The 138,097-nt window shown below is 38.6% G+C and overlaps 1 protein-coding gene and 1 non-coding gene across 5 annotated transcripts; both read right to left on the reverse strand.

The window, feature by feature from the left end:
• Window positions 1-44,423: 44,423 nt before the first annotated feature.
• On the reverse strand, window positions 44,424-44,554 carry LOC123820302. The gene has a single exon (XR_006785936.1). It is a non-coding gene; the product is annotated as a small nucleolar RNA SNORA25 (small nucleolar RNA).
• Window positions 44,555-46,151: 1,597 nt separating this feature from the next.
• On the reverse strand, window positions 46,152-97,965 carry IL33 (interleukin 33). Of its 4 annotated transcripts, none has more exons than XM_045840389.1 (9): window positions 97,903-97,965; window positions 71,705-71,770; window positions 59,444-59,557; window positions 53,414-53,539; window positions 52,580-52,690; window positions 51,162-51,269; window positions 50,336-50,386; window positions 49,361-49,458; window positions 46,152-47,971 (listed from the first exon to the last, which is right to left on the reverse strand). In XM_045840389.1, the coding sequence occupies exons 3-9, from the start codon at window positions 59,526-59,528 to the stop codon at window positions 47,768-47,770; spliced, it is 783 nt and encodes a 260-aa protein (XP_045696345.1). In that variant the 5' UTR covers window positions 59,529-59,557; window positions 71,705-71,770; window positions 97,903-97,965; the 3' UTR covers window positions 46,152-47,767. The 4 variants fall into 4 exon arrangements, with proteins under 4 accessions (XP_045696345.1, XP_045696346.1, XP_045696349.1 ...); XM_045840390.1 differs by lacking the exon at window positions 97,903-97,965 and adding an exon at window positions 69,967-70,055 and having other exon boundaries at window positions 71,705-71,743; XM_045840393.1 differs by lacking the exon at window positions 50,336-50,386.
• Window positions 97,966-138,097: the final 40,132 nt, after the last annotated feature.

A 138,097-nucleotide genomic window follows, 5' to 3' on the forward strand; every position in this document is an offset into this window, starting at 1 on the left:
TCAGAGATTTCCAGCCAGCCCGACCAGAGAGCTGGGAAAGGCGCCAACATTCCGTTGGAGAGCCGTTTGGCGGGGAACACGGAGCTGGAAACGGCTGGGCTCCCGCACCTTCATAGGGAAGACACTCTCTTGCACCAGTGTGTCTTGGAGCGCCCCGGGTACCTGACAGACTTGCTGAGTTCTGGTTGTGAGAGAGAGAAGCATTTCAAAGGCCCCTCAGCCAGCTGAAGCTAGCAAGATCAGAAAAACTGGTCTGCCCAGTTAGAAACCAACAAGAGGTTTTTTTGTTTGTTTGTTGTTTGTTTGTTTGTTTGTTTTTTTGGTTTTGTTTGTTTTTTTATTGGTTTCTCTGGCTGTTGTTGGTTGACTGATTTTATCTTGTGTTTTATGTGACTTTTTTTTCAATTCTCATTATTTTTTATATCGCAATCCCTTATGTTTCTCTTCCATTCAACCTAATATTATTCTTTCCACTCCAAATTTAGCTCTCCTGCACCACATCTTCTGCTTTTCTTTCCTTTTGTTTTAATCTTGCAAGTTACTGTAAATTCATATTATCTTTTTCTCACTTTTACGACATTTTTTATTTTAATAATATTTTGGTACTCTTTTTCTTTCTGTGTAATCTTCTTTGCTTGGCTGGTTATACTGTCATTTGATAGGTTCCCCCTGGTATCTCAGGCACAAGAAGTTGATAAGTTACTATCCTTCATCTGCGTTCCATTAATACACTTCTCAAGGTTCTATACTCTTTATTCTTGTTATCTAGACCTCATCGATTCTGCCACAAGACTGTCACTTTACTATTACTGCTAGTAAGACCTAGTCTATACAATTGTAAATGCTTCTCAATACCCCCTACCTGATCTCAGCCCACTTTGCAATTTTCTGAACTATACTATTGTGGGGGGTTGTCTCTATTCTTTGTACTCACTACTCCTATATACTAATCTTTAGTCCAACCCTACCTTAGAAGCTGACCTCCCACAGCCTCACAGCTTTCTAGATCCAACTAACAATCCTCTCGTCCCCAATAAGAGTCTTACCTTCTTTCCATCCTTTCTAAAACGTGGATAGGGGGGTGGAGGATCACGGCTAACACTATAAGGAGCTAAAGGATAACCCATCTCTTCTCTACTGGCTGCTAAAGTAAATATCATAGTATACTATCTTGCTGTTTTAAACCATTTTGCCTTACTCCTCCAACTGATCCCAAAAAAGAGTAGGGGGAAGCTGTGACCACCAGGATACACGAAGGAGATTGCACCACTGAAACACACAAAAAATTCTACCACAGAAGTTCACACCATAAATACAGGGAACCAGAACAGTTCAAATTAACAAACAAGAAGAACAAAGAAGAAACCCACGAACAATGAGAAAACAAAGAAACAACCCACAACTGAAGGGAAACGAGGAAGCCTCAGGAAAAATGCTAAATGAAATAGAGGCAACCCAACTATCAGATGGTGAGTTCAAAACAATGATTACCAGGAAGTTCAATGAACTCACAAATGAGCTATCAGAAACTAGAGGGAAACTACAACAATCTCACTGCAAACTATATAAACATGAAAAAAGGAAATAGAAACTCTCAAAAAAAGGTCAAGAGGAAATGAAGAATACAATTTCTGAACTGAAGAACACAGTAGAAGGAATGAAAAGCAGGATCGATGAAGCAGAAGATCGGATTAGCGAGCTGGAGGACAAAGTAGAAAACAGCATCCAGAAAGAGCAAGAAAAGGAAAAGAGGCTCAGAAAGAATGAGGAGGGATTAAGAGAAATGCAAGACAATATGAAACGTAATAATATCCGTATAATAGGGATACCAGAAGGTGAAGAAGAAGAGCAAGGGATCGAAAACCTAGTTGAACAAGTAATGAAGGAGAACTTTCCCTAATTTGACGAGAGAAAAAGTCACACAAATCCAGGAAACACAGAGAGTCCCAATCAAGAGGAACCCAAAGACACCCACCCCAAGGCACATCATAATTAAAATGACAAAATTTCAAGACAAAGAGAGAATATTAAAGGCAGCAAGGGGCAAGAAGTAAGTAACATACAAAAGAGCCCCGATAAGGTTAGTAGCTGACTTCTCAATGGAAACACTTCAAGCCAGAAGAGAATGGCAAGAAATACTCCAGGTAATGAGAACCAGAGGTCTGCAACCAAGGCTACTATATCCAGCAAGGCTCTCGATCAAGATTGAAGGCCAAATAAGAAGCTTCCCAGACAAAAGAAGTCTAAAAGAATATACCTCGACCAAACCAGCTCTGCAAGAGATTCTAAAAGGACTGCTTTAAGGAGGAGAGAGAGAGAGAGAGAGAGAGAGAGAGAGAGAGAGAGAGAGAGAGGAACACACATACATAAAAGACAATGAATAAGTACCTATCAATAATAACCTTAAATGTAAATGGATTAAATGCTCCAATCAAAAGACATAGAATAGCTGACTGGATAAGAAAAAATGACCCACATATCTGCTGTCTACAAGAGACCCACCTCAGGATAAAAGACCTACACAGGCTGAAAATGAAGGGCTGGAAACAAATCTTCCAAGCAAATGGTCAGGAAAAAAAAAGCCGGGGTAGCAATACTCATATCAGACAAAATAGACTTCCAAAAAAGGTCCATAAAGAGAGACCCAGAAGGTCACTTCATAATACTCAAGGGAAGAATCCATCAAGAAGACATAAATATTGTAAATATATATGCACCCAACATAGGAGCACCCAAATACATAAAGAAAATCTTAGAGGACTTCAAGAAAGATATGGACAGCAACACAATTATAGTGGGAGATTTTAACACCCCACTATCAAAAATGGACAGATCTTCTAAACAAAATATCAACAAAGATATTGTGGCATTGAACAATACCCTTGATGAAATGGATTTTACTGATATATACCGAGCCCTCCATCCAAAAGAAGCTAAATATACATTCTTTTCAAATGTGCATGGAACATTCTCAAAGATAGACCACATGATAGGACACAAAACAAGCCTCAAGAATTTCAAGAAAATTGAAATCATACCAAGCATTTTCTCAGACCACAAGGGACTGAAGCTAGAAACCAACCCTGAAGGGAAAAAAAACCAAAAACACTCAAAATCATGGAGATTAAATAGCATGCTATTAAACAATGAATGGGTCAAGAATGATATTAGGGAAGAAATCAAAAGGTTTCTGGAAACAAATGAAAATGAACTCACTACAACCCAAAACTTATGGGACACAGCCAAGGCAGTCCTGAGAGGGAAGTTCATAGCGATACAGGCCCACCTAAAAAGGTTAGAAACTTTCCAAACAAACAACCTAACCCTACGTCTACAAGAACTCGAGGAACAACAACAAAGACAGCCCAGAGCAAGCAGAAGGAAGGAAATAACCAAGATCAGAGCAGAATTAAATGATATAGAGACTAAAAGCACAATTCTAAGGATCAATGAGTCCAAGAGCTGGTTCTTTGAAAAGATAAACAAAATCGACAAGCCTTTAAGCAGACTCATCAAGAAAAAAAGAGAGAAGACCCAAATAAACACAATCAGAAATGAAAGATGAGAGATTACAACAGATACCACAGAAATACAAAGGATTGTAAGAAATTACTACGAAGAACTGTATGCCAAAAAATTTGAAAACCTAGATGAAATGGACAACTTTCTAGAAAAATATAATCTTCCAAAACTCAATGAAAAAAGAAGCAGAAAGTCTGAACAGACCAATAACAACAAAAGAAATTGAAGCAGTAATCAAAAAAACTCCCAACACACAAAAGCCCGGGACCAGATGGTTTCACAGGAGAATTCTACAAAGCATTTAAGGAAGAGCTAACCCCTATCCTTCACAGACTATTCCAAAAAATCCAAAAAGATGGGAGTCTCCCAAACTCTTTTTATGAGGCCAACATCATCCTAATTCCAAAACCAAATAAAGACACAACAAAGAAAGAAAACTTCAGGCCAATATCACTGATGAACATTGACGCTAAAATCCTCAACAAAATACTGGCAAACCGCATCCAACAATACATTAAAAAGATTATACACCATGACCAAGTGGGATTCATTCCAGGGATGCAAGGATGGTTCAATATCCGCAAGTCAGTAAATGTAATACATCACATAAACAAAAGCAAAGACAAAAACCACATGATCATATCAATTGATGCAGAAAAAGCATTTGATAAGGTACAGCACCCATTCATGATAAAAACACTCGGCAAAGTGGGAATAGAGGGAGCATTCCTCAACATAATAAAGGCCATATATGAGAGATCTTCAGCCAACATCATTCTCAATGGGCAAAAATTAAAACCTTTTCCATTAAGATCAGGAACAAGACAAGGCTGTCCACTTTCACCACTTCTATTCAATATAGTACTGGAAGTTTTAGCCACAGCAATCAGACAAGAAAAAGAAATAAAAGGCATCCAAATTGGAAAGGAGGAAACAAAACTATCACTGTTTGCAGACGACATGATAGTATACATAGAAAATCCTATTGACTCTACCAAAAAACTGCTTGACCTAATAAATGAATTTGGCAAAACAGCGGGATACAATGTCAATATCCAGAAATCAAAGGCATTTCCTTACACCAACAATGAAACAGCAGAAGCAGACATCAGGGAAAAAATCCCATTTGAAATAGCAAAAAGAAAAATAAAATCTGGGAATAAACCTAACCAAAGAGGTAAAAGACCTGTATTCAGAAAACTACACAACACTGAAGAAAGAAATCAAGGAAGACACAAACAAATGGAAACATATACCGTGTTCATGGATTGGAAGAATTAATATCATCAAAATGTCCATACTACCCAAAGCAATTTACACATTCAATGCAATTCCTATTAAAGTACCAATGGCATATTTCACAGACATAGAACAAACACTTCAAAAAATTTATATGGAATTATAAACGACCCCGAATAGCTGCTGCAATTTTGAGAAAGAAGAGTAAAGTAGGAGGGATCACAATACCCGACACTAAACTATATTACAAGGCTACTGTAATCAAAACAGCCTGGTACTGGCATAAAAACAGGCACATAGACCAATGGAACAGAACAGAGAGCCCAGAAATAAGCCCAAGTCTCTATGGTCAATTAATATTTGACAAAAAGGCAGCAACATAAAATGGAATAAAAATAGCCTCTTCAACAAATGGTGTTGGGAGAACTGGACAGCCACGTGCAAAAAAATGAAAGTTGAGCACCAACTTACACCATATACAAAAAATAAATTCAAGGTGGATAAAAGACTTAAATATAAAACATGACACCATTAAAGTCCTAGAGGAGAACGTAGGTAAGAAAATCTCAGATATTTCACAAAGAGACTTTTTAATGACGTGTCCCCTAGAGCAAGGGACATAAAGGAAAGAATAAACAAATGGGACCTCATCAAAATTAAAAGCTTCTGCACAGCTAAAGAAAACAGTATGAAAATTAAAAGAGAACCAACTGTATGGGAAAACATATTTGCCAATGACACCTCAGACAAGGGTCTAATCTCCAAAATATATAGAGAACTTACACGACTGTACTCTAAGAAGACAAGGAATCCAATTAAAAAAGTGGGCAAAGGACTTGAATAGACACTTCTCCAAGGAGGACATACAGAGGATCCAAAGACACATGAAACGATGTTCAATATCGCTAGCTATCAGAGAGATGCAAATTAAAACCACAATGAGATACCACTTCACACCAGACAGAATGGCCATCATAAACAAAGCAACAAACAACAAGTGTTGGAGAGGTTGTGGAGAAAAGGGGACCCTAGTGCACTGTTGGTGGGACTGCAGACTGGTACAACCACTATGGAAAGCAATATGGAACTTCCTCAGAAAACTAAAAATGGATCTGCCTTTTGACCCTGCAATTCCACTACTGGGACTCTATCCTAAGAATACTAAAACACCAATTCAAAAGAACCTATGCATCCCAATGTTCATAGCAGCACAATTTGCAATAGCTAGATGCTGGAAGCAACCAAGATGCCCATCAGTAAATGAATGGATAAAAAAACTATGGTACATTTACATGATGGAATTCTATGCAGCAGAAAGAAAGAAGGAGCTCCTACCCTATGCAACAGTGTGGATGGAGCTGGAAAACATTATGCTAAGCGAAACAAGTCAGGCAGTGAAAGACAAATACCATATGATCTCACCTTTAACAGGAACCTAAATAACAAAACAAAGAAACAAGCAAAATGTAACCAAAGACACTGAAATAGAGGACAGGCTGATGGTGACCGGAGGAGAGAGAAGAGGGAATTTAAGGGGACAGTGGGAAGGGTTCACAGGAACAAACTTAAAGGACACATGGTCATAGACTAAGGGGAGGGTGGCAATGGGAGGGAAGGGGGGCGGGTGGGAGGGGGAACTGGACTGGGAGTAAAAAGGAGAAAACTGTATATGAACAATGATTAATAAAAAAAAAAAAGCCCAGTTTAACCCTTCACTGTCAGTATGACTGTAGGCAAGTTGCTTAACATCTCTTTCAAATTTAATGGTTTAAAATCACAGTAGTCATTTACTTTTCTCAAAATCTGTGGCTTGGATTGTGATTGCTGAGGAATTCTGTGAGTTCCTTTAGGGATGTCTTGAAGGCTAGGGGTGACTTGATGGCTGGGAGCTCACTCACTAACATGTTTGGGAATTGATGCTGGCTGCTGGCTAGGACCTTACTTGTGATTATAGCCTGGGCCATCCACACTTGGTCTTTCATCATGGATGCTTAGTTTCTTCACAGTATTGTAGCTGTGCTCCAAGTGCAAGCATGCCAAGAGAGAAAGACAAACATGTACAATGTTTGAATGATTTAACCTTGGAAGTCATCTAGCATTTCTGCTTTATGCTCTCTTTGCCCAGTCAGTCACAGAGGTCTGCCCATCCTCAAGGAAAAAGGAAAAAGATCCTGCCACTTCATAGGAGAAAATATCAATGGCACATTATGTGAAGAACATGTGGCATGAGAAATATTGAGATGGCCATCTTTAGAAGATGAAACCTACTATTGTCTGCCTTCAAAGGCCTATTGTCTATATCAAAGGGCCTATAAAGCATCACTTAGAGGAAGCTTGGAACATGATTTGATGTTCAGGTTCATATTGAAAGTCAAATATACAATAAAATTTTTTCAAAGTGTTTTTATTTAATATTTCTTAGCTAGTGGCTTAAAGGAACTCATTCATGGATAAAGCAATGCTCCTAAGGATATCAAAACTATGTTCTAAAAGGAATAGTTTTTTGCCTATGTAAATGTTATGAGACATGTGCCCTTTATATGTCTTTTGTGTATGTGTGTGTATAGGGTCAACTACAGCAAAAAAATATGTCCCCTCTGAAAATTTTCCTTGGATGCTGTTTGGGTTAACTATGTTTGAAATCATGTATTAAGATCCTGAAATTCTTTATAAAAATAGCAAGTCTGAACAAAGTGAGTCAACACCAGTTGAAGCTCCTCAATGTGGACAAAGAGATTAATGCTAAATGTGCATGCATTCCAAACTTTATTTATTTTTTAAATTTTGATTATATTTATTGGATGATATTTGTTAATAAAATTACATAGGTTTCAGGTGTACAATTCTATAATACTTCATCTGTATATTGTATTGTCTGTTCACCACCCAAAGTCTCATTCCATCACTATTTATCCCCTCTTTACCCTTTTCAAGCTCCTCCAAACCCCTCTTTTCCCATTTATCATCATACTGTTGTCTATGTCTATGAGACAGGTTTATCAGTTTTACTGAGCTATTCAAAGTACCAGTTTTTAGGTTTTTTAATTTTTTTTTTGTTTTCTGTTTCACTGATTTCTTCCCTTTCTTACATCTTCTTCTGCTTGCTTTGGGTTTAATTTACTCTTGTTTAATTTGTTTCTAAAATTAAGACTTAGAGCATTGATTTGAGAGTTTTTAAAAATAAATATTTAATGTTGTATATTTTTTTCTAACCATTGTTTTGCCATATCTCACTAATTTTGATATATGTTTCTATTTTTATTCAAATAAAATATTTCCTAATTGATTTATTATTTGACTCATAGTTATTTAAAAGTATACAGTTAATTTTCAAATATTTGGGGATTTTTCTGTTACTTCTCTCTTGCTGATTTTAATTCCAATGTGATTAGAGAATATACTTAGCATGATTTCAATTTTTTTGTATTTCCTCATTAATGAATGTTCTATATGCCTTGAAGATAACGCACATTCTGCTATTTGGGGGTGGAGTATTTTGCAAATCATCTACTTGAAATTTCCACCTGTGATTGTAGCCACCCTTCTTTCCTGTGTGCTTCCCCAGCTCAGTAGCACCAAGGCAGGGGCTATAGTAGAGTAGGCCAAGCAATCAAATGTGTCTTCTTCTTTGGCTGGCTTCCAAAATTTCTCCCCTTTGTTATATCTTCTTCTGCTTGGTGATTTTATGGGAAATGTTCACTTTTGGTGTCCAAGAGATAAAAGAAGAAGGTTGTTTCTAGGGGAACCCTAAAATACACACACACTAGAATTATTTTCTGGAGGGCATTCCCTTGTAACACAGGCTTGCTCCACTAGGTAAGTGCTCCAGTAACCCACCTGTATCAGTGTACCAGTTGGTGTTGTTGTAAGAGGCTGAAATCTGCTTTAGTGAATTTTTTTTTAAGACTCTTTCAATGCATGTGTCCATTTCATGGTGGGTGATTTACAAGCACACCTGCCCATACCATGCTGAGTGTTCAGCAGTTTTTTGACTCCAAATGCCATAACCCCCATGTCCCACCCTTCCTATTCACCCAGTCTCATCCCATCCAACTTCTTTTGTTTCCCCAGATGAAAAAAAGACCTAAAAGGAAAACATTTTGCTGATATGGAAGAGGTGAAGCAAAAAAATGGCGGAAGCATGAAAAGGCATCAAAATTGATGAGTTCAAAAACTGTTTTGAGCAGTGGAAAAAACATCTTGATAGGTGTATTTCATCAAATGGAGAGTACTTTGAAGGTGACAGAAGTTTAAACGTGTAAGAATACACAAATTTTTATAAATAAATTCTAGTTTCTTGGGTCCCCTCTTGTAAGTTTAGCATTCCTCAAAAAGATGACTTTCCCATCACCTTCTAGTCCTCTTTTACATTGAAGAGGAGAGGCATGTTGTGAGTAAGATGGCTTGTTCTTATAGCTGTAGTTCAAATTTTGAATAATTACTGTTTTTGTTTCCAGTAATGGGACCTGGCTGACAATTCTGGGGAAAGTAGGAAAAATCCTGTTAAATAAGTTGTACTTGCAAGGAACTAAATTACTAAATCAGTTTATACTGTTCTACTTCAAATTCTTTACTATAATTACATAAGACTTCTCATTGAGAAAACACTTTTTAGGCCAAGAGGTGGTGTATCAGCTGAGACTTGCTCAAAAATCCCTAAGTGTTTACTTAGGAATAAACATTGCAAAGCAATTGCTCTTTAAATAAAAGCAAAAGCTAATGTTGTACAAGGGAAGTATAGCATGTGTTTATCAGCACTAAAATTTGTTTTTTTCTACCTGTGTTTAACTCAGCAAAATGCTTCTGTTTGAAGATTCCATTTTGCTGAAATGTTTTTTTAAAGATTTTATTTATTAATTTTTAGAGAGGGGAGGGAGGAAGAAAAAGAGAGAGAGAGAAACATCAATGTGTGGTTGCTGGGGCTCATGGCCTGCAACCCAGGCATGTACCCTGACTGGGAATCAAACCTGCGACACTTTGGTTCGCAGCCCACACTCAGTCCACTGAGCTATGCCAGCTGGGGCTTCGCTGAAATGTTTTGATCTGAGAGAGCATCTGCCAGTTCTTTTGAATCCAAACAACACTAATTTAGCCATTTTTGTTTATTTTCTTTAAGTGTGGTTCTTTGAGCAGTAGGCCTTCGGTGAGGAAAAAGAAAAAGTCCTATTTGGAATTAAATTACAAATGCATGTGGAGGGAGAGAAATAGAATTAACTTTGGTTGATCCTAATATAAGTCCAGCATTGTGCTAGGTGTCTGCAATCATTTCCTTATTCCACCTTCTCTAGAGCCCAAACTGGGAGATATATTAACCCCATTTTACAGGTAGTGAGACTGAGGTACAGAGCAGTATGAGGTTCTGTACCCAGCATAAATTAATATTAGAACTAGAACTAGAATTTTGAGTACCAAAATTCATTTTCTTTGCTGCCTGTCATGCTTCCATTAATATGGAGGTCTGACACAAAAGTAACATATAGTCTATGGCTATTTTTATTGGTTAGTTCTGTAGTGTCTGTAATGGTTTTGTACAAATACAGAGTGAGGCAAAAGTAGGTTTACAGTTGTGAGTATGTGAATCACAGTTTATTCCTATATTATTATGTATTAATTATTACATTATTTTCCACATGACCAACTATAAACCTACTTTGGCAGCTGAGTCCCTAAAATGTCATCTTTCTATTTAGATTCATTGCCTTAAGAAAGCTTTGATTATATAGTCTACTTTAAGCAGAACCTGGATATTTTGGTCTTTGATACAGGTGGCATTCCACAATACTGACATCTCTTTGGACTTCAGCATTTGAAATTATTAGGCTTGATTCAGGACTGAACAGAGGCAGCATAGGGACTTGAGTGTAAGCAAGGAGAGGGAAGTAGTAAAGCTCAAAAACTGTAGCAAAGTTGATTGGCCAGTAGAAATAAGAAAGCTGGCAGGAGATTCAGAGTTTGGCTTTGTTTAGGAATCTCCAAGCCCAGCACAAGTAGCAGCCATCCCAGAGTGCTCTATAGCTCTCTATAAAAGCAGGGTGGCCTCGGGAAAAACACAGATGGGTGCTATTTTTATCATATTCACAAGGTCATGCAACCATCAACATTATCTAACTCCAGAACATTTTTACCACCCCGGAAAGAAACTTTATACCTGTTAGTAATCATTTTTCATTCTCTTCTCTCCATCACTGGAAACCACTAATACACTTTCTGTCTCTATAGTTTACCTATTCTGGATATTTTATATAAATGAAATCATATAATATGTGGCCCTTTTTAAAGTTTTTAATTTTTTATTGAGTGTATTGTGTGACATTGCTTAATAAAATTATATATGTTTCAAGGGTACAATTCTATAATACCCCATCTGTATACTGTATTGTGTGTTCACCACCCCAAGTAAAGTCTCCTTCCATCACATGTGGTCTTTTGTGTCTAGATTTTTTCACTTAACACAATACTTTCAAGGTTTGCTACATTGTAGCATGTCAGTACTTCATTCTTTTTTAAGGCTTAATAATATTCCATTGTATGGATGTTATCAGTTGAGGGACATTTAGGTTGTTTTATTTTTGGCTATTATAAAGAGTGATGTAATAAATAAGAGTAGAACTTTTGGGTCAAATAATAACCCCATATTTAACTTTTTGAGGAACCAGCAAACTTTTCCACATTGGTTGTACAATTTTACATTCTCATGAGCATTGTATGAAGGTCTTAATTTCTCCACATTTTTGCCAACACCTGTTATTTTTCTTAAAAAAATTATATCCTTTCTAGTAGATGTGAAGTGGTATCTCATTGCACTTTTAAAAATTAATATTATTTTCAAATAATTTCATTTCCAAAATGGAATGACTATTCTCTTTATATCTTTGCTCATTGTAGTGCATTCAGGTAATGCAAACAGATCTTGAAAATTGTCCATAACTTCATCCACTTGGTGATAGTTACTGTTAACTTGTGGCAAATATTTCAGCTAGGCCTTGCAAAAACTCCACTGTTGAATATACAGAGTCCAGCACAAATAACACCCTTTTTCAATTACAAAGTCATAAGCATGTAATTCTGTAACATAACAATATCACACTCAAACATACCATATGACATTTTAGGTGAAATGTTCAAGTTAAAACTATAAATTATTACACTCACATTATTACCCTGCCAACCGCACTCACCCAGGCATTACTTCTGCCAGACCCTGCATATCTCTGTAAGGACTGAAATTCTTGTTTGACAGAGTTCTGGGTAAATACTGCCTAATTCTTGGAAAATGCCCACCCTTCTCATCTCTCATACAATGTTCAGATAATTGCTTACAAACAGTTTTATTTAGTCAAATGCTTCTGCCATCTAGATTATGCCTTAGTAGTCAGGAAAGGAATAACCATAGACTCAGCTTCTAGGAGATGCCAAGAATGGTATTAACACACCTTCATTGTATTACCTTTTTTAATGCAAAGCAGCTCTTTGGGAATGGTCTTATTATCATTGCAATCCACAAACTGAAGTGGAGGATGTTAAAAAGTAACTTACTAATAAATTTAAGGTCATGATTTGCCAACCCAGATCTGGCAATTGAAAAATTATTCAATTTTTGTTAATGTCAACATGCAACATCATTTGCTTAGTTACTCTTTATTCTATTACAGTTTTTTATTAATTCAATTAATCACATACTTTAAGCAATTCATGGTGAATAACTATAAGGACAATACAAGATGAAACTGAATAAGAGAAAACACATTTCAAAAATATGGTTACTAAATATTGATACTATAGACCTATAAATATCTTTAAAATTCTGTTTTGTTGAAGCATAATGGACAGCCAGTAAACTGCACATATTTAAGATGGACCATTTGATAGGTTTTGAAATGTGAATACACCTGCAAAACCATTACAGTAGTCAAGACAATGAACAAGTAGATCATGCCCAGAAGTTTCCTCATGCCATTTTATAATTACGCCCTTTTTCCCCACTCCTATACACCTCGTCCCCAAATGACCACTGGTGTGCCTTTTTTTTTAAAAAAATTATCACCTGTGGATATGTTTCATTGATTTTAGAGAGAGAAAGAAATGTCAGCATGAGAGAGAAAAGTTGATTGGTTGCCTCCCACGTGCTCCCCAACCAGGGATCGAACCCATAACCCAGGTATGTGCCCTGACCGGGAATCAAATGTGCAACCTTTTGGTATATGGGACAATATTCCAACCAATTGAGCCACCTGGCCAGGATCTGGTGTACTTTTTATCACTATAAATTAGTTTGCATGTTCTAAAGTTTTTACAAATAGAATCATTCAGTTTGTACTCTTTTTAAATTGGCTTCTTTCACTTGCTTAATTATTTTGGGAGTCCTCCATGTTGTAGTAGATATTGATAATTTTTTCCTGTCTGTTAGTGAGGAGTAATTCCATTGTATAGATATAATTTACCTATCCATTCACCAGCAGATGAACATTTGGGTTTTTCCAGTTTTTGACTATTACAAACAAAACAGGTACAAACATTAATGTACAAGTCCTTGTATAGAGCTATGCTCATTTCACTTGGGTAAATACCTAAGAGTGGGTTGGCTTATTTTTAAAATCTTTTTTAAAAACAGCTTCATTGAGAAATAGTTTACATACCTTAAAATTCATCTATTGTTAGTGTACAATTCAATGAATTTTAGTTAATTTACAGAATTTTGTAACCGTAATTCAATTTTGGAAAATTTGTCACCTCAAAAAGACCCTTGTCTCTATTTGCAGTCACTCCTTGCTCCTACCCTTAGCTCCAGGCAAACATTAATCTACTTTGTGTTTCTATGGATTTGCTTTTTCTGGATATTTCATGTAAATGGAATCACATAATGTGCAATGTTTTGTATCTGGCTTCTTTCATTTTATATAATGTTTTTGAGATTCATACATGTTCAGGTATATATTAGTCTTTTATTTCTTTTCTTTGCTGAAATTTCATTATATGAATATACCACATTTGGTTTATGCATTCATCAGTTGATGAAAATTTGGATTTCCAGTAGTTGGATATTATGAATAATGCCCCTATAAACACATGTGTACAAGTCTTTATGTGGCTATATATATTTAATTACTCTTGGAAAGATTCTTAGGAATAGAAATGGTGGGTTATAAGGTGAATTTATTTTTAACTTTTTAAGAAACATTAAAAAATTTTATGTATTGATTTGAGAGAGACAGGGGAGAGAGAGAGAGAGAGAGAGAGAGAGGCAGAGACAGAGAGAAACATCAATTTGTTGTTTCACTTATTTATGCATTCATTGGTTGTTTCTTGTATGTGCCCTGACTGAGGATTGAACTTACAAACTTGGCATACCTAGATGATGCTCTCACCAACTGAGCCAGGGTCTTAAGGGAGTTTTTAAAGAGAGTGCCAAACTATTTGCCAAAGTAGTTGTACAAGAGAGACCCAAGATGGCAGAGGAATAAGTAGAAGCTACACTAACCTCTTCCTAGGACCAAGCTGGAATTACAATTGAATTATAGAAAAATCATCCCAAATAACCAACTGAACACTAGCTGGGGAGAAGCCTCATAGCCATGGACAGATGGAAAAAGCCACATCACCACAACATGACTGTATGGAGTATGGAAGAGGTGCAAGGGGGCTGGCTGGGCTCCCATGGGTGGCAGCTGAAGTCTTGGAGGGATATCTCAGTGGCCAGAGGTCCCCCCTGAGAAGTGTGGGGCCTAAACCACAAGCTGAGCTCCCCAGCCAACAGCACCAGAACTGGGAAAGGAATCCAAACAACATAAGGCTGTAAAAAGCAGCAAGGTTGCTGTCTGCCAGGAAAAGACTGCTGAAAACTCAGAAAGCCTCTTAAAGGGCCAACTCACAAACTTCAGTTTGAAGCCACTTACCCTGGGCTCTGGCAGAGGGAGGGCAGAGTGGGCTAGAGATGCTTGAGAAGAGTCTGGGGCTGGTGGATCTGGGGAGAGAGCTGAAGGAACACCTGCCAGGATCCCTGTGCTAAGTCATTCCCTATACTGCAAGAGCCATCTTTCTCAGTCACAGCAATCCCCTCCAAGTGGCAACAGCCTGAGGGGAAGCAATATCCCCATCTGCAGGCATTACTCTGCCCCACCCTGTAGTCCTACTGAGGAGTGAAAGGAAGACTTTCACTCTTTAACACTACAGAAAGCCTGAAGGCAGAGGAAGACCACTGGGAGATCTGAGGCTTCAGCTGACTCTCCCCATGGCCTGGTGCTTGGGAAAAGCCAGCCTTGGTGTGTACCCTGGTTCTTTCTCCATACATCCAGGCCCAGCAGAAGGAGGCACACACTATAGATCATTGACAGCTTCAAGCAGGTTTCTTAGGGTCAGTCACAGACATGGTTTGACTTAGGCATGCACCAGAATCTTGCAGATCTACCTAATACATACAAACAAATACAAAGCAGCAGCCAAAATGGGAAGACAAAGAAATAGACCCCAAATGAAAGAACAAGAGTATTCTCCAGAAGAAGAATTAGATGAAATGGAAGCAAGAAATTCAGCAGATAGAGAATTTAATGATTATTAGGATACTTAACAGCATGAAAAAGACATAGAAATAATAAAAAAGGACCAGTCAGAAATAAACAATACAATATCTGAAATAGATTATACACTAGAAGGAATAAACAGTGGGTTAGATGAAGCAGAGGATCAAATCAGTGATTTGGAAGACAAAGTAGAAAAAAAAAACACCCAGGCAGAGCAGTGAAAAGAAAAAAAAGAATTTTTAAAAATGAGGGGAGCTTAAGAAACATACTGGACAACATGAAGCATTACAACATACAGGTCATGGGAATACCAGAAGGAGAGGAAAGTGAGCAAGGAATTGAGAACTTATTTGAAGAAATAATGACTAAAAACTTTCTTAATCTGTTGAAGGGAAAAGACACACAAGTCCAAGAAGCTCAGAGAGTCCCAAACAAGTTGGATCCAAAGAGGCATACACCCAGACACATCATAATTAAAATGTTAAGGCTTAAGGACAAGGAGAGAATCCTATAAATGGCAAGAGAAAAGCAGGTAGTTAACTATAAGGGAGCACCAATTAGACCATCATCTGATTACTCTTCAGAAACATTTCAGGGCAGAAGGGAGTGGTATGAAATATTCAAGGTGATGAAAAGCAAGGACCTACAAAGCCCCTTGGCTGGATCTACTTTACCCAGCAATGCTATCATTTAAAATTGAAGGAGAAATAAGGATCTTCCCAGATAAGAAAAAGCTCAAGGAGTTTGTTAACACCAAACCAATACTGCAACAAATGTTAAAGGGCTTGCTTTTAGAAAAAGAAAAAGAGAAAGGAAAAAAAAAGACAGAAAATAGTCTAAACATAAAATGGCACTAAATACATATCTATCAATAATCACTGTGGAGATGGCAGCATAGGCAGACATTGCCTCTTCGAACAATGAGATCAAAATTGCAACTAAAATATAGAACAACCATCACTCAGGAGCACCAGAGGTTGAGCTGAATGGAAGTCTGACAACTATAGAATTAAAGAAACCACATCTTGTGGGGGAAAGTGGTGGTGGGAAAATGGAGACAACTGTATTTGAACATTAATTTTTAAAAAATGATAAAAAAGACCCTATATCCTTTCAGGCTGGTAGGAGGGACACTGGAACAGCCTGGTCCCATACCCAAATGGATAAAAATTCAGGAGGGATTTCTCCAGAGCAAGGAATTCCAGACCCATACCAGGCCCCCAACCCAGGATGCCAGTGCCAGGAAGATAAGTCCCCACAACTTCTGTCTGCAAAAACCCACAGAGATTGAATCGGTGGAAGAAACTTCTGGAACCCCAAGCAGCTCCTCTTAAAGAACACAAACAAAGACTCACCTACTCAGACTCACTTCCTCTGAGCTCCAGCACTGGGGTAGCAGCTTGAAAGGTACCAGTGGTATACAGGGAGAAACTGAAGTGTCTGGCATGAAGGTGAGCAGAGGCCATTGCCCCTTTGCTAAACCCTCCCCCCACAGAGCTGGCAGGCTGGTGCCATATCTGAGAGTCCATCAACCTGAATAACACTGTTTGACCTGCCTTAGAGATCACCAGAGGCTCTACCCTACCCAACTTGCTGGCACACTCAAGCTACTTTCCCAAGAAGAATTTGGGTCTTGACTCCTAAATCCTATAAAAAAGCAACAGCTGGCTTCAGTGAGCCCTAGCAGCAGCCAGATTATATTCACAGCTTGACTTCCCTTGGGAATCTACAAGCCCAGCACAAGCAGCAGCCATCTCAGATAGCTTTAAAGCTCAGGCAGGGTGCCCTGGGAAAAACACAGGTGGGGGCTTGCCTTGGCCTGCACAATCCTGGGGAAGCCCCAGGGCCAGCTCACCCAGTGGATGGCTACAGACCACACTGGAGCACCACCACTCTCCCCTGCAAAGCTGATCCTTCACGGATGGTAAAGGATGGTGGTCAGTGGTCACAGCCAGTCCTTGCAGCTGACCTGCCTGGTTAAATCCCTCCCATTGATCAACCAACAGCAACCAAGGCTCAACAATAAGAAGAGGGTGTACTCAGCCCACATGAAGGGTGAGCAGCTCTACCTAATACATAGAGACAAAGACAGGGAGGCTGCCAAAAGGAGGAGACAAAGAAACATGGCCCAAATGAAAGTACAGATCAAAACTCTAGAAAAAGACCTAAGTAATGGAGATAAGCAATCTATTAGATACAGAGTTCAAAACATGGATGTTCAAGGACTTTAGAGAGGACCTCAGCAGCATAAAAAAGGCCCTGTCAGAAACAAAGTATACACTAATTGAAATAGAGAACTATTTACAGGGAAACAGTAGAGTGGAAGGAGCTGAGAATCAAATCAATGATTTGGAACATAAGGAATCAAAAAAACAACCAATCAGAACAACAAGAAGAAGAAAGAATCCAAAGAAAATGAAAATGATACAAACAGCCTCTTGGACAATTTCAAGAAGTCCAACATTCACATTATAGGGGTGTTAGAGGGAGATGAAAAAGAGCAAGAAATTGGAAATCTATTTGACAAAATAGTGAAAGAAAACTCCTCTAATTTGTTGAAGGAAATAGACTTGCAAGTCCAGAAAGCACAGAGAGTCCCAATTATGATGCAAAGAGGTCCATTCCAAGACATATCATAATTAAAAGGCCAAAGGTTAAAGATAAAGAATACTCTTAAAAGCAGCAAGAGAATAAGATTTAGTTACTAGATGGTTGCCAGATGGGAAGGGGGAGGGGGAGAATGGTTGAATAGGTGAGGAGATTAAGAAGTACAAATAAGTAGTTATGGAGCAGCCATGGGGATATAAAGAACAGTATAGGAAATGGAGTAGCCGAAGAACTTACACACATGATCCATAGACATGAACAATGGTGGGGTGATTTCCTGAGGGGGTAGGGAGTGCTGTGTAGGGGGGAAAAGGGGGGAAAATCAGGACAATTGTAATAGCAAAATCAATAAAATATAATTAAATTTTAAAAAACACCTTTAAATGAATGGCTTAAATACTCCAACCAAAAGACAGAGGGTACCTGAATGGATCAGAAAAAAAGACCCATATATATGCTGCCTCCAAGTTACCCATCTCAGATTGAAAGATACACAGAGACTAAAAGTAACAAGTTGGAGAAAGATATTTCATGCAAGTGGAAAAAAAAAAAGCTGAGATAGCAGTACTCATATCCAACAAAATAGTCTTTAAAACAAAGGCTATAGTAAGAGACAAAGAAGGACACTACATAATGATAAAGGGAACACTCCAACAAGAGGATATAATGTTAGTAAACATTCATGAACTCAACATCGGAGCACCTAAATATATAAAGCAAATCTTGATGGACATGAAAGAAGAGATCGACGGAAATACAGTCATAGTTGGGGATTTTAACACGCCATTGACTTCGATGGATAGATATTCCAGGAAGAAAGTCAACAAAAAGGCAGCAGCCTTAAATGACACACTAGATCAAATGAATTTAATTGATATTTTCAGAGCATTTCACCACAAAGCAGCAAAATACATACTTTTCAAGTGCACACGGAATGTTTTTTAGGACAGATCAGATGTTAGGACACAAAATAAGTCTCAAAAAATTTAAGAAGATTGAAATAATATCAAGCATCTTCTCTGACCATGATGTGATGAAACTAGACATCAGTCAGAAGAAAAACACTGAAAAACACACAAATACATGGCAGGTAAATAACATGTTATTAAACAATGAATGGGTCAACAATGAGATCAAGGAAGAAATTGAAAGATACCTTGAACAAAGGAAATTGAGAATACAACAATCCAAAATCTGTGGGACACAGGGAAAGCAATTCTAAGAGGGAAATTCACAGTATTACAGGTCTATGTCAAAAGAAAATGTTGAAATAAACAATCTAACTTTACACTTGAAGGAACTTGAAAAAGAACAACAAACAAAGCCCCAAATGAGTAGAAGGAAGGAAATAATAAAAATCAGAGCAGAAATAAATGAAAAACAGTCTAGAAAACGATACTAAAGATCAGTGAATCCAAGACCTGGTTCTTTGAAAAGATAAACAAGACTGTCAAACATTTAACCAGATTCATCAAGAAAATAAGATAAAGGATCCAAATATATAAATTCAGAACCAAGAGAGGAGAAATAACAACTGACACTGAAGCCATACAAAGGATTCTAAGAAAATATTATGAACAACTATATGCCAACAAATTGGGCAACCTGGACAAAATGGATAAATTTCTGGAAACCTTCAATCTTCCAAAACTAAATCAGAAGAATCAGAGAATCTGAGTAGACAGGTTATACCTAGCGATATTGAAAGAGTAACAAAAAATCTCCCCGCAAACAAGAACCTTAGACCAGAAGGCTCCACAGGTAAATTTTACCAAACATTCCAAGAAGGAATAACACCTCTCTTTTTAAAAAATGTTTTACTGTTGTGCAAGTACAGCTGTCTCAATTTGCTCACCACCACTTTCTCCCACCCCCAAATAAACCAAACCTCTAAAAATAAAATAAAGTAAAATAAAATAAAGGTCCATAAACTTCAAAAAGCACATTTATCATTGTATTACAAATGACTTTATTATTTTGACAACTGTATCTCAATAAAACTGGTATCCTTTTTGAGGAAAAAAGGAACTAACATCCTCCTTCTCAAACTATTTCAAGAAATTCAAGACAATGGAAGGCTCCCAAGCTCATTTTACAAGGCCAGCATTATCCTAATTCCAAAACCAGATAAAAACACTAAAAAGAAAGAAATTATAGGCTGATATTCCCAATGAACATAGTGTTGCATCCAGCAAATTCGAGAACAAATATTGGAGACTTTCAGGGTATCAAAGATGTTGCTTTATTGGCCAAGTTTAACCTGAGCAGGGGCAAACTCTCAAAGTGTCCGGAGACACAGTACCCACAAGGGCTGCAGACAAGAGTCGCGCCGAGCGCTTACAGCTAAGTCCTTATATAGGGGTTTTGGCGTGAGCAAGCAAGCGTTTCACAGAAGCTGATGTGGCAGTTAGCTATTTGCTTACAGAGACCGCGTGTGGGAACAGGGTAAAATTCAAATTTTTTTAAATCTAAACAAAGCATTGCTTATCTAGCATACCCAGGGAAGAACATCTGCATGACACAGGACGTTTGCTCAACTACATCCTGCACTCTGTCTCCCTTGTTAGTTCCTTTTAGCTACAATGCGGTTCCTGTTTACTAAGGTCACATTTAGTTCTTAATTTTCTTGTTCCCAAGATTCCCCCGTTTTCTTTAAAATAAGTCAAACCATTGACTTTTCATCACCTGGGAGGATGGTATAAGGCTGGGAAAGCACCATCAGTTTGACTACTTCTACTCTTTGTTTGATGTAGGCAAGAATTTTATTTAGGATGATAGGCCCTATGGTGATTGCTAGCAGGAGTATATCCCAAGGTCCAGTCCACTTTTCTTCTAATTGATTTTCTGGGGATTTTGTACTCCAAATCTTTATTTGGGGACCCTTTGGCTGCACCCTCCTACAAATCCCTCCTTTTAGATTTTTGGGCCCTTTCTGTCCAAACTATTAGGACAGAAAAGGAAAAATTAGTTCAAGACCACCCAAACCGTTTACCAACCCAACCACTTAGTTTAGCCAAACCGTTGAGTCTCAGGGGGCGATGATGAAGATGGGCTCCTTAAATGAGGTTTATATTGCAAGCAGTTACTCAGGTAATGAGGTTATAGGCATACGCCCTATGAAAACAGAAGAACACACAGGTTAATTTACACAACAATCCCCAAACCAGTCTCTGTGCCTGTGAGACTGTCTTTTGGGAAGACATCCAGTTGCAACGCCTTTGCTACAATGAACATCTAATAGTGGCAATTTGACAGGTCCCTTATGCCTGTAAATTGAACATCTTTGGTGATATTACAAACAGTTTCAGCTTCCAAATGAAAACAAACTTTTGAGCCAGTTAGTCACACCATTCTGATATACAATACTGAGCATTGTGATTTTCCTTGAACCATGATTTTTCTCCCTAAGTTTACCCTCATTGTCATTGAAGGGACTACATTTGAGGGTTTTTTTTTTTATTATTTTGACTGTTTGCATAAACACACCAAGAGCAGCCTGGATTACTTATGATCTTTAAGTCTGCTTTGCTGGAACTTTCACAGGGAACCTTTAGATTAACTTCTCAGTCCACCCCTTGAGGCACAGAAGCAGAGCCACACATCTGCCATCTGACTTTGCCTGTACCAGTTGTTTCACTCAGATCCTTGAGGTTTTCATTGTGCTTACAGGTTCCTTTTTGGCCATCTTTCATGAAAGCAACCTTTGTTCCTTCCCTGGAAAGACTGCCATGAACTGCACAACCAACCAAAGTACCAGTCTTTTCTCGTGGCTTCGAAAGTCAATCCCACTTCCTCAGGGCTTTCTGGTGACGAACAGAACCCATGCATGCCTCCTTCGGGCGTGACATTCCAGTCAAAGTCTTGGTTAACAAAACCACTGTTAACTACTGGTCTTATTGGTCTTATGCAAAGAAACCTTATGTTTTCACTTACTCCTTCAGAATGCCAAATTCTGGAGGGATCAGGTAGGGAGAAAAATACAAAGCCTGAAGGGAAATCTTTTTCCTTCTGATATCCACCAGGCTTCTTAAAACCTTTACTTCCACAGACTTTCTGCAACATTCACAAACCCTTTATTTTATACAGCTTCTGATATCCACCAAGATTGTATTTTTATGCCTTATACCTTCTTTTATTAACTAACACCACATAATTCCTTTCTAAAACTTTCACTTTTTCATTTATCTTTACTAGAGTGTGAAGTTTTAACCTTCCCTGGAATTCTCAATTTCCTTTTTTAGAGCAGATACAGAGCAAAATCCAAAACACAGAGTTTCCAGAACAGTACACAGGTAGGGGCATTCTCTTGCACAGAGACATGCTTCTTCAGGCCTGGTCTTTTGGCAGAGACATGCTGCTTTGCCCATGGCTGAAGCACTTATCAGCCCCAAATGACCCTGCCTGGGTCCTGAATGGCAAGGGCATCCTCCCCAACCGGTTACAGGCAACCTTTCCTAGGTCTTAAAGTACAGAAGGTTTCTGATCAGAAACAACACCAATGTTAGAAATCTTGCTCATTTCCTACAAAACCAGAAAACAATTCAGGTTTCCTTTACTCCAGGTTTAAAACTTTCACATCCTTTACACATAATTTTTACACATCCAGATTTAACCATCAATCTCTTTTAATCCTGGTTCCTTTCCCACACTGGGAAGGACTATACTTAAACTCAGTACTTAGACTCAGATGTGGTACTCACCAATTCCAATTGGTGCCTCCGACAGTTCGTGGTTCCTCTCTCCCACTCTGCCCGGGTCTTAGAGCAATCGGAGATGCAGCACGGGAGTCTCCACTTAATTCCTAGGATTTTACTAACCTTCTGTGTGATTTCTTGAGTTGGTACGCACATTCACTCTCTTTCCATGAGACAATTACAGTACCCTTGTCAATGCAGCCAGTTTAGCCTTCTGGGCAGGGGTTCCTGGTAGCAAGGCCTTGGTCTCCACAATTCCTTGAAGAGTCACAACTGCATATCCAGCTTTTCTGCTTCCTTTGTCCATATAACTGCTTCCATCTGCACAGAGAGTCCAGTCTGCTTTTTTACAGGATGGTTTTGTAAATTAATTCTGCTAGAATACACTTCATCAGTTATTTCAGCATAGTCATGTATTAGTGCAGCCGAGTTAGGGTTTGGGAGAAAAAGACAGGAATTACTTTACTTACAGTTTTGAGGGAGACATTGGGATTGTCAAAAACAAAGGGCTTTGTACCTGCCCATTCTTTCAGCAGTCAGCCACATATTTCCCTTTTGCTCCAGCAGGCTTAACACTTGCTTTGACACATAACTGGCATAGGCTGCCCCAAAGGCAAACTTTTTCAGTTTCCTCCAAGAGCTCGCAGGTGGTTGCCACTCTCAAGCAGGCTGGCCACCCCTGGACAGTGATTTAATATCCTTAACAATTATGCGATGGATTGCAAATGTCACTAAGCATTTGGGTGAGGAATTCTAGGGCAACACCCTGTTTCTTACACACATATCATTGAAAGGGCTCCAGTAGGCTTGAAAGCCTCAAGGCTGGTGATGAAGCCAGGTGCACTTTCAGAGACTCAAAAGCCTGAGTGTGCTCCTTTGTCCACTTTAAAGGGCTATATTCAGGTCCCTTCAGAGCCTCACACAGTGGATTAGCAGTGAGCCCAAAGCTTGGAATTCAAATGCAGCAGTCACTTGCCATCCTCAGGAATCTCCTTAACTGTTTCCTAGTGTTGGGAGGAGTTTTCTGTGGGTTTTTGTTGCACGGCCTGCATTTACTCAGACTTTCTGTTCAGGGATGCTTTTCCCATTTCACTCACAGGAGTGGATCCCCTGGGGCTGCAGGAACTCTGACCAGCCTGCAGCGGTGTTAATACCTAGATCTTCCTGGCCCCTCTCCTCTGACCTTCTATCTTTCATATGTAAATTCCCTTTTCTCTGTGCTATTAACTGACTTTGCTAAAACTGGTAGGCTTCCTTGCTGCTGCCTTTAATCCCCTTAACAGAGCCTGGCGGTACTGGAGGAGCACCTCCATCCCACCCAGTGGTATTAGGGTCCCAAGCCGGGGGCTGGGGTGGGGAACCTTGTACACTGTGGCCCATACTGCAAATAAGATAGGCAGATCAAAAGTACCCTCAGCGGGCCATCCTACATCAAAGGTGGGCCATTCTAATTGGCTTAGCATTCGCAGGAACTCAGAATCCTGTGGTGGTCCGCCATAGCCTTGGGCCTGCCTCTGGAAATCAGAAAAATTCTTTAATAGACAATCAAGTGGGGAACCGGGCACCGATTCTTGCTGCCCCATCCTGGGAGGGCATACGATTGAAAACGACCAACACACCACACAGACAAACAAGGCAAAAAACAAAGCAATTTCACGAAGACACGAACCTTTGGACGTACCTGACATGTAATACAATACACAGACAAACAAGGGTGTTTCATTTTAAAAAGGGAAGGGAACCTAACGTGACCGGTCACTACTTAATTACCAGAACCAGATTCCAGGGGCGGCGTCCTGCCTCTGGAGGTCCCTGGGTAGGCTACCGGCAGTGTCCCGCCTACTACCTCAGGGTTATTTGCTCCGGAGCCCAGAAACCAGAAACCAGAAGAGGACCCTCACTAAATACTTACTCAGCTCGAGCTGCCCGTCCGGTCTCCGAACCGAAACTCCACCGAGGGAGATCTCGCTGGGGCCTCCAAATGTTCCATCCAGCAAACGCGAGAACAAATATTGGAGACTTTCAGGGTATCAAAGATGTTGCTTTATTGGCCAAGTTTAACCTGAGCAGGGGCAAACTCTCAAAGTGTCCGGAGACACAGTACCCACAAGGGCTGCAGACAAGAGTCGCGCCGAGCGCTTACAGCTAAGTCCTTATATAGGGGTTTTGGCGTGAGCAAGCAAGCGTTTCACAGAAGCTGATGTGGCAGTTAGCTATTTGCTTACAGAGACCGCGTGTGGGAACAGGGTAAAATTCAAATTTTTTAAAAACTAAACAAAGCATTGCTTATCTAGCATACCCAGGGAAGAACATCTGCATGACACAGGACGTTTGCTCAACTACATCCTGCACTCTGTCTCCCTTGTTAGTTCCTTTTAGCTACAATGCGGTTCCTGTTTACTAAGGTCACATTTAGTTCTTAATTTTCTCATTCCCAACACATAGATGCTAAAATCCTCAACAAAATATTAGCAAAATGAATACAGTAATGCATCAAAAAGGTCATACACCATGATCAAGTGGGATTTATTCCAGGAATGCAAGGTTGGTACAACATTCACAAATCAAAATGTGATTCACCACAAAAGAAAAATGAATGATAAAAACCACATGATCATATCAATAGCTGCAGAAAAAGCTTTTCATAAAACCCAGCACCCATTTATGATCAAAATGCTCAGCAAAGTGGGAATAGAGGGAACATACCAAAACATAATATAAACCATATATGACAAACCCTCTGCCAGCATCATACTCAATGGACAAAAACTACAAGCATTCCACCTAAGGTCAGAAACAAGACAGGGATATGCCTTTTCATCTCTTTTATTCAACATAGTACTGGCAGTCCTAGCCACAGCAATCAGACAAAAAGAAGTAAAAATCATCTGATTTGGAAAGGAAGGAGTAAAACTGTCATTATGAGCAGATGACATAATACTGTCTATACCTCTATAGAGGACTCTTAAGATTCCACTAAGAAACTACTAGAACTGATAAATTCAGTAAAATAGCAGGATACAAAAGAAATGTCTAGAAATTAGTTGCACTTTTATATGCCAATAATGTACCATCAGAAAGGAAAATTAAGAGAACATTCCCATTAACAATTGCTTCAAAAGAATAAAATACCTAGGAATAAATTTAATCAAGGATGTAAAAATACCTATACTCAGAAAATTATAAGACACTGAAGAAACAAATTGAAGAAGACACAAATAAGTGGAAGCACATACCATGCTCATGGATAGGAGGTATTAACATCATTATAATGTTCCTACTACCCAAAGCAATATATAGATTCAGCACAACTTCTTCAAGATTACAATGATGTATTTCACAGAACTAGAACAAATATTTCAAAAATTTACATGGAGCCATAAAAAACCCTGCATAGCAACAGGGATCCTGAGAAAGAAGAACAAAGTTGGAGGAATCATTCTACCTAATATGACATGATACTATAAAAATGAGTAATCAAAACAGCATGTTCTATTTTAATTAATGACATAAAAACAGACACAGAGCTCAATGGACCAGAATAGAGAGCCCAGAAATAAACTTATACCTTTATAGTTGATTAATAGTTGACAGAAGAAGCAAGCACATACAGTGAGCTAATGATAGTTTATTCTATAAATGATGTTGGGAAAATTGGACAGATACATGCAGAAATATTAAAGCAGATCATATTCTTACACAACAACAAGAATAAAATCAAAGTGGATTAAAGACTTAAATGTTAGATCTGAAATCATAAAAATCATAGAAGAAAACATAAGCAGCAAAATCTCAAACATAGCTTGTAGCAATAATTTATCAGATATATCTCCTCATGGAAAGGAAATAAAAGAAAAAATAAACAAATTGTAGTACATCAAACTAAAATGTTTTTGCACAGTAAAGGAAAGCATCAATAAAATAAGAAAACACACATAATGGGAGAACATACTTGCTGATACACCTGGTAAGGGATTAATATCTAAAATTTATAAAGAACTTACAAAACTCAACACCAAACAAACCCCCCAAAAACCCAACCCAGCTGAAAAATGGGCAAAGGACCTGAATAAACATGTCTCCAAAGAGGACATACAGATGGCCAATAGACATATGAAAAGATGCTTAACCTCACTAATTATCAGAGAAATGCAAATTAAAACCACAATGAGATATCGACTCACACAGGTCAGAATGGCCATCATCAATAAATCAACAAACAACAAGTGCTGGTGAGGATGTGGAGAAAGGGGAACTCTTCTGCACTGTTGGTGGGAATGCAGATTGGTGCAGCACTGTGGAAAGCTGTATGGAGATACCCCAACAAATTAAAAGTGGATCTGCCTCTTGACCCAGCAATCCCACTTCTTGGACTATATCTGAAGGAACCCAAAACACAAATTCAAAAGAACATATGCTCCCCTATGTTCATTGCAGCATTATTTATAATCGCCAAGATATGGAAGCAGCCCAAGTGTCCATCAGTAGATGAGTGGATAAAACATCTATGGGACATTTACACAATGGAATACTACTCAGCTAAAAAAAAAAAAAGAAAGGAGAGAGCTGAACACATTATGTTAAGTGAAATAAACCTATCAGAGAAAGACAAGTGCCATATGATTTCACTTACATATGGAATCTAATGAACAAACTGAACTAACAAGCAAAAATAGAGACAGACTCATAGTGGGATGAAAGCTAATGAGGGGGATGTGAGGGGGCGGAGTGATTAAAAAAAGGACTCATGGCTATGAACAACGTATAGTGATTGTGTGGCAAGGGGGTTATAAGGGCACTAAATGATAATAGAAATACAATACAAAATTATTAAATAAAAAATAAATGTATCAAAGTAGTTGTACAAGTTTACATTCCCACTAGCAATGTATGAGAGATCCAGTTCCTCTGTATCCTTACCAACACTTGTTTGTCTTTTGATTATCGACATTCTAACGGGTGTGAAGTAGGTTCTTATTGTGGTTTTAACTTACATTTCCTTAGACTTAAGATAATGAGCATCTTTTTCATGGATTTATTTGTTATCCACATATCTTCTTTGATGAGGTATCTATTCAAACATTTTGTTCTATTTAAAAAGTCAGGGTTTTTCAAGCAAGCAAAATATAACCAGAGACATTGAAGTTAAGAACTAACTGATAGTAACCAGATTGGAGGTAGGGGGGGATAAAGGGGAGAAAAGGGGAAAGGGTTTTCAGGAACATGCATAAAGGACACATGGACAAAACCAAAGGTGGGTAGGATCAAGGGTGGGAAGTGGGGATGACTGGGGTCGGGGGGGAGTGACGGGGAAAAATTGAGACAACTGTACTTGAACAACAATAAAAAAACAATGTGAAAAAAAGTCAGAGTATTTTTACTAATGAGTTCTGAGAGTTCTTTATGTATTCTAGATACATAAAATCTTCCTGGATACATACCAAGTCTTTCATTAGATATATATTTTGCAAATACAGAGGTTGGAAAAAGTAGATTTACAGTTGTGAGTATGTGAAACTTAGAGTTTATTATTTTATTATTTATTAATTATTATATTATTTTCCATATGAAAAACTATAAATCCATTTTTGCCCATCCCTGTATTTTCTCACTGTCTGTGGATTGTCTTTTTACTTTTAACAGGCCTTTCTAAAAGGAGAAGTTTTAAATTTTGAGGAATTCCTATTTATTGATATTTTTATGGATCATGTTTTCTATGTCATATGTAAACAATCTTTGCCCAACCCAATGTCGCAAAGATTTTCTCCTATGTTTTCACCTAGAATATTTATGGTTTTAGGTTACACTTTTTACATCTGTGATACATCTTGAGTTATTATTTATATAGGAAGCAAGATAAGAATTGAATTTCAGTTTTTTTGTTTGCTTTGAGTTGCTTTTTTCATGCAGATATCTAATTGTTTCATCACCATTTGTTGAAAAGACTATTCTTTTTATTGAATTGCCTTCACAACTTTGTAAGTAATCATTTGTTATATATGATTGAGTCTCTTTCCAAACTCTCTAAGCTGTTCTACTCCTGTATTTGTCTGTCTTCCTGGAAATACCACACTGTCTACATATATGTAGCTTTCTAGTAAATCTTGAAAACAAGTACTAGAGACTGCTAGTGTTGTTCTTTTAAAAAATTGTTTTGGCTATTCTAGGTCCTCTTCATTTTCATATAAATTTTAAAATCAGCTTGGAATTTTAATTGGGATTGCACCAGCCCTATATATCGACTTGGGGGATATGGACATCTTAACCATGTTGGGTTTTCTGACCCATGAACAAGTTATGTCCCTCCATTTTTTTTTGTTCTCCTTTAATTTCTGTAAGTTGTGTTGAGTAGCTTTCAGTGTATAGGTCTTGTATGTTTTTGTCAGATTTATTGCCAAATATTTAAAAAATTTTAGTTGTATTATCAATGGTATTTAAATTTTTTAATTTGCAATTGTCTTTTGTTGTTCTATAGAAATATAATTATTTTTGTGCATTGATCTTGTAGCATCCTGCTTTCTTGCTGAACTCATTTATTAATTATATCCTCTTCTTTGTAGATTCCATTGAATTTTCAACATGATGTTCATGCTATTTTGAAATAAAGGCAATTTTACTTATTTTTAAAAATATATATTTTATTGATTATGCTCTTATAGATGTCCCATTTTCCCCCTTCACTCCCCTCCACCCTGCACCCCTCTGCCACCCATATTCCTCCCCCTTATTTCATGTCCATGGGTCATACATATAAGACCTTTGGCTTCTACATTTCCCATACTATTCTTGCCCTCCCCCTGTCTATTTTCTACCTACCATCTATGCTACTTATTCTCTGTACCTTTTCCCCCTATCTCCTCCTCCCTCTCCCCTGTTGATAACCCTCCATGTGATCTCTATTTCTGTGGTTCTGTTCCTGTTCTATTTGTTTGCTTAGTTTGTTTTTGTTTCTCTTTTACAAGTGGTTGTTAATAACTGTGAGTTTGCTGTCATTTTACTGTTCATATTTTTATCTTCTTTTTCTCAGATAAGTCCCTTTAACATTTCATATAATAAGGGCTTAGTGATGATGAACTCCTTTAATTTGACCTTATCTGGGAAGCACTTGATCTGCCCTTCCATTCTAAATGAAAGCTTTGCTGGATAGAGTACTCTTGGATGTAGGTCCTTGCCTTTCATGATTTGGAATACTTCTTTCCAGCCCCTTCTTGCCTGTAAGGTCTCTTTTGAGAAATCAGCTGACAGTCTGATGGGAACTCTTTTGTAGGTAACTGTCTCCTTATTTCCTGCTGCTTCTAGTGTTCTCTCCTTTATTTTAATCTTGGCTAATTTAATTATGATGTGCCTTGGTGTATTCCTCTTTGGATCCAAGTTCTTTGGGACCTCTGAGCTTCCTGGACTTCCTAGAAGTCTATTTCCTTTGCCAGAATGGGGAAGTTCTCCTTTATTATTTGTTCAGATAACTTTTCCACTTGTTACTCTTCCTCTTCCCTTTCTGGTACCCCTGTAATTCAGATGTTGGGACATTTAAAGATAAGCCTCTCCTCATTTTTTTTTAATTCTTGTTTCTTCATTCTTTTCTGATTAGAAGTTTCTTTCTTCCTTCTGGTCCACACTGTTGATCTGAGCCCTAGTTTCCTTCTTGTCACTGTTGGTTCCCTGTACATTTTCCTTTATTTCACTTAGTGTAGCCTTCATTTTTTCATCTAATTTGCAACCAAATTCAACCAATTCTGTGAGCATCCTGATTACCAGTGTTTGGAACTGTGCACCTGATAGGTTGGCTAGGTCTTCATCACCTAGTTGTATTTTTCTGAAGCTTTGATCTGTTCTTTCATTTGGGCCATTTTGTTTTTTTGTCTTCATGTGCCTGTGATATAACAGGGGCAGAGCCTTAGGTGTTCATCGGGGCAGGGTAACCCACGTTGCTGTGTTGTGATGCTGTAAGTGTGGAGGGGTGCAAGAGGGAACAGTGACATTTGCTCCATTCTCTGCTGGATTTCAGTCACTTCCCCTTCTTTCCACAAGCAAATTGGGCCCTTCTAGCACTGATTCCTGTGTGGATGGGCTTGTGTACATTCTAGGACCCTGTGGGTCTGTCCAGTGAATTCTCCTGTGAGGCTGGGAGTTTCTCCCACTGCCTCAACCCCCAGAGTTGTTTTCAATCAGTGGTTTGAGGCTTTATTTCCCTGCACAGGAGCCCTAGGTTACACAGTCTGTTTTGTTCCCCAGTTGTTTCTCCTGGTTTATCTGCACTCAAATGTGGGACCACCCAGTCCACAATCTGCCAGCTGGTGCCTTGCCGGCCAGCTGCAGCCTTGCATGTCCCGCTCCACAATCCACCACCTCACTATGCCCACTGCCACCTCACCCACCGTGGTCCTCCAACCACCACCTTGCCATGAGTCCTCTCTGCCTGGCCCCTCTCTGACCTTCCTACCAGTCTGGGTGAATGTTTCTACTTTAACTCCTTGGTTGTCAGACTTTCATACAATTCAGTTTTCTATCAGTTCTAGTTGTTTTGTTTTTAAATTGTTGTTGTCCTTTTGGTTGTGTGAGGAGGCACGGTGTGTCTACCTTTGCCTCCATCTTGGCCAGAAGTCTCCACAAAAATTTTACTTCTTATTTTCCAATCTTGATTATTTACTTCTTTGTCTTGCCTTATGGCAATGACTAGACCTTCCAGTAAAATACTAGATAGAAGTGGTGAGAGTAGACATTCTTTATTGTTCTTGATCTATTAAGTCTTTTCCTAGTTAGACTTTTATTATTAATTGTGATGTTAGCTATCAGTTTTCTTTGGTCTATGCCCTTTATCAGGTTGAGAAAGTTCCCTTCTATTCTTAGTTTATTGAGTATTTCTATCAGGAATAGATGTTAGATTTTTGTCAACCACTTTTCTACACCTATTGAGGGAATAATGTTGTTAAAATAGTAAATTACCTTGGTTTATATTTGAATTTTAGATCAACCTTGTATTCTTGGGATAAACCCCACTTGGTCATGATGTATTTTTATATCATTTAAACATACATGTTCTTTATAAATACCATATATCGTTTTTCTATATTGTTGGATTTCATTTGCTAAAATTTTAGAATTCTTGTGTCTATGTTCATGAAAAATATTGGCCTGTAGTTTTCTTGTAATGTCTGGTTTTGATATCAGTGTAATGCTTGCCTCATAGAATGAGTTCAATAGAATTTACTCCTATTCAATGCTTTGATAGAGTTTGTTTAGAATTTATATCATTTTTTCCCTTAAATGTTTAGAAGAATTCACCAATAAAGACTAGAGTTTTTTAAAGATTTTAAACTACAAATTTACATTTTAAAAAATGGAGAGAGGAAGACGGTGTCAAGATAGGAGGGAATGGATTCCACTTTCCCCTACACATGGGAGAAAAACCTAGCCCATCTATGGAGGAACGGAGCAAACAGCCAACAGTACCACAACATATATGAAAATAGGATATCAAAAATTGTAGCAGACATTGAAAAAAACAGAAGATAAAGAGAGTGCTTCAGGACCATAAAGGCCCAGGAATCAGCACGGGGACCAGCAAGGCTCCAGCCCCAGGCCCAGGCACCTGTTGGGTCGGCCACAGGGCTCTTGGGAGAAAGCTGGGTCAACTGCTCCCTTCCCAGCCAAATAAGGTTTGAGTAGCACTGGGAGAGACCTGGTTGCTTGAAGTCGCAGAGAGGGGAGTAAGGACAAAGTGGCAAACACACGGGGACTATGAGCACCCACTCGTTGCCCTAGGAAGGAAGTAAGCCTGAACCCATGTGACTGGAAGCGGCCTGGCTGGGCGTGTGCTCCTGCAACCTGGTGAGAGTGTGCTTCATGGAAGACCCAGAGCCCACACCCATGGACCCAGAGAAAGTGCACTCTCCCCGAAAGGCCAGGAGCCCACACTTGTAAACCCAGAGAGAGCATGCTAGTAGGAAGGCCTGGATTCCACACTCAGGGGCATGCGGAGGGGCGGTGGGATAGCTCTGGGAAGAGTGTCCGACTAACCCTGGCGAGAGTGTGCCTGAGGCTGACTGAGTGCTGAACAGGAAGGGAGAAAATCAATACCAGTTGCCCCTCAGCCCACTATAGCCGGCAAGACCAGAAAAACCAGTATGGCCAGTTGGAAACCAGCAAGAGGTTTTCTGTTTGTTTGTTTGTTTGATTTTTAAAGTAACTTTTTGTTTTTTATTATTTTTTATCTTTCCATTCCTTTTGCTTCTCTTTCCTTCTTTCTTGTTTTATTCATTCTTCCTTTCTTTCCAATTTTATCTCTCCTTCTTTCCTTCTGCTTTTTTCCCCCTTGTTTTTTCTTTTTAAATACCCACATGTGAGACAAAAAAAACCCTGGAACTGTGAAAAGACCAGAGATGGACCTGAAGAAGGGGCATCCCAACAGCTGAGAGAGACAAATTTCACTTTGCTATTACAAAGAACCTGCAAGTTATTGCATATTTGTATTGTTATTTTTCATTGTTCTTCCATCTTTTATTTGAATAGTATTTTTGTATTCCTCTTCTTTCTGTTTAGTCTTCTTGGCTGGTTATATTGTATCATTTGACAGGTTTCCCCTGTTCTCTCATTCATAGTGTATTGCTAATTTACTGTCCTTCACTTCACTTTTGTCCCATTAGCACACTACTCAAGGCCCTGTACCCCCTATTCTTGTTACCTAGATCTCATGGATTCTGTCATATGATTGTTGCTCTAATATTATTGTAAATACTAGCTGTTCCATACAATTGTAAATACTATACAACACTCCTCCCAGATCTTAGCGCACTTTACTGTTTCCTGAACTCTATTACTGTAGTGGTTAACTCTATTATCTCACACACTATACCTATTTACTATCCTTTACTCTCACCTTACCTCAGAATCTGACCTCCCACAAACTCACTGCATTCTAGATCCAACTCACACCCCTTCTCTCCCCAAAAAGAGTCTTATCTTCTTTTCATCCTTTATAAAAAGTGGCTAGTTGGGTGGTTAACTCATGGTTAACACTATACATAGCCAAATGATCTCCTATCTTTTTTCTACCAGCTGCTACTGTAAATATCATAGTATACTCTCTTGTTGTCTTAAACCATTTTGCCTTACCCCTCCAACTGATCACAAAAAAGAGTAGGTGGAAGCTGTGAACACCAGAATACCTGAAGGAGACTGCACCACTGAATATCACAGGTATTCTACCACAGAAGTTTACACCGTAAACCCAAGGAGCCAGAACAGATCAATTTAAGAAGCTGAGTCTATGAAGAAGAGTCTCACAAACAATAGGAAGACAAAGAAACAATCCCCAAATGAAAGGAAAGGAGGAAGCCTCAGAAAGAATACTAAATGAAATAGAGGCAAGTCAACTATCAGGTATTGAGTTCAAAGCAATGGTTATCAGGAAGCTCAATGAGCTCACAATGAGCTACCAGAAACTACAGGGAAACGACAATGAACTCACTGCAAACCATATCAACATGAAAAAGGAAATAGAAGCTATCAACAAGTGCCAAGAGAAAATGAAGAATATAATTTCTGAACTGAAGAACACAATAGAAGGAATCAAAAGTAGGTACAATGAAGCAGATCAGATCAGTGAGTTGGAGGACAAAGTAGAAAAAAAACACCCAGAGAGAACAAGAAAAGGAAAAGAGGCTCAGAAAGAATGAAGAGGGATTAAGAGAAATGCAAGACAATATGAAATATAATAATAGCCATATAATAGGGATGCCAGAAAAAGAAGAAAAAGAGTAAGGGATAGAAAACCTAATTGAAAAAGTAATAATGGAAAACTTCCCTAATTTGATGAGAGAAAAAGTCACACAAATCTAAGAAACACAGAGAGTCCCAATGAAAAGGAACCCAGGGAGGCCCACTTCAAGATACATCATAATTAAAATGGCAAAATTTCAAGACAAAGAGAGAATATTAAAGGCAGCAAGGGGCAAGAAGTAAGTAACATACAAAAGAGCCCCGATAAGGTTAGTAGCTGACTTCTCAATGGAAACACTTCAAGCCAGAAGAGAATGCCAAGAAATATTCTAGGTAATGAGAACCAAAGGACTGAAACCAAGACTACTTTACCCAGCAAGGCTCTCAATCAAGATAGAAGGCCAAATAAGAAGCTTCCCAGACAAAAGAAGTCTAAAAGAATACACCTCCACAAAACCAGCTCTGGAAGACATGCTAAAGGGACTGCTCTAAGGAAAGGAAGGAAAAGAGGGAGAGGGGGAGAGGGAGAGAGACAGAGAGAGAGAGAGAGATACATGGGTACGAAAATGGCAATGAATAAGCACCTATCAATAATAACCTTAAACGTAAATGGATTAAATACTCCAATCAAAAGACATAGAATAACTGAATGGATAAGAAAGCATGACCCACACATATGCTGCTTACAAGAGACCCACCTCAGGACAAAAGACCTACATAGACTGAAAGTGAAGAGCTGGAAACAAATTTTCCAAGCAAACAGACAGGGAAAAAAAGCCAGGGTACCGATACTCATATCAGACAAAATAGACTTCAAAAAAAGGGCCATAAAGAGAGACCCAGAAGGTCACTTCATAATACTCAAGGGAAGAATCCACCAAGAAGACATAAACTTTGTAAATATATATGCACCCAACATATGAGCACCCAAATACATAAAGAAAATCTTAGAGGACTTCAAGAAAGATATTGACATCAACATAATTATAGTAGGGGATTTTAACACCCCACCATCAAAAACGGAAAGATCTTCCAAACAAAATATCAACAAAGATATTGTGGCATTGAACAATGCCCTAGATGAAATGGACTTAACTGAGATATACAGAACCCTTCATCCCAAAGAAGCTAAATACACATTCTTTTCAAATGCACATGGAACATTTTCAAAGATTGACCACATGATAGGACACAAAGCAAGCCTCAACAAATTCAAGAAAATTGAAATTATACCAAGCATTTTCTCAGACCACAAAGGACTGAAACTAGAAACCAACCCCAAGGGAAGAAACCTAAAACACTCAAAATCATGGAGATTGAATAGTATGCTATTAAACAATGAATGGGTCAAGAATGAAATAAAGGAAAAAATCAAAAAGTTTCTGGAAACAAATGAAAATGAACTCACAACAACCCAAAACTTATGGGACACAGCCAAGGCAGTCCTGAGAGGGAAGTTCATAGCAATACAGGCCTACCTAAAAAAGATAGAAACATTTCAAACAAACAATCTGACCCTAAGTCTACAAGAACTTGAGGAACAACAACAAAGACATCCCAGACCAAGCAGAAAGAAGGAAATAATCAAGATCAGAGCACAATTAAATGACATAGAGACTAAAAGCACAATTCTAAGGATCAATGAATCCAGGAGCTGGTTCTTTGAAAAGATAAACAAAATTGACAAGCCGTTAAGCAGGCTCATCAAGAAAAAAAAGAGAAAGGGTCCAAATAAACACAATCAGAAATGAAAGAGGAGAGATTACAACTGACACCACAGAAATAGAAAGGATTGTAAGAAATTACTATGAAGAACTGTATGCCAAGAAATTTGAAAACCTAGGTGGTATGGACAAATTTCTAGAAAAATATAGTCTTCCAGATTAAAAAAGAAGCAGAAAGCCTGACAGACCAATAACAGCAGATGAAATTGAAGCAGTAATCAAAAACTCCCAACACACAAAAGTCTGGGTCTGGATGGTTTCACAGGAGAATTCTACAAAGCATTTAAGGATGAGCTAACCCCTATCCTCCACAGACTATTCCAAAAAATCCAGAATGATGGAAGACTCCCAAATTCTTTTTATGAAGCCAGCATCATCCTAGTCCCAAAACCAGATAAAGACAACAAAGAAAGAAAACTTCAGGCCAACATCACTGATGAACATAGATGCTAAAATCCTCAACAAAATATTGGCAAACCACATCCAACAATACATTAAAAAGATCATACACCATGACCAAGTGGGATTCATTCCAGGGATGCAAGGATGGTTCAATATTCGCAAGTCAGTAACTGTAATACATCACATAAACAAAAGCAAACACAAAAACCACATGATCATATCAATAGATGCAGAAAAAGCATTTGATAAGGTACAGCACCCATTCATGATAAAAACACTCGGCAAAGTGGGAATAGAGGGGGCATTCCTCAACATAATAAAGGCCATATATGAGAGACCTACAGCCAACATCATACTCAGTGGGCAAAAATTAAAATCTTTTCCACTAAGATGAGGAACAAGACAAGGCTGTCCACTTTCACCACTTCTATTGAATATAGTACTGGAAGTTTTAGCCACAGCAATCAGACAAGAAAAAAGAAATAAAAGGCATCCAAATCGGAAAGGAGGTAACAAAACTGTCACTGTTTGCCGATGACATGATAGTGTACATAGAAAATCCTATAGACTCCACCAACAAACTGCTTGACCTAATAAATGAATTTGGCAAAACAGCGGGATACAAAGTCAATATCCAGAAATCAAAGGCATTTCTGTACACCAACAATGAAACGGCAGAAGCAGAAATCAAGAAAAAAAATCCCATTTCATACAGCAACAAGAAAAATACAATACCTAGCAATAAATCTAACAGAGGAAGTAAAAGACCTGTATACAGAAAACTACACAACGCTAAAGAAAGAAATTAAGGAAGACACAAATAAATGGAAACATATACCGTGTTCATGGATTGAAAGAATTAACGTCATCAAAATGTACATACTACCCAAAGCCATTTACAGATTCAATTCAATACCTATTAAAATACCAATGGCATATTTCACAGACATAGAACAAACATTTCAAAAATTTATATGGAACCATAAATGACCCCAAATAGCTGCTGCAATTTTGAGAAAGAAGAACCAAGTAGGAGGGATCACAATACCTGATACCAAACTGTATTACAAGGCCATTGTAATCAAAACAGCCTGGTACCGGCATAAAAACAGGCACATGGACCAGTGGAACAGAACAGAAAGCCCAGAAATAAATGCAAGTCTTTACAGTCAATATTTGACAAAGGGGGCAACAACATAAAATGGAGTAAAAATAGCCCCTTCAACAAATGGTGTTGGGAGAACTGGATAGCTACATGCAAAAAAATGAAACTGAAGCACCGGCTTACACCATACACAAAAATAAATTCAAGATGGATAAAAGACTTAAATATAAGCCGTGACACCATTAAAGTCCTAGAGGAGAACATAGGCAGGAAAATCTCAGATATTTCACACAGCAACATTTTTACTGATATGTCCCCTCGAGCAAGGGACATAAAGGAAAGAATAAACAGATGGGGTCTCATCAAAATAAAAAGCTTCTACACAGCTAAAGAAAATAGTATTAAAATAAAAAGAGAACCAACTGCATGGGAAAACATATTTGCCAATGATACCTCAGACAAGGATTTAATCTCCAAAATATATAAAGAACTCACATGACTCCACTCAAGAAGACAAGGAACCCAATTAAAAATGGGCAAAGGACTTGAACAGACACTTCTCCAAAGACATACAGAGACATATGAAAAGATGCTCAGTATCGTTAGCTATCAGACAGATGCAAATTAGAACCCCAATGAGATACCACTTTACACTGGTCAGAATAGCCATAATAAGCAAAGCAACAAACAAGTGTTGTAGAGGTTGTGGAGAAAAGGGGACCCTAATGCACTGTTGGTGGGATTGTAGACTGGTACAACCACTATGGAAAACAATATGGAATTTTCTAAAAAAAACCTTAAAATTGATCTGCCTTTTGACCTGGCTATTCCACTGCTAGGATTATATCTTAGGAACCCTGAAACACCAATCCAAAAGAACCTATGCACCCCAATGTTCATAGCAGCACAATTTACAATAGCCAAGTGCTGGAAGCAACCTAAGTGCCCATCAGTAAATGAGTAGATCAAAACCTATGGTACATTTACACAATGGAATTCTATGCAGCAGAAAGAAAGGAGCTCCTACCCTTTGTGACAACATGGATGGAACTGGAAAGCATTATGCTATGTGAAATAAACCAGGTGGTGAAAGACAAATACCATATGATCTCACCTTTAACAGGAACCTAAACAACAAAAAAAACAAACACGCAAAATATAACCAAAGACACCAACAAAGAGAATAGACTGACAGTGTTCAAAGGGGAGAGGGGGACGAATTTCAGGGGAATTTCAGGGGAACAGGGGAAGGGTTTACAGGAACAAGTATAAAGGACACATGGACAAAAACTAGGGGGGATGGAAATGGGAGGGAGGTGGGGAGGACTGGGTAGGTGGGCTGGGATGGGAGTAAAAGACAGAAGACTGTACTTAAACAACAATTAAAATAAAATTTAAAAAATAAAAATAAAAAATGGATATAAGTCTATTCATATTGTCTATTCTTTTTTTTTATATTGTCTATTCCTGAATGAGTTCTTGATAGTTTGTGCCTTTCAAAGGATTTCTCTTATTTTTGTTGAAGTTGCTAAAGTTTTGTCCAGAATAGTCTCTTTTTATCCTTTTAATATTTTTAGAATCTACAGTGATCCCCACTCTTTTATTGTTAATATTGATAATTTTTATTATTAATATTGGCACATTCAACAGACTTTTTTCTTGATAAGTCTGGCTGAATGTGTGTCAGTTTTAATGAGCTTTCTCCAACACCCAGCTTTTGGTTTCACTGTTTCTCTATTGTTTTTCTGACCTATTGAATAATAATAAATCATTACATAATTTTTTAGTTATCCCATTTGTATATCTTGGAACAGCTGTACTTTTATCCAATGATTTAAAAAAAATTTTAAATTTGTTTTTCAATTACAGTTGGCATACAATATTACATTAGTTTCAGGTGTACAATATAGTGATTAGACATAGTAATCACCCCAATAAGTCCAGTACCCATCTGACACCATACTAAGTTATTACAATATTATTGACTATATTTCCTATGATGTACTTTACATCCCAGTGACTATTTTCATATGTCCAATTATCTTTTGAAGGAATATAGGTCATGTTTATGTTTTTACTATTAAATCTTTTTATATTTATAATGTAATGTTTGATACATATGAAAGACTATATATAACTTATTTATAGTTTAAAGTATAATCAAATAAACATCTATTAACTTGGTGGGTTACTTCTATACCTATTAGATTTCATCTATTCTGACTTTTCCCTCACTTTATCTCTTAGAAGGTAACTTCTCTTAAAGTCATAGAGGGATTTGCTTGTGTCTTTCTATGTTCTAATTGTACTTAAGAAAAACTTTTCTGATTTAATGTCAATCGTGTTTGCCTGTCCTTCTAAGCTCAGCTTCACTGAGTACTTGCTATGTGCAAGGCAATTCCTATCAGTGTCCTAATAAGCAGGTATTACAATTCTGTCTTCTATGGGTGAAGTTTGCTTTAAGACACATTCAACAGAAAACCTAACACTAACATAAGCACACATGGGCTTATTTTTTCTCTCTCAACAAGAAAGTCTGCAATTAATACTGCAAGGCTAGTATGAAGCAAAACAGTTCCATATGTGATGTGGTGTCTTACATTATATTCCCTAGAAGCAGACCCTGAGTTAGGGATTTATCAGTATATGATTTACTAAGGAAATGTTCCCAAGAAAGGCTGCTAAGGAAGTGGGACAAGGTATGAATGGACAGGACCAAGACAAGAATATGATCTTATGCTGAAGTCTAGCAAAGGGTAGCTTCAGCATGCACCCTGGAGGGGAATTTTTGAGTGAAATTTAGGAGTTTATTCACCTGAAACAAGGGAACTAGGCTTTCAAAAACCTTGTGAGGCTGAGGGAAGAATGCAGGCTCACAGAAACTTTCACTTTTCTATGTAAGAGGGCAAAGCAGCATCAGTATATAAGAGCAATCCTTGTAAGAAGAGCTGCAAGTAATGGATATTGAAAGCGCATAGAAGATGGTGGTGGTGGTGGCAGCAGTGGTGGTGTGGGTGTGGGATAAACACAAAAATATTATCAAAGAATCCACTATGAAAGCATGAAAGGGTATTTGAGCATAATACCAATATTGTTCACTACACCAGAGTTCTTCCATCTTTTCCTTCTGCCATTTTTTAATGTGTAAGCATTTGTCCCCGTGCTTATTGCCTCATGGTCAGAAGAAGTTGACTGTTCTATATTCAACCCCATATCTATGGTCTAGGAAGAAGGAGAGAGAGTGAAAGACTAAAAATAGGCATGTCAGTTGAATATGTCTCATTTTAAAAAGTTTTTCTTAAGCCATTATCTTGCCTACATTTTATTGTCCAGAACAATGTTAAATGGTTACTTCATGAGAGTCTGGAAAGGAGTGTATTTTCAGTTGGGCATATGGCTTCCCAGGACAAAATGAGGATCTGTTGGTAAGGAAGTGGGGTTAGTTGCAATGGATTGATGCGGACACCAGCCTGAAGTGTCCGTGGTGTTATGGATGAGACAAGACAAATTCACACAGACCACCAAAGTCCTTTGGAGGAAAAGGGATGTCATGGCCACTGTCTTAAGAGGAGAGTGCCCCGACCCTTGCCTTGACAAGCTTTTATTGGGTTCAGTTTGCACAGGAATACAGGGTGTATATGTAAAGCTCATCAATCATTGTCAGGCAGAAATGATTAAACAATAGATAACATTCAAAGAACTCTGAGGGATTATTCTGAGTCAGGGTCAGATAGTTAAAGGGCCAGAAAACTTTGGGGAACAAACTCGATTCATGCTTGGACCCTTATCATTTAAATTGAAGGTATTAGCAAAGTAGATTTCATAGGATTTCATGCATCCTTTATTAGTCCTGATTGCCCCAGGGAACCAGCCCTTTCCAGGACAGGGCCACACTCACCTCCAGCATTGTTTCAGGCTTAAGGCATTGTTTTAGGCTTAAATCAGGCAGGGGAAGTAAGGCAGCCAAGAGATTAGGAGATTTCTTGCAGACAGAATGAGGACTCAGTCTATGTCAAAGCAGAGGGACAAGGGTCCATCACCTTCTTTTTGTATAGCCGCCCCCAAATCCTTCCCTGAGGGCTCCTTCATGACTGTGCCTGTCTTAGGTCATCACTCCTTTGAGGAATCTTACCCATCATTGGCTAACCAGTCATCTACCCAGGGCCAAGCAGGGTGAGATAAAAGGGGGCAGAGGCGGTACCTCTATAAGGAAGATAAGCTTTGTCTCCTAAGTGGCTTTTGGTCCCAAGGTCTTTTTACTCAGCCTTAGCCATGGATGATTACAGCTTCTGAAACCAGGCAGGGTGGTTCCCAAAAATGGATACTAGATAAGCTACTACAACATTTGGTACCTCCTCATTTTATAGAGGATAAACAGAGATTGAGAGAGTTTACATAATTTGCTCAAGTTGTGCTGACTGTAAGTTGTAAACCAAGCTTGTGTAATATGGTAGGCAGTGTTTCATGCATTCTCTTTATGGGAGTGTCATCTGAGTTAGGGACTGTAATTGGACTTGGACAAGTGTTTCATCATGTTGGCACCTAAGCAAGAAATAGCTCATTCCTTGTATCTCTACCAAATGGCTTTCATTTCATCTCTTGAATTCATTCCTCAGATTCCTAGGCCCCTTAACCTCAACACTGTCTATGAAGATTCAGAACAACTGAATTTACTCCCTTTTGTCTGATACCTGCAGAAGGAACCTCTTTAATGTGACCTTCAAGTTAATATATGAATAGATCAGGGGTAGGTACTAGGGTTTGGAGATAGAGAATTCAATCTTATTTCTTTCCCTTGTGAGAAACTCATACTGATCTCTCTCATTTTTGTGTAACTGTACTGCAGAGTTAGAGTTTTAATACATATTGTATGTGTTTTAAGTTTCATGTGGACAAAAGGCATAGCTAGGGTTTGTTTTGTGCTTTCACAGGTCCTAGCAGAGTCTAGCAAACATAGCATGTACTTAACTACTAGATGATGAGATTTCTGGACTATATAGGTGATAGTATGAGAAGAGAATGAATTTTGGGAAAAGTCTTTCCCAACTCCCACTGGAGTACTGCAGCTTAAGATTTCTCTATCTACTGTAAAATTTCTCAGCATGAGGTACAAAGATTGAATTGTAATTTTTTTTTACTTGTTTTGTGCTGCAGATGTGGAGGACATGAATCAATCTTTTAAGACTTTAATACAGCTGTTGCATCCTAATTAAATTAGCAATTTTCCTTCTAAATCCCCCAAATATCAACTGTTTTCTTTTCCAATTCCAAGTAACTTTACTGTTCAAATAAAATTTTCTTGACACTATTTCAACATATTCAATAAATACACAAAAATCCAAATAGTAAAAATACAGTGAGGGAAAATAAGCTTGGACATAATTGTTATTTCTGGTAAAATAAAATGGACAGACTCCTTCCAGTAATGTATTATAGACCATCAAAACACATTCAAGTAAGTGACAAAGGCCACCATATATTTGATATTTTAATCAAATAATACTGACTGTATGATGGAAAGTATTTTAAAATGTGAGAGAAAAAGTAAACATTGAAAATAAGGTAGCCAGGTTAAAGGTATCTAAATATGGGGTCAGAAGTCTCAGGTTAAAGTTCAATTGCAGGTACATGTTAGGAATTTAATTTTGGATTAAAGTCACTGAATATCTCCTATGTGTTGGTCACCATGATGGGCACTGGGAGTACAAAGGTGAAAAAGATACAATCCCCACTAGGAAAAATCCTACTTAGTTTTTTTAAACCAAAGTTTTCTTTTTTATTTTTAATTATATTTTATTTATTATACTATTACAGTTGTCCCAATTTTCCCCTCTTGCCCCCCTCCACCCAGCCCCTGCCCACTCCCTCAGGCAATCCCCACACCATTGTCCATTTCCATAGGTCATGCATATGTGTTCTTTGGATACTCTAATTCCTATACTGTACTTTATATCCCCATAACTATTCTGTAACTACCAATTTGCAGTTCTTAATCCCTTCACTTTTTTCATCTATTCCCTTACTTCCTTCCCATCTGACAACCATCAAAATGTTCTCTGTATCTATGATTTTGTTTCTGTTCTGCTTGCTTATTTATTATTCAATTGTTGACAGATATGTATTTGTCACCATTTTATTATTCATATTTTTTTAATCTTTTTCTTCTTCTTCTTATAGAAAACCCTTTAACATTTCATATAATGCTGGTTTGGTGGTGATATTCTCCTTTAGTTTTTTCTTGTCTAGGAAGCTCTTTATCTGTCCTTCAGCTCTAAATGATAGCTTTGCTGGGTAGAGTACAATCTTCATTGTAGGCCCTTGCTTTTCATCACTTTGAATATTTCTTGCCAATCCCTTCTAGCCTGAAAAGTTTCTTTTGAGAAATTACCTGACAGACTCATGGGCGTTCCCTTTTAGGTAACTAACTTCTTTTCCCTTTTTGCTTTTAAGATTCATTGTCTTTAACCTTTGGCATTTTAATTATGATGTGTATTGGGGTGGGCCTCTTGGGGTTCATCTTGTTTGGAACGCTCTGCATTTCATGGACTTGTATGTCTATTTACTTCACCAAGTTAGGGAAGTTTTCTGTCATTATTTTTTCAAATATGTTTCCAATTTCTGATCCTCTCTTTCCTCCGTCTAGCTCCTCCATGATGCAAATGTTGGTATGCCTGAAGTTGTCCCAGAGCCTCCTTATACTGTCCTTGTTACTTTGTATTTTTTTTTCTGTTTTGGTTGGGTGTTTTTTGCTTTCTTATATTCCAAATTGCTAATTTGATTCTCAGCTTCATCCACTATACTGTTGATTCCCTGTAAATTGTTCTTTATTTTAATTAGTGTATCCTTCATTTCTGACTGGTTCTTTTTTATGGTTTCCATGCTCTTTTTAGCTTGATTTTATATCTGCACAAGAAAATATAGTACTATTAAGTGTCTATTACATCTTATGGAGAACTTCAAACTTAGGTCACAGTGTTAAGACCTCCTTCCTGGTTTTGGTCACATAAGCTCTCTTTGAAATGGTCCATTCATGCCCTTTTTTTATGCTATTTAAATTCTCACTAAGTTCACTGAGCATCTTATAACTGGTGTTTGGAACTCTGCATCTAGTGGCTTGCTTGTCTCCATTTTGTTTAGTTCTTTTTCTGGAGTTTTGTTCTGTTCTTTCATTTGGGCCATGTTTCTTTGTCTCCTCATTATGACAGCCTCCCTGTGTTTGTTTCTATGTATTAAGTAGAGCTGCTACATCTCCCAAGCTTGATAGAGTGGCTTAATGTAGTAGGTATCCTACAGGGTCCACTGGCACAGCCTCCCCTATAACCCAAGCTAGATACTTGAGGTGCACCCACTGTGTGGGCTGACACTCCCTCCTATTGTAGTTGAGCCTTGATTGCTATTGACACATCCAAGGTCAGCTACCACCTGTGTTCTCTCCAGGGTCATACAGCATAAGCTACAAAATGATCTGCAGAAGGCTGCTACTTGTGCTGGGTTTGGAGGTACCCAGGCAAGGCCAGTCTGTGAACTAAGGGTGGCTGCTACTAGTGCCAGGCCTGGGGCAACTTAGCAAGAGGTACAGTGCTTGCTGAACCCAGATGCTGCTTATTTGAGATAAGTTAGCAAAATCTGAGGCATGGGACAAGACTAGCCATTTGTGTGGAAAAGCCTCTGTTCTTGGGTGGGCCTGAAAATTGGGTGGGGAAGGACCTCAGGGAACCACCAGAGTAGGCTGACAGTGCGAGGTAGGTTGATGGAGTCTTAGATATGCCACCCGCCTGCTGCTCTGTGGCTCTGTTAGGGGAGGGCTCAGAAATGCAACAGTTGCCTCTGTTAGCACTTCTGTCTGGGAGAAAACTGCCACCCAGCTTTCATCCTGATGATGGACAATTCATCCTCAAATGCCTGTGATGCCTTCCAAGCTGCTGCTCTGGTGCTGGAGCTCAGATGGACTGAGTCTAAGTCCATACATGGGCTTTTTAAGAGGAACTGCCAGGGAATCTAGCAGTTTCTGTCTTCCACCACAGTTTTAATACCCCCTGGTTTTTACAGCCAGAAGTTATGGGGACTTGTCTTCCTGCCACTTAAACCCTGGGCTGAGGGTCCTGGTATGGGGCTGGGACTCTTTGCTCCTTAGATATCCCTCCCTATTTTTATCTACCACACATGGGTGTGGGACCAGCCCAATCTGCCCCTCCTGCCAGTCATGATGTAGTTTCTTTAATTCTGTATTTGTAGGACTTACATTCATCTCCATTTCTGACAGTTCTGAATGATAATTGTTCTATAGTTGTAATTTTGTAGTGGTTGTGTGAGGAGGCAAGTACCATGTTTACCATGCCAGCATCTTGACCAGAAGTCTGGAAAATCTTACTTAGTTTTGAATCACCAAAAGTATCAGACAAATGACCTACTTCAGATACCAATATTGGTGGATTGAGATATGCTTACTTTCACTTAAGAATTTCAGAATATTGAGCCATTTATGATAAAATCATTATGGCCTTATATAGTTTTGAGAAATACAGTTTATTCAAGAATATAAGCAATATAATGTATATATTTGGTTACTTAGCAATAATCATTTTAAGTATTTCATACAGATACACATAATTAACACTTAGTGTTTTTCAGAAGGAATGATATAAATTCTACTTTTATTTGTGTCTTTATAGTAAAATTATTGACAAAGTAATGAAACAAAGATATATTGTTCTACACTTATTTGCCTCTATACAGTAATTCTCAGCTTTGTTTATCTTATGTTCACCAGCAATTATATCCAGTGGAGCTCAACAAATTAGAAGTCAAAAAGCCTATAATTTCAGAAAAAGTCATATTTCATAATTATTGTTGTTATGTTTATCATTTACTGTCAGTGTTAAGCTATGAAAAATTATAGTAGAAATTGCTAAGGACTTAAGATAAGTAAAAACTATTTCATTAGTAGTTGAAAATGTTATCATTATGGTTTAGTGTAAATTATTTTACTACCTTAGTAACAATAAAACACAAAGATATTTAATAAAAAATATTATTATCAATAGATTTATATAAAATTTTATAACACCAGGTAGACAAATCGGAATAAAGGTGTTAGCACTCAAATGTCAGGTGATTTGGGAGTGAAGCTCAGGGATGCCAAAGGTGTATCAAGAACACAGTTGGTCAAAAGAAATGAAGGCAGAACAGAAATCAAATGAATATTTCATAGTGAACAGGATCATTGAGATGCTGGACAACAAAAAGACCTGTGCATATAGGAAGAAAAGATTAGAAAAATTGCGTCCAAAGTGACCAGTATATTCAAAATCACTGATCCCTGGAAGCCCAGGTCAGAAGGACATGGTATGTCACAAACATAAGGGATAGCCAGTTATTGAAATTGTAATATTAATCTTGTATCTCATCTTAGACTTCTGGCCCCACCATGGTACTTGGATGCCCTAACCCATGTTGTGGCTCAATGTTTTTTTCTGAAAAAAATGTTTTAAGTTTGTTAGATATTTCTAATGATTCCAATTCTGTGTCTAAAATTTATTTCACTTCCTAATATAAGAATGCCTTACTTTACTTAACTTGATCTATAAAAATCAGAATTTTAAAAATGAAACAAGTAGAGATGAAATTATTCACTTTACAAATACTGCATTTATTTTTCTTAATTTTTAAATTATCTTTGCCTTTTTACCATATTTATATTATCTGCCTAGCTATGTAGGCATCTGAAGTTTTGGGCATCTACAAGTTTGGTGTTTGTGAAACAGTTAATCTAGGTTTTTACTAGCAACTCTAGTAATTGAGCCCACTGTTTGGGACTAGAGAAAATTTAGTCGGTATATAGCTCTTAAAAATGGATCGCTGTCTAAAATGAAACTTGGACTAAGGCCCTTGTTTCTCCCCAGAGGTCTCAGTTCCACATATGAAGTTCTCCCTGGGCTGAAAGTAGAAAAAAGTGAAGGTCTATATGTCTCCAGAATATTTTCAGGTCTCTTTACCAATACCCTAGCTAATATACCAATACTTGTATTAAATATGCAGTGATACACAGGGGAATAAAAACAGAACTGAGGATTACAAAAAAATGTGTATTTTTAACATAATAAGAAAAACATTCCACAGCATGCTAAGCAGTATTTCCTTTAAATATTATCTCTCTCTCTCCCTGTCTTTGACAATCTCTTCAATGGTAGCTATTTGGGCTACTCAACCCAGATTTCATAGCTTTCCATCACATTAACTTTAAGAGAGCTTAAATTTGATATTCTCTCTTCTTGAATGCTCAGTTTGGTCCTTTAATTGAATTAGAGCGAGATGATTATCCTTTACACCTATAAACACTCCAGGATTGCTCTTACATTCAAATGAAACACATGAAGAGGGCCCGGGCTCCTGATGAAGGAAAAAGAAGGTCTGGTCTGGCAATGGATTTTCACATTTTTGTAGCTGAGGAAACAAAAGAGAGAACATGAATACATGAATAGGAAGTCCAGAGGCAGTTTCACATCCCTCTGTTAGAAACGAAAGGGGAATAATTATTTAACTTGGTATTTTTAGCAAAGAAGCTCACTGAGTAGGGGATGGAAGAGGGTGGAAGGGGAAAGAAGTAGAGGGTCAAAGTGGGAGGATTTGATTTGGTTCACTGATAGTATACTTTGAGAGATACGTGGCTTAGAATGACTGGACCTAGATACGACAGTTCTGGATTTGTATCCCTCTTTTGTCACATATTTTCCCTGAGACCTGAGCACATTGCTTTACTTCTCAAGCCTCAGTTTTTTGTCTAACCAGGCTTCTAGATCAGTCACCCTAACTTACCTACAGATATGTGAGTTATATAAATGATTATTATTTTAAGTCACTAAGTGTTGGGGGGTAGTTTGTTACATAGCGATACCTGACCAATACAATAACTCTATCATAGAGTTACTATGAGAATTAAATGAGATAGTACTTTTAAAATATTTAGTGCTTGGTATTTAATAGAGCTCAGTATGGGTCATCTCTTATTATTGAGTACTTATATATACCAAACACTGTATTGTTAAGAGATGCTGTTTATCATCTAGTGTTTATGTTAATACTGGGCATGGCTGAATGAGTTAGCTTTATAACTTTGTGTATTTATATAATTTATCTTCTATGTTATACTCTCATGTTTTCTTCCTTGTCTCTACCTTTGGTTTCTTTGTTCTTTAAGATGCTTATAATTCTTCATCATGACCAATATAATTCTGAAATTTACTAACTGAAAAAGACTATGCAGCAAATCCTATGATTAGAATGTAGATTGATATGCTACCTCTAACTCTTGGCATATGGAAGTGTTTATGACCTTCTTTTTAAAAGGCTTAGAATATATAGGGGTTTTTTTGGTTTTGTTTTTCTTTTTAGCATGTGCCTAAGAAAACGATATGTTACAAAGAAACCCTTCTTGGAAGAGCATAGTAGTTTCTAAAGCCAAACAAAAAGAACTTGAGATCATCCCATATAGTGGTGTTTCTTCAACTTTCATGTGCATATGAATCTCCTGGAGATTCATTAAAATGCTGATTTTGTTTCAGTTGTGAGGGAGCCTGAAATTCTTTATTTCTATAATAATATGCTCCCAGGTGATGCAGTACTGCTAACAGAGATCAGAATTTTAGTAGCAAGGCTATACATACCATTTCCCTCCCTTTCCTATTCCAGAAGCAAGTTATTGGTAATAACTGATCATGTTTTATGTATAATACAATAGCACAAATGAAAGCCCTTCTTCAAAATACCCCAAATATCCAGATCTGCACAAATGAGTGGTATCAATCAAGACAGTTAAATGCATATTTCTGTTACCTCCACAGAGTGTTCCTGGTTGTTGGCATGCAGCAAGAAGTCTTTGTCTTTTGAAGGACTCAGGCTTACCATTAATCTCTCACCATCAACATCATCACCTTGCAATTAAAAATATATAAATTATAAAGTTAAAATTGTAACTCATTTTAATTTAAATGAATTTAACATCCAGAAAATGAGTCTAAGATGTCATAAAATATCTACTTCATTCAGGAACATGTCTCTTAAAAATATTTGCACCCAAATGAAACTAGTGTCATTGGACAAGTAGGAGATAATCCTAAACCCCTTGAAAAAGAGAGATTAGTTTTCTCACATGCTTTCGAATTATAGAATTGTGACTCTAATGAGTATTTCTCTGGCTGTCAGCTTCCCTGTCTGCATGTAAAGCCACACATAGTTGTCCCCTAACACTCAACTTCTCTTCTTGTATTATAGTAGGATATTTTCCAGCCTGGGTTTTTTGTTGTTGTTGTTTGTTTTTGTAGCTAAGTGTAGAAATGTGACTAAGTTCTGACCAATGTGAGCCAAGTAGAAGTGTCAGGTACAACTTTCAGGTTATGTCCTTAATGGGAAAGAGAATTCAGGTACCCATGTTCCTCTATCCTGCTAATTGGACATTGTCATGCTGGCGAGTAATCTTGAAACATGCAGATGTTGGCAGAGCCACAAAGAGAGAAGGAGCTGGATCCCTGGACAACTTGTTCAACAGAACTGCCATTCCAGCCCTGGCTAAGACAGAAATAGGGTTTACGTAGCTTAAGCCTCTATTATTATGGGTCTCTATTCAATATAGCCAAACATTTATTCTATTAAAATGCAAAATGGTTGGGATGGAGTAAATTCCCTAAGAATCTAAGATTTTACTATGAGCTTGGGCTGGAGAGAACCATTTCTCATATGGAGCATTTTTGGATTTGACTTTACCCAAATTTAAGAATTCAAGCATTGCAGCTACTCAGACCCCCAAATTACCTCTTGGACTTATAGGTGAGTGTGAGTCATAGTAACGGAATAACACCTTGTCTGAAAGAGAATGCATAAAATTCCTTTGGTGATTATCAAAAGGTTTCAGTTCCAACGTATACATAAATCAGAAAATATGCTCCTCTTTTATTGCATATTAACAGAAGCAAAACTTTTGTGGCTTTGAGGAAGGTCTCAAAAATGTATGCTCTGATTAATTCTCCATAAAATATTTAAAACAATTGTTCACAACACTGGTGTACGCTTTTTTTCAATCCTCACCTGAGGACATGCTTACTAATTTTAGAGAGAGTAGAACGAAGGAAGAGAGAGAGGGAGGGCAACATCTAAGTGAGAGAGAAACATCCATCAGTTGCCTCTCATGTGTGCCCCAGCTCAGGACTGAACCCACAACTGAGGCACATGCACTGACCAGGAATCAAACCCATGACCTTTTGGTTCACAGGACAACACTCCAACCAACTGAGCCACACCAGCCAGGACAACTACAGTTTTTACTTTGGTAATATTGATAAGGTTGGAAAGATCTAGTAGATAAGTTAGTGATATCAAATATGTACATATGGTCCTCCTTCCATCTTTCATAACTGATACCACTTCCCAATATCAGTGTTTTTTCCTGATAAACTCTAACTAAGCTTCTGAATCCTCAACGCAGTGATATTCAGGCATCCATTATCGATGTATTGGAGTTAGCACACAACCGAAAATCTATTTGCCCTGTCTGAGTTAATCCATTGTTTACGGTTTGGTAAATTGATTATTTACTTATCAGTCATCATTATACCATTATAGACAAAATGAAATATTCTACCTTTTTCTTGTTTTTTTCCAAGATCTTCAACATAGATCTCATAACTTCCATCCGCAAAAGCAAAAGTAACAAATTGATCATTGTACGTGCTCAGGGAAAAAGAATTCTCTGTAATAAGTAAAAATCTCATCATTAAGTACTCAAAAACTTGTTGTCATAAACAATCTTTTAACAGTTTTTTAAAAAATGCCTCCTCAAAGTTTTTTTTTTTTTTCAATTTGAGCTGTACTTTGTCCATCATTGTTGGACAGATGAAAGCCTTTGGTGCAAGTTAAATTTAGCCCAAAGGCTGAAGTGCATCACTTGAATGGGATTAAAGATGCTAATTTACTGCATGAAGGTCATCGGAGGCCCTACTAGTATGTTTATGGGAAGTTTTGGTGAGAAGAAAGAAGCTGGAAAGTGACAGACAGTGCCTGAGGAAACCTCTGCTTCTTGGCTCCCCATGGACTAGGGGGTTGTGGGCAAGAAGGGACAGTATTTGAATAGACATGGGATAAATAAATACCCATCTGTAAGGTGTAGAGTTACTCCAAGACTTCCAACAGTCCTGGAGAATACAGGTGTGAAATCCATTCTGTCCTCTGGCTAAATAATGGAGACACTTAGAGCAGTACTCCCAACATTTTAAAAATGTTCCAATGCACATAGAAAATGGTAATATTTCAAAATGATCTGCTGGGGTAAACTGAAGCAGATTTAGGAACTACCTATAGGGGTCCTGGAGAAAAAAAATTACTACATTTTCTTTACATTATAGACTTATGCTAAGAAAATATATAAACATTAAGGAGATGTTAAATAATTGAATTTGTATGTGAACTTCTGAGGTAAAATATTTCAGTGTGTTCTTGGGAATTTAAGACATTTATGTCAGAAGTAATGCCTGCAATGTCAACATGCAATTCCTAATTAAGTTTCTTAATGATCTCTTCACTTCTTGATAGTAACCATCAACTTGGACATTATTTGCTCAAGTAGGTGATACAATTTAAAAACATTTTAACAACTATTTAAAATGTCTGAGTTGAAATTATTCTTAAGAAACATAATAGCACCTCCTTTTCTTTTATTGTCAAAATATTGAAATTTGGGAGGATCATGTATTGAGGTTTTTTTCTGCAAAGGATAGTATATTTTTCCTAGGAATAATGTATATGGGATTCCAATCCATAGCAAGTATTTCAAAATAATGATGGAGTGTCAACTATAAAATGTGCATGCATTGTTAGAGCAGCTACCTTGCACTTATTTTAGATACCACAAATGGGCACGTCAATAGAAAATGGACAGAAGTGTCTAATACACACAAAGACATAGACTTGGGGCTGCTTCCTGGAGTAGCAATTGCCAGGGTCCCGCATCTTACCTCCCTCCTCACTCTCACACCTCCCCTATGACCAGTCACACTTGGGTACCTGAAGCACTTCTGTTAGCTGGCTGTACATCAAAGGCAAAGTTCTTTGAAGACCCTTCAAGGGGCTGCTGACAGGGAGTGATTACCAGACGTTGCTTGTTGTACTTTCTAGCTGCAGGACAGGGATGGGGTTAGGAGTGGACTATCAGTCCGCATTCTTCCTAGATCCCCTCCCCACCCCCTAATCCCTGCTTTGGAGTCTCACTCAAAATTGCTTGCTGAAAATGGTGGCTGGCCCCAGGGCTTCAGCTGCTCCATAGTCTGAAGAGATCAATACATCCCAGTACCCTTGCACCCCAGAAGGACATGCCCATTGAATTCTAGGTGGAAGAAAACTAGTCACCCATGTCTCAACATCCAAAAGGCAACCATGATTAACATTTTAGTTTACTTATTTTAAATGAAGAAATCACTTAAAAGATATTATAAATATATAGACATACCTCACCTTATTGCACTTTGCTTTACTGTGTTTTACAGATGTTGCATTTATTGCAAATTGAGGGCAAGACCTTCTACCAGCAAACTATTATGACTCACTTGAGTATAATACTCACTTTATTGTGGTGGTCTGAAACCTAACTCGCTTGTCTCTGTATATATAATTTTATATCCTCTGTTTTTATGTAATGTTATGAAGTAACTGTTTTCCCCATTATATTAAAAACTGGTTATATACCTTTTAAAATGGCTTAAAATAGTTTATCATCTTTACTTTTTTCCAGGAGAAAAATTTGGGTGAGGGGGAAATTATATATCTGGATGTAGCAACTGGAGACAAATAGATGCTCATCACTATATTGGAGAATTACCAGGAAATGCAGTTTCCACTTACGTGTTTTTGGTGGATGCCTTTTGATGGTTTTTTCCCTAAAGTAACAGGCCCTGTTTTCTATGATGTGGCCAGAGCGTAGCTTCATAAAATACATCTGGCAAACTTCTTCGACCTTCTGTTGGGATTCTAAACAAATAAAAAAAATGTGATACTGTTTCATTCCAACCATTTTTATCCTTTTACAAACCCTGAGTGTAGCAGATCAAGAAAGCAACCACAGATCCATAGTATTTTGTCAGAAACTTTGGAGCCAGTTGTGTTTCAAGATTCAGAGTATTTTAGATTTAGATTTTCAGAGTATTGTCATGTAGAAGATATATAGTATATATTTAGCGATCCCAGCAGGAACTAGGGCAGTACCCCAAATTCAAAAATTAATAATGTTATAGTGAAACATGGGAAATTTTGTATGAAGTGGAATAAAGGCTGCATGGTGGTTCAGGTCAGGCTTTAACTGTCAGGTGAGCTCAGGTCATATTTTGCTGCCAAATGACTGTGGATCTATATCTAACATACATCAATCTTCGCCTAACTGAGGGGGAACTCTTATGGTCATATGAAGTCTATAATGTTTTTTGCTTATCTAGAATGTACTTTTAATAATTTTGGAGCATTAGCTGTAGTCTATAAAGGTTATTGATTTTAGAAATAGTTGTCATTTACTAAGTGTCCACAGTGGACCAACCACTGTGCTAATAATTTTACATACTATGTCATTTAATCCTTTGCAATAATATAGCAAGAAAAGTATTATCCTCCTCACTTTACAGATGATGACCTAGCAGTCATGACACTTGCCCAAGGCTGCAGGTCTGGTGAGAAGTAGTGACTCAAGTGTGTCTAATATCAAAGCTACTCTTTCCATCTACCTCCATATGAAAAAATACTACACTGCAATTTTAGGGACTGACAAAATACACACTCATAAATCAGTTGAAGTAAAAAAATTAATTATTCAATAATTCTAATTTCATTAGAATTTAATTTAATTAGCCAAAGAAAAATTAAAGTCTCAAATAAAAAATTAAATTTGCTACTCAGAAATTATAAAAAGACTTTCAGAGTCAAATAGAAAAGAAAGTTGTAACACTTGAGTCATAGGATCTCAACTTTCAACATTATAGTAAATAAACTTTCAAATAATTTTTATAATATAGCCAAATTTCAATTATTCACAGTAATTCAGGAAATAAAAATAATTACTTGTGACTTTTGGATCCATTCCATGATATATTTTTATTTTCTAGAAGATTTGCCTTCCTAGTATGCTTTTCAAAGTTAAGTGGAATAAATATCTATAAGCTACTATTTGAATTATCTGTATCTTGCCTCCAATTTAGATGGGCTTCTACCTTTAGGTATCTTCGACTGTCTGAATGGGGCAAAGCCACTTAATTATACTCACATTCACCCTGGAACTCCTTAACATTGCTTAACAATTCAGAAATGTCAACTATGGTATCTCATGCTTATATAGTGTTTTTAGAGTTAGAAGGATAATTTACAAAGCTGTGCTAGAGCCAGCACTGGACTTTGTGTCCTGACAACTAATTTACTACAATACTTTATTTACTGTATCATATTCTCTCTTCAAAGTTAAAAGCTGTAAGATGATACTGTAAGCATACTCATTCCTTATACACTTATCAGTATCCCACAGGGACATGACATCCCACTGGGACATAACAAGCATGTCTAATGTTAAAAGTGGACTCTGTGGGGAGTGGGCTATGGGTCTTAGGTAGTTAGAAGGGAGGGTCATGATACTGAGGAAGTATTGTGGATGTAAAAGAAGAGATAGGCTAAAGATGTGGATGTGCAGGCTACTATCTAGTGGGACAAATTCACTGGGGTGCCTTCAGTGGAAGGATTAAAGATACTTTACATTGGGAGTATTTGAAAGAAGGTATACTTTCTTTCAAGAAGGTGACTTTCAGGGCAGCTGGAAATGTGGTGTGAGGGTCGTGTTCTCAGAAGAAAAGCACAAATCAGACAGAGTCGTGGAGACTGTTGGAGAGAGTTCTTCACTGGGGTTCAAGGGCGAGGTCAAGCCTACGTAAGGACTGCTGCCACTTCCTAAGTCTCCATCATGTTTGCTGTCTGAGGACAGTGTCTAACTATGGCTTTTAAGTAAATAACTAATTTCATTATAGCAACAGCACAATGAAATTCCCTCAGGCATTTCTGGTGAGTAAATGGGAAGGGGACTAGAAAGCTGCCTGTAGTTTTGCCACTTGGAGAGCCAGCCTGTGGCTGACAGGAACTACAGAATTGAATCACTTCATCTTTTACTTCTTCCCCAAATACTTATTTGACCAAGTGTCTTCTCACGGCTTACTACCTTTTACCTGTCTGTGGCATTTGACTTTGGGGACCACATTCTTCTTTGAACCTTTATTCCCTTACTGTCATGTCACCAGTCTTCTTTTTTCTCTCTGATCAGTTCATCTCTGCCTCACTCTCTGTTAGTCCTTCCTCCTTTACCTGCTCCTAAATTGTTGATGGTCCTCAGGATTTTGCCCTTTGTTTTTTTTTTCTCTCACTCTACCAGGGGTGCCCAAACTTTCGGAGTCTCTGCGCCATACTGGAAGAAGAAGAGTTGTCTTAGGCCACACATTAAATACATTGTGATGTGAAATCACAAAAAAACTCAAAGTTTTAGGTAAATTTATGATTTTGTGTTGGACCACATTTGCAGTCGGACACCCTTGTGTGAGACTTTCTTTCTGAGCAACCTTGCTTACTCCAATGAGTTCAGTCATCTTTCTGTATGCTGGTGACTCCTCAAGCTGAAACTCTTCCTTTAGTCTCTCTCCCAGGTGTGTATCTGTTGCTCCTCTTCCACAGGGCATTTTGACTTCAGCTACATTAAAGCATCTCTATCTCTATCTATGTAGAGACTCCTGAATTCTGGACTCTCTATCTGGATGACCTACACCTCCTTTAAATTCAAACATATTCATTACAAATTTTTTTTTACCTTTTCTTACCCCCAAAATAATCTTCTGGAATTCCCTGTCTTAAAAGACAGTGCCACTATCTACCATTGTCTATCTAATTCTTAAATCAGAAAGTTGAGAGTCATCCATTTTTCCTTCTTCCTCCATCCCTCAATGTATTCAATCTGTCATTAAATCCTTATGATTTCATCTTCTGAATGTATGTGAAATTTAGTGCTTCCTTTCCTTTCTGTTATCTTAGGGCATGCTCTCATTATCAGTCCCCTAGATGAATGTATTTAGTAGATTTCTGACCAGTTTTAGTTTCCACTCTTCCTCCCAGCTCTCTCTTCATACCATCCCCAATGTAACCTCTCTAAAATAAAAATATCTTGTAATTTCTCCAATTATACATTTTCAGTGATTCCCTACTGTCCACAACCTCCTTCACTGTAACAGAAGATTTTCCATGAACAGACCCAAACTAAAGGGTGTGATCTCTACTTAGTTTTATCCTCAATGTGACTTCTCTAAAATAAAAATATCTTATAATTTCCCCAATTATACATTTTCTGTGATTCCCTAATGTCCACAAGCTCCTTCACTGTAACAGAAGATTTTCCATGGACAGACCCAAACTAAAGAGTATGATCTCCTCTCAGTTCTATCCCCAAATGTTGCCATGTAAGTCTATGAGTCTAGTGGTACTAGATCTTCAGATTTTTTTCAAACCACACATTCAGATTTTCATGCAAAATTTCCTATTTTTAATTGTGGCCTCAATTAAAGAATAACATTAATAATAGTGTTCAGGCCAAATAAAATAGTTCTGTTGGGTGGATGTGTCTCAGGGTTCCCATGTTGTGACTTCGTCTACATGCATAAGAAAACTAAATTGTCAGGGAAGGGAAAAAATTGATGGATGTGGGGGGAGAAGAAGTAGCAGAAAAGAATGGACTGACCCTGAGGAGTAGCTTTCTGGAAACTTGGAATGGGATGATTTTCGGGAGGGGCTTTCCTCCTGCTCATGAAGTCCTCCTGTACCCTGGTGGCAGTACAAATGAAATGGCCTGACTGTATGGATACCTGAAGCAGTGGGTAATGAGTTTTGTGGCTTTGTGAGCTGTGGATTGTGTCAGATCCTGCTAGTCCAAGGAAGGAAAAGGAATTGAAATGAGCTTTCTTGCTTTCTTTCTTGGGAGCTCAGAGCATTTTCTTTAGAAAGATAAATGACAGTTCTTGCTCCTTGCACCTTGAGTTTAAATTTTTTAAAAAATTTGTTTATTGATTTTAGAGAGAGGAAGGGAGAGAGATAGACATCAATTTGTTGTTCCATTTATTTATGCATCCATTGGTTGATTCTTGTGTGTGCCCTGACCAGGGATCAAACTGTAATCCTTGGTGTATTGGGATGACATTCTAACCAACTGAGTTACCTGGCCAGAGTGCACCTTGAGTTTTGAGAAGTGGTTCATACCTGTCACACACTTCATATCTATCCATTGAATTTTTGACCAGAAGTGTTTAAATAATGACAATTTTAGTATTAAACTGAGCCAATATTTTTGGAAAGGAAGATCTGTTACAGGACAATAAAAATAATGTGATGCATTTCAAAGTCATGTAAGAGATTTGGGGTTATCTTTATCACTGTTTTTCTAAATGGTGCAAATAAGCCACTGTACCCTTAAAGGAGGAGTTACATTTTAATTTTTGCATCAATGCCGGTAACTGGTGTAAACTCCAGTCTGCTTCCTGATTCCAGTATCTTAAAGAACCCACAACATAACCCTGGCAGGGTGGCTCAGTTGGTTTGGTGTCATTCTGTACAACAAAAAGTTGAGGGTTTGATTCCTTGTCAGAGCACATACCTAGGTTGTATATTTGATCACTGGTCTGGGTGTGTAGGGGAGGCAATAGATCATTGTTCCCCTTTCATATCAATGTCTCTCTCTTAAGATAAGATAAGGTAAGATAAAATAAAGTAGAGCTGTATCTTTGGGTGAGGATAAAAAAAAAAAAACCAGCCCTCATGTCCTGAGGTACAAAGACAATACATTCACTATTAGGAGGGTATTTGGGGATGCGGAGGCACTTCACTGAGTCACTGCTTCTGTACAGGGCATTTTGACTAAGACTCAGATAAGAAGACTAACAACTGTGATTTCCTGGCCATTGAGAAGTCACACTCAAATTAGTGTTTTCCCTGGTGACCAAAGAACACTGTGGGTGGGCTGGAGGCTTAAGGAGGACAGAAATGATACACTTTAACAATGCTTTTTCTTCTAGCCTTAAAGATGTTCAGGAAAATGGAAAGGAACCCAAAGGACAAGGATATGTAGTCTCCATCCTAATTCCTCGTCCTGTTTTTGCTATAGTCCACCAGGGGTCTATTAACTCTTTTATGTAACTGTTCTTGTATGAAAAATCTGAGTATAGATTTGTATAATTATTGTCCAGGATAGATAATGTAAGGATCAGAGAGGTATATTGCCCATTCATCTTGAAGCTACAACTACTACCTGATTCTTTTTACCCTTCAGCTTATTCCAAACCCTTTGAGTTTGTAACTGGATAGACTTGAGCATCATTTGGTGAATTCTGCTTTATTTGGGGCCTGGACTATTTAAACATCTTCACATGCATTCTCTCCTTTACCAGAAATTGCAAGTTAAACCACAAGTTTGATATACCAAAGGTCTTAATAAATGTTTGTTGAATGAAAATGGATCAGTTTATATTTTGTTAATTAATATGGGAAAAAAATTGGGATTTGGTGGCAGGAGGTGTGGGTGGAAAGAAGAAATTGATATAAAGGGCTATAATTATGTTTATTACTATTAGCAGGTTTAAATTAGCTGAGCCATTCCTGTCTTAAGATACATCAAATAAGTAAAAGTTGGTTGTATGTAGTTTGTTTTAAACCAAATACTGCCGAATTGCACACTTAGGAGTCATCCCTTCAATTTCAGCTCTTGTATTTTTAGTAACTTTTGGTAACATAGCACATACAAACATTGGATAATAAAGGTTTAAGAACAGATTTTTTAAAAATACTGTGTAAAACAATCAGAAATGCTTAAGTCCTTACTTCTCAAACTGGGAGATTTTACCAGGGCTTTTCCTGCTACGCTGTTCACCTTTGCTGGGGAAATTCTGGTGGTCGAATGCTTCATTTCAGGCTTTATTTTTCAGGCTTCTGTTTCTGTTGGGTTAAAATATAGTATTAGTTCAATTGTCTCAACTTGAAAATGGACAGAAACAACTGTGGCTAACTCAATATAAAATCGATAACATAACCACCAAGAGAAATAATTATTTCAGTAATATTTGAACATAGTATTCTGAATATATATCTGCTAGAATATAGTCACAGGACAAAAAGAATTGCAAAGAAATCTTAAGCGTTACTTAGTGGTTTTGTTATTAATGGTAATATTGGTATTGGAATTCTGACAGTTTCCTCTACTACAGAATACAGCAAATAAGTAGATGTATTAATATCATAGGATTTTTGCTGTAGGAAAAAGGAGATACAAATATAAAATTTAAAAAGGCCAAGTTCCTGGGATGTTAAATTTGAATCAGTAACATTGACATGCCCATATCTTAGTTTCTAAGTACTTTTTTCACTAAAGGGAACTGGGACTAGATATGGACTAGGAAAATAGAAGTGAACATGGAATATCCTGTAGTGCTGGAAAGGTGAGTTATTTAAAGCTTTTTAAAAAAAATTTCTGCAGAGAAACATTGATCAGTTGCCTCTCACATGCACCCAAACAGGAACCTGGCCTGCAACCCAGGCACATGCTCTGATTGGGAATTGAACTGGCGACTTTGTTATCAGGCCAGCACTCAATCCACTGAACAACACCAGCCAGGGCAGCAGTGAGTCATTTGAAAAGTAGTCATTTAAAAATTAGTGATGTTGTGTCAAAAGGACACATGAAGGGTCTCCTGCTGGGCAAATTTGGCACAATTTGAGAATCAAAAAGAATAATAATGGTAATTGACTATAAAGCATTTGATGAAAAAAGAAGCCCACAAGTCCATAGCATTTCTCAAAGAATGAATGAGGAATTCATTTATTACAGATGGAACGATAAAATTAGAAAAATCACTATCTTACAGTCCTCCATTTAATACTTGATTCAGGCAAGGATCATCAATGGATGTTATACCTTGATGATCAAGCTGGGTTGCAGTAACCTACTGAAAGATTATGGAGTTCTCTGTCATAAATTGCAGAAAACTCCATATTTTTAAATTATTCCTTTAGTCCTCCAACCTGGCTTCATCATCAAGGTAAGGCAGTGATGTGGTGGTTTGTGGGGGAAGGGGGACTTCTTCTCTAGCCTTAAAATCTGCCTGACATTGCTGAATTCTACTAGTAGTTATTGTTTCTTTTCTTGAGTATTATCCTCCTTTTTTAAATTTTATTTTAATCATTGTTCAAATACAGTTTCCTCCCTTTTACTCCCAATCCAGCCCCGCCTCCCAAACCTCCCCACTTCCCTCCCATTACCACTCTCCCCCTAGTTTTTGTCCATGTGTCCTTTAAGTTTGTTCCCGTGAACCCTTCCCAATGTCCCCTAAAATTCCCTCTTCTCTCCCCTGTGGTCACTGTCAGCCTGTCCTCTATTTCAGTGTCTTTGGTTATATTTTGCTTCTTTCTTTGTTTTGTTGTTTAGGTTCCCATTAAAGGTGAGATCATATGGTATTTGTCTTTCACTACCAGGCTTGTTTCGCTTAGCATAATGTTTTCCAGCTCCATCCAAGCTGTTGTGAAGGGTAGGAGCTCCTTCTTTCTTTCTGCTGCATAGAATTCCATTGCGTAAATGTACCATAGTTTTTTGATCCATTCATTTACTGATGGGCCCCTAGGTTGCTTCCAACACTTGGCTATTGTAAATTGTGCTGCTATGAACATTGGGATACATAGGTTCTTTTGGATTGGTGTTTTAGTATTCTTAGGATAGAGTCCCAGCAGTGGAAGGGTCAAAAGGCAGATCCATTTTTAGTTTTCTGAGGAAGTTCCATACTGCTTTCCATAGTGGTTGTACCAGTCTGCAGTCCCACCAGCAGTGCACTAGGGACCCCTTTTCTCCACAACCTCTCCAACACTTGTTGTTTGTTGCTTTGTTTATGATGCCCATTTTGTCTGGTGTGAAGTGGTATCTCATTGTGGTTTTAATTTGCATCTCTCTGATAGCTAGCGATATTGAACATTGTTTCATGTGTCTTTGGATTTTTTTGTATGTCCTCCTTGGAGAAGTGTCTATTCAAGTCCTTTGCCCACTTTTTAATTGGATTCCTTGTCTTCTTAGAGTGCAGTCGTGTAAGTTCTTTATATATTTTATATATATATATATATATAATATATATATATATTCTTTATATATTTATACTTTATAAAATTATAAAGTATATATTTATATACTTTATATATAAGATCTTTTAAATATATTATTTAAATATATTATTATATATTTAATAATATATATTAAATATTATATATTTTGTCTGAGGTATCATTGGCAAATATGTTTTCCCATACAGTTGGTTCTCTTTTAATTTTGATACTGTTTTCTTTAGCTGTGCAGAAGCTTTTAATTTTGATGAGGTCCCATTGTTTATTCTTTCCTTTATGTCCCTTGCTCTAGGGGACACGTCAGTAAAAAAGTCTCTTCGTGAAATATCTGAGATTTTCCTACCTACGTTCTCTTCTAGGACTTTAATGGTGTCACATTTTATATTTAAGTCTTTTATCCACCTTGAATTTATTTTTGTATATGGCGTAAGTTGGTGCTCAAGTTTCATTTTTTTGCACGTGGCTGTCCAGTTCTCCCAACACCATTTGTTGAAGAGGCTATTTTTACTCCATTTTATGTTGCTGCCTCCTTTGTCAAATATTAATTGACCATAGAGACTTGGGTTTATTTCTGGGCTCTCTGTTCTGTTCCATTGCTCTGTGTGCCTGTTTTTATGCCAGAACTAGGCTGTTTTGATTACAGTAGACTTGTAGTATAGTTTAGTGTCAGGTATTGTGATCCCTCCTACTTTACTCTTCTTTCTCAAAATTGCAGCAGCTATTCAGGGTTGTTTATGATTCCATATAAATTTTTGAAGTGTTTGTTCTATGTCTGTGAAATATGCCATTGGTACTTTAATAGGAATTGCATTGAATGTGTAAATTGCTTTGGGTAGTATGGACATTTTGATGATATTAATTCTTTCAATCCATGAACACGGTATATGTTTCCATTTATTTGTGTCTTCCTTGATTTCTTTCCTCAGTGTTATGTAGTTTTCTGAATACAGGTCTTTTACCTCTTTGGTTAGGTTTATTCCCAGATTTTATTTTTCTTTTTGCTATTTCAAATGGGATTTTTTCTTTGATCTCTGCTTCTGCTGTTTCATTGTTGGTGTACAGAAATGTCTTTGATTTCTGGATATTGACTTTATATCCCGCTGTTTTGCCAAATTCATTTATTAGGTCAAGCAGTTTGTTGGTGGAGTCTATAGGATTTTCTATGTACACTATCATGTCATCGGCAAACAGTGACAGTTTTGTTACCTCCTTTCCGATTTGGATGCCTTTTATTTCTTTTTCTTGTCTGATTGCTGTGGCTAAAACTTCCAGTACTATATTCAATAGAAGTGGTGAAAGTGGACAGCCTTGTCTTGTTCCTCATCTTAGTGGAAAAGATTTTAATTTTTGCCCACTGAGTATGATGTTGGCTGTAGGTCTCTCATATATGGCCGTTATTATGTTGAGGAATGCCCCCTCTATTCCCTCTTTGCCAAGTGTTTTTATCATAAATGGGTGCTGTACCTTATCAAATGCTTTTTCTGCATCTATTGATATGATCATGTGGTTTTTGTGTTTGCTTTTGTTTATGTGATGTATTACATTTACTGACTTGTGAATATTGAACCATCCTTGCATCCCTGGAATGAATCCCACTTGGTCATGGTGTATGATCTTTTTAATGTATTGTTGGATGTGGTTTGCCAATATTTTGTTGAAGATTTTAGCGTCAATGTTCATCAGTGATATTAGCCTGAAGTTTTCTTTCTTTGTTGTGTCTTTATCTGGTTTTTGAATTAGGATGATGTTGGCCTCATAAAAAGAGTTTGGGAGTCTTCCATCATTCTGGATTTTTTGGAATAGTCTGTGAAGGATAGGGGTTAGCTCTTCCTTAAATGCTTTGCAGAATTCTCCTGTGAAATCATCTGGCCCAGGGCTTTTGTGTGTTGGGAGTTTTTTGATTACTGCTTCAATTTCTTTTGTTGTTATTGGTCTGTTCAGACTTTCTGCTTTTTTTCATTGAGTTTTGAAAGATTATATTTTTCTAGAAACTTGTCCATTTCACACAGGTTTTCAAATTTCTTGGCATACAGTTCTTCGTAGTAATTTCTTACAATCCTTTGTATTTCTGTGGTATCTGTTGTAATCTCTCCTCTTTCATTTCTGATTGTGTTTATTTGGGTCTTCTCTCCTTTTTTCTTGATGAGTCTGCTTAAAGGCTTGTCGATTTTGTTTATCTTTTCAAAGAACCAGCTCTTGGATTCATTGATCCTTAGAATTGTGCTTTTAGTCTCTATGTCATTTAATTGTGCTCTGATCTTGGTTATTTCCTTCCTTCTGCTTGCTCTAGGCTGTCTTTGTTGTTGTTCCTCGAGTTCTTGTAGACGTAGGGTTGGGTTGTTTGTTTGGAATATTCCTAACTTTTTTAGGTGGGCCTGTATTGCTATGAACTTCCCTCTCAGGACTGCCTTGGCTGTGTCCCATAAGTTTTGGGTGGTTGTGAGTTCGTTTTCATTTGTTTCCAGAAACCTTTTGATTTCTTCCCTAATATCATTCTTGACCCATTCCTTGTTTAATAGCATGCTATTTAATCTCCATGATTTTGAGTGTTTTGGGGTTTTTTCCTTGGGGTTGGTTTCTAGCTTCAGTCCCTTGTGGTCTGAGAAAATGCTTGGTATCATTTCAATTTTCTTGAAATTCTTGAGGCTTGTTTTGTGTCCTATCATGTGGTCAGTCTTTGAAAATGTTCCATGTGTGTTTGAAAAGAATGTATATTTAGCTTCTTTGGGATGGAGCGCCCTGTATATATCAGCAAAGTTCATTTCATCTAGGGTATTGTTCAATGCCACAATATCTTTGTTGATATTTTGTTTGGAAGATCTGTCCATTTTTGATAGTGGGGTGTTAAAATCCCCCACTATAATTGTGTTGCTGTCCATATCTTTCTTGAAATCCTCTAAGATTTTTTTTTTTATGTATTTGGGTGCTGCTATGTTGGGTGCATATATATTTACAATATTTATGTCTTCTTGATGGATTCTTCCCTTGAGTATTATGAAGTGACCTTCTGGGTCTCTCTTTATGGCCCTTTTTTGGAAGTCTATTTTGTCTGATATGAGTATTGCTACCCTGGCTTTTTTTTTCCTGTCCATTTGCTTGGAAAATTTGTTTCCAGCCCTTCACTTTCAGGCTGTGCAGGTCTTTTATTCTGAGGTGGGTCTCTTGCAGGCAGCATATATGTGGGTCATTTTTTCTTATCCATTCAGCTATTCTATGTCTTTTGATTGGAGCATTTAATCCATTTACATTTAAGGTTATTATTGATAGGTACTTATTCATTGTCTTTTATGTATGTGTGTTCCTCTCTCTCTCTCTCTCTTTTCATTCCCTTCCTTAAAACAGTCCCTTTAGAATCTCTTGCAGAGCTGGTTTGGTTGAGGTATATTTTTTTAGACTTCTTTTGTCTGGGAAGCTTCTTATTTGGCCTTCTATCTTGATTGAGAGCCTTGCTGGATAAAGTAGCCCTGGTTGCAGCTCTCTGGTTCTCATTACTTGGAGTATTTCTTGCTATTCTCTTCTGGCTTGAAGTGTTTCCATTGAGAAGTCAGCTACTAACCTTATTGAGGCTCCCTTGTATGTTACTTCCTGTTTCTCCCTTGCTGCCTTTAATATTCTCTCTTTGTCTTGAAATTTTGCCATTTTAATTACGATGTGTCTTCAGGTGGGCCTCTTTGGGTTCCTCTTGATTGGGACACTCTATGTTTCCTGGATTTGTGTGACTTTTTCTCTCATCAAATTAGGGAAGTTTTCCTTCATTACTTTTTCAAATAGGTTTTCTATCCCTTGTTCTTCTTCTTCTCCTTCTGGTATCCCTATTATACGGATATTGTTACATTTCATATTGTCTTGCATTTCTCTTAATCCCTCTTCATTCTTTCTGAGCCTCTTTTCCTTTTCTTGCTCTATCTTGGTGTTCTTTTCTACTTTGTCCTCTAGCTCGCTAATCCAATCTTCTGCTTCATCAATCCTGCTTTTCATTCCTTCTACTGTGTTCTTCAGTTCAGAAATTGTATTCTTTATTTCCTCTTGGCCCTTGTTGAGAGTTTCTATTTTCTTTTTCATGTTTATATAGTTTGCAGTGAGATTGTTGTAGTTTCCCTCTAGTTTCTGATAGCTGATTGTGAGTTCATTGAACTTCCTGGTAATCATTGTTTTGAACTCACTATCTGATGGTTGAGTTGCCTCTATTTCATTTCGCATTTTTCCTGAGGCTTCCTCCTTTCCCTTCAATTGGGGATTGTTTCTTTGTTTTCTCATTGTCCATGGGTTTCTTCTTGTTAGCCTCTGTTTTTTAAATTGATCTGTTCTGGTTCCCTGTAATTATGGTGTGAACTTCTGTGGTAGAATACCTGTGAGATTCAGTGGTGCCATCTCCTTCATGTATCCTGGTGTTCACAGCTTCCCCCTACTCTTTTTTGGGATCAGTTGGAGGAGTAAGGCAAAATTGTTTAAGACAGCAAGACAGTATACTATGATATTTACATTAGCAGCCAGTAGAGAAGAGATGGGTTATCCTTTGGCTCCTTATATTGTTAACCGTGATCCTCCACCCCACTATCCACGTTTTAGAAAGGATGGAAAGAAGGTAAGACTCTTATTGGGGACGAGAAGATTGTTAGTTGGATCTAGAAAGTTGTGAGGCTGTGGGAGGTCAGATTCTAAGGTAGGGTTGAAATAAAGATTAGTAAATAGGAGTAGTGTGTAAAACAATAGAGACAATTCCCACAATAGTATAGTTCAGGAAATTGCAAAGTGGGCTGAGATCAGGTAGGGGTATTGAGTAGTATTTACAATTGTATGAACTAGGTCTTATTAACAGTAATAGTAAAGCAACAGTCTTGTGGCAGAATCAATGAGATCTAGATAACAAGAATAAAGAGTATAGAACCTTGAGAGGTGTATTAATGGAACACAGATGAAGGATAGCAAATTATCAACACACTGTGACTGAGATACCAGGGGGAACCTATCAAATGACAGTATAACCAGCCGAGCAAAGAAGATTATACAGAAAGAAAAATAAAACCAAAATACTATTAAAATAAAAAATGTTGGAAAAGTGAGAAAAAGATAATACGAATTTACAGTAACTTGCAAGATCAAAAAAAAAGGGAAAATAAGCAGAAGATGGAGTGCAGGAGAGATAAATTTGGAGTGGAAAGAATAATACTAGGATGAATGGAAGAGAAACATAAGGGATTGAGAGATATAAAAATAATAAGAATTGAAAAATAAAATGTCACTTAAAACACAAGATAAAATCAATCAACCAACAACAGCCACAAAAACCAAACCAAACCAAACTAAGCAAAAAAAAACCTCTTGTTGGTTTCTAACTGTCCAGACCAGTTTTTCTGATCTTGCTGGCTTCAGCTGGCTGCAGGACCTTTGAAATGCTTATCACTCTTCCCAGCCAAATCTCAGCAAGTCTCTCAGGTACCCTGGGCACTCCTGAGCACACTCGCTCTCTGGAGCTCACTGCTGCATTCTTTCGGACTCTGGGGTCCCTGCAGGGTTCCAGCTCTATGGTCTCAGGAAGCACCCGCGACATTTTGGGATTCACTATGCCCTCTCTGGGAATCGTAAAAGGGCATGCCCATCCACCAAATTTTTGAGTTTTGGGCTTGAGGAATGCCCTAAGCGCCACGTCCCTTCCAGGTTCACCGCACGAGTCAGGATTCCCGTTGGAGCGCGCACTTCCACAGTTCCGCACTGCAGGCTCCAGAAACCTGAGAACACCTGTGCCCTTTCCTGGATCAGGGCTGTGATCTCTAGGTTTTTCACCAATCCACACTCCCATCGGGCTAGGGGTGCGGGCACTCTTCCAGGCCGCCCCTGGTCGTGCCGGCTGGAGGCACTCACTTCTCCCCCGGCTCTGGGTGGGTGTTCACAGACCCTGGGTGATTTTTTCCCCCCAGTCCAACTGGCCTCTCTGTGCCTTCAAGCAACAAGGTCTCCCCTGGTGTTGCTCAACCCCCGTATTTGGGGGAGGGAGCAGCGACTCCCCTCTCCCAGGAGCCCTGAGGCAGACCCGGGAGCACTGGGCCTGGGGACTGCAAACCCCTGGTCCCAGAGCTGATCCCTGGGTCCCTTTTGTCCTGAAGCAGTTTCCTTACCATCTGGTTTTTCAATGATCGCAATAATTTCTGATGTCCTGCTTTCAAAAATGATTCGGTAACCTAGACCACTTGCTCTGTTTCTCCACCAATCCGTGAGTTTCCCTCCTCTTCACTGAAGCCGAGAAACACGCTGCCTAGAGTAGAGCCGACATCCTATCCTCCTTTTTTCTATAAAACAGAATCAAATTATCCCAGGAGTGGTTACTATTTAAATCTCTTATAAAGTTCATATTACTCAGCTCTTCTAGCAGAGTAAAGAAGCAACATTTAGTTCCTGGGTCAAAAGACTCACTGGAAGATAAACTTCATGCATCTTTGTGTTTGTCCCTGGACAACCCCAAGTAGGCTGAAATTTTCTTGTCTAGATGGAACTAGAATCTTCCATACAGCCATCCTATGTATAGCGAGTCTCATGAGCAAAACCCTTCAATAGTAGGGCAGTTGAGGACTCCCTCTTCTGCCCATAGGAGTGAATGTTATCCTCACAAAGCTTGGGGGCTTCACATAAATCCTTATCTTCTTCCTCTGACTCTCTCACCTTTACAGTTGATCAAGAACATTTAGTAGAGAAACTTAGACATCATTTTACTGAACTCCTAACTTTATAGATGAATGGGCTAAGTAAGACTAAAAGCGTAAGTGCCTTGCTCAGTCTTCAAAAGCAGAACTGGAACCAGAATCTAGTCTCCTGAGTTCTATTTGTTTTGCCAGAGCATCCCCACCCTGTCTCCTCTTCTCCCCACCCAAATGTAGGAAGAAAAGTAATCAGAACTAGGAATTTAACTGGAAATGCTTAGCTGGTTGTTCAACTTCTTTGAAATAATAAGTTCCTGAATATGGTAGATACTTTTTAAGCCTAATGTGTAATAGTGCAGGTTGGTAAACTTATTGTAGTTCAATTTTTTTACTAATATTCATTATTTTTATTAAGAGCAATATGATTGAATATGTCTCATGTTTGAAAATCTAGATTTAATTATTTGCGATATGTGAATTAGAAGATCTGGTTCTTTTTTTTTAAGTATACTTTTTTGATTATGCTATTACAGTTTTCCCAATTTTTCCCCCTTTATCCCCCTTCTGCCCTGTACCCCCCAACACTCCAGCATTCTCCCCTCCTTAGTTCTCCTTAGTTCGTGTCCATGGGTTGTACATTATTGTAGTTGAATTTTAAATTGTATAGAAAATAAGTCAAAGAAGGTACCTACTACCCTGCACATAGTAGGTATTTAGGTTACACTTCATAACATGAAAATTGCATTGCTAGATTTTTTGTTTTGTCTTTTATCCAAGGCTCCTTATGCCCTAGAAAAATTTTTTTCCTGGATAGACATTAAAGGAAAAAAAAGCCCTGGCTGGGTGGCTCAGTTGCTTGGTTGGAACATTGTCCCATACACCAAAATGTTGAGAGTTTGGTTCCCTGTCAGGACACATACTAGGTGGTGGGTATTTCTTTCTCTCTCCTTTCTTCTCTCTCTAAAAATAACATGTTCTCAGGTGAGGAGTTAAGGAAAAAAAAGTTGCATTTTCAAATAAATGTGGGAAATGTTCCAATCTATATTCCATCTCTCAGGAAGTCAGTACTTACATTTGCATAGTAAAGATGTTGACAGTCCTTCACTCGAGAGTCATGGGTACCTTTGCTGAATTAATTATTTCCAGTAATTATCTGATCTTGTAAACTCCCCCACCCCTTCTATTAAAACCCTCAAGGACTAGTTTAAGAGAACACACTTGGAGGAATTCTGCTCTCAACCATTAGCTTGCAGAGTTAAACAAGGTAGATAAGAAACCGAAGTACCACATTTACAATAGTCATTGACACAGAGAAAGTTGGCTGTTTTTTAAGAATCACATGATAATTCAAAAGCATAGTCAGGAAATATTTCCAAATCCTATTGTAAAAAACAAAGGATTTTCTGTAAACAATCTACAAATCGTTTACCTTAAAAATATGATCACTCCTTTCAATATTTTTTCAGAATTAAAAGTTTACTCTTTAATCTCCTACTTTAAAATCAAAATATTTCAGACTATATAGCAATATAAACATCATTGTTTCTTTTGCACTGCTTTTCCCATACCATATGGCAAATATTCTTGCACACTGGTTATGGTACTCACCTAAGTTATAAACATCAAGGACTGGTTTCAAGTGATGAGGTTTCCTGCTGTTAACACTTGGTAGTAGTTGATGCAGTTATATTCCAACTCTATTTATACACACACACTTGGATTAAGCAACACTGAATGACAGCATTTGATGAACTGGCCAATTGAGCCAGTTGAGTAGGTTAGAAGAGTGGGAGCATATCTTGTTCCTACAGGCAAATTCTAAACAGAGCTTTTACATTATTTTAGCTGGAGTACTTTCAACGAGTTCTTAGTTAATTATTAATTTTTATTAAACCTCTATGACATGGACTCTAGTTAGTATTTTAGCTTAATATAGAGCATATAAAGGCACAGATTGTTTAATTGCCTTTCTCTTTTCTACAAAGTTGATAACTTTTAAAGTATTTTTTCTATTTGTAAAAATGATGTACATGTACTTATAAAATGTGTAAATGACAGGGAAGCATATATGTTATAGATCCTGACATTTTTTTAGCGTAGAAGTACTATGCATATCGACTTTTTATGAAAAAGTGGAATCACACTGCAATATTTTGTAAGCTGCCTTCTCTAATTTTTTAATTAACATTACATCATAAACACTTAACATGTCAGAAATATTCTTTTATAGGAAGCATTATTCTATTAATAGTATTCAATCATATAAATATACATAACTAATCTTTTATTGATTAACACTTTAGCCATTTCCAGTTTTTCCTTTCTTTTCTTTTTCTAGTATCACCAATGTTGCAACTGACAGCTGTGTGTGTATGCATTGTGATTCTTGGTAAATCTTTAAAATTTGTTGGTAGTATAAATTCCTAGCTGTGGAATCACTGGATCAAACAGTATGTGTGTCTTCTATTTTAATAGATATTACCCAATTGACTTCTGGTAATTTGTATGAATTTATAACTTTTTCAACAATCAAGGTTCATGCCTTTTTCTCTATTGCCTTAGCAGAAATGTCTCATAGCTTCAAATTTTATTCTTCTTATTACTTAGTGAGTTGAGCATCTTTTTTAAACCATGTTTGTTGTCAATTTCCATAAATTATTGATGTATGTGAACTCTTTGTAAATTAAAAAATAAAACCCCAGTTGTGTTGTGTGTTGAAAAATTTTCCCCACTACCTATTATCTTTGGAATCTGTTAATGGCATTTCTTTCTCATACATACATTTTCAAATATTATGTGCTTAAATTTAATCAATATTTTCTTGTAGAACTTCTGGGTTTTGTGTCCTGCTTCAAAAGAACTCCCTTCCTCCAAGATTACAAAAAACTTTATTATGCATTTTCTAAGACTTTTATAGTTATTAATACCTAAATGTTTGATTCACAATTACCTTTAGTATAAAGAATAAGTAAGAGATTTTTTTTCCCCCAAGTGCTATGCCAACCACATATGTAACCAAATTTATATAGGGAACACCACGCAGAGGGTTGTCAGTGCAAAAGTAAGAAGTTTGAATTTTATCCAATAGCTAGCAGGAACCTTTTGAAAGTTTGTAAAGCAAGTGAAATATCATAAAAATGTGTATTGTGAATGTAATTTTATGGCTGTGTGAAGGACCATGTGAAGGAAGAAAAGAAAGGAAAGAGGAAAGAAGGCTAGTTAGGAGGTCAATTAAAATAGCCTGGCCAAAATCAGAGAGGACAGATCTAAAGTAAGTTAGTGAGACTAGTAAGGAGGTATTGAAGGTAATGAGTGCTGCAGGCATTTCATACAGCCCTCGTCTTACCCGAAAAGGATTGGGCCGAAGCAGGTCTGCCTCCGGCCGGCTGGTAGTATGTAGGTTCTTGACTTTCTGCAGAAAAGATTCACAACATGAGTCCAAGTGATTTTGAGAGTGTGTTTCCTAAAGCCAAGGACAGTGAAACAAGAAAGGGCTTAAGACAGAAGAAGAAACAGGAGAGAACCTAGGCAGGGCTATTTTGGTTCACTGAGAAATAAAAGTCACAGTGAAAGAAGTAAGCCAAGGTGGGGCTGCTGTCAGCTCAAAGGAAAGTCAGAGAAAAGGGGCCTTGGAAACAGGTTCAGGAGGTTAGTCCAGGACAAGCTGTCACTGCCCATTGCTCCCCTGGTTTCAAGTCTCATGGGGTCTGTTAGAGTTTAGGAGATACAAGCCTGTGAGGGAAGAAAATGGGAAATGGAAAGGTACAGTTATCCTCCTGAGGGGCACAGTGCCTTTCATCTTGATGGTTTTAAAGCCTGGGAGTTTAGGGGAGACCTTAAGGGAGGCTCTCAATACAACATTCATCAGCTTTATGCTAATAAACTAAAATGAGATTTACTCCCTTAATTTCATCCATCCTTGGGTATAGTTGACACCAATGGCACTAAATGGATTTTTGTTATCTATCTTTCTGAATAAGGTGACTTAAATTATTTATCCTCTGGTTGAGAAGCATAGATCTTTTACTCTGGTGTCCTTGGTAAGAGAAGACAGAATTTTGGGATTTACTAGATGTCTCTAAATGGCTTAGCCATTTAACTATCTGTCTCAGTTTGCCAATTCCACTTGTTTTGGCTTATTAGCCTGCCTCACTAGAAATTAGCATGAGAAAGGGTCCCAAAGATATCTGTTGCAGCTCCACTAAGTTACACAGTTCCTAGTGGCTAGGTAAGATTAGAATCCAACTTTCACTACCAGTTCAGGGTTGTGTCTTCCAGAGAGCCTCCACAGCTCTTTTTGGATATGGGTGAATCAGCTCTGGACTGGGGAAGATGAGAGATGAAGGGAAGTGAAAGTGGTGACAGTGGTTCAGGGTAGGAAACTCCAGTGTGGGGTTCATTGGCAGGGATAGTTAATGAGTGTGATGTGGGGCAGGTGGTGTTTGAAGTTCTTACAGCACAATTATATGGAAATTTCAGCAGAGAGCTGGAACTGAGCTATGGTTGGGGGAGGCCAAAATTAGCCATGAGGATTTGGTCTTCAGTTCTGAAAGCATAGGAGTTGATGTGGGAATAAATAAGATTGTCTCGACTGGAAGTGGGGCAGGAAGAGGAAGTTTTGTCAACATAGAACTATGAGGAATCTTACATTTAAGGAGCAAGAAACGAGTTAGTAAAGAAGACCAGGGAAAAATATCTCATATTATGAAGGCTAAGGGAGATCTCAAAATGGAACATTTGGTGATGAGCATGACAGAGACCCAGCTGGAGACTAGAGACCTTGGAGAGAGCCCTTTAAGCATAGTGGACTCTCCAAGAAGTTGCAGTGGACTGCATAGTATGAAGAAAAAGGAAATAAGACTTTTTAAACAAGCATAATAGTGAAAGGAAAACAAAGACCTTTTCAAGAAGTATAGTAGTGAAGTGGTATCTCAACAGAGTATATGTGGAAGAGAAGATGCTGCTTACTAGCTAGGTGATCTTGTGCAAATTAGTCTCTGAAGCCTCAGTTTCTTCATAATGATGATTTTCCTCAGAGGTTGAACTCATTGGGTTTGTGAGAATTATATGATAAGGTATATTTTAAGCACTTAGCCCAGTAGCTGGCATGGAGTGGGAACTTAATACATGTTTTTATTATTGTTGTTAATATTGAAGGTTTTTTTTTATTGTGATGTGAGACTGTTGTGAATGTTTTAATGCAAAGAGAAAGGAACCAATGAAAAGGAGAAAACTGATATAATGAAGTCGTACAGGAGATAAAGAAAGAGGGGAAATAACTCTAGTGAAAGAGTCAGCTTTGAAAGGGAGGAAGCAACCGTGACCAGCATGGCTCAATTGGTTGGGCTCAATTTTCTGGGACAGTTCCCAGAAAACAAAGGGTCGCTGTTTTGATTTCCAGTCAGGGCACGTGCATGGGTTTTGGATTCAGGATGCACAGGAGAGGCAACTGAATGATGTTTCCCACATTGGATGTTTTTCTCCCTCTTTTCACCTCTCTCTAAAAATAAATGAATAAAATGTTTAAAAAAATTTTAAAAAAGAAAAGTAAGAAGCATACATCTTTTTGTAGGAGAGGAAGAAAAGGGAAAGAATGAGAGAGAGGTGAAATTTCAAGGTCTAGAAAAATGAACTTGAGGGTCTTATAAGATGCCTGAATCTTCTTCATAAAATAGATTGTGAGAAAAGTTTATAGAGATTAAGAGAAATACACATGAGTTTGACTTTTTGAGAATAAGTGGGGAAAGCCTGAAATAGCTTCTTGAAGAATGCATAAAAAATTAACTAAGGGCCCTGGCTAGGTGACTCAGTTGGTTGGAGCATCATCCTGTACACGAAAAGGTTGAAAGTTCGATTCCAGGTCAGGACACATATTTAGGTTGCAGGTTCAATCCTTGATCAGGGAGCATGTGGAAGGCAACCTATTGATGTTTCTCTCTCATGTCAATGTTTTTCTTTCTCTCTCCCCTCCTCCACTTTCCTCTCTCTCTAAAAACCAATTTAAAAATATATCTTTGGGTGAGGATTAAAAAAATTAAGAAATGGAGAGCTACTCCATTGAGTTTCAGTTTAGTTTGATGAAAAAAGTTTTAGAGGTGGTTGGTCAACAATATGAAGTACTTCATGTCACCGCACTGTACACTTAAAAATGGTTAATATGATAAATTTTAATTTTTATTTTACTACAATTTTGACCAACTGGAAAATAATTTATTGAATCACTAACCTTCTCTTATATGTCAGATAATGCTTCTTTTAAAATACTGATACCCATAAGAATGCTAAGTTGGTTGTTGGTCTTTCTTTCTTTACTGTGAATTTTAGTGAATTTTAAAACAAATTCATTTAATTAATCAGACTGGTTTCCTGTGAAGTCTTATTAATACATACTTTCAAAGATATTTTTATTAAAAATACATCTTCTTATGGACAATTTGGATAATATAGAAAATTGGAACCCCTATACGGAGCCCCCGTACAGAGCCCCCGTACAGAGATTTTTACCCGGTGTGCCACAAGGACTTTAAAAACATGCGTTACCTAAATACTGAGTCAGGGGCACTGACCTCTTTTCTCTTAGATTGTGAGGTAAAGAAATGATAACAGCCAACACAGCAATAGCCTTCCAGTGTGAATCAATAAAAATCATACCTGTTTTTTGTCAGCTCAGGAAAAAAAATTTTTTGGTGTGCCGCAGAATTGTAGTAATTATCTTATGCATGTCATGAGGTGAAAAAGGTTGAAAATCGCCACCCTAATAAGTAGTTTAGTGCTTTGAAAAGAAACATGACTCATAACATTGTAAGGAAATCCTAACCTCCCTGAGATCCTACAGTCACAAACGATGCTGGATTTGTTCTTGCTTGTACCCCAGCACAGAGTGCTGTCTTATAATAACCACAATAAGAAACCAACACGTGTCTTATGCTGGGCTAGAGGCTGGAGATACATAGCTAATTGTTTCCTGTCCTCCTAGAGTTTATTCCCTTTGGGGGAGATAGATATAGATATTGAGCAAATAATCATACAGATAAATCATTTATGAACAGTGATAAATAAGAATTAAGCTGGTAAAAAAAGATAAAGTAGAGCAGTACTAAGGTAGCATGGTCATAGAAGGTGGCATTTAAGCTGTATCAAAGGGTGTATAAAGAACATACGGAAGGGAAGGGGCAGAGAGTGACTTCTGGGCAGAGAAAAGCTCGAGGGAAAAGGTCCTGACAGAACTTATAATGTTTAGAAGGGGAACTAAAAGGGTCAGTGTAGCTGGAGCAGAGTGGGCAATGAGGAGAGTATAATGTAATGAAGGTGGAGATGAAGGGGAGGTGGGGGAGGCTGCATCCTGGAGGCTAGGAGAAGAAGCTTGGATTTTAATGAAAGTGCAATGGGAATTCGAAGAAGGGTTTTAAGTAATATGGGAGGTTTTTAAAAGAGTGCTCTGGCTGCCATGTGAGGAATATTTGGAGGGTGGTAAGAGGGAAGAAATAAAACCATCAAGGAGTCTACATTAATTCAAGTTCTAAATAATGGTGTTGTTGGTGATAGCAATGACAGCATTTTGGGCCTCTTCTGCAGGTCATTTGCTTTATATACATTATCTCTAATTGTCACCATGACCTTGGTATTTGAATATGATTGTCTCTATTTTTTAGGTAAAATTAAATGTTTTGCAAAAGGCCACATAGCTAATAAGTAGCAAAGCTACCATCTGAACTCAAGATATCTGGTTTTTTCAATTACTTCATGGGAGCCATTGGAAGAATGAGATGGAATAGAATTCCTTGGCCTTAAATTTCATTCATTGCCTTGTTGAGGTTGTGTATTCTTGCAGGGGAAAAGGATCTATGAGGGTATGGTAGGATCATAAAGAACTGTGTGGGTACTAAAAATTTACTAGAAGAAGGCAGTACCTCCAAACTGGTCCTGGCTGGTAGGAGGGAGAGGAAATGGGGTATGTGACTAAGCTTGGCAATACTATATGACTTCATTCTGGGAGATTTTTCAGGGAACAGAAAGAAGAGGGTGAGAGGGGAGGGTGCTCACACCGATCCTTTGCTTCCTTGGGTATAGTAGTTTCACTTCTTTCTTGGGGGAGATCAGAATAAGTGATATGGATGAAGAGGAGGTTGAAGTTTGGGCAGCAATGAAATGCCACTCTCCTTACCCAAACTGAATCACTTCCTGTGCCCCCACTCTTCAATGCTCTGAAAGTTCCTATGTGTCACTAACCTGGACCCAGGACAGAACATTCTCCTAGGAAGGGGAAACACTGAAAAAACAAATCTGGCAAATCAATCTATGATGCAAGCCCTCCTTGTGAGAGGAGGGTATGAATTTTTAGAGAAAATTCCTTTTACATCTTCAAGGTGAAAAACACTTAGTATTTGTAAAGCACTCCTATGCTTTTCCATTTTCCTGGAAGCAGTCTTACCCAATCATTTTTATACAGTGGTACTACCTGCCCCTTCAACCTCTCTAGCTCCACATACCCACTCCTTCCATACTCTGTACATTTTAGAGCCACTGGACTGCTTACTGTTCCTCACCTCATCACACACTTTCACATCTCCATAACTTTGTTCAGGCTGCTCCCCTTGCTATAGATGCCTCTTGTCCTTCGCTTGAAAAGCTGCAAGTCAACACTTACAGTGGAATTGAAATGCCTTTGTCTCCTCAATGACCAAAATCAAGCAGGATTTATTGCTTCCTGTCATAGTTGCTTATCATATCCAACTCTGCTTGGTTCTCTGTCTCATCTGCTGGACTGCTAGTAACTTGGGACCAAGGGTTGTACCTTCATCATCTTTGTTTCCCAAGCAATTATTCATAGCAGGCACTTGGTAGAAGTTGTGTGATTTAGATCAGTTCTTTCCAAAGCCCTGCAAACCAGGTAAGGCTAGTATCACTGGACAGATGTGGAGATGCTGTCCAAATTGCAAAGATGTACAGAGTGATGGAGCTGGACTGTATAATTGTCATTACTTCATTTTAACCTACAAAAATGGCAATTTTATGTAAATCAGCCTAGTAGAACCCAGGTCTTCTCATTCTTGAGTCAATGCTCTTTTTAAAACATTTAAAGAAGCTGATTTTCTGTTTGGCCTATGGACCTGTAGTTTTAGTGTGACTAAACATTTTGAATTATTCATTTCAATGTGTTGTTTTATTCCCCTCCAGTGCCCCTCCTCATGCCTCACATACTTTGGAGACTCAACTATGTTTTGGGCCAAGTCTTTAGTGATTTCAAAGAAGCAGAGGTACAGTGACCGACCCTCCATTCCTAAGCTTGGACCCAGGATCTCTGCAGGTCTCAGTCTCCTTTTCCCAAAAACGAAGAGGAAGCATGAAAGCCAGAGTCTTCCTATTCCCTTGACTCTCTTCCTTGTGCTTCTGTACGGGCTCCCAGTTAATCCCATCCCTCTCCCTGAGCCCACTTCAATACAAGCAGCTGTACCAGCTGCTTGCCCACCCCAAAGATACCACCCTTAGAGAAATGCACAAGCTTTGCCTCAGTCCTGTGTTCTCCTCCTCTCATTTCACTAATCTTACAGCAGGTGAATAAAAGTGGAATTGAATAACCTGTAGTCATGTTTTAGGAGGGGGATCTGAAATCTAGGTAAACCAAGGACTTAGCTACATTTTGCCTTAAGAAAAACTACGGTGACAAGGAAAGTCTATAGATACGTGTTTGTGTGTGTGTGTGTGCGTGTGTGTGTGTGTTCAGAAAGCTGTAAGTGCTAGATGAAAACATTGTGAGGGAAAGAAACAACATGGAACACATAGGTCTTTGGCTTCAGTTTAACCCTAAAATTTAAAGTTTAGATATATTTTTTAAATATATTTTATTGATTTTGCTATTATAGTTGTCTCATTTTTTTCCCTTTGCCCCCCCTCCACTGGGTTCCCCCATTCCCTCCAGAAATACCTCTCTTAGTTCATGTCCATGGATCATGCATATAAATTCTTTGGCTTCTCCATTTCCTATACTGTTCTTAACTCCCCCCTGTCTATTTCTGTACCTACTAGTTTGTGTTTCTTCATTCCTGCACCTTTTGTCCCATTCTCCTCCTTCCTAGCTGATAACCCTCCAAATGATCTTCATATCTATGGTTCCATTCCTGCTCTGCTTGTTTGCTTAGTTTGTTTTTTTAGATTCGGTTGTTGCTAGTTGTGCTTTTTTTAAAAAAAAAAAAATCCTTACCTGAGGACATACTTATTGATTTTAAAGAGGGGGAAGGGAAGAGAAAGAAAGGGGAGGGAAACATCAATCAGTTGCCTCTGGTATGTGCCCTGACCATGGACTGAACTGGCAACCCAGGCATGTGCCCTAACTGGGAATTGAACCTATGACCTTGCGATTTATGGGATGATGCTCCAACCCAGTGAGCCACACTGGCCAGGATGAATTTTTAAAGTTCTTTTAAATTAAGACTGTACATTATACAAATGATGAATTTTGCAAAAAAAAAATTAGAAGAGTATGAAAAAAATCAATAGGAGTGTGCAGAGTAAAAAGTTCTGTGGCTTTTAAAAATTAACCATTATATAGTATTGACTCTGTGCCAAGTACTGTACTAAGTGCTATATGTATTTAACTTATTCAATTGTCATAGCAACTTTGTAGGGGACACTCTTATGTTCCTTGTTTTACAAATGAGGAAACTGAGGCACAGAGCAATCAAGTAATTTGCCCAAGTTCCCATAGCTAAAATCTCAAGCAAACATTTCTAAAATTCATGAGGTGCTCCTGGAAAGGGGTGAAGGAATCCAAACCTACTGGGCTTCAGGCTTTCCATGCTACACCCACACCCAGAGAAGTAATCCCTTATCCATAGCAGGCTTCTGCTTAAACTTTTAGAGGACAGAAAGATTTTGCTACTAAGAAAACAAAATTAAGTATCTGAAAACATGTCATCAGCCTATGCCTCCCAGATTATACGATGCTGTTAGGGAGAATGAGACAGAGGCCCAGTTCAGATACCATCAGTGGTGGCATCTAGCTACTGAGTAGATTTAGCAGCATTATAAGGAGAAATCATTATACTTTCTTGTTGGTAGAGGAAATTTTTAAAACTTTTAAAGAAGTTGAATCCTTTTCTGAAAAACAAATATTACATAAAACCCCAAGAGATAGAAAAATTATTAATTTATAGTATGGTTTAATATTTACATTTTAAAAATTTATTCATTATAGTTTATTAATCAAAAAATTCTGTTTCAAGCATAATAGTAGGTTAGTTACAATACCAACCCTCCTGAAAAAAATAACTGAAATGCTGAAAAAAATATTTTAAAAACATCTTTCCAAACTTACTGTTGAACTGGCGTGAAAGTAAAGAATGCAGTGTCTAAAACACTGGGAGGCAAGCAGGTTTGACTTTTCCCTAAAGTTGTCTGCTAAGTGCCAGAAACAGGGCAGACAAGCACATGAAGTGCAAGGGCCAGGAGGCAAACCCCAGGAAATGGCTAAAATGGGGATTTTAATAGGAAACTGCTGCATAAACTTGGATGCCCAAAAGGCTAAACTCACAATGTGAGAGTGATTGAGACAAATAAACCCACTTGTACAAGGGGACCGCTAGGAAGCTTGTTTGTCTCAACTGTGGCACTAGGTGGAAAGAAGACTATTCCCCTGTGAATTGATATTCCCTTGAAAAGTCAGCTCCCATGTGGGGCTGCACTCTGAAATCATAATACCTGTGTACTTTCAAAAGCCTGAAATAGAAAATTTAATATAAAGTGATTATAGTTTGGTAGAGTTCCAGGACAAATGGGAAAGACAAACACAAATCTTATCTTGAGGTACAGACCAAGTCACAAAGTATTTACACAATAAAATTTCCAGGCCAAGTGAGTAGTTACTTTTCAATCACAATTTATGAAGCAAACAAGAATACTAAGTACCATGGTGAGAGCCCACAGAAGAAACAGACAGTAAAAGCTAATCTGCAAAGTCTTCATATGTTAGAACAATCAGAAATAACATATAAATTAACTGATTTTAATATATTTGGTTAGAGTTCTAAAAAGATTAAAAATGTGAACAAAGAACAAGTGGATTTAAAAAGATTCAAATAAACTATCCGGAAATGAAAAATATATTATTAAAATTAAAGCTCCATGGATTGACTAAACAGCAGATTGATTACACATAGATGAAGAGTCAGTGAGCTAGAAAATATATCTGAAGGTATTGTTTGGAATACAATCCAGAGACGCATATAGATGGTAAATACATAAAAGAGAATAAGAGATATGGAGAACAGAATAAGACAGCCTAATATGTATCTATTTAGAATTTTAGAAGGACATGATAGAATAAGAAACAATATTTGAAAATATAAAGGCTGAGAACTTTCCCGAATTACTGAAGACCCCAATCCTCAGATCCAAGAAACCCACTAAATTTCAATCAGGTTTAAAAAAAAAGAAAGAAATCCACATCTTGATATATTAAGTATGAAATTGCAGAACGTTTTAAAAAGAGAAGATTGTAACCTCAGTCACCAAGGACAATGGTACTATTTGGATAAGCAAAAAGGAAAGCTTTATTGGGCATATGGATGGATATTTAAGTGTTACATGAACCCCAGAACCTGTGAAATTAACATCAGCTATTTGCAAAATCAGTAAAGCACCTTGGTAGTCCACTGAGTACCATTAAAAACTGTAGAGCGGCTTAAAACTCCTTATTTTACAGACGAGGGAAGTAACACTCAGAGCATATTTTATCAGGCAGTGAGGGGGTACAGGGTGGAGCCAGGACCAAAACCCAGGCCTCCCAAATCCCAGAGTGGTAGCTGCAACTGCTTTTTTACTTACTGCTTTTCTTTACAATATGATACAACAACAGCAAAGAGAAACAAAACATGAAGAAAATACAGGGAACAGTTCCAGTTTATCAGGGAAATTTTTGGTATTGTCCTTATGTCCCATGTATAGAATTTAATAACTTTTTGAATACATTCTTACATAGTGCAATGTCCCATCTCTAGGAATCCATGAAACTGCTCACTTTTTTGGATGGGGTAAGGAGTATAGCCTTGATTTGTTTCCTTCTATCTTGTCAGATAACAGGAAGGTGGAGAAAGGTTTTAGAAGATGGGATTAAAGTTGAGTCACAGCAAACAGTTCTGGCACAGTAGAAGGTGGCAGCAGAACAAAGGGTGGAGAGAAAGTCTCACCCGGGGTAAAAGCTTTGCTGAGAAATAGACCAGGAAAAAGCAGGTGCCAAACCATAGCATGTACATATACATCTGAGTCATAGGTCATAAATCAGCAAAACTGGAGATAAAATCTACAGTTTTAACTTAATTCACTGCTTTAGACATGGATGCTTTGCTTTCTAAAATGTTTATACCTAGATCCACAAAAGAAGACACATGCAAGGGCAGGCAATGCTGATATATCAAAATGTATCATCTCTGTTTATTCATGAAAAGATAGAAATTGTATCTATGTGTGTATATGTATATTTGTAGGTAGGTAGGTATGTGTATGTATGTAAGAATTACTTCTGGATTTTTCCTAATTTTCAGCAAATATAGGCCAACAAGTGAGAGGCCATCTGCTATTGGCAGCAATACAATTCATCAAAACAGATTGCTTAACTGAGGGTCAGAACTTGCCCATTAATGTCAGCTTTGACTCTGGGAACAGTGCCCACATTCCAAAGCCTAAAATGGTTTAATATTGACACAATTCCAAATTCTAACAAATACCTACCCTAAATTCTATCAGGGATTTACTGCTTGTTTTTTTTAAGAGAAATAAGAGATTTTAGGCTGATCCTTAGATTTGGAAGATCATCTTCAAGGTAGAGTGATACCTATAACTTTAAATTAGATCATTTGTAAAGAAGAAGGTTGACTTGGGTATATTTTTCAACCACATGAAACACTGATACAAAGAAATTTATTCCAGATTTCACATATATATATATATATATATATATATATATATGTGTGTGTGTGTGTGTGTGTGTGTGTGTGTGTGTGTGTGTTTAAAGCCAGTGAAAGTATATCAATTTTCATTCCCAGTGCAAGGGATATCACTAGATACTTCTGGAATTCATCCTCGGAGCTATTAGATTTCATTTGAAGGCAGCTTTGGAAAACTAAAAAATAACAAGAGAAATTTCTAAAAGAGTGAGCCAGATGTTTATGGAAATGGGAAAAGATGGACTGTTAGTCTCTAAAATCTAGGACCAAGAAAAGGGAGCCCAAAGTACCAACTTAGGTATAAGATAAATGTACCAGCTTTAAAAATAAAAACATTTAAAAAAAAGTTTTCTCCTTAAGAATGGGAGTCAACTGCTTTGGGTTTGTAAAATGCTTGCTATACTATAAAGACTAAAGATAAGTTTCAAAAATCCACTTTGCTTTGCCTGAACTTTCTATTTAAACAACCATAAGATAGGAATTATCTTTGTGCTTAATATAATAGCCAAGTGCTAGAAACAGCCTAAGTGACCACCAGTAAATGAATGGATCAAACAATGGTGGTACATTTACACAATGGAATACTATATAGCAGAAAGAAAGAACTCCTACTCTTCAGGACAGCATAGATGGAACTGAAGATTATTATGCTAAGTGAAATAAGCCAGGTGGTGACAGACAAATACCATATGATCTCACCTATAAGTGGAACCTAATCAACAAAACAAACAAGTGAGCAAAATAGAACCAGAGACATGGAAATAAAGAACAAATTGACAGTGACGGGGGCGGGGCATAAGCAGGGAAAGAAGAGGTAGGGTCAAGGAACATATGTAAAGGACTCATGCACAAGGACTACGGGATGGGGGCGTATTGAATGTGGGAGGGGGGAATAAGCAGAGCAGGGGAGAGCAAGGGGGGAAAATGGGAACAACTATAACTAAACAAAAAAAAATCAATAAATAAAAGGAATTATCTTTGTGCTTTGAAAAAATAGCCAACTAATCAGCATTCAGCACTTTGATGTCACATGTAGAACCTCTAGCTGATCAAGTTTATCAAATGCTTGTGATACATCTCACAAAGCATATATTTTGTTAAATATGTTATTTGAACAGTGTTTTATTTAAGAAAATCAACAAGGGTGGATTATTATTAGCTCATAATGATTCAACAATAACTTGACTAAATTTTCTTAAAGTACATTGTATTAAAATTGTATAAAAACTCAATCTGTGACCATGAGTTAAGAAAATAATCCTTTTTGTTCTACTATAGTGTAACACTTTATATTTTATTTTTTATTTTTAAAATTCTATTTATTTATTTTTAGTGAGAGGAGAAGGGAGGGAGAAAGAGAGGGAGAGAAATATCAATTGGTTGCTTAATGCCCCCAACTGGGGACCTGGCCAAAACCTAGGCATGTGCCCTGATTAGGAACTGAATCAGTGATCTTTTGGTTCACAGGCTAGTGCTCAGTCCACGAGCCACACCAGCCAAGAATGTATAACATTTTTTAAAAAATCAATTCCTGACTATTATTTTGAAACCCAAATACAATATGATGGCTTGTTTTCTTCTCTAATTAATGTTGCCTTCACCTGGGGCATGCCAGAGGAGTGCCTCATCTCCAAAATTACAATCCTAGGGGGAAAAATTATAAAGTGTATTTGCTAGCTAATTCAAGTCTGGGGAAAAATAGTAGTTGCCCCAGTCTGACATAACATATTTCTAGGAACAGGTAAAGAAAATGTATTCATTAAAGTTGAAGAGAACCACAATGCCTATACAAGGCACACCTGTCAGAATGGTTAAAATGGGGAAAACAGAAAAAAAGAAGGTATTTGCAAGGATTCAGGACACCTGGAATTTGTATACATGGCTGATGAGAATGTAAATTGCTACAACCACTTTGGAAAATAATTTGGTTGTATCCACTAAAGCTGTCTTTGGCCCAGAAATTCTACTTGAAGGCATATACTCAATAAAAAGGCATTAAAATGAAACCAAAAGACATGTAAGGGAATGTTTATAGAAGTCTTAGTCATATACCTCTAAGCTGGAAACAATGCAAATGTCTATCTACATTATAATAAATAAATTGTGGCACATTTATTTTGAGGAATTCTAACTAGCAATGAAAATAAACAAGCTACATCTATATGCAACAACACAGATGCAACCCACAAACACAATGTTGAGTGAAAGAAGCCAGACACAAAAGGGTATATAATGTCTGAATTAATTTATAAATAGGTCAGAAACCACACAGGCAAATTGAATATATGACATTAGAATGCATAATAATGGCTATTCTTGAGGTAGAGAGGAACGTGGAGGGGCTTCTGGAATTCTTTACACATTTCTTTATATAGTTACATAGGTTTGTTCACTTTGTGACAATTCATTAAGTTGCACAGTCATGATTTGTGCAATATTCTGTTTGTGTGTGTGTTATATATGTATGTTAATAAAGTTTATTTTAAGATAAAAGAAAGAGAGACTACATGGATTCCAAAATATAGGGATTCAACAATCTGAAGCGTGATGGTCAAGGAGACTCATTGACAGAATTAAATAAATACTCTGTTTCATGGTTGAAACAATCAAAGGAGCATCGACATCTGTGTTTCAGAATGAATTGAGATTCTTATTTAAAATGGCAGAGTAGGTAAATGTGGTACTCACATCCTCCCATGACCACATGAAAATTGCAACTAAACTATAGAATAACCAACATTCAGAACCACCTGAAATCTGGCTGAACAGAAGTCCTCTCCCTAAGGATATACAGAAGAAGCCATATCAAGACTGGTGGTAGGGGTGGGGATGTGGAATAGGAGAGGTAAGTCAGCTGCAGAGGTTTCTTCTGAGGAATGAGGGGGTCCCAGCCCCACACCAGGCCCCTTAGGCCAGAGTTCCAGTGCCAGGAAGAAAAGTCCCCATAGCTTCTGGCTATGAAAACCAGCAGGGATTATGGCTGAGTGAGATGGAGGGCTTCCAGAGTCCCAGGCAGGTCCTCTTAAAGGACTGGCACACAGATTTATTCAGATTCACTCACTCTGAGTTCCAGTGTTGGGGCAGCAGCTCAAAAGGCACCAGGGATATACAGGAGGAACTGAACTGTCTAGCTTTGAGGCAAAGGCTGGAAGGATGGTTTTCTTCCAAACAAAAGTGCTGACAGAGGCCAGTGTTCCTTTCTGAGCATTGCTCCTACAGGTAGGCACCATATCTGAGTCTCCATCAACTGGGCTAACATTATTTGCCTGCCCTGGAGATTCCCTAAGACCCCCTACCCACCTGAGCTGGGGGGTCACTCAAATCACTTCCAGTGGCTTTTTCATACAAATGGCTTGCCTTGGCTCATGCTGCACTTTCCTAAAATTTCTTGAAGGTTCACAAACCATAAACAAGCAGCATCTGGCTTTGGTGTGCCCCTTGGTGTACTTCTTGCTAAATGTCCCCAGGTGTGGCACTAGTAACAGCTGGCCTCAGTTTACAGCTTGGCCTCTTCTGGACACCTTCAAGCCTAGCACAAGTAGCAGCTACCTGCAAATCACTTTGTAGCTCATGCTGGGTGGTCCCAGGCAGGGCACAGGTGGTGGCTGATGTTGCCCTTCACCTTCCAGGAGGGTCCAGAGCCAGCACACCAGGTGGACAGCTTCAGAACACACTGGAGCACCACCAAACCACCTCTACAAGTGACACACTCAAGGGGTGAAATCACTGGTCCCTGCACATCAGTTCCTTGCTGTAGTAGCAACCAGTCCTCACAACTGATCAGCGTAGGAGGTCAGTACCTCCCATTGATGTGCCAACAGCAATCAAGGCTCAATAGTCTTGGCCAGTGTGGCTCAGCTGGTTGGAGCATCATCCCATAGCCAAAAGACTATGGATTCCATTCCCAGTCAGGGCATACACATAAGTTATGGATTTGGTCCCCCTGTCTAGGTATATATGATCCCCATTCTGGGCACATATGATCCCCAGTCTGGGTGCATACCAGAGGCAGCCAATTGATGCTTCTCTCTCATGTCAATGTTTCTCTCTTTCCTTTTTTCTCTCTCTAAAAAGCAATGAAAAACTGTCTTTGGATGAGATTTCAAAAAAAATTTAAAGGGGTGTCAACTACAACAGGAGGGTCCACATAGCTCATAAGTAGGGTAGGGGGGGCAGGGAGAGGGTTGTACCTGGAATGCTCAGCTCTGGTGGCTTGGAAAGGTGAACCACTGAGCTCTGCAGGACACCTAAGACTGGGTGTACTACCGAAGGCCACTCCACCAAGACTGGGAGATGTAGCAGCTCTACCCAATACATAGAAACAAACACAGGGAGGCTGCCAAAATGAAGAAACAAAGAAACATGTCCCAGGTGAAAGAATAGGACAAAACTTCAGAAAAAACTAAATAAAATGGAGATAAGCAATCTACCAGATGCAGAATTCAAAATACTAATTATATAGATACTTAATAAACTTAGGGAAGAGTAGATGAATTCAGTGAGAACTTCAACAAAGAGAGAGCAAACAAAAATGGAGATAGAAAACATAAAAAAGAACTAGTCAAAAATAAAGAATATAATAACTGAAATGAAAAAATACATTAGAGGAAATCAAGAGTAGTTTAGATGAAGTAAAGAAGTGAATCAGCAATTTGGAAGATACAATAGCAGGAAACGCTCAGTCAGAAAAACAAATTGAAAAAAGAATAAAAAAAATGAGGACAACGTAAGGGGCCTCTGGGACAACATTAAGCATACCAATATTCACATCTTGGGGGTGCTAGAAGAAGAACAGAGAGAGCAAGGAATCAAAAACCTATTTAAAAATATAATGACAGAAAACATCCCTAATTTGGTGAAGAAAATAGACACACAAGTCCAGACAATGCTGTCAGTCCCAAAGTGAACCCAAAGAGGCCCATACCAAAACACATTATAATTAAAATGTCAACAGTTAAAGACAAAGAATATTAAAAGCAGCAAGAGAAAGTCAGTTAATTACCTATAAGGGAGCTCCCATGAGATTGTCAGCTGATTTCTCAACAGAAGCTTTGCAGGCCAAAAGGGATTGGAACAAAATAATCAAAGTGATAAAGAGGAAGGACCTACAACCAAGATTACTTTACCCAGCAAAACTGTTATTTGTAATTAAAGGATAGATAAAGGCTTCCCAGATGAGAAAAAACTAAAGGAGTTCATCACCCCTGCCAACCACTACTATAAGAAATGTTAAAGGGATATCTTTAAAATAGAAAGAAAGAGAAATAAAAATATAAATAATAAAATAGCAATAAATACATATCTATCAACAATTACTTTAAATGCAAATGGATTAAATGCTCCAATCAAATGATACAAGGTGGCTGAATGGATAAGAAAACAAGATCCTTACATATGTGGTCTATAAGAGACCCATTTAGATCAAAAGACAATCATAGGTTGAAAGTAAAGAGATTGAAAAAGATATTTTTTTCAAAGTAAAACAAAAAAAAGCTGGAGTATCAATAATTATAGCAATACAAATAGACTTTAAAACAAAAGCTATAATTAGAGACAAAGAAAGACTCAGCAATTCCACTTCCGAATATTTATCTGAAGAAACCCAAAACACTAAATCGGAAAGACATATACATCCATATGATTATTTCAGCATTAGTTTCAATAGCCAAGATATGGAAGCAGCCTAAGCATCCACCAATATAGATGTATAAAGAAATGGTGAAATATGACACAGCCATAAAAAAATTAATGAAATCTTGCCATCTCCAACAATATGGACAGACCTAGAGGGTACTGTGCTCAGAGAAATAGATCAGATGGAGAAAGACAAGTGCCATGTGATTTCACTTATATGTAAATGATGTTTTAAAAAGCTAAATGAACAAGCAGAATAGAAACAGACTCATAGATAGAGAACATTTTGACCATTGCCAGAAAGGATGGCAGGTGAGAGGGTAAGTGAAAAAAGTTAAGCAGTAAAGAAGTACAGCCCTGGCTGGTGCGGCTCAGTGGATTGAGTGCTGCCCTGCAAAATGAAAGGTTGCCAGTCTGATTCCATGCAGGGCACACACCTTGGTGGTGGGCCAGGTCCCCAGTTGGGGGCACACAGGAGGCAATTGATCTATATTTCTCTTATACATGTTTTTCTACCTCTCTTTCTCCCTCCTTTCCCCTATTTCTAAGAAATAAATAAATACAATCTTAAGAAAAAGAACTACAAATTGGTTGTTACAGAATAATTGTGGATTGTAAAAGTATAGCTTAAGGAATACAGTCAATAATATTGTAATAACTATGTATGGTGTCAGATGGGCGCTAGATTTACTGGGGTCATCACTTTGGAAGTTATATAAATGTCTTACACCTGAAACTAATATAAAATTGTATGCCAACTGTAACTGAAAAATAAAAAATATATATTTAATCAAGAGTGAATGGAGCTGACTGGAAAATGGTAAGACAGGAAATGAACACATGCTCAGTGTGGCTGGTTCTTTCCTCAGTTATCTGTCCTTATGCCACACCAACTATTGAACATTTTGAACATTACCCTTGGATAGACCATGAGATTTTTTTTTCACAACCAAAAATAGGATTACCATCCAGTTAAATGTTGCATCTTGAATTAGATGATACTGAATTTGATTTTTAGAAGACATTGAAAAGTTAACAGTATGGAAGCTTTTCAATGTGAGAGTTCCTGGCCATAGATCTGAATAAAATCAATGCACAATCCACACCACAGATACTTAATTCCCCTAAAAGTTGGAACAGAGTTGCCCTGTGAATGAACAGGAAAGACAGCTCATAGGTCTGGAAACTTGTCCACCAAGGTATTGTTAGACGGAAGTTTTGGAGAAGGAAGAGGGATGGGAGGGGGTCCATAATACTTGCATAAATAAGTTAATTTATGAGAAATTATTATGAGAAAATACTCATAAATAATTTTGATTAACTGCCTCCAGCCAGGTATCTGTTTTTAACAGAATAACAAGAGGTGGTCTGGAGCAAGATAAAAATCTGAATTAATAGACCTCCACCCATGCTTATGCTTAGGAGGTCAAGTCCTCCCTTGGAGGAATATGCACCACCTTCTCTCACCAAATTGATGTGTTATTCTCTCACCCCACCCCAGAAATTATGCAAATCCTCAGGGCAAAGAGACTGAGTGCCTATGCCTTTCTCACCCACCTCAGCTAGGCCTGTTCTCTTCCATGAGAATGTATCACTAATAAACTTGGCTTACATACCGCCCATATTTTGCCATGTATAAGGCACACCCACATTTTTAGCCCAAACTTTCAGGAAAAAAATCTTTCACTTTAATTTTTAATTCAATTATTTATTTATATTTAGATACTTATTTTTGTATTATAAAGGAATTTTAACACTTATTTTTTAATATATTATGGTATAAGAAATTTTATGTAACAAATAATTACAAAACACAAGAACAGATTTTTCCCTCAAAAATTTGAGCATTATACATGGCAAAATACGGTGATAGGCTTGTGACCTTTAATTTTTCACTGCGGTAAAGTATTGTTTAAACAAGATTGTTAAAGAATGTGGACAAATAATACATAATTTATGTATAAAAGATAATGGAAAAAGAGAAAACCTCAAGAGGCAAAACTGTGGAACTAATATATTCAGGTTAGAGGGAAATTCATGTTTGGGTATAATAAGCCCCTAAGTGAAAGAATACAGAGGTGTGGACAAAAAAAGAGCTATAATAAAGCTAACCGAAAGTAATCTCACAGGGTGATGTGGTCATAAATTCCTCACCAGGCAAATTAAGGTGAGTAATCTCACCCCAGGCCTATAACTCCTTTAGCAAAAGGTTTTAAACCAGCCCTGTCCATTATTCTTGTGCATCTAGATTAACACACCTTTGAAATGCCAGAAGTAATACCCCTCTCAGGGCCTAACTACAGTCCAGAGAGAGCACATAATCTTTTTAACTATCCTGTAATTTAATCCTCACCTGCTTTCTTCCACCTTTATGTAATCTTCCTTATGTTTCCTCCTTAATTCCAAAGGTATAAAGGAAATTGCAAAACTAATTCTTCAGAGCATTTGAGATCTTGCTTCTCTGCATTGTTGTCCACTAGGCTCAAATAAATTCTTATAAACATTTTCTGCAGGGGTCAGGGCACATACAAGAATCAACCAATGAATACATAAATGAGTGGAATAACAAGCAATGTTTCTCTCTACCTTCCCCTCTCTCTCTAAAATCAATCAATAAAAAAATTCTCTACAAGTTTGGGCATTCTTTTTTTTTTAATTAAAATTTTGGTACTCCAAGGAAACTTTATAGTTAATTTAAGATTTTATTTATTTATTTTAGAGAGAAGGGAAGGGGAGGAGAAAGAGAGGGAGAGAAACATCCATCAGTTACCTCACGCATGCCCCCAACTGGGGACCTGGCCAGCAACCCAGGCATGTGCCCTGACTGGGAATCGAACCCGCAACATTTTAGTTCACAGACTGGCATTCAATTTGCTAAGCCACACCCGCCAGGGTGGGCATTCTCCTATAGATGAGAAAAGGCATATAATCTCCTCTTTATAAAGAAAATAGAACTTTTAAAATACCATTTCTGTTTTTTAACAGGAGAAAATCAAAGTTTTAACACATGTGCATGATAAATTCATATAAGTATGAAAATTCCAAAGACAGTGAGACAAAATTGGGTATATAAGATATTTGGGGGCAAAGGAGAAAAGGGAATGACAGGATACTATATTCAAGAAGTGAGAATGGGCAATTTATAGGTAGTTGAGAAAGAGCAGAACATACATGGCAGGATATTTTTGTTAGTCAACTCAGAAACAGTAAGACACAAGGGGTACCTAGCTGGCAGGATTGGGGTCTTCCTGCTAGGGTGAAGATTCTTTAGGTGATCAAGCCATGGTTCCCTTTCTAAGGCAGATTTTTCTATCCAAATCTCTTGGGCAGAAACAGGGGAGGGAAGGTCAAACGTTCTTCCTGAGTCTTGTTTCTTAATAAACAGCTTAAGATCAATATCCCAAAGGGCAGCTTCAGTGTGACAAAATTTTGGTTTCCTTCAGTCCTACCTTTGAACTTTTAAATAAGTTTTACATTTCAGGAGCTAAATTGGTAGACTGCTCCATATTTCATTCAGTCCTGAGAATAAGTTGGTTCAGTTAATCTGGGGAGCCTCATTTCAGGAGGTAAAATAGCATTTCTTAATTGTCATTGATAGAGCTAGCAGGCTAAGTTAGAGTGGTTTAGATTTGAACACAGCAGACATGCAAAACTATAAAGTTCTGTCAAACTCTTTAAAAAAATATTGAATCTTTGCTAGGAAATCCAAGAGAAGTAGTGAGCAAAATATTCTTATAATTGCAAAAAGGTCTCAGATACACTGGAGTGATAGGGAAATTGTGATGATCATCCAATTTATCAGGTGTTGAAAGTGAAGGGAAATTAGATGTTAGATGTAAACTAGTGTACTAATTAAAAGCGAAGCATCCAGCCAATTTTGTGGGTGCACTCCCCTTGGTTCTGGCAATATCAATGGAAATGGCAAATTAAAGTCACTCATGAGAATGGGCTGGCAGGGTACAGTTTTTCTCAGATGGCAATGAATGTAGCCCTAAAGAAAATAGGTGTCTTGTTTTAACGTCATCTCACTAATATTTTTATGTTTAAGAATAATGGAAACTTTGAATGGAAAATAGCTTCTCAAAGAGGATCAGAGATGCACCAAATGAAGTTGTTTGGAATTTATCTCTTCATGGTTCTTTTGTTTTAGTTCATTAAATATTTATTTGTTTGTTTGTTTTTAGTTTAACCATTTTTATTTTATTTTTTCCTATTACCCTTTGTCCCCTATACCAGAGGTGTCAAACTCATTTTCACCAGGGGCCACATTAGCCTTATGGTTGCCTTCAAAGAGCTGAATGTAATTTCAGCTCCTTAACGGTTAATGGGTAGTTATATTTATACAATCCTAAAATTATTTCAGTCCTTTGAAGGCAATTGCGAGGCTGATGTAGCCACTGGTGAAAATGAGTTTGACATCCCTGCCCTATACCCTCTTCCAACTTCACCCATTGTTCCACCCATAATCACCACTGCTGTCCATGTCCGTGAGTTCTTTTTCTTTTTTGCTCAATCCCTCCAACCCTATACTGCTCCTCCAAAAGTTATCAGCCTGCTCTCTATCCATGAGTCTATGAGTCTGTCTCTACTTTGCTTGGTAGTTCAGTTTGTTCATTAGATAGAGCATATGAGTGAAATTATATGCTATTTGTCTTTCTCTGACTGGCTCATTTCATTTAGCATAATGTTCTCCAGGTCCATCCATACTGTTACAAAGGGTATATATTTTTTTTTACAGCCAAGTAGTATTCCGCTGTGTAAATGTAACATAATTGTTTCATCCACTCATCTACTGATGGACACTTGAGTTGCTTCCATATCTTGTCATTTGTAAATAATGCTGCAATGAACTTAAGGTTGCTTATATTCTTTCAACTTAGTGTTTCAGGTTTCTTCATATATATTCCCAGTAGTGGCATCACTGAGTCATAAGGCAGTTCCATATCTCATTTTTTGAGGCAGCTCCACAGTGCTTTCCACAGTGGCTGCATCAGTCTGCATTCCCACCAACAATGCAAAAGGGTTTCTCTTTCTGCAAATCCTTGCCAGCACTTGATGTTTGTTGATTTGTTCATTATAGTCATTCTGACGAGTGTGAGATGTTATCTCATTGTGGTTTTAATTTGCATTTCTCTGCTGATTAGTGAGGTTGAGCATCTTTTCATATGTCTATTAGTCATATATACCCACTGTGAAGAAGTGTTTATTCAGGTCCTTTGCCCATTTTTTAATTGGATTTTTTTTTTGGTGTTCAGTTTTATAAGTTCTCTATAAATTTTCAGTATCAATTCTGTATTACATGTATCAGCAAGTATATTCTCCCATTTTGTGGGTTGTCTTTTTATTTTGCTGATGTTCTCCTCTGAGGGGTCTCTGTTCTGTTCCATTGATCTATGTGTCTGGTTTTATACCTGTACCATGCTGCTTTGACTACTATGGCCTTATAGTGTAGTTTGATATCAAGTAGCATGAGGCCTCCAACTTTGTTCTTAAGATTGCTATTGCTATTTAGTGTCTTTTGTGGTTCCCTATAAATTTTTGAAATATTTGTCCTAGTTCTCTGAGATATACTTTTGGTAGGAATTGTATTGAATCTATAGATTGCTTTGGGTAGTATGGATATTTTAATAATGTTAATTCTTCCTATCTATGGACATGTTGTATGCTTCCACCTATTTGTATCTTCTTCGATTTCCTCAGTGTCATAATTTTCTGAATACAGGCTTTTTTACAACTAAGTGTAATTAATCTGCATTCAGATTTCATTACAATTTCTGCTTTAGTTTTGGAAGATGTATATTTCTAGGAATTTATCCATTTCATCCAGGTTGTTCAATTTGTTGGCATATAGTTCTTCATAATATTTTCTTACAATCTTTTGTATTTCTTTGTTGACAGTTATTTCTTGGTTGTAGGTCCTTGCTTTTCATCACCTTGAATATTTCATGCCACTCCTTTCTGGCCTGAAATGTTTCTGTTGAGAAATCAGATGACAGTCTAATGGGAGCTATCCTGTAGGTAACTACTTTTTCATGCAGCTTTTAAGATTCTCTCATCTTGAAGGTTTGCCATTTTAATATGATGTGTCTTGGTGTGGGCTTCTTTGGGTCCATCTTGTTTGAAACACTTTGTGCTCCTGGACTTGTGTGTCTTTTTCCTTCACTAGGTTAGGGAAGTTTTCAGTCATTATTTCTTCAAATAGTTACTCAAGCCCTTGTTCACTCTTTCTCTCTCTAGTATACTTATGATGTGGATGTTATTTTGCTTCATGTTTTCTCTTCATTTTTCAAAATTCTTTTTTCTTTTTACTGCTCTGCTTGGGTGCTTTTTTTTTTTTTTACCTTATCTGCCAAATCACTGGTTTGATCCTCTGCTTCATCTAACCTACTGTTTATTCCTTCTAGTGTACTATTTATTTCAGATATTGCATTCTTTATTTCTGACTGATCTTTTTTATGATTTCTGTCTTTTTTTTCTTGCTGTTGAGCATCCTTAAAATCATTACTTTAAACTCTGTATCTGATAAATTGCTTTGGCTGCCTCTTTATGTTTGTTTCTATGTATTAAGTAGATCTGCAAAGACTCTGGTGTTGTCCTATTTCAGATACTGTCTGTGACTGGCCCTCGGTCAACTTTTGGAGCTCTCAGTGTTCCACAGCTTGTGGCTCTCTCTGCTAGGTATGTTAAGAAAGAGTAAAGCTGTGCAGCATGGCTGATTCTTACCAGCTTTAGGCCTGGAGGAAGGTCAGCTAAAGTCTCAGAGCTCCCACAGATCTGCCTCCATCTGCAGGCTTTCTGTTAGGCTTTATCATTGTAAGTGTCTCTAGCTGTAATGCTCAGCAGCTGGGGTTAAGCTCCACAGTGTAGGGCAAGAGAAATTTCTATAGGTGGGGCTATTGCTCCCCACCCCCTGGCTGATTCTCCACGGAGTGGAGTGCTCTGCCTAAGAGAGATGACTTGCAGCCTGGGGAATGACTGAGCACAGGGATCGTCATGGACGTCTTTTTAGCTCTCTCCCCAAAGCCACCAATCCCACTCTCCTCACATGGCTCTAGTCTGCTCTGCTCTCCCTCTGCCAGAGCCCAGGCTAAGTGTCTACCAACAAAATTTTGTATGTTGGCCCTTTAAGAGGCTCTCTGTGTCCCTAGCCATCTCTCCCTGGCAGACAAAAACTCTGCTACTTTTTAAAGCTGGATGTTATTTAGGTTCCTTTCTCAGTTCTGGTGCTCTTGGCTGTGGAGCCTAGCTTGGTATATAGAACCCACACTTTTTAGGCGGAATCCCCCACACTTGGCTCCAGTGGGAGCCCAGCCAACCTGCTTGCACCTCCATACCTCTTACCAGTCTTGTTGTGGCGATATGGTTTCTTCCATGTGTCCTTGGTTATAAGGCTTCTCTCCAGCTAGTGTTCAAATGATTATCCCATATGATTTTTCCTTAATTTACTTGTAGTTCCAATTTGGTCCTGGAAGGAGGTTAGTATAGCTTCTACCTACTCCACCACATCTTAGATCTTCCCTCTTTATGGTTCTTTTTCCTTCATGGAACTAGAATCTGGGTTTTACTCTCTGATCTAATATTTACTGATTATGTCATCTTGAGTTAGTACAGTCTTTCCAAATTTCACTGTTTAATTTTATAAATGGAGAAGACAATATTTGTCTTACTGAGGTTTTGTAAGAATTAAATGGGATAATGTGGGAAACGTATCTCACATTTAGTACCTGTTCAGTGATTAATAACAGTTACCACTAGTGACTGCTTCTGACTTGCTTTACCTTCATAATCACCACAGCACCCTCTAGTGCAGGGTGGTTTGTTGTTGTTTTGCTTGTTTTACATTTAGCACCAGAGAAAAAAACTTCAGGCTCAGGAAAGTTAAGTAAAATCCGAAATAATCCAGCTAGACAATGATAGATGATGGATTTGAGGACTGTCTGACTCTAAAAATCTGTGCTTTTACTGTTATGCTACATTGCACTCTTCACTTAGAGCAACAACAAAACAAAACCCTTCACAGATATAGCATGATCTATCAAAAACAACAAGGCCAGTATGTGAATCTTGCCAGGAGTCTGCTACAGAGAGGAAGTACCCCAACCTCCTTACTCCCAATTATCCACCCCCCAACCACCAATGAACTTCGCCTGTCCTTTAAGGCCCTGTCCCTTTAAAGGTTCCTCTTGCAAGTAAATGTCAGCACCACAGAACCCAGAGGGAAAACAAAAAGAGGATACAGGTTCCATGATTTGCTAAAGTCCTTGAACCAAGCATCCTTTTAGTTTTTGACAGAATTAAGGTTTCTTTTTGTTGTTCAAGATTATTTTTGGTCTTAATGTTTCTAAATGTCCCTCCTGCAAACTTATATAATAAAGGTGAATATTGACTAACATTCTCAATTCCCACTGTGTGTGCCAAAATTTCAATTTGTTGAATGTGAGATCCATTGATATTGACATAGTCACACTTTTATCTTCCAAAAAGACTTCATGATATCAGATTTACTAGTATAACATTTCCCTGATGTATTATTTTTTTCTTTCCCTGATGCTGCTGGCAAATCCCACTCTCCTGCACATCCCCACCAGCCTCCCAGCCACATCCTCCAACCCCTGCAGTATTTTCTTAAAATGATTTAATTAATCCATGGATCAGAACTTCTTACCACTGAAGCTCAGGCACATTCCCTGAAGTTATTTGCAATCTCTGCTTCTTTAACTTTCTATAGACCCTGGCCAGGAGTGGCAGCTCCCATTTCTCAGTTTCTTCCCTTCCTTTCAACCCTATTTCAACCCCTAAGTGAAAGTTTCCATCAGAATTCTTCCCTGAGTATAAATGGGAAGGGAAAATTGGTACATTCTGGCTGTCGATATTGTGAGTTAATGATGGGAAAGAGAGAAATAACTAGGTCAATGCATTGTTGAGAAAATGAATTATTCAGCTACCAGTCAAGGATTGGTGGGAAATCCAGGACTCTTTCAAAGAAGAACACACAAAATGTAAAATTTGAGCTGCAGAGAGGGATACCTGTGCAGAATTCTTAATTATTTAAAGTATACTACCAAGATATGTGATTCAGTTCTAAGACCTCAAACTTTGGGAAGCAGAGAATCCTGAATGTTTCTGAACACAGAGCTGTGCCTTTTTCAGGGCTGAAATTAAAAGAGAAACATCAAGTGTTTGAAAGACGAAGTGAGAAGCAGTAGGCTAGGATGTTGGGAACAGCATCCATGGTGGCATACAGGTATGATTCAAGCTGAAGCACAGTGCTGAGGAGAGAGTCAGAAAGATTCATCTGGTTCTCATCCTAGGCATTCCACTCTCAAGTCTCCAAAGACCTTCTGCAGGTCTTTGTGTGCAGCCACCATACTTTTGGATTTTGTGCCATTTTCTTTATTAAAATAGTCTGGAGGCATATATTCATGCATGGAAAGATAAGGCAGAGAAAATGTCAAGAAGAAAAAGATGCCATGAGACAGCAAGAAATAAAGAGGGCTATAATAACTTTAAAAGAAAATCTTTAAGAAAAGCAGTAAAACTAGTGAGTTTTTACATTTACCCATTTGGGATTTCAATTGCTTATTTTTTTCACCAATGGTTTATTTTTTAGCAGATGGTTTTGAGGGAATAGCACCTAAACAGTTGTAAGTTTGTCTTGGATAAGCTTTAGGAGTATGAAACAGAATTATCAACTTCCTTTGTGAAGTTTTATGATGGTGAGAGGGACCTTTACTATAAAAACTATTAGACTCTATTTTAGCAACTAGTTTATTTTCCAAACCACCCAGAGAAGATTAAAATGGAATTATAAGTTAGTAGCAACTATCATCATCAATTTATACTGTGATTTGTAATAATATCAAATCAGCTTAATTTATTTTATCAAATAAAAAACAGTTCTTCATGATTCCCAAGATCTTATTTTGCAGAACCTGACAAAAATCTATTAGAATAGTGGTTTTATTCTTACCTTGTAATCTTGTTTTGATTTTTCCCCTGAAAGATTGCAGCTCTGTGTTCAGAGAGCTTGCAGCTTCTATTTATTACCCAACATTTGGATGAGAACCAAATGACCACAGTGAGGATATCTGAGTGGGAGAGATTTTTGGTTTCGAATTGCATGTAAAGAGGCAATAGAGTGGATAATTCTGTCAACATCTAAGAAGCCCAGCTTTCTACCCACCTTCATCTTAAAATTACTCCAGCAAATAATGGATTTTATATTCTGTGGGGTATTTTTTTCTTTCAGCTCATATCAAAATCATCTCACATGTAACCATCACCCCATCTCCAATTCACAACCTTCCTCTTTACGCCCCCCCCCACTTCAACTTGGCTCCCTTCAGAGTTAAACTGCACAACTTCACCTTCGGTGCTGTTTATTTTAAAACTCTTTGTCATTTGTACTTTCACTTTTGGCAATCGGCTTCTTTATTTACAACCTTCACTAAGAGGTCAGTTTATTCTTTCAAACTCCTTTGTACAGAATCAGCCTCAACTACAAGTCCAAAATATGCAGCTTATTTGCAAATAAAAGTTCTCAGATACTCCATGCATCTTAAAATACCTGACCTGCCTCTCTGCTCCCCATTGTCCCTCCATTCTTCCACTTATCCCAAAAATCTCACAGGAGATACTGCTTTTTGTTGCCAAAGCAAATATTGAACTATAAACCCCAGTATTCCTTACCTTGTTAGGAATTTTGCTCCTACATGCCCTCTCTCCCTCTCTTGGCATCTATGATATAACCATAGCAGAAAGCAAAGGGTGAAAAGATGTTTTTTTTAAAAAGCTCAGGCTGTTTCTGCATTATAAGATCATACATCAGAAGGAAGACTGCTTTTGTACTTAGAAAGAAATTGTGATGGGGCTGTTTGTTAAATATACATGGGCTTAGCAAGCCCCCACAACCATCCAACGCACACATTTAAAAGGGTGAACTTGAAACAAAGAGGTAGAAAAAATGTTCTGTAAAATTAAATAACAGGAATCTTTTATTTGACTCCTGGCATACTGAGAAATAGAAACTTAGGATTCTGGAATCCAGGGGAAAGTGAAGATTAGATAGCAACAGGTAGCTGGGCAGGAGTTGGGAAACTGTGGTAGAGTTCCCTTGGGAAAAAGAACTGAGGAAATGGGGAACACTGAAGTCTATTATTCAGTTTAAAGCTGTTTCCTGTTCTGTGTAGTCACGTTCTTCTGAAACACCAAACCTGAGCAATTCTCTACTACACACCGTAGTGTTGTGTTTGTGAGGAATTAAGGAAGAGGGCTGTGTCCACAATGGGGACAGAACAGTGAAGATAGAAGGAAAGCAGGCAGGAGGTCAAGATGACTGGTGTTGATAGGGAATTGAACTGTGAGATAAATGGGAGGGAAAGGTAATGAGTAATAACTAAGGGAATGTCAGCCTCCTCTACTCTGAGAATTCTTCTAAATACTGAAATTACAAAGGATAATAGTGTGGCTTTGTTACAGAACAAACCCATGGGTGGGACAAGATACTATCATCAAATGGATCCCCCCCTTCTCCCGGGGTCCCCCTGTACTAGGTTCACCTTGCCTGCCACCAAGGAATTGTAGCTCTCAATGCCAGAGATTGGTAAAAAGGAAAGGAACTATTTATTCAGAAGTTATACAGACTTACAGTAATGACTTAATGTCTGTTAAAATCCCAAAGTCCCTTAAAACACCCCCTAACACACACAGTCCTTCCTTCCCCCCTTTGCCCAGTCTGAGGTACTATGCCTTAGGAAAAGAAATAGAAGTGTGTAACTCAGGTAGCCCCCAGTTCTTCCCAGTAATCTGTACTTGGCTGGCAGGCCTCCCACAGTTCCCAGCACCATTAGCTATGTCACTGCTGCAATCTCCAGTTCTTAATCCAAAACCACGTGGCCCACCTTCTCCTGGCCCACCAACAAGAGTCCTTTCACCCCTTTCTTTCCCTGCAAGGTCCCTCCTGCTTCCTAAGCCATGTGGCAGAGGGAGCCCTAAGGCCACGTGGTTCCAAACCTTGAGATAGCACATGGTTCTGACACACATGGTTGCCGCACCTGGGCTTAAACCCAGATGCAAATCTTCCTCTGCATCCCCATCTCCAACTCCTCCCACAATCAGTTCCACTCGCCAGCATTCCCATATTTTTCCAGCCTTTCTGGGCTGCTTAGTAAGTCCAGGCAGACATGGCCTCATGGCATAGAGAGAACCATTTCCAAGCTCTCAGGTAGGCACTGTAACCAGGGCGAGTTGCCTCCCAGCTACATCCTGGGTAGAAGTCACTGCCATCTCCCTGGCTCAAAGCACAGGCACAGCTTCTTAACATATCCATGAAACCAGTCAAAAGTTATAGATATGTTAAATGACTATCCTTAAGTTATTTGCAAAACTTGATATATAAACTAATTCAATGGCCCTGCTGCATGTGTTCCATCCCCCAGTTCAGACTTGTGAGGGTGAGGACATCCTATATTTTTAATATTTCCTGGACACCCTGAGTTCTGGACCCCATTACAAATCCCTCTTTGGCAGGGGTTGGGGGGGAGGTGCGGGAGGCAATGCTGGCTGCATCCTGTTACAGATATTTCCTTTCAGATACACAACCCCCTTATAATCATATAAAGGACAATGGGTGAAGGTCTCATCTTCTTGTAGCTACTTCAGGCTGCACACAGCTGTCATCCTACCTACCCTTGAGTCAGGGGTTCCCTGAAAGAGTGGGCAAGGCAGCACAGAGGGTGTCCTTACTGTAAGGGGAAGGACCTTCCAGAATCCAGGTCAGTTAGCTGTTGCTGGGAAGTTGCAGGCTTGATGTTCAAAGGCTGGTTACTGGAAAGTTGGCAACCTTGTTGTATTCTGGAGGCAACAGATTTGGCTAGAGAGTTGGAAGACCCAATTAAATAATGACCACTAAATGATGAAGGCAGGGACTTCAGTAAAGAATGGCTTATTTGGAGGAAGATGTACAAGGCACGCTACACCTATCCAAAGCCCTGTTTGCCCACTGTACTTTCTTCAGGCTAAGGGGAATATTTTAGGATTTCCTCCTTTTCAGATTTCTGGGCCCTTTTTGTCCAAGCCATCAAGACAGAAAAGGGAAAACTGGTTTTAAAGTGAAGCCCATAGGCTACCCTAACCCTCCACCAAGCCAACCACCTAGTTCAGCCAAATGGTTGAGTCTCAGGGGTGATGATGAAGATGAGTTCCTTAAGTGAGGTCCATATTACTAAGGTAATGAGGTCATAGGCATACGCCCTATGAAAACAGAAGGAAGAACACAGATGTTAATTCACACAACAGTCCCCAAGCTAGTCTCTGTGCCTGCGAGAATATTTTCTGGGAAGACATCCAGTTGCAAGGCCTCTGTTGCAATGACACTTAATAGTGGCAATTTTACAAATCTTTTGTGCCTGTAAATTGAACATCTTTGGTGATATTACAAACCTAGTATCAACTTCCAAATGAAAACAAACTTTCAAGACAGTTAGCTGCATTATTCCAATGTCCAATACTGAGCATCGTGATTTTCCTCAAACCACGATTTTTCTCCTTAAGATCACCCTCATTGTTATTAAAGGGACTACATTGAGTCCAGCTTTTAATTTTGCCTATTTGTTTGCATAAGCACACTAAGAGCAGCCTGGATCACTTATCTTTAAATCTGCTTTGCTGGAACTCACACAGGAAACCTTTAGATTGACTTTTTAGTCCGCCCCTAGGGGCACAGAAGCAGAGCCACACATTTACTAACTGGCTTCACCTGTACCAGTTTTTTCACTCAAGTCCTTGAGGCTCCCATTGTGCCTGCAGGTTCCTTTTTAGCCATTTTTTAGGAAAGCAACCTTTGTTCCTTCCCTGGAAAGTCTGCCACAAACTGCACAACCAACCAAAGTGCCAGGCTTTTACTTGAGGGCTTTTGCTAGCTTTATAAACTAATCCCTGTTCTTCAGGGCTTTCCGGTGACAACCAGCACCCAGACATGCCTCCTTCTGGCATGACATCCCTTTCAAAATCTTGGTTAACAAAACCACCATTAATGACTGGTCTTACTGGATGTATGCAAAGAAACCTTATGTCATCACTTACTCCTTCAGAATGCCAAATTCTGGAGGGATCAGGTAGGGAGAAAAATACAAAGCATGAAGGAAACCCCTTGTCTTTCTGATATCCACTAAGATTGCATTTCCATGTCTTATACTTTCCCTGTTTACCTTCCTACTTAGTGTGAAGTTTTAACCTTCCCGGGAAACCTCATTTTCGTTTTCAGAGCAGGTATAGAACAAAATCTAGAACACAAAGTCTCAGAAGAACAATGGACAGGAAGAAGCATTCTCTTGCACCACTGCATCCACTGGTGCCCTGGCAGAGACATGCCCTTTCAGGCCAGGTCTCTTGGCAGAGACATGCTCCTTTGCATCAGGCTGAAACACTCATCATCCCTGAATGACCCCTCCTGGGTCCCGAGTGACAAAGGCATTCTCCCCAAGTGGTTACAGATGACCTTTCCTAGATCTACAGATACGGAGGATTTCTGATCAGAAACAGCCAAACACAAACCACATTCCCATAAAACCAGAAAACAAGTAGTTGTGGTTTCCTTTCCTCCAGGTTTAAAACTTTCACAACCTTTATACACACACACACACACACACACACACACACACACATACATACCCATCCAGATTTAACCATAATTCACTTTTAATTTCTGTTCCTTTCCCACACTGGGAAGGACTATACTTAAACTCAGTATCTGACAGCTAAAAGGTCCCTAGATTTACAAACACATGTATAAAATAACAGAAACATTGTCACCCTGTATCAGGATTTGCTGTCTCTCTCCAAATGAAAAATTTCAAACCTTCCTCTGGAGTGCAGGTCCAGCTTTCCCATTCAGTATCAACCACAGCAGTACAGTCTATGTCCCCCTTTGGTAGTGCCCATTTTACCCGTGTGTGGTGAATCCAGGGCTTAACTCCCATCAGCTTCAGGGAAGAATGCATTGTCAATAGGACATCATAGGGACCAGTCCATTATTCAGACAGTGGCTCTTCAGGGCCTTGAGTCTTCCAGGTCTTCAGTTAGACTTGGTCCCCTGGGTGGAACGGGTGCAGGGACTCATCAGACGGGTAGACAGACCTGCAATGAGAAAACTTGTGCAAAATGGTTATTGTTTGCCCTAAGTGTTGTACATATGCTTAATTCTTGCCTCGTGCTCCAAATCTAGAGGGGGTGTACCTAAAACAGAAATTTGGAGGGCTTTCCCATAAACTATTTCAAAAGGGCTCAATTTGAGTCCACTTCTGTGTGCCACCCTAATTCAGAGCAAAGCAATGTGGAGTGGCTGGTTCCATTTTAGATGTATTTCTTGGCATATTTTTGCCAGGGTCTTCTTTTTGGTGTGATTCATTTTCTCAGTCTTTCCCGTGGACTGAGGTCTCCAGGATGCATACAATTTCCATTATATTGTAATGCCTGTCCAACCTTCTGAGAGATTTCTGAAGTGAACATTGTCTCTGAATGCTTTGGGGAAGTCCAAACCTGGGAATTTTTTCTTTAAGCAATAGTTTTGCCACCTCAGTTGCCTTTTCAGTCCTGGTGGGGACACTTCTACCCATCCAGAGAAAGTATCCACAAAGACCAACAAGAATTTGAAATTTCCCTTGGTTTTAGGCATTTGTGTGAAGTCCACCTGCCAGTCTTCGAATGGACACATCCCTTTATATTGTACTCCCTTCTCTGTTTTGGGATTGTTCTTGGCACATAGTTCACAGGCTTGGCTGATCCTCTGGACAATCCTTGGCAAGTAAGGGCCTTTTAAGCGTGGACTAATGAAGTCCATTAAAGCATCCCTCCCATAGTGTGTCCCTTAATGTAGGTACGTGGGGATGGGATATACTAGAGCCTCAGGGAGTAAGATCATACCATGGGCATTGACTTTCCACATAGAATTGGGATCAGTGTTGGTGAATCCCCATTCATGGGCCCATTCTCGTCTCGTTCTTTGTAATGAGGTTTAAACTCTGACAAGTCCAGATGGGGAACCAGAGCCACAAGGCATGGCAGCTCCTTGGCTGCCTGTCTTGCTGCTTTGTCAGTGATTTGGTTTCCCTGACTTGTTTGGGAACCATCCCTCTGGTGTCCTGGGCAGTGCACTATGGCAAGCCAGTGTGGTACATTCACTGCCTCCAGCAACTGTAAAATCTCCTCTACATGTTTAACATCCTTGTTCCTCGAGGTTAAAAGTCCTCTCTCTCTCCACATTGCTCCATGGGCATGGACTACCATGAAGGCATACTTGGAGTCTGTATATATGTTAACTTTCTTTCCTTGGGATACCAGTAAGGCTCTTGTGAGGGCTATTAGTTCATCCTTTTGCACTGAGGTTCCTGGTGCAAGGGCTTGGGCTTCTATTACCTTGTCTGCAGTGGCCACCGCATACCCAGCTCATCACTGGTCATTGTCCATGCAGCTGCTCCCATCTGTATACAGCTCCCAGTCTAGTACTGCCAGCCACTGGTCCATCAGATCTGGCCTGCTAGAATAAAACTGGTCAATAATTTCCAAGCATTCATACTCAAGTGCTGAGTCCCCCTCCATATCTGGGAGTAGGGTGGCTGGGTTCAGGGTTGTGGTGGTCTGCAGGGTAACATTTGGATTGTACTGCAGAATGGCCTGATATTTCTCCATAAGCCCTGCTGTCAGCCAATATCCTCCTCTCTGTTCTAACAGAGTCAGAAACTGATGTGGTACCAACACTGTAGTAGGCTGTCCCAACGTGAATTTTTCAGCTTCCTATAAGATGTCACAGGTAGCTGTTACTGCTCAGAGGCATGGTGGCCATCTTTTTGTAATGTGATCCAGCTTCCTTGAGAGATAGGCTATGGGTTGAGGAATATTTCCCAGTCTGTTTAGCACCCCCTGCTTTTCATGAACATACAATTTGAAGGGCTTCCGTAAGTCCTGGGGTCCTAGTTCAGGGGCCGAAGTCAGCTTTTCCTTCGAAGTATCAAATGCTATCTTACAATCCCCTGTCTATTTGAGGGGTTCAGAGCCCAGTCCTTTTAGGGAATTGTACAGTGGCTTTGTTATGAGTCCAAAGTTTGGCATCCAAATCCAACAAAACCCTGTAATTCCCAAGAACCCATGAAGTTACCTTTGATTTTCTGGGATTTTTAGCATAGCAACGGCTTGCTTTCTATCTGCCATCAGACTCCTGATACCCTGTTTTAGTTGAAATCCCAGATACACCACTTCCTGTTTATAAATTTGGGCCTTATGAGGTGACACTTTATATCTCCTTTTTGCCAAATGATTTAGGATTGTGATGGTGTTGTGCAAACAGTCCTCATAGTTACTGCTGGCTATTAACAAGACATCCACATATTGCAAAAGAACTCCTGATCTCAACTGAATATACCTTAAGTCTTTTGCCAGCGCTTCCCTGAATATAGTTGGGGAGTTCTTAAATCCTTGTGGCAACACAGTCCGGCAGTATTGGAGTGTGGCTTTAGTCTCTGGGTTCTGTCATTCAAAGGAAAATAGTTGCTGAGCCTACTCATCTATTGGAATACAGAATAAGGCATCCTTCAAGTCCAGGACTGAAAACTATGTGCTATTGCCAGGCACCATGGTCAATAGGGTATAAGGGTTAAGCACAGTAGGGTGAATGTCCTGAACAATGTCCTTGATGGCTCTGAGATCCTGTACAAACCAATACTCATCAAAGTGCCGCTTTTTGACTGGTAAAATGAGGGTGTTGTAGGGTGACTGGCATGGCCAAATTAATACTGATTGTAAAAACTTTTGTAATGTAGCATCCAGAAAACGCGAGAACAAATATCGGAGACTTTCAGGGTATCAAAGATGTTACTTTATTGGCCAAGTTTAACCTGCACAGGGGCGAACTCTCAAAGTGTCCAGCGACACAGTGCCCACAAGGAGCTGCAAACGAGGGCCCTGCCGAGCGCTTACAACTACGTTCTTATATGGGGCGGGCAAGCAAGCATTATACTGAAGCAGACGTGGCAGTTAGTAATTCGCTTATAAAGACCGCGCGCGGGAATGTCAAACCAAGCATTCTTTCATAAGGTGGGAAGGCAGGACGTTTGTTCATTAACCTAGTAATCTCCTGGCTCTAGCTAGCTAGGTTCTTATTTTCTGATTAAAACTACAAAGCATTGTTTATCTAGCCTACCCAGGGGAGAGCATCTGCTAGACACAGGATGTTTGCTTAACTACACTCTGTCTCTTTTATCATTTCTTTTTAGCTACAATGTGGTTCTTGTCTATTAAGGTTAAATTTAGTTCTTAATTTCCTTGTTCCCAACATGTAAGACTGGATGGATCCCCTCTAAAGCTTCCTTCTTGAGGGGATATTGCTTCTTTCGTGGGATTTGTGCCCCTTCTTTTAGATTTATCTTTATGAATTGCACATTAACTGCTTTACCTGGAGTTCCATCAGCCCAAAGAGTTCAATTGAGCTGTTCACAGATATCGGGTGGGAAGTGTTCATCTCTGGGGCCTCCAGGACAGGTCAGGAAAGCATGCAGCTAGAGGGCGTTTTCCACCTGGACTTCCACACACAGCTGCTGTCTCCTGGGGGAAAATGTTATTTGTGCATTCAGTTTACAAAGCAAATCTTAGCCCAACAATAGAATGGAACAATCTGGCATGTAGAGAAAGCTATGAGTAAACTTTGCACCTCCATGCTGGCATTTCAGAGGTTGCAGGAATGTTTGTTTTTATACCTGACCAGTCATTCTAGTAACCGTTACTTCATTTGAATTCTGCCCAGTTAACTTTGTGTTCAACACTGAATGTGAAGCTCCCGTATCTACAAGGAAATCAGCTTGCTTGTTCCCCACTGTCACCTGTACCCAGGGCTCCTATGGTAATAGGTTGGGAGAAGTCCAATGAAGCGCCTGGGCCTCCTCATTGATCATCAGCCTTTGTTCTCTGTTTTAACATCCCTCAGCCTGGAATTTCACTCTTATTTTCCCTTTTGTGACTTGGGCATTCATTCCTCCAGTGACCCTCCTCCTTGCAATAGGCACATTGATTAATGCCTGTTGGGCCTTTCCTCCTTTCCTTGGGGCCCCTCTTGCCACCAGCATAGTAGCAGGCACTTAATGAGTTTTCTTTCTCTGCCCCAGGATACTGCCTCTTCTTTTGGTGTCCTGGGGCTGTTTCCAAAAACACCGTGACCTGTTTTGCCTTCCCTGCTTCCTAGGCATTGTAAACTTTAGATGCTATGTCCACCTGCTGGGAGGGACTCATTCCCAGTATCTGGTCTATGTGCTGAAGTTTGTTCCTGATATCTGGAACACTCTGCCCCAATAAAAGTCATGTTTATCATTCTCACATTTTCTGGTGCTTCAGGGTCAGCATTAGTGTATTTCCTATAAGCCTGATAGGTCCTCTCTAGAAATTCAGAAGCATCCTTAGCTGGCTTCTGCTGAAGAGTCTGTATCAAATTCAGGCTCCTCTGTTTGGGTACTCCTTTCCTAAGCCCTTCCAATATGCACCTTCTGTAATGTTTCAAAGAGGCTAGGCCACGACTATTATTCAGGTCCCAGTTAGGGTCCACCAGAGGACTTACTTGCCCCAGCTGGGTCAAGTGTCCCTGGTATCCTCTTTGTGGAGACATTGGGCCTCCTGATCAGCCCTACTTAGAACCTGCCGTCTTTCATCTGCCATTAGCAAAATACCGAAGAGAGCCTATACATATTTGCCCAGTTTGGGTGGTACATGGCAAAAATGGAGGTGATGAGATCTGCCATTTTCAGAGAATCATTCCTCTATGAGGGGTTGGAACTCCTACAACTCAGTCCAAAGTGGAGAATGGAGTATGGGCCCAAGTAGCCAGCGGGCTGGCCTTCTTCATTTATTCTTCCTATAGGATATTGTCTCAAAGGGCATTGGCTTGCCACAACTTTGGAGGCCCCTTATGGGGGTGCCCTGGAGAGTTCAGAGGGTGGTGAGACACATTCCTCAGCAGGTGGAGGTGGAACAGTTGGCTTTGCAGTCCCCACTTCAAGGGCAATTCCCAGAAGAGATAGTACTGAGGAGGCTCCTACAGCCTGAGAAGGGAGTGGTACCATGGTAGAAATTCCTCCCTCCTGCAGAAAAAGTGGTGCCAAGGCAGCCCCCACTGCCTGTAGAGGAGGAGGTACTATGGAGGTGGCAGCCCCTACCACCTGTGAAGCCAGAGGTATAGAGACCTCTACCACCTGGGAGGGCTGCAGTGCTATGGAGGTCCCTATCACCTGCAAATGGGGTGGTGTCATGGTGACCCCTCCCACCTGCAAAGGGAGTGGCATTGTGGTAGTCCCAACCACCTTCAGGAGGGACCACCCCCTCCCCCCTGTTCTGTTTGCTACCTTCCCTGTTCCATTTCTGTTTCATCTTTTCTGGTGTGATTAGTCAGTTGATGCCCTCAGGAGGAGTGCAAACAAATTCTCAGAGACTGGGAAAACCCTGATGTCTTACTCTCCCACACCTGAGGGGGTTGGTCTGCCACAGGCAATTCTCACCCTATGTTGGGTGCCAAAAACTGTTACAGAATGGACCCATTTCAGGGAAAAGACACTATTACCAAATGGACCCCCACTCCTCCTGGGGTCCCCCTGTACTAGGTTCACCTTGCCTGCCACCAAGGAATTGTAGCTCTCAATGCCAGAGATTGGTAAAAAGGAAAGGAACTATTTATTCAGAAGTTATACAGACTTACAGTAATGACTTAATGTCTGTTAAAATCCCAAAGTCCCTTAAAATACCCACTAACACACACAGTCCTTCCTTCCCCCCTTTGCCCAGTCTGAGGTACTATGCCTTAGGAAAAGAAATAGAAGTGTGTAACTCAGGTAGCCCCCAGTTCTTCCCAGTAATCTGTACTTGGCTGGCAGGCCTCCCACAGTTCCCAGCACCATTAGCTATGTCACTGCTGCAATCTCCAGTTCTTAATCCAAAACCACGTGGCCCACCTTCTCCTGGCCCACCAACAAGAGTCCTTTCACCCCTTTCTTTCCCTGCAAGGTCCCTCCTGCTTCCTAAGCCATGTGGCAGAGGGAGCCCTAAGGCCACGTGGTTCCAAACCTTGAGATAGCACATGGTTCTGACACACATGGTTGCCGCACCTGGGCTTAAACCCAGATGCAAATCTTCCTCTGCATCCCCATCTCCAACTCCTCCCACAATCAGTTCCACTCGCCAGCATTCCCATATTTTTTCCAGCCTTTCTGGGCTGCTTAGTAAGTCCAGGCAGACATGGCCTCATGGCATAGAGAGAACCATTTCCAAGCTCTCAGGTAGGCACTGTAACCAGGGCGAGTTGCCTCCCAGCTACATCCTGGGTAGAAGTCACTGCCATCTCCCTGGCTCAAAGCACAGGCACAGCTTCTTAACATATCCATGAAACCAGTCAAAAGTTATAGATATGTTAAATGACTATCCTTAAGTTATTTGCAAAACTTGATATATAAACTAACTCAATGGCCCTGCTGCATGTGTTCCATCCCCCAGTTCAGACTTGTTCAGAGGGATTACAAATCCCTCTTTGGGAGTCCCTGGCTGCACCTCGTTACAGCTTTACTACATATACTGAACTCTTCATTATTTTAAAATATTCCTCTTTATTTATTTAAGAAGTGTCTTTTATGAGCAGTAATATGGTTAGGCTTTTTTTAAAAGCAATTTGACTATCATTTGTCTTTGAACTGGAATAGTCTATTTATATGTATTGTCATTATTTATATATTTGGATTTATTTCTACAATCTTGCTTTCCTCCCCTCTATTTTGTCCCCTTGGTTTATGCTTCATTTTCTTCCCTTTCTTGCATCATTTGGATTATTCAGTTTTGACAATTATGAAAATTTCCCTTACAGTCATGCACTATAACTACTGTCTCCTCAGTAGAGTAAGACTGAAAAACAAAACAAAACAAAAATTTCTCAAACTTCAGCCCTTCTTTAAGAGGCTTTATAATTTTATTTTATTTCATTTGCCTCTGCCTCAAGCAACTTCATAATTTAGCGAATGTTTCAAGGGGAAAACTCTTTGTATGTCAGGCTCGGTTTTTCAGCCCTCTCTTTCCATTGATTTTCTGGGCCCTTCAAGCCTCCAGTTTTGTCTCTCCAATCCCAGAAGACCACCAAAGGCTTTACTTCTTTCTCTATCTCCTAACAGCAGCCTTCTTCCAAGACAGAATTTAGATTTCTGTTTCCTGCTGCACACAGACAGAGTTAGCAAATGCTTCTGGATGAAAACAGCTGTTAACTTCAGCTCAACTTTCCTTGGAATCTTGGCTTCTCATACTAAATGGTTCATCAGCTTTCTCCCACTATTTATTTATTTGGTATTTTATCTCCCCTTTCTGTTTATTCTCAGGTAAAAACATTGGGCTACCACATACTATTCCATTTCATTAGAAGCAGAAAGATCTTCTACAAAGAAATATTTGAATTAAATACAAATGAAAGCTTGGCTCTAGAGCCAGGAAGAATATGTGTTATTTGGGCTTAATTAAGTAACCATAGAATTTATTATCTAAACTGTAAAACTTTTGAAAAATGAAGAATGTTATTAATAATTAGGCCTCAAAAATGCATGAATACTGAGATATGGTCACTTGAGGTTTTATGACTTTTATATAGTTTTTTCCCTTCCCCTGTTCCTTCTCAAATGCCATATTTGCCCTACCAACTCCCCCTTTTCAGGGTAGATTGAAGGTATATGTTTAAAATTTTGCTGACCCACAGATATATCTGGCGATGTTAGTTTGTTCCTAAAAAAAAAAAGGAAAAAGAAAACTAAAACTGAGGGGTTGTTTTAAAACATGACATTATAAAGGATATATTTCAAATAGTAATTTGACCTCAACTGATAAGTCTTAGATTCAAGTGGAATTGAAGAGCAGTAAGTATGATAAATAGGAAGGTAATGCTAAACAAATATGAACTGTAAATAATGATGATAATATATTACAATATTAAGAAAAATAAGCTGAAAATAAACGTGACAAAAATAGCCCATAAATCTGGAGAGGTGATGGTAGGAATGAGAATTCCAACAGACCATATGCTAGGAAAAGGATATGAATGTTACTGAACTTTAGGCTCTGATACATTAAGCATGCATATTACATTTCGGGAGAATTTTCAAAATAATGGAGATTTAGGCATGTAAATAATTTCTAGACTATTGGAGGAGAAAAATAGTATGAGAAAAAATAGTCTATAAAAGAGAAATCAAGAAAGGAGAGAGTATAAAACATAGGAAAGACAAGACAAAGAGAAAACACAAAATATATAACAACAATTTTATTACATAAGTTATTTTTTGTTTTTTAAAACTATATTTTGTTGATTATGCTATTACAGTGGTCCCACTTTTTTCTGCCCTTAATTCCCCATCACCCTGTACTTCCCCTCCCACCATCATTCCCCACTTTAGCTCATGTCCATGGGTCATACACATAAGTTTTTTGGCTTCTCCATTTCCTATACTATTCTTAACCTCCCCCTGTCTATTTGTACCTACCATTTATGCTTCTTATTCCCTGAAACTTTTCCCCCATTCTTCCCCCTCCCTCTCCCTACTGACAACCCTCCATGTGACCCCTATTTCTGTGAATCTGTTCCTGTTCTATTTGTTTGCTTATTTCATTTTTGGTTTTGTTTCTGTTTGTTTGTTTTTTTTTTTAGGTTTGGTTGTTGATAGTTATGAGTTTGTTGTCATTTTACTGTTCATAGTTTTTGATCTTCTTTTTCTTAGACAAGTCCCTTTAAGATTTCATGTAATAAGCGCTTAGTGATGATAAACTTCTTTAACTTGACCTTAACTGGGAAGCACTTTATCTGCCCTTCGATTCTAAATGATAGCTCTGCTGGGTAGAGTAAGCTTGGATGTAGGGTGGGGGTGTCAAACTCATTTTCACTGGGAGACACATCAGCCTCATGGTTGCCTTCAACGAGCCAAAATAATTTTAGGACTGTATAAATGTAACTACTCCTTAACTGTTAAGGAGATGAAATTACATTTGGCCCTTTGAAGGCAACTGTGAGGCTGATGTGGCCCCTGGTGAAAATGAGTTTGACACCCCTGATGTAGGGTCTTGCCTTTCATGACTTTGAATACTTCTTTCCAGCCCCTTCTTGCCTATACGGTCACTTTTGAGAAATCAGTTGACAGTCTTATGGGAACTCCTTTGTAGGTAACTGTCTCCTTTTCTCTTGCTGCTTTTAAGATTCTCTCCTTATCTTTCATCTTGGGTAATATAATTGTGATGTGCTCTGTTGTGTGCTTCCTTGGGTCCAAATATTGTGGGGCTCTCTGAGTTTCCTGGACTTTCTGGAAGTCTATTTCCTTTGCCAGATTGGGGAAGTTCTCCTTCATTATTTGTTCAGACAAGTTTTCAATTTCTTACTCTTTCTCATCTCCTTCTGGTGCCCCTATGATTTGGATGTTGGAACATTTAAAGTTGTCCCAGAGGTTCCTGAGCCACTCCTCATTTTTTTGAATTCTTGTTTCTTCATTCTGTTCTGGTTGAATATTTATTTCTTCCTTCTGCTCCAAATCATTGATTTGAGTCCTGGTTTCCTTCCTGTCACTGCTGGTTCCCTGTACATTTTCCTTTGTTTCAGTTTGCAGAGCCTTCACTTTTTCCTCTGTGTTGTAACCGTAGTCAACCATTTCTGTGAGCATACTGATTACCAGTGTTTTGAACTGTGCACACAATAGGTTGGCTATTTCTTCATTGCTTAGTTGTATGTTTTCTGGAGCTTTGATCTGTTCTTTCATTTGGGTCATATTTTTTTTTGTCTTGTTATGCCTGTTACATAGTAAGGGGTGGAGCCTTAGGTATTCGCCTCACCATGAGCAGGGCAACCCATGTTGTTGCATTGTGGCATTGTATATGGGGGAGGGGTTTAAGAGGGAACAAGCTGCCATTTGCTCAGCTCTCAGCATGCTTTCAGTCACTTCCCCCACTGCCACAAGCAAATTGGGCTCTTCTGGTGCTGATTCCTGGGTGGGTGGGTGGGTTTGTGTACATTCTAGGACCCTGTGGGTCTCTCCAGTGAACTCTTCTGTGAGGCTGGGAGTATCTCCTCCCCCTCAATCCCTACAAGTTTATTCAGTCAGAGGTTTTGAAACTTTATTTCCCCACATTGGAACCCTAGGTGGCACAGTCTGTCTCACTCCGCAGTTGTTCCTCCCAAATGTTGTTCTGCATGCAAATGTGGGACCACCTGCTCCTTCAGCCATCACCTTGCTGCGAGTCCTCTGCACCCCAGCTGCCCATCTCCACTCCTCTTACTAGTCTGGATGAATGTTTCTTCTTTAACTCCTTGGTTGTCAGACTTTCATATAGTTCAATTTTCTGGCAGTGATTTTTTGTTTTTAAGTTTGTTGTTGTCCTACTTTTGGTTGTGCAAAGAGGCAAAGTGTATCTGCCTATGCCTCCATCTTGGCCAGAAGTTATTACATGAATTAGATGCTCTAATCAAAGAATTTATATTAGACTTAAAAAGAAAGGATCCATTTATATGCTGTCTTGAAAAGACATATACAAAATCTATCAATTAAAATTAATAGATAAAAATATGCTGGCAAATCCTAATCAACAGAAAGCTGATATTGCTTCAGTCATGTTATGCTTTGAGATTAAAAGTACACCTAAAGATAAAGATGGTTACTGAATAATGACAAAACATTCAATTCACTGGAATGAAATACATCTAAACTAACAGATACCTGTTAACACAGTCCAAAGTATGAAAGACAAAAATGAGCAAAATTAAAAGGAAGATACATATATCTATCACTCCAGTGAGAATATTTTAGCAATTACTGTTAAGCAAAAAAAAATTAAGAATACAAAAATTTTGGATGATACCAGTAATAAACTGGGCATATAAATTGCACTTACTCTAAGAGTAGATATTACTTACTCTTTTCAAGCATACATAGAATGTGCACAAAATTAAACATGTTCTTGTTCATAAAGTGAGTTGCAGAACTATTTCAATTTATGTCACTGAATATGCCACAGTAGGGAATTCCATGGTTCCATCCCTCCACAAAAGCAATAAATAAACTGGCAAAAAAAACCTGTTGGACTAAATTTCTCATAACCCTGCATAAACTGAATCTAGTGAAAACTTATAAGAACCTTGGAAAGCTTAATAAAGAAAAAAGCTGATGTATTGCAGTAGGAGAGTGCTATGGTATTTTAAATTTCCCACTGACTATCCCTTATCTCCCAAATCAATGGCAGTAATGAAGATGGCAGCCTATACACCTGATACAAGTGCTAGTGCCACAGGAAGTAAGATGGACTTTAAACACAAAGAATTTTTTGGACCTGTCTGGGGGCTCTCTAAAGGACTTGTGCAAGGACTTGCCTTTGTTTTATCTAGTTTGAAGTGCTCCCAGAGCTGAAGTGGCTTCCCAGGCAATGTTTGTCAAATGCATTTAGAGGCTAAAGTATTGATTTCAGCAGCCTGGGACAACAGATAAAGCAATCAGAATAAGCAATAGATGTAAGATATACTAGATGAAGACCTTAAATCAACTGTATTAAATATGTTCAAAAAGCTCTAGGAAACCAGGACAATGATGTCTCACCAAATAGATATAGGTGATATAGGTATAGATATAGATGCTGTAAGTCAAATGTAAAATAACTAAAGTAAAAAGTTTATTCACTAGAGAAGTTTAATAGCAAAGTGGAACAGTGCAAAGAATCAGTACTAGGTCAATTGAGATTGTCCAGTCTGAGGAACAGAAAGAGAAAAGAATAATGATCAAAGATTAAGAGATCCATGGGACACCACCAAGGATAGGAACCTATGCATAACAGGAGTCTTAGAGGAAAGAAAAGAGAGAATGAGATGGAATATTTGAAAAAATAACAATTAAAAATGTCATAAGTTTGATGAAAGATAAGTGTATTTTCAATATACTTAATGAATTCCTAGTAGGGTAAACTCAGAGATTCACACTAACATACATTATAGCGAAACTGTCAAAAAAAAAAAAACAAAGAAAATCTCAAAAGCAGTAAGAAAAATTTTCTCACTATGTATTGGGTATTCCCAATAAGAGTCATAATCACTTTCTCTTCAGAAACCATGCAGTCCAGAGGATACTGGGATGACATAATCTAGAGTGCTGAGAGAAAAACACTGTCAATCAAAAATTCCATATCTAGTAAAATGAAGAAGAAATTATGACATTCTTAGATATACAAAAGTAAGGAATTCATGACTGGTAGATCAACCCTGCAAGAACGAGTCTTTTATTCTGAAATGAAAGGACACTAGACAGTAACATGAAGCCATATGAAGAAATAAAAAACAACACTAAAATGTAGCTACTTTGGTATATATAAAAGCTGTCATTGTATATTTTTAGTTTGTAACTCTTCTCTTTTTTCTAGATAATTTAAAACAAAATGCATAACAATAATTTTACATCTGTATTGACAGGCACACAATGTAAAAGCATGTAATTTGTGACAAAAACATTAGAAAAGAGGAAGATGGAATTTTAAAGAAAAGTTGTATACTATTGAAAATAAGTTGATATTAATTCAAATTTCATTAATACAAAGTGAATATGTATTGTAATCCCTAGGGTAACTAAGAAGAAAACAAAAATATACAGAAAAAGAAATAAGAGGGGAATTAAAATGGTACACAAGAAAAAATTAACCAAAAAAGAAGGCAGTGATGGAGAAAATGAAGAACAAAAATGACATAAGACATGTAGAAACAAATAGTAAAAGGCAAAAGTAAGCCCTTCTGAATGGTTACCTTATGTAAATGTGTTAAATTTTCTAATGCAATGGTAGAAATGGGCAAAATGGATAGAAAACCACAATTTCACTATATGCTGTATAAAAGCAATTTGCTTTAGATCCAAAGACACAAATAAGTTGAAAGGATGGTAAAAGGTATTCTATGCAAATAGTAACCACCAAAAGAGAGCTGGTGTGGCTGTGTTAATGTCAGACAAAGTAGACTATATCACACAAATTGTTCTAAGGGACGAAGGATATTATATAGAGATTAAAGGATCAATCCACTGAGAAAATTAATAATTATAAACATATATGCACCCCAAACAACAGAGCCCAAACATATGTGAAGCAAAAACTGACAATTGAAAGGAAAAGCAGACAATTCAACAATAATAGTTGGAGACTTCAACACCCCACTTTCAATAATGAGTAGAACAAGATAGAAGTCTAAGAAGGAGAGATAGGGCTTGAAAAACATTACAGAGAACTAAAGTGAACAAACATCTATAGAACACTTCACCCAACAACAACAAAATACACATTTTTTTCTCAAGTATACATGAAACTTTTAACAGAAGAGACACCTATTTGGTGACAAAACAAGTTTTAGTGAATTTTAAAAGATTAAAATTGCCCTAAGTTTCTTCTTTAAGCACAATGGAATAAAACTAGAAATCAATAACAGAAGGAAAAATGAAAAAAATCACAAATATGAGGAAATTGACATGTCTTACATAACTAATGAGTCCAAGAAGAAATTACAAGTAAAATTAGAAAATAATTTGAAATGAATGAAAATGAAAATGAAACGTACCAAAACTTATGGAGTACAGTGAAAGTTGATAGCTGTAAATTCCTATGTGAAATATAAAATAAAGATTCCAAACCAATAATTTAACTTTAAACCTCAAGAAACTAGAAAAAGAGGAGCAAACTCAACCCAAAACTAGTAGAAGAAAGGAAATAATGAAGACAAGAGCTGAGATCAACAAAATAGAGAATAAGAAAACAATGTGTAGAGAAAATTTTATGCTTTGCTACACAGCATGGATGGACCTGGAGAACATTATGCTAAATGAAATAAGCCAGTCAAAAAAAGACAAATACATGTGGTTTCACTTATATCTAGAATGTAATGAGCAAACTGAACTAACAAGCAAAATAGAACCAGACTCATAGATGGCAGGCTGACAGCTCTGGCAGAGAAAGGCTGGTTAGGAGGTGGAGGGATTGAGCAAAAAGGAAAAAGGACTCATGGACATGGAGAATAGTGTGGGGATTGTGTGGTGGAGGAGGTATAAGGGGGACAAATGGTATAGGAAAAATACAGCAAAATGAATTAAAAAACAATATAGAGAATCATTGGAACCCAAAGTTGATTCATTGAGAGGATCAATAAAACTGACAAAACATGTAGCTTGGTGTCGGGAGCCGACCAACAGCTGACCTTTGACACAGTCGGGTCGGGTGAGATGCATCTGCACAGCAGAGACAACTATGGTTGGATCTCCTATCTCCTCCTGTATGCCTGTCCCTGCAACCAATAGATGGTGGGATTTTTAGATACCTATGTGTTATAACAAAAAAATCTGCATGATGCCTCTGATTCTGCACGAAATGACTTGTTGACCACAGAATAGAGACCCCTAGCAACCCTAATGTTGCCTGTTTCCCTCACCTGGGAAGTCAAGGACAAAATTAAATTATGGGCAGACCAACTGCCAGAATGCTGAAGGAAGCTGTTGCTAGGAATGTTTCTCAGGGAGTCACCACCTGAAAGCTTAAGATTTATTAGAGCCCCTACCCCTCCCATACCCTGGACAGGATTGTATAGAAACAAGGAGTTCTAGTTGAGAACAATAATTTCAATACATGAAAACGAACACAAAATATGGCCCCTCCCCAAGATGTATAAATCAAAAAATATTAAGGCCAAAAATTAGTTATTTGATTGAAATAAATTTAATTTTAATGGATAATAGTTGGTTTTTATATACCTATAAATCACCCCTCGCACCCTTTTAATTTAGACCAATTCCTAGGATTTTAATAGATACCTAGTTACTAATTGGCATCTGAAAGTTTGTGCCTGTATAGCTTCGTTGGCTAACTGATTAATGGCCCTCTTGGTCAAAATAACCTTTGTTTATTTAATATGGTTGATCTGTGGGACTTCCTGTATTCTTCAATTATTTCTTTGTTTAACATGATTAATCTGTAAAATCTTCTGTGTTTTTAGAAATTATTTCTGTGATAACCGTTTCTGTTTTAATAATCACACTATGCATTGAATGTTGTATAATCTCCCCTATAAAAATAAAGATTGATTTTTCTCGGAGAGTCAGTCAGGCCCAAAAAGTCTGGCTGTCCTCTGGCACCCCACCCGGTGTCTCGGTTCAGTCTCTTCACCTTAGCTGTGTATCCTTTGGGGACCCTGAGATGCCACCGAGGCTGGGCCCCGGCAGCTTGGCCCTGGGTGGTATAGCTCAGTGGATTGAGCATGGGCTTGTGAACCAAAGCGTCACTGGTGCTATTCCCAGTCAGGGCGCATGCCTGGGTTGCAGGCCAGGTCCTCAGTAGTGGGGCGTGAGAGGCAACCACACATTGATGTTTTATTCTCTCTCTGTCTTCCTCCCTTCCCCTCTCTCTAAAAATAAATAAAATCTTAAAAAAACATGTAGCTTGAATGGCAATGAAAAAAAAGAGAGAAGACTCAAACTGCTAAAAGAAGAAATGAAAATGTATATTCCTGCGGACCTTATAAAATTAAAAAGTATTAAAGAGAATTCACTGGTGGAATTCACCAATCTTTTCAAGAGGAATTTGCACCAATCCTTCTCAAACTATTCCAAAAAATGGGAGAGTTGGGAACACTTTCTAAGTTATAATAATGAGGTCAGAATTACTCTATCAATGTCAGAGAAAAACATCACAAGGAAGGGAAGCTTTAGATTAATATCCTTCATGGATATAGATACATATATCCTCAACAAAATATTAGCTAAACAAAATGAGCAAAATATTAAGAAGATTCTATGTTATGACTAAGTGCAATTTATACCAGCAATGCAAGAATAATTCAGCATAATCAAACTCATAATCAAATTCATAGAATTATCTAGATTTATGGGGGGAAAAGAACCCTTTTGGCAAAACCCATTACCATTTAATGGTAAAAATACTCAACAGACTAGGGATAGAAGAAAATTTCCTAATATGACAGAGTGCATTTATGAAAATCTCACAGTTAGCATTATACTCAATGGTGAAAGTCTGAAAGCTTTCCTCCTAAGGTCAAGAACAAGACAGGGATACTTGCTTTCACCACTTCTGTTCAGCATTGTACTGGAAGTCCTAGTTGTGCAACTAAGTAAGAGAAAGAAATAAAAGACATCCAAATTGGAAAAGGAAGAAGTAAAATTATCTCCATTTGCAGATACATGGGCTTATATGTAGAAAATTTCAAAGAATCCACAAAAAGTGATTAGAGATAGTACATAAATTTAGCAAAGTTATAGGATACAATGCCAGCACATAAAAATTAGTTGTGTTTCTACACCACAGCAGTAAATCAAAAAATCAAATCAAGAAAATAATTGTATTTACAATAGTGCCATAAAGAATAAAATACTTAGGAACAAATTTGATTAAAAGAGGTATAAGAATTGTACACTGAAAACTATAAAATGTTGTCTAAAGAAGTTAGAGAAGACCTAAATGAATGGAAAGATATTCAGTGTTCATGAATTAAAGGACTTAATATTGTTAAGATGGTAGAACTCCCCAAATTGACCTACAGATTCAACATAACCCCTATCAGAATTTCAGCTAGCTTCTTTTGTAGAAATTGGCAAACTGATTCTAAAATTTATGTATAATTGCAAAGGAATCAGAATAACCAAAAAAATCTTTAAAAAAATGGAGGATGAGCATTTTCTAATTTCAAAGCTTACTACAAAGCACAGTAATCAGAATAATGTCATACTGCCATAAAGACAAACCTATAAAACAATGGAATAGAGTAGAGAGCTCATAAATAATCCCTCACATATATGGTCAAATGATTTTTAACATGGATGCTAAGGCCATTCAATGGGAAAGGAATAGTATTTTTCACAGATGATGTTGGGACAATGGATATCCACATTTAAAAGAATGAAGTTGGACCCTTACCTCACACCATGTACAAAATATATCAAAATGGGTCAAAAAACTAATTTTTAAATTGTCTTTATTTCTTATTATTGCTTATTATATTATTATTTTTAAAGATTATTTTAATTATTATTCTATTATAGTTGTCCTAATTTTTCCCCCTTTGCCCTCCCCCACCCATCCCACCCCCATTCCCACAGTCAATTCCCACATTGTTGTCCATGTGTCATTCATACATACTCTTTAATCCCTTCCCCTTCTTTCCACCTTTATCCCCCTCTCCCCTCTCCTCTGGCCATTGTCGGTCTGTTCCATGCTTCCATGCCTGTGCTTCTATTTTGTTCATTAGTTTATTTTGTTCATCAGATTCCTCCTATAGATGAGATCATATGGTATTTTTCTTTCACCAACTGGCTTATTTCACTTAGCATAATATTCTCCAGTTCCATCCATGCTGTCGCAAAATGTATGTTTACACAATGGAATACTATGAAGCAGAAAGAAACAAAGACCTAAATTTAAGGAATAAAACTATTAAAATCCTAGAAAAATATATAGGCATAAATCTTAATGATCTTTTTTTGGCAGTAGATTTTTAGATTGGCCCTTGTGTAACATGAGTCAGGAGCAGATACTTGCTATAATAATTGGAGGTTGTTGGCTGTGCAGCATCAGTCAGTGAAAGTTCTCCAGAAGCCTGAAGGCAATGGAAACAAGTGGGGAAGCCTATGAAGCCAGCCTCTGTGGTCACAGAGCAGGGTTGCAGGTGGTGGAGATTGGGCCTGGAGGGGCAATCACAAGGCATCCAGTCCATTAGCCAGTGGGTCCCCTTCTTTAGGCTTATTCCCTCAGCAGTCATGTCTCTCTGAGGGCCAGAAATCTAGTCTGAGTCAGAGCTGGTGGCATGATCCCTGGGTCACTGGGTATCCTCCAAGACTTACACCACCTCCTGGAGGAAACCTTGTATAGTGCCTCATTTTCCTTTGTATTCTCTGAGCCCAGCATTTGCTCATGGGGGTGTGTAATAAGATCTAGGTGTTGACCCAGTGCACATAAAAACACTTCTTACCCACTAGTTTTACAGTATTATATTACACAATTTCTGTATTTCTCTTCCACTCCATACAAGACCCTATGGGATTAATACCTTTGGCAAATTACTTTGAAAAGGCTGTTTTCCCCATTGTCAAAATATTTGCTGACTAGAATGTGGTATGAATTAAACAATATGCTACTCAACTATCTACTGTAAAGGCTCCATCTTGAGTTTTTAGCTCTTAGAGTTCCTATTCTCTAATTCCACAGAGACCAGGACTGTTTAAAGATCAGTTTTCCTTTAGTCAAAAACAACAGAAGTTCTAAGTTCATTCAGGATAGAAAAATATAAGTTCAACACTCAAACCCTGTATCAGGCATCATATTCTTTTCTGCCAATTTTTGTTTGACTTAAAGCTATTATTGGGTGATCTGACTCTGCATAGAGGCTCAAAAATAAAATTGTAGGAGTGGTAAAATGCTGGGAATCACAAGTGTGTCCTTCTGAAACACATATTGACAAATGAATATGGTGACTTTTTTCATTTCTTTTTAAAAAATTTATTGAATTTATTGGGGTGACATTGGTTAATAAAATTATATAGGTTTCAAGTGTACAATTCTATTACATCATGTATATTGTATTGTGTGTTCACCATTCAAAGTCAAGATTCTTTCTGTCACCATTTATCCCCCCTTTACCTTCTTCTATGCCCCCCCATTTACATACTGTTATCTGTGTCCATGAAGGATTTTTTGTGTGGGGGTGTGCTTAGTCCCTTCACCTTTTCCTCCAAATCCCACAACCCCTCTCCCTTTTGACAGCTGTCAGGTTGTTTTCTGTATTTATGAGTCTGTTTCTATTTTTTTGTCTGTTTTTATCCATTAGTTTCCACATATACATGAAATTATATATTATTTGTCTTTCTCTGACTGAATGTGGTGGCTTTTATGTCCCATTGTTCTCACTGATGGCCATTCCTGCTCCTGTTAGTACTTCACTAAAGTACAATGTTTGGTTTCCATTGGAAACCAAAGACGTGAGCTTCTTGCTCACATTTTCAAATATGTATCCTCTATGTCCAGCTTAGGGCCTGGCACATAGGAGGACCCAATAAATATTTTCTAAGTGAATTATTTCCCAAGATTATAATAGTAAGACTAATTCTAGATGTACTGATTGCTTACTCTGAGTCATGCACTTTGCTAAGGACCTTACAAGTACTATCTCATTTAATTCCACCATACTCAATGGGATTGATATTATCTATCTTCATTTCACTGATCTATATATAACCCATGTATTGAAATGTTAGATGACTTCCCTGAGTCAGTCTTTAAAATATATCTAGAATTTGATCACTCGTCACCACTTGAATACTTTTGCCTAATCCAAGTCATAATCACTTATCACCTGAATATAGTATTTTATAAATATCAATTACCTCAGGGTAGCTTATAGGCTGTTCAGATATTTTATTTCTTTTTTTAAATATATTTTATTTCTTATTTATTTATTTATTTATTTATTTATTTATTTTTAGAGAGGAAAGGGAGGGAGAGAGAGAGAGAAACATGAATGTGCAGTTGCTGAGGGCTGTGGCCTGCAACCCTGGCATGTGCCCTGGCTGGGAATCGAACCTGCGATACTTTGGTTTGCAGCCCACCCTCAATCCACTGAGCTACGCCAGCCAGGGCTGATATTTTATTTCTTCACATAATTTTTGTCTAGTTGTTTCATCAATTGCTAAGCAAGGAATGTACAATCTATAACCACACTTGAAAAATTGTCTATTTCTCTAATTCTCTCAATTTTGATATCATGTATTTAAAGTCTGTTATTATGTACATATATATTCATCATTGTTTCATCTTTCTTTTGTTTTGAAGTGTTCCACTTTTTTCATAGTACCTTTGTCTGAAGTCTGCTTTGTGTGGTATTAATAGATCTGCTTCAGTATTCTTCTAAGTACCACGTGCTAACTGACTGCACCACTGGAGCTCCTGCTTCAGTGTTCTTATTCTTACAGTTCATATGATATATTTTTTATCCATTTATTTTTCATCTGTTTGTGTCTTTATATTTAAATTATATCTTTATACTTAAAGTACATTAGTGATGCTCAACACCACTTATTATCAGGGAAATTAAAATTAAAGCCACAATAATATATCACCTCACTCACAACTGTCAGAATCACTATTATCAATAAATCAACAAATAACAAGTGCTGACAAGGATGTGGAAAAAAGGAAGTCTTCATACACTGTAGGTGGAATTGTAAATTAGTACAGCCACTATGGAAAACAAATTTCCTAAAAAATTAGAAATAGAGCTCCCATATGATCCTTCTGGGTATTTATTTGAGGAAAATAAAAACACTAATTTGAAAAGGCATATGAATCCTTATATTCATTATAGCATTACTAGTAATAGACAAGATAGAGAAGCAATGACCAGACAAAAAGATATTTTATACACTCACACACATACAATGGAATATGTTGGATGAAAATGATGGAGGGAGATAGGAGCAAAGAAGTTGAGGATGTATGCAAAGAAATGATGAGAAGGGGAGTATAAGAGGGTTAAATGGGAGAAAAGGGTTAAATGGTAATACAAAAATACAATACAATTTAAAATAAGAAATGATGACACTAATAATGGGATATCAACCAGATGAGAAGAAAGGGAGAACATAATTGAAGTGATACATAGTGCAAGGGCAGCAAGATGAGTGAGCTGAAGGTGTTCTTAGTTCAAAGACTTGTTGGAATAAGGATGAGCTGGAAAGAGAGGTGGTGGTGATCAGAAAGCAGTCTGCTTGAAATAGATATTTTGTTAGTGGTACAATAATTGATTTTAAACATGACCATGAGAGTGAATAGCTCAGTAGATTAGAAGACAAGTTCACTGGAAGTGAAAAAGCCAAGGAATTATGACCTGGATATTGCTCGGATTACCTTCCTAAGTATAGAATCATCAGTAATGATGATAAGATAAATGGTGAAGAGAAAGACTGTAAGCCAGAAATACTGTAATCAAATATATAGCACATAAGAAGAATCAACCAGGATGATGACCTGTAACTGAAATTAGGAATGGGAAATCTGGTGGGTAGAATAGTCTGATGGCATGTGCTTCTAAGTACTTTATAAGCATTGATTATTTCTCTTCTCAGGATTTTTGTTTTTAAATGAGAAAGCCTCTCTCTTTCTCTCTCTCTCTCTCTCTCTCTCCCTCTCTCTCTCTCTCTCTCTCAGTATAGTCACCTTGATAATCATTTTAGTTGACCTTCCCTAGATCTCCTCTAGCTCCATTATGTCTTTAAAAACACCATGGTTAGGAGGTTAGGACTCCTAGTGTGAAACCGTGGTGTGAGACCCTTCCCAGTGAAATATCCATAGCTAGTATAGTTTGGGTGCATGAGCACACATTCCAGAGATTTTTGCTTTTGTCAAGTGCATATGAAGAACTAGAGTAGAATAGAAATAAATGTAAGAAGAAGTAAAGTATGGAGGGAAATTAAGTCATTGCTGACAGGAAGTGAAAAATTGAATTTCCAGAAAGTATGCTTCTTAGCAGAGAAACATGATGCAAAAAAAAAAATTAAAGGCCACGCTTCATGACAGCTTAATTCAAATCATAAATATATAGGCTTAGCCCTGGCTGGCATAGCTCAGTGGATTGAGCGTGGGCTGGGAACCAAAGTGTCCCAGGTTTGATTCCCAGCCAGGGTACATTCCTGGGTTGCAGGCCATGACCCCCAGCGGCCGCGCATTGATGTTTCTCTCTCTCTCCCTCTCTCTCTCCTTCCCTCCCTAAAAATAAATAAATAAAAATCTTTAAAAAAAGATTAAAAAAAAACTCTTCTTCCTCTATATTTTTTATATATATATATAGGCTTGTACTCAGAAAATGATGTTCCAATTTGTTCCAATGTAAGCATGGGAATTAGATATTTATCCAGAAGAGAACATTGAGTGCTAATCCAACTATGGATATTTTCATTATCTCACTTGGAAGATAGAATCAATTATATTGTACTTACCTGTAAAAAATTTCACATTTTCTATGATTTAGTATGTCATGGTGAATGTTAGCTGATGCAGACCCTTGCTCGTGGGGTCCGCAACATTATGGATGAGGGAGAGACATTCACATGGACTACTGAGTCCTATGGAGGAAAAGGGTGAGCATAGCTTTTTCTCTCAAGGCGAGCAAAAAGACACAGCCCTTGCTGTGACCAGCCTTTATTGGGTTTCTCAGCACATTACAGGATGGTCCTCATTTACTATGCACAGGTTGGCTTTAGGTGGTTACCTTTTACAGAAAACAAAGGAGCCGATGCCACTAATCACATCACAGAAGAAGGATATTTGCAAATGAAAAAGGAAAAGCAGTTGAACAAAAAAGGAAAAGTAGTTGAACTGGTTACTCTTGTCCTTGGAAGGTTTAGCATGGATTTTAGGAAAGTACAGTAAGCACTTGCTGTCTCAATTCAGGGTGAGGGAGTTTTAGCAAAAGCAAGTCTCAAAGCAGCCTAGGTACATTGCAGGCCTGATTCCCCACAGAAGAACCTATCTGTGGGCATGGGTCCTGTGCATCTCGGAGTGGGAGCTGGACCCACACCACGCAGAACAGTCTCCTACATTTCCCACCTTGTTTTTAGTTAGGACCGCTATAGATCCCACAAAGCTTGCTACTTGCTGGTCTCTCACTGGACCCTGGGAAAATAATTCACAAATACCTCAAAGTACACAGAGCATTATTACAATCAGTAAGCAACCAGTGGTTTCAAAGACCCACATTCTCAGATTAAGTCCATCAATCATTGTCAGGCAGTAATGATCAAATAGATAACCGTCAAAGAACTCTGAGGGCCTATTTTGAGTCAGGGTCAGATAGCTAAAGGACCATAAAACTTTGGGGAAACAAAGTCATTTCAGGCTTGGACCGTTATCATTTAAATTGAGGGTACTAGCAAAGCAAGTTTCATAGGATTTTATGCTTTCTCTCTTAGGCCTGATTGCCCCAGGGAACCTACCCTTTCCAGTACAGAGCAACACCCACCTCTGGCATTGTTTCAGGCTTAGGTTGAGCAGGGAAAGTAAGGCAGCCAAGAGATTAGGAGAATTCTAGCAGACACAATGAGGACTCAGGCTATGTTAAAGCCAAGGGGCGGGGGTCCATCACCCTCTTTTTCTACAGCCCCCCAAGTGATCGTGCCTGTCTTAGGTCTATCCTCCCTTGAAGAATCTTACCTGTCATTGGCTAACCGATCGAGCATTGGGGGCCAGGCAGAGTGAAGTAAAAGGAGCAGAGGTGGTGCTTCTGCCAGGGAGATAAGCATTGTCTTCTTAGTGGCTCATGGTCCCAAGGTCGCTCACTCAGCCTTAGCCCTGGGTGGGGTTACAGCTCCTGAAACCAGACAGGGCAGTTCCCAACATCTGATCTCCCTGCTTTTTTGTTTATAAATGCTATTGTAACTGTTAAGCCTGTGAAACCTACTGTTTGCTGTTCCCCAACACAATCTTAAGAAAACAACCTCTATATATATCATAAAGCACAAATAAGGATTAAGGCAAGCAGGCATCTAACGGCTACCATGACCCAAACCCATAAATTCAGTCTATTGAACCAGTTTTCAGGATTCAACCATTGAACATTATGGGGCACCAAGGGATTGTTGCACTCTACAGGAGGTGCTTGAGCCTCGGCCTCTGTCATTGGGCCAAGTCCCATGCTCCTCTGTTGGTGGACCCAGGCCTGTGAGTGATGGTGTGGGTGTCCGTTTTCCTTCCGATTGTTCAGGGTCAGCTGGGCCATCTTGTCTGTCAGTCGATCGGTTCTCAGCTTCAGGTAGCAGAGCATCGTGTCTGTCCCGCTCATGATAAGGCTTTACTCTTTTGGCTGGTAGCCAGACAGGACCTCTAGGGATGGAAACATACACATACCCTCTTCCCCAAGTTAAGAGATCTACAGGGCCTTGCCAAGAGCCATCTCCCAGCAAATCTCTATATAAAACCTGAGGATAAGATGACTTTGGTTCCTTCTTCTGAAAATGTTTCTCAATTGGAGTACAAAGTGATTCATCACAATTTAGAAAATTATAGGTAAACATGGCTAATAAAATCAAATTTGGGGGGAAGGACTCATTGAGGTAACAGAAAATATGTAGGCACAGCAGAAGGATTTGAAGTAAATATTTTAATCTTATACTGTTGGAAGAACAAAAAGATAGCAAAAATAAATTTAGCACCCACTCTTCATTGAATGTGATGATGAGTGATGTTGAGAAGTCATCACCCCAGAATCTAGGCCAAGAGGAATGAAAAAGGAGATACAGCAATGGCAGTAACTTAAATCAGATATTTGAGTGCCCGGTGTTTTATAATCCACATACATATAATTCACCAACTTAAAAGTATACAAATCAATGGTCTGGAAACTGGAAAGCCAGTATTCAAGCTGTCTGCCACCTACCAGACCCAATAAGCAGAGACAAGGGTTGAATCTTTATGGGCTCTTTATTCAGATGGCTGGCAACCTGAGAAGATGGCAGGCCTGTACCCTAACAGACCATCTTAAATTCCATTTTCAACTGACCCTTTTTATAAGGAGAAGAAAAGTATAGGTAAGGGGATTGGAATTCAGGGGAAAAGTTAATCAGATAAAAAGCTACAGCATTCTTTCATCTGTGTCCTGGGTGGTGGTCTTTATCTGTGTCCTGGGTAGTGGGCATCTCACCCTGAAGGACAATGGCTCAGATACCATCTTCATTGCTTGAGACCTCCTGAGGCACAAGGTGGGTCATACCTTCAGTTCCTGAAACAATAGCTTTTACATACATTGATTACTAAGCTTATTAGCTATTACCTGAAACTAAAATTTTTCCAACATTTGAGCCCCCCATCATTCCCCTACTGTTAGTTTAAACTATCTTATTTCTATGAGATCAGTTACACATGACATACTCATTTTGTTGTTGTGTACATATCTTAGCATTAGACCATCTGGTAGGGGGCTTAGAAATACATTTAATTGCAGATCCACATAAGAGAGCACACTGTATGTGACAACAAGCTATGATAAAGCACCAGTTTTTAGCATAATTGACTAAAGTTGCACACTCTCCAGCTGGGGCTACATTAGTGATTTTTAGGGAAAATATATCCCTGTCCTTTAGAATTACCACATGTTCCCAATTATAAATATCAGAGTAGGTTATTTTCTTATTCATATGCTGAAACAAAGTATACTTTCAAAGGCTTTCCAGGGGAGTTTAAACACCTATAAGATACATAGTTAAAGTTTGTTCAACATAAGTTCTTCCTGCAAGACAAAATTCAGAGATGCTTAGAACATTTTTGCTAAATATACCCAAATATTTTTTATCTCATTTGAAAGGAACAAGTTCTTTATGACATCGGGTTAAACAAAAAGTAATGAAAAGAATATGTCATTGTTTTCGAAGGGTGACTCTCATGTCTTCTTGAGGTTCAGTGGTCCATTGTTCCTCCAGTGCTTTCTTTACTCTGGTGATGAATCCAAGGTTTTATTTCTGCCAACTTCATCACAGTAAGGGGTGGTGAGAAGTATGCCCCAAGGTCCAGTCCACTTTTGTTCAAGTTGGCTTTCTGGATATGCTTTTGTCCAAGTCTTGAGTAGCACCTGACCTCCAGGCTCAAAGAAATGTAGTGGAATTATAGGGGAGAAGTCTGTAATACAAGCTAGGTCATTAATTACAGCTAAGGTCTGACTTAAATGTACATTTTCTTTATTTTCACTTCTTGATTTAGATACATATCTACTACCTCAATCATAGCCTGAAATGGTCACCCATACACAATTTCATAGAGACTCAACTGAACCCCACTTCAAGGAGCCACCCTTAGCCTGAGCAGGGCAATAGCTAAACCTTGGTCCCAATGAAGGTGAGCTTCTTGACAGAACTTGCCATATTTTTCCAAGATGTGATGCATCTTCTCTACCTTCCTAGAGGCCTGAGGTCTCCATGCTGTGTGGAGTCTCCACTTAATTCCTAAAAGTTTACTAAACTTCTGTGTGATTTCTGAAACAAAAGCAGGTCCATTATTGATCTGTATGCTGCCAGGCAGGCCAAAGCAAGGGGTTGTTTCTTTCAGCAGGGCTTCACTATCTCTGAGGATTTCTCCATTCTAATGGGATAGGCTTCTACCCATCCTGAAAATGTGTCAACAAAGATTAGCAAATATTTCCACTCTCAGACCTTTGGCATCTGGGTAAAATTTATTTGCCAATCTCCAAGTGAGCACTGCCCTTGGTATTGTTTCCTTTCTTTCTTTTGATAGGGATCTGTTTTGGGGTTGTTCTTTTGGCACACAACACATCTGGCAATTACTTTTTGTATGGCTTCAGAGATTCCAGATCCTGTGAGCCACAGTTTGATATAGGTAGTTAATGAGTTCCTTCCATAGTGAGTGGCCTCATGCAAATGCTTCATGACTGGCTCTACTAAATGTTCAGGAATGAGTATAACTCCTTTCTTATTCTTTCTCCACCCACTATCAGCAGCTCCTCCATCAAAACCCCACTCTTAGCTTTCTCTAAGTCTGCAGTCAAATATTCAGGGTCAAATTGTGACAAGTCTAAAACAGGTACCAAAGGCATTATAAATGCTCCTTTAGCAGCTTCTTTCAGTGCTCTATCAGCCAGATTGTTTCCTCTAGTCACTTCAGTGTCCTCTTTCTGATACCCTGTAATGGTACCTGAACAGCTTCTAACAACTCTAAAATTTCTGCTGCATGCTTAATCTCCTTTTTATTGGAGGCTGATAGTCCTGTTTCCTTCCAGATGGAACCATGTGATTGCAAAATTAGGAAAGTGTACCTTGAGTCGATATATGCATTCACTCTCTTTTCATGCAACAATTCTAGTATCCTCATCAATGCAATCAGTTCAGCTTTCTGAGCAGAGGTTTCTGGAGGCAAGGCCTTGGCCTCCACTACTCTTTCTAGGGTTACAACTGCATAACCATCCTTTCTGTTTCCTTTGTCCATATAACTGTTTCCATCTGCATATATAGAGTCCAGTCTGCCTATTCTAGAGGATGGTCCTGTAGATCAATTCTGCTAGAATAAACTTCATCAATTATCTCAGCACAGTCATGTATTTGTGTAGCTGAGTCAAGCTCCAGGAGAAGGGAGGCAGGATTTAACTTACTTACAGGTTTGAGGGAGACATTGGGATTGTCAAGAAGAATTACTTGGTACTTGCCCATTCTTCCAGCAGTGAGCCACAAATTTCCCTTTTGCTCCAGCAGGCTTAACATGTGTTAGGGTGCATAAATGGTGATAGATTGTTCCAAGGAAAACTTTTTGGCTTCCTGTAAGAGCTCTCAGGTGGCTGCCACAGCTCTCAAGCAGACTGGTCATCTCTGGACAGTGTGATCTAATTTCTTTAACAAGCATGTAATGGGTTGTGGGATGTCACTAAGCATTTGGGTGAGGACACCTAGGGCAATGCCCTGCCTTTCATGAACTTACAGTTGAAAAGGCTTTAGACGTTTGGAAGCTCCAATGCCAAGGCAGAAGCCAGGTGCACCTTCAGGGACTTAAAAGTCTGTGTGCATTCCTTAGTCCATTCTAAAGAACTATGTTCTGGTCTTTTCAGAGCTTCATATAGTAGTTTAGCAATGAGTCCAAAATTGGAATCCAAATGCAGCTGTAGCCTGCCATTTCCAAAAATCCTTTTAATTGTTTTCTGGTATTGGGAGCTCTCATGTGGATTATGGTTTCTTTTCTGCTTCCAATGAGACTCCTTTTGCCAGGTTCAAGCAGGAACCCAAGAAACCTTTCTGCTTTTTGACAAACCTGGGCCTTCTGCACTAATAGTTTACAGACAAAAGATGATGGTTCAAGGTAACTATGGTGTTAGTTAAACATTGCTGAAATCATGTCCCAGTAATTAAGAGGTCATCTACATATGGTAACAGAGTTCCTCCTTCTAGCTTTAGGTCCTTTAAGTCCTGGCTCAGGATCCTCCCAAAAGTTGTGGGGGAGTTCTTGAAACCTTGTGTCAAGACTGTCTAGCAGTACTGAGTCTTGACCTAAGAATCTGGGTCCTGCCATTCAAAAGCAAACAACAGTTGAGAGTCTTAATCAACCTGAATGCAAAAGAATGCACCTTTTAAGTCTAATACTGAATATCAGAAGCTGTCCCTGGGTAGACTATTCACCAAAGTACAAGGGTTCAGTACAGTGGAATGAATGTCCTGTGCAATGTCACTTATGGCTCTTAAATCTTGCAAGAACTGTTACTGATTTGAGTGAAGTTTCTTAATAGGCTGTATGGGAGTATTATATGGAGAGTGGCAGGTCTGAATAAGTTCATATTCCTGAAACTTCTGTGTTATTGGGCACATCCCTTCTAGTGCCTCTTTCCACAAGGGGCATTGCCTCTTATTGGGAATCCCTGCCCCTGGATGGAAGTCAGCTTTAACAGGGGAGGCTCACTTAGCTCTCTCTGGCCATCTAGCAGCCACACAATGGGGTTTACCTTGTTCTCAATTTCTTCCTGCCACGGCTGTGCTTCTTCCTGCTCTCCACACAATCTCATGAGAAATTGCCATGCATGCTCCGGAGGGACCTGTAGGTGAAGCTCTGGAGATAAAGTGATCTGGGCACGGAGTTTTGACAGCAAGTCCCTTCCCAGAAGAGGTATAGGATACTCAAGAATATATAACAAACTGAGTTAAAACCATATCCCTCACAGTGCATTCCAACGGTTTCAAGAAATATTGGCTTTCAATGCTTCTAGAAATTCTGGTTACAATTACAGACTGCCTTGAAGACTCAGTTAGAGGTCTATTGACCATGGAATGTGTTGCTCCAGTATCAATAAAAAAGTCCACTGTTTCCCCTACACTTAGTCTTGCCCAAGGTTCCCGGGTGGTGACTTTAATAGGTTGTTGTAAGGAAAGAACCCTAAGGAAAGATCATGATCAGAATAACTGCAGTTCTCAGGCTCTGGTCCCACTTTTCCTCACTTGGGACACTCATTTTTCCGATGCCCCTTTTCTTTGAAGAATGCACATTGATCAATGGCAAGCATTTTAGATGGGGTTTGAGCACCTTTGGCCTCTGATGGAATTGCCCTGAAGCCTGTTCCAAGAAAATAGTGACTGCTTGGGCCTTCTTCTGTTCTGTTATTATAAACTTTGAAAGCAATGTCTACTAATTGGAAAGGATTCATGCCTATTCTTCCCTCTAATTCCTAGAGCTTCTTTCTGATGTCAGGTGCACTTTGAGAGATAAAGGTCATATTTACCATTCTAATATTTTCAGAGGCTTGTGAATCCAAATCTGTATATTTTCTATAGACCTGGTAGATTCTTTCAAGAAACTCAGAGGGGTTCTCTGTGGGCTTTTGTTGTACCACCTGCACCATATTTAGACTTTTCTGGTTAGGGACTCCTTTCCTCATTCCCTTGGGGATTAACTTCTTATAATACTCTAATAAAGTAAGGCCATTCCCATTAGGGCCCCATTTGGGCTCAGTTAAAGGTATTGCCTTAGTAGGGTCAAGAGCCACTTCTGGATTTTCTTGGTGCAGTCTTTGAGCCTCTTCATTTGCTTTATCCAATACCAGTCTCCGCTCATCCTCCACAAGCAAAATATTAAATAGGGCTTGTATGTCTGCCTAGTTGGGATGGTAGGTGGCAAAGATTGGTGAAATGAAGTCAGTCTTTCAGTAGGATCATCCCTATAAGAAGGATTTGATTTTTTTTTCAGTTTAACAGATCTGATATAGAACACAGAGTTATTTATGTGCCCAATAATATCCAGCAGACAGGCCCTCTGGCCCTACTCCTACTGGAAGTCTTCACAATGGGTATTGCCCTGCCCTGGCAGGGGCTTGTCCTCCAGTGAATTTGGTTCCCTGATGAGTTTGAGACAGCCAGACCAGCTCAGGCTCACTTTCCCCAGTTCCCTCAGTGGAGTAAGGAGGAAGATACCCCAGGGCTGGAGGGGCCATGGGGACCCTGACCATGCTCACAGCAGCCATATCAACATCTTCCTGGACCCTTTCCTCTGAGCTTCTACTATCTTTCACATGTAAATTTCCTTTTCTCTGGAACATTAATCTATTTTCTTTTAATCCTGCATCCTGATTATGTAAACTTATGAAAATTTCTAGTTAAGCCATGTTGTCCCAGTTCCCTGATCTTTGACAAAACAACCCTAGTTACAGTATGACACAGATTTAAAGACCCATTCACCAGTAGGTGCTCTCTTGAGTCTAAATTATACAATACAGAAGCCAAACAGTATTACAATAAAAACCACTTACTTTTTAGTCATACATTTATTGGCATAGGTCAACCAATCAGGCAAAACTTGTCCCAAAGGGCTGTTTCCCAAACCTTTATTCAGATGGCTGGCAATCAGAAGACATGTTTTTACCAGATAGAGCCCTGTAAACCAGACAATACCTTAATTAAACCAGAAGACATCTTTTTTACCAGACAAAGCTCTGTAAACCAAATGGCACCTTAATTCCTGACTAAGTTGTGACCCAGGATTTTTAACCAAAACCAGAAAGTGCAAGGATTCAATAGAAAATGATGACGATGGGAAGTGCTGAGGGTCAGATAAGGAGAGTCCCCAAGTGAAATCATTGGACAGCTGCTAGGGAGTCTCCAAAGCTGTACCCCAGCCCAGGCAGCCAATGAAACTCCCCGCCAAATACCCAGACTTACCAGAGAGTGCCAAAGTCTGTCCCAGTGCAGAGTACCCAGAATAGGAACCTGGAAAAGCCAGTGTTCATGTTGTCTGTCACCTACCAGACTCAATAAGCAGAGACAGGAGTTGAATCTTTATGGGCTCTTTATTCAGATGGCTGGCAACCTGAGAAGATGGCAGGCCTGTACCCTAACAGACCATCTTAAATTCCATTTTCAACTGACCCTTTTTATAAGGAGAAGAAAAGTATAGGTAAGGGGATTGGAATTCAGGGGAAAAGTTAATCAGATAAAAAGCTACAGCATTCTTTCATCTGTGTCCTGGGTGGTGGTCTTTATCTGTGTCCTGGGTAGTGGGCATCTCACCCTGAAGGACAATGGCTCAGATACCATCTTCATTGCTTGAGACCTCCTGAGGCACAAGGTGGGTCATACCTTCAGTTCCTGAAACAATAGCTTTTACATACATTGATTACTAAGCTTATTAGCTATTACCTGAAACTAAAAATTTTTCCAACATTTGAGCCCTCCATTAGTTTATAATATGTGTATGGAGTAGTGGGACTGATAGGGGCTTAAGACTTGGGAAAATTTAGCTTAAGGTAAATAGTCATAAATGTAGCAAGTAATGTGTATGTTAAATGTTTGATTCAGTAACTACAGATAAGGCCTATCTTGGCACCTAAGAATAAGCAGATGACCTCTTGGAGACGTCTGTACCAGGAAGAAGCAAGCCACTACCCTTCCCCCTTGGAGGCAACTGTTGAATTTCAAAGGCTTTCGCTGACACCTTGTTTGCCCTCCCCCCAAACCCCCTTATAAAAGATCTGGCTGGGAAAGAAAGAGTAAGATGGTTTGTTAGGGTATGAACCCGCCATCTTCTCAGATTGTCGACCATCTGAATAAAGCGCCTATAAAAGATTCAGTCACTGTCATTGCTTATTGGATTTGGTAGTGACAGGCAGCCTGAACACCGGTGCCTTTTCTGGTTACAGGACTATCACTACACAATTTTAGAACATTTTTATGACCCTACATGAAACCCTCTATGCATTAGCAGTCACTACCCATTCCTTTCCTAATCCTATCCCAGACTCTAGCAACCACTAATTTACTTTTTCTGTCTATGGAATTTTTTAATCTGGATCTTTCATATAGATTGTACTCATGTAAAAGATCACTTGCACGTGGTCTTTTGTGTTGACACAGGATAGTAAGCAAGGACAGGCAGAACAGGGAAATTAAAACAGATAGTTAAACAGGCAGTTTGAAGCCATTTAATAAATTTAAAGTTCCTATTTTCTGTAACCAAGGACACTTAAGAGTAAATGGTTTACACCTCTCCCCTCTCTGCTCAGGGAGATAGATAGCAGAAATCCAATTAGTGCCATTTGCCAACCACACTCAAGGACAGATGAAATTAAGGGAGTAAAATTCACTTTGGTACTTAGTGAATTTTATGTTCAGCATAAAAATGATGAACGTTCTATTGAGATCCTTCCCTGGGATCTCCCCTAAGACCTCCACTCTATTATTTTTTAAAATATATTTTATTGATTATGCTATTACAGTGGTCCCATTTCTTTCCCCCCTTTATTCCCCTCCATGTGGGAGGCTGCTCTGCGTGGCCTGAGCCCAGCTCCCACTGGGAGATGCACAGGACCCTCGCCCACAGATAGGTTCTCCTGTGGAGAGTCAGGCCTGCAATGTACTTAGGCCGCTATGAGTCTTGCTTTTTGCTAAAACTCCCTCACCCTGAACTGAGGACATTTACTTGCAAAGCAAGTTCCTAAAAACCATGCTAAACTTTCCAAGGATGAGTGTAACTGGTCCAACTACTTTTGCCTTTTCATTTGCAAATATACTTCTTCTGTGATGTGATTACCAGCATCCTCTCCTTTGTTTTCTGTAGAAGGTAACCACCTAAAGCAAGCCTGTGCATAGTTAATGAGGACCTTCTTGTAATGTGACCAGTAAGACAAGAAAAGCTCATTGGAGCAAGGGCCAAGGCTTTTGCTCCTCTTGAGAGAAAAGCCATGCCATCCCTTTTCCTCCATAGGACTCGGTAGTCCATGTGAATTTGTCCCATTTTATCCCTAATGATGTGGACCCCATGAGCCGGGGTCCACATCACCTCCAACCTGTACCCTCCCATACTCCACCACCACTTTCACAATCATTCACCACCTTAGTTCATGTCCATGCATCATACATATATGTTCTTTGGCTTCTCTATTTCCTAAACTATTCTTTACCTCCCTCTGTCTATTTTGTACTTACCATTTATCCCCCTATCTCCCCCTCCCACACCCCCACTGATAAACCTCCATGTGATCTCCATTTTTGTGATTCTGTTCCTGTTCTAGTTGTTTGTTAAGTTCATTTTTGTTTTTGTTTTATGTTCAGTTGTTGATAGTTGTGAATTTGTTGTCATTTTACTGTTCACATTTTTTACCTTCTTTTTCTTAGATAAGTTCCTTTAACATTTCATATAATAAGGGCTTGGTGGTAATGAACTCCAAGGAAGCATTTGATCTGCCCTTCCATTCTAAATGACAGCTTAATTTTATCTAGGAAGCATTTGATCTGCCCTTCCATTCTAAATGACAGCTTTGCTGGGTAGAGTGATCTTGGATGTGAGTCCCTACTTTTCATGACTTTGAATACTTCTTTCCAGCCCCTTCTTGCCTACAAGGTTTCTTTTGAGAAATCAGCTGACAGTCTTATGGGGACTCCTTTGTAGGTAACTGTCTCCCTTTCTCTTGCTGCTTTTGAGATTCTCTCCTTATCTTTTATCTTGGGTAAAGTAATTATGATATGTCTTGGTGTGTTCCTCTTTGCGTCCAACTTCTTTGAGACTCTCTGAGCTTCCTGGACTGTCAAGAGCTGACCAACAGCTGACCTTTGGCACAGTTGGGTCGGGTGAGACGCATCTGCACAGCAGAGGCAACTATGGTCAGATCTCCTGTCTATCTCCTCCTATATGCCTGTCCCTGCTAGCAATAGGTGGTGGGATTTTTAGATAGCTGCATATTATAACAAAAAATCTGCACGATGCCTCTGGTTCTGTGTGAAACGACTTGTTGACCACAGAATAGAGACCCTTAGCAACCCTAATGTTGTTTGCTTCCTCCACCTGGGAAGTTAAGAACAAAATTAAACTATGAGCAGACCAACTGCCAGAATGCTGAAGGAAGCTGTTGCTAGGAATGTTTCTTAGGGAGTCACCACTTGAAAGCTTAAGATTGATTAGAGCCACTACCCCTCTCATACCCTGGACAGGAGTGTATAGAAACAAGGAGTTCTAGTTGAGAATAATAATCTCAATATATGAAAACGAACACAAAACATGGCCCCCCCAAGATGTATAATCAAAAAACCTAGGCAAAAAACCAGTTACCTAACGAAGACAAATTTAACTTCAATGCATAATAGTTGATTTCTATATATCTATAAATCACCCCTCGCACCCTTTTAATTTAGACCAATCCTTAGAATCTTAATAGACACCTAGTTACTAATTGGCACCTGAAAGTTTGTGCCTGTATAACTTTGTTGGCTAACTGATTAATGACCCTCTTGGTCAAAATAACCTTTGTTTAATATGGTTGATCTGTGGGACTTCCTGTACTTTTCAGTTATTTCTTTGTTTGACATGATTGATTTGTAAAACCTTCTGTGGTTTTAGAAATTATTTCTGTGGTAACCATTTCTGTTTTAATAATCACGCTATGCATTGAATGTTGTATAACCTCCCTTATAAAAATAAAGATTGATTTTTCTCGGAGAGTCAGTTGGGGCCAAAAAGCCTGGCTGTCCTCCGGCACCCCACCGGCTGTCTCGTTTCATTCATTTTGCCTTAGCCGTGCATCCTTCGGGGACCCTGAGACCCGGCTGAGGCTGGACCCTGGCAATGGACTTTCTGAAAGTCTTTTTCCTTTGCCAGATTGAGGAAGTTCTCCTTCATTATTTGTTCAGATAGGTTTTCAATTTCTTGCTCTTCCTCTCCTCCTTCTGGCACCACTATGATTCGGATGTTGGAATATTTAAAATTGTTCCAGACGTTCCTGAGCTTCTCTTCATTTTTTTGAATTCTTGTTTCTTCATTCTGCTCTGGTTGGATGTTTATTTTTTCCTTCTGCTTCAAATCATTGATTTGAGTCCCGGTTTCCTTCCTGTCATGGTTGGTTCCCTATACATATTCCTTTATTTCATTTTTTGTAGCCTTTGCTTTTCCTCTATTTTGCAGCCGTACTCAACCATCTCTGTGAGCATCCTGATTACCAGTGTTTTGAACTTTGCATCTGATAGGTTGGCTATCTCTTTATTGTTTACTTGTATTTTTTCTGGAGCTTTGATCTGTTCTTTCATTTGGGCCATATTTTTTTTTTTTTGTCTTGGCATTCCTGTTACACAGTAAGGGGTGGAGCCTAAGGTATTCACCAGGGT

The sequence above is a fragment of the Phyllostomus hastatus genome, unplaced genomic scaffold (genome assembly GCF_019186645.2).
Source record: "Phyllostomus hastatus isolate PE091 unplaced genomic scaffold, TTU_PhHast_1.1 phas_contig_34, whole genome shotgun sequence".
Taxonomy (NCBI): Eukaryota; Metazoa; Chordata; class Mammalia; order Chiroptera; family Phyllostomidae; genus Phyllostomus; species Phyllostomus hastatus.

Excerpts from the sequence above, each read along its gene's own strand:
- IL33 (XM_045840389.1), bottom strand. The coding sequence starts at position 59,528 with ATGAAGCATTCGACCACCAGAATTTCCCCAGCAAAGGTGAACAGCGTA. Across the intron at positions 53,540-59,443 it reads AAAATCTCCCAGTTTGAGAA|AATCCCAACAGAAGGTCGAA; the intron begins GTAAGGACTTAA and ends TTATTTGTTTAG. Across the intron at positions 51,270-52,579 it reads AGCTAACAGAAGTGCTTCAG|AGAATTCTTTTTCCCTGAGC; the intron begins GTACCCAAGTGT and ends TACTTATTACAG.